The sequence below is a fragment of the Malaclemys terrapin genome, chromosome 11 (assembly GCF_027887155.1).
Source record: "Malaclemys terrapin pileata isolate rMalTer1 chromosome 11, rMalTer1.hap1, whole genome shotgun sequence".
Classification (NCBI taxonomy): Eukaryota; Metazoa; Chordata; order Testudines; family Emydidae; genus Malaclemys; species Malaclemys terrapin.
The window spans coordinates 37,723,226-37,867,404 of NC_071515.1; the positions used below are offsets into that span (position 1 = coordinate 37,723,226).

A 144,179-nucleotide genomic window follows, 5' to 3' on the forward strand; every position below is an offset into this window, starting at 1 on the left:
GCAGCAGTGCAGAAGTAAGGGTGGCATGGTATGGTATTGCCATCCTTATTTCTGCCCTGCTGCTGGTGGGGTGCTGCCTTGAGAGCTGGGCGCCCAGCCAACAGCTGCCGCTCTCTGGCCAACCAGCTCTGAAGGCAGTGCAGAAGCAAGGGTGGCAATACCATGACCCCCCTAAAATAACCTTGTGACCCTCCTGCAACTCCCTTTTGGATCAGGACCCCCAGTTTGAGAAACACTGGCCTCCCCTGTGAAATCTGTATAACATAGGGTAAAAGCACACAAAAGACCAGATTTCATGGGGGGGAGACTAGATTTCATGGTCTGTGATCAGGGCTGGCTCCAGCTTTTTTGCCGCCCCAAGCGGCGAAGAAAAAAAAAAAAGAAAAACCCGATTGAGCTGCCGCTGAAGAGACAGAGTGAAGGACCTACCACCGAATTGCCGCCGAAGACTAAAGTGGAGCGCTTCAGCTGCCGCCGAAGTGCCGCTGAAGACCGGGACATGCTGCCCCAATAACGGATGGAGTGCCGCCCCTTTCTATTGGCCGCCCCAGGCACCTGCTTCCTTCGCTGGTGCCTGGAGCCGGCCCTGTCTGTGACGCATTTTTCATGGCCGTGAATTTGGTAGGGCCCTACATATAGGCATATCCTGAACCCTAGCCAACAGCTAGGCTGTGAGCGGAGGTTTATTGCCTGGGAAGATGAGGGAAATTCATGAAGCAGTAATAGCTCCCACAGCTCCTGTGCTGCTGCTTCCTAGGGAGACCAGTAGTTGGTGGCCATGTGCAGAAGTCGATCCACCATCCCCTTATATTTTCCCAGCCAACATCTGCCCCATCCCTATGTGACAGCACACAGGAACCCAAATAGGGTTCCATAGCATGCAGGTAGTGCTCATCTCCTGTGTAGGTGCCACAAGTCCTGCCCACCCTTTGCAGCGGACTGAGTCATTCTGCTCCATCTTGGGACCACCACCACTGTGGAAGAAAGGAGAGGATTTACTCCACTGGTCTCACTGAAGTCCAGAACAGAACTCTCAGTGGTCCAGTGGGACTAGGATTTAGGCCAGTGGTTCTTAACCTGAGGTGCGAGATGCCCTTTCTGGGGGTGCGAGACATGCCAGATTGTTTTAGAAGGTAAATCATCGAAAACACACATTAAGCACAGGCACGTAAGTACAACTACTTTGTTTCATCAAACTTATGTATTTATTAACATTATACATTTTTTAACAATTACTGTAATATACAAACAAAAAAATATATCTAGGTTTAAAGAACTGACCTACTTCAAGGATTTTTGGTAAGGGGTGCGAGAACATATTTTGAGAACCAAAGGGGTGCAGGTTGCAGTAAAGGTTAAGTACCACTGATTTAGCCTGTAGGACAATGTGCAGCGTGCAAATAGTATCCACCTTCCCTGATTCCTAGGACAACATTAAGTTCTGGAAAGACCCTCTTTGCAAATGATAGGCGATCAGCTAATTAAAATGAGACTCTGCACAGATGCAGACATTTTTCTTGCAGCTGTATAAACGAGTGTGCATAGTCTATGAATGTGTTCCCATAAGATGGGACTGTCCCAAGCAATTCAGGACATGTGGTAGAGTAATGTGCAGTGGGCTGAAGTCAGTGATCATAAACCATCTTGAAAAGAAAAATATGTGCAGTTTACTGCCAGAGATTACTGAGAGAAAAAACCTGTTTTAAATCAAGAACTGGAGCCATTTCAGTTCCTTAAACTAGCTGAATGTTCGTTTTGAAGAGAGCACTGGTTTTACACCCAAACCAATAGGTTTAGTCTATAAAGGGAATGTATCATAACAAATGAAACCCCTGCTCATGTCTGTACATTTTCCACATTTCTACTGACACTTCAGAGCTACGCCTTTTGTAGTGGATCATTATTTGCTTAATCAGATATTGTAACATGCTGGTAATAATTTAGGATGCAACCCTGCCACACACTAAGCATCCACAACTTCCACAAAGCTGATTGTAATGGGAACTGAGGGCACTCAGGGCTAGATTCACAAAGGGACTTAGGTGCCTAACTGCCACTTTAGGTACCTAAATCCCAGAATCAGGCACCACTGATATTAATAAACCCCCTGCTCAGCTACCACCAAACTCTGTAGGCACCTAAGCTCAATTGGCACCTACATTTTTGCAGTAAAAGCTCCCTAGGTGCCTAGGTTTCTGCCTCCGAGCATGGGCACTGCTGCCCCACTCTGAGCATCCAGATGCCAAGCCCCAGAGTGATGCACAAACTGGGGGGAAGATAGATGTTCCTCTGCCTAACTCACCAGTGGGCCCGATCCGGTCAGTGTACTCAGAGGACACTTACCAGATTGGGCCCTGCACACAAGCTCACACAAAATGGGGGGGGGAGGAGCGGAGGAGGACGATGACAATTTCCCTTATAACTTTCAGCCCAGTGGTTCGACTAGTCACATGCGATGTGGGAGACCATCCCTCCCCTCAGTTCAAATTCCTGCCCTTCCCTCTGGCTGCCTGCTTAAAAAAAAAAAATTGTGTAGGCACCTAACTCCAAGAGACGGTTTGCAGCTGAGAGTCCCAAGGAGTGGGAAATGCTTCCCTCCAGCCCAAACTTAGGAGCTGCACTCCCTCAGAGGGGTAGGGCTTAGGACACATCCTTTCCTTGGTATCTCCCACTGGCTAGCTTATGCGGGGAGCTACCTAGCATGCTGGCATTTGTGAATCCCAGTTTTAGGATCTGTCTCCCTCCATTCTTGTATAGGATGCCTGGGTGTCTAATTCAGGCTTTGTGGATTCCAGTGATTTTCTAGACCCTTAAGTTCTTTTGTGAATTAAGCCCTCAGTGCCCTGTAGATCCAATCCTCAATTACCACATTTCCCTTCCTCCCAATTTCTTTTTACATCTGAATCTTTTATTTATTTTTAAGCATATGGTTTAAATCTTCCTGAAATCCCATTGTATTTCAGAAACTGGCACATACAAGTCTAAAAATTATCTTTCTACTTATGCCTGACAAAGGACAGGTCATTGCAAGCTATATTTTATGGGACTCTTTTTTTTTTAAAGCAAATTTTTGTCATTGTTATCCATTCTAAATATTCAGAGCAGTGTCAGTCACATCTGTAGAGAGAGGTCTGCTTTAAAGGGACATCTATTTATTCAAGAGTTATTTTTATTCAGCTATTTCATGTTAACTTAATTTTTAAATAAATCTTTGCTTATCTATTGTTTTCATCATATTCATTGTTAACTTATTTATAATGATTATAATAACTATTATTCATAACTCAAATGGTCTTTTAAAATCTCTATATATTAAAGAATAAAAGGTCAATATTGGTTGCAACAGCCGTTACAAATAATAATAATAATTAATAATAATAATCAGCTGGTGCGATTTGCAATAAATGTACTACATATCTATGTTGTAACAGATCCAAAAGGGCAAAATTCTGACTCAGTAATACCACTATAAATCAACTACTGATTTCAGTGAGTTTCTTCCATATTTAAGCCTGTGTTATGGAATTTGGCCTGCAGTATAGATGTTCCTAATAGGTTGTATTTCTGTACAACATACAATAACTAAACAAGTTACGAAGCCAATAGCTTTCAATAGTTTGAAAAATAAAATTACATGATGGTGAAGCTAAGTTAGTATTATTATAAAAATAATAAAAAAACTGTTTCAGACATAAGGAGCCAGATTCTGATCTGTTACCACGATGTAAGTCAGGAGTAACTTCAATGAAGTCATTAGAATTCAGTGGGTATAAGTGTGATCAGAATTGGACTTATAGCCACCAAGAGTGTATGGGACAAATTCTGTTGTCAGTTACATTGATGTAAATTTGGAGAAAGTTCATGGAAGTCACTGGTGTTTAAAAGTCCATTTCTTCCTTCAGTTATCTGCCAAGATTGAGCTGGGTGCAACATGCATACAACAAAAGTGAGTTAATATAATCCCCATTTAATGGTTGGGGAAACTGAGGCAAGCAGAGATTAAGTGACTTGCTCAAGGTAACAGAGTGAGTCAGTGGCAGAGCTAGGTCCACATCCCCTGGCTTTCAGACTCCAGCTCCAACGACTAGACATGCTTCCGCTGTTACCTAGCACAGCTATGTACATCATGATTCTGAAGTGTCATCTGGATCATGAAGACACATCATAATATAGGGACATTATTCTGTCTTTTTATAGCATAGCTTTAAAAAAAGAACAGACGGGTTTATTTACCTCTAGTGGACCAGCTCTTGCAACCCCCTACTTACCTAAGTAGTCTCCCTGATTTTGTTGATGCTATGGTTCTGCTATGGGATACAGACTCAACAGTTCTAACAGCCGGTACAAATGGCTGATATTCCAGCACACAGCTGATGTATGGGCTGACAGGGATCACTGCTGCCCAATGGTAGTGGGTTTTGTCCCTTCTAGCCCCTGTGCACTTCTTTCTTGTAAAACCTAAGTACTTAGGCAGTATGTCGGTGAGCTGAATTTCACCCTGAGTGTGACTGTACTCCTGGGCACTATTTTGTCAGCAGAACCAACTGGAAATCAGCCAGCCCATGGAAACCTATTTTCTTTGAAATGATAGAAAGTTCAGGCATGGGACCAGTTTGTCTTGTTAAGTGGGTCTTGTCTTGGATATGGTTAGCCCCTTCTGAGTATTATCAAGAAGGGGCATCACTGAGATACAAATTCACACTGATATCACCCTGTAAAGTACATTTACTGTCCACCTTGTTTGCTCAAAAATCTGCTGGTAACATTCTTGGGAGAACAGCTATAGTTATTGTGAGACTTTGGCTGAGGATCTGATCAATTCAATTCTGGCTCCTCTTAAAACACAAACACACAAAAAACCTGACACTTAGCAAATCACAGCCAACAATGAGACAAAGCTTAGAACTGAAAAACCTCCATTCTGCATGTTTGTAACAAGTCCCACTACCAGTTGGTCAAATACTGGAAAGGACAAAAAATAGAGTTACCTACAAAGAAGGCCAATACTTACAGATTTGTATGAGAGCTCCCATGTGTCAATAGAGATCTGTCTCTCAGATTCAGTGCCCCAGTTTCCAGTAATCTCACCTGGTGGTTGTGGAGCAGTTAAAGCTGGTGGGTTCCCAGCTTTTTCTAAGGAGGCCAAGAAGCACAGATGAATAATTCGGCAAAATTAAAATGACATGCTAAGTGGTAGGGGATTTGTAGGCCCCATTTTATTTTTATTAAATAGACTGCTAATGCAAAATGGGTGTTTTTAGGCCATCTCAACAAATGGTATTAAACTCTGAGAAATCTGTGTTAGGGATCTCTGTAACAAACAAAGGGATTCTGTGTACAATGAGACTGTCATCACTCTTGCCAATCCGTTACGTGTTCTGGGATCCTGCCCTGGGTCAAGAGCCACCCAGGCTCATTCGCCACTAACACTTGTCTGTGGGATAATTTGTTGATATGAAAGAAAATTTTATAAAGATTTTTTTTTTGTTAACTTATTGTTTTACCCCAGTGATACCACATGAGTATCTTACTACAAAGCATGGACTTCTGACAGATAAAGGAGAGGCTTTGAGGGATTCATAAACCCTCTCTCAAGAACTAAAATTAAGTAAAAGGTTCAGTTATGAGACCACAGAATTGTGAGGAGGTTAAAATTCCCAGATCCCTTTCATTAGCTTGGGTAGAAGCCTGTAGTGTTAGCTACTATTACATCTGATGTAGACAAAAAGAACAATAGAAAATGTAGCATCATATATAGAAAAGGCTTTTGTTACATTGCTAAAGGGGAGATTTTGACATAAACATTTATTCCTTGATAATCCTAAGAAAACCCAGCTTTGGTTTCCTGTAGCTGTTGTTCACTGCAAGGTTTATGGAATGCAAAATGTAATTTATCGCTAGACAATAACTAATTATTACTGATTACAAAGAAATAAGTCAACAAAGATATTTTCTTGTTTACATTCTTATCAGACTGTATCAGGACCATCTGTATTTTCAAGTCCTTTATCCCAAGGGATAAATAATTTGCATTGTTCACTGAATATATTCATGCAAACATGGCATTTGGATTTGATGCACAGTTGCAAAGCCATAGCCAAAACACTTTGGTGGGAAAACACTCATTAATATACAGTAAGGAAAACACACGTGCGCACACCCACACACAGAGGAGTGGAACCTAGACACCACAGTGAATTGATTGTTGAGAAACTATATAAGGATTGGATTATACTGGAGTAATGCTTGTGTTTGAAAGCTATTCTGTGTACAATTATCTCCATATTCTGCAGATATTTGTGCAGATTATATTCACATATATATTTGATGTGTGTGGCAGTGTGGCATGTCACCCACGCTGCAAAATTCAGATCCAAATCTGGAGGAGACATGAAATGGTTATATAACTTGAACCTTAAAAACTCCAAGATGAGTCTGTGTCCTGTGGGCTCTAAACTGAGAGAGAGGAATATAGTGATATCCTATGTCTCTTGTCCTGCTAGCAAGAATTCTCAGCTCACTCCTGCTTCCTCTTCCAGCCTCTGCTCAGTCACACAAAGCCCTCTCTTGCTCTTAGCTGAACTGAAAGGCCCCCTCCCCCTTCCAGCAGGCCAAGATTTTCAAACTTCCTGCCCAACTCCTCTCTGCTGCCAGCTTCACTGCTCACTCTCCCTGCACTCACAGGTTGCTGGCATAGTGGTGGTGTTAATTCTTTCTAGTATAGTACTGTTTTGCTGATTTTTTCCCCATAACTCTTTCCTGGCCCAAGGGAAGAGTCAGAAACTTGGAGGCTCAGGAAAAAGGCCAGGCATGTCAAGAAGGCTGAGTAGGGGGTAGAGGGGTTTCCCAGCAGGGGTAGTCAGGATAACTCGGACTTGATCTACGCATGAATTCCAGCCTTCCCCAGCAGCCAGAAACCCAGCAAACAGCAGACTATTTGGTTCCCCTGTATACTTAAGTCTTCATCCTGTGAATCAGAGGTTGCCTTAAGCATTAATTCTGTGTTTTATAAGAGATGCTGAAAAATAATCGTCAGGTGTTATATTATTATTCATCTTGCTAAAGCCCAAAAGTGCACCAGGCCCCAGAAGGTATAAAGCTTTCAAACCAGTTAAAACTTTACTCTCATTTCTTTGTGCTCCTCTGTCTGTTTGTTGTATCCTAGGTGCTGTCCTGACACAATAACTAATAAACTGTTCCGACTTGAAATGGAAATGGAGGCAGTTTGTACACATTACGTGATACCTGCCAGCTCCCATGCACCAGCTTAGTGATACAGTCATGGTCATACAATGCCCTACGAGCAATAAACAGAGACAGTTTGTTTGCGTATGCTGGTACCTGGTACAAAGTTCATGTTCACTGGTGTAGTAAAATCATGATGCTCTTGGAGCCTAGATATGACATAGAAATGTACATATCTCACTTATCTACTATTGCCCATGAATTGGCCTCTTAAGTCTTATTTCTTATGCCAACCAGATGGTATTAAAAATGAGCCTAATTGAAATCTAGGGAAAATATCCTTTTTAGCTGGTGTGGCAGTATGGGTCATTCTCACAAATACTCTTAATGGGCTAGGGGGAGACTCTGTGTCCTGAGGAAGTAACAGGCTACCTCATGGCAGTGAGAGGCTGGAGTGTGCTGATCACTGCACAAGGCTGATTAATGGAGTGATTAAAGCACCAGAGGGTTAGGACTCTGGCAGCTGGGGCATAGGAAATGGGCATGGGAGAGGGGAAATATACAACTCCCAGAAATCATGGGATTGAATTCCCCTAGCAAATACTTTGATGTTGGAGGTGGGAAGGAAGAAACACATCAGGCAAAAAGAAATAAAGTAGAAAAGCACTTAGAAGTCTGATGCTTACAAGGGAAATCTCCCAACTTTTTGCTCACTTAGCAGAAGGCAATAAAGTTGCCTGTTGTGAGGCTTGTTCTGACATATTGCTAACCGATCTCAGACCTGAGGTTGTTGGTTCAGGCTCCAGAAATCTGGTCCTTTGGAATAACAATACAGTAAATGCTGACTGACAGCTTCTCAAACCCAGCAAAGCCAAATAAAACTCATAGGCCCAGGCAGCCCTGTGCTTCAGCCACATCTCTTACTTTTCCTATTCCCTGTCCTATTCCTTACTCTTAGGTTTTTGATTTGGTCTATTATACAGATAAGGACCATCCACAGAGCTGGAATCTGCATCTGGATTTAAAATTCCCAAGGCTCAGAGAGGTTTAGATCAGATGTCTGGGAATGGAGGTCTGCATTATAGCCCCAGACATCTGATCTAAAATAACTTTAAACTTGTAACCATTTTCATATTCGCTTCAACAATAAGAAACATGGGAATCTGCATTCTTGGGCTGCTAGCATAACTTCTCCATGCTTTCCAACGCCACACTTGATAAGAAATACTTTCAATATTAACATTCAGCTCCTGTATCATGCATGAAGGTTAATAGCCAAGAATATCCTTAGAGAGAAGGTGCACTGCATTTAATAAATGAAGACCAGAATGGGATATGAAAGGAAAGTAAAATTCACCCTCAATCCACTAGAGGGTAGCTCCCTTCAGATAAAGACTGAAACACTTCAAACCAATCTGAGCAACTCTCTGCTTTGTTTGCCTGCACTTTACTTGGCCTGACAAACCAATATTAACATTCATTTCTTTCTCTCTCTCTCTCTCTCACACACACACATTGAGCTTCAGCTTCTAGTTTAATAAGCCACAACAAAAACATCAAAATTCTGTAATGACTCTGACATGGCAGCAGGGAAAATTAGCATCCAAGGATAGTATGCATCTCAAATTACATTAGCCATCAAAACCTTTTTTTAAAAAAATAGACAACTGGTCACTAAAGCAATGGATTTACTATGTAATATGAATTAATAGGTCCTAAGTTTAAATCCCCTGTATGTTATTTAGCGGTATTTGTGGAGTACAGACATTGCTACGGAATGGATCGTTCATGAGCATTACAAGGAAAGCACATACATTATATATAATGCTTATAGAAATCTACACCGCCTTCAACATGCCAGCTGTTTCTGTTCATGACACTGAGTTATTGATGAAATCCAGGAAGACATTTTGTAGTAAAACATGCTACCTGCTTGCTTTTTAAACCACTGGTGTTGCCGGTTCATCTAGCTAAATAATTAAGGAAGCAATGTGAAATTAAACGTTATGTGCCAACTCACTTTTTTCCCCTCATCGAACCTGCTGGTAAGAGGAGGCAGGAACTGGAGAAAAATATGGATTACAGGGGTTGCTTAGGTGTTGCTATCATATGTACAGAAGGTAAAGAGAATGATAATATGTGTTTCCTGTCTGTGTTCACTGTTCAGTGTTGCTAACCTTTCTGCTTGTTGCAGTAGAGTAAATGGGGTGTTTAATTTGGGATTCAGTGTAGTCTGGAGTCAAGGTGCAGCAGTTTTATAACAGACATACAATTTTATTGGAGGCTGAAGGTTTAAATTCCACCTTACATGCATTTATATAAATGGAACTTCAACTCTGCAGATGTACAGCATCTGTGTGTGTTTGTGTATGTTTAGTGTGCTCTCTGATTTCTGAGTTTGAGGAGGTGGAAAAATTATGCTGTAAATACATTTGTTTCTGAATATTTCTAATACAAATGCACTTACAAGCATTCTAAAATGCAAAAATAAAATAAAATAAAAAATTGTTCATCAGGCACTGTTTCTCAGTTCCTCATTAGATTTTTGAGAACACGCTTGATATCTCTGTTTCTAGTTTATGACCTACAAAAGAAGCATTTATGTTTTGGCAAATATTTTCTTTGTTTAGCTTTTCCCAGAAAACAGCACCAAAACTCTAAGGAAAGGTATTTGGATCATGTAATTGCTTCTTTTCTGTTTAGCTTAGGACAGTCTTTTTTTTGTGCAATGATTTTCTGGAAAGACCACAATTTAATGTATATGTTTGGAAATCAAATTATTTAGAATTATGACCACGTCATCAAAATAAACCATTTTGAAATGCACTGCCAGCTCACAAAACAGATTGTATGGGGAAGAAATGGATAATGCTTGGCTTGAGCTCATAAAAGTCAGTAAAATCTAAACACTAAGAACTGTTTCATTTTATTTTCCTCAAAATATAAATCCATCTCTGATCATGATATTTAAAGCTGTTCATGGGGTGGACCCCCCTTAGTGTGTGAATTTTCATTGATTTTTATCAACACCACATTCGGTGAGTTAACCACCAGGTGGTGCCCTTAGTTTATGGACATGCATCCATTCCCTCCTTCCCAAAGATACAGTGAGATTAATATTATTGGAGCAAGAATCCTGTTTCAGACAGGGGATTTAACACCCACAGATAAAAAAAGGAAAGCTTCTGCCTACACTGGTACAATAAACTTGGCTTTAAGAGCCTTGTTACTACTAGATTTAATAGCCTACACATTTTTCCCTCTGTTTACAATCCTTGCACACCAAAGACAGAAAACAATATGGTTGTGTGGGACATAAATACATTGCTGCAGATCTTTTTTATATAGGGCAAACTGCACACTGACTCTCAACTGTTAGCATATTTCTGTTTCATTGGTGGTTGCTTGTGTGCTGTGAACCTCTGCTTTCTCAAGTATAGTATAGTAACTGTGTACCTGGGGGAAAAGAAATTATTTCTGGGCAGAGAAATGAAGATGCTAATTCTGCTGTGGGTAATCAAAGGCAATTTGCATTTCAGTTACCATTTTTCTAGCTCTCCTTCTACTGCACTACTTGAAATCTAGCTAGTGATAGCCCACTGTCACGGTTTATTATGACTCCTGTTTAGCCACAAGGCAATTACACTGACGTATGTAATCAGCTGCTCATCTGTATATATATTTTTTAAATTGGCTGAATAACTTGCTTGTGAAAGAAAGACACTGACAATCTAAAAATTAACTCCTGTATTAACACATGCACATAGCTGCAGAATGAGCTAACCCACAGCATCTTGCCAATGACCTCAACCTTGATCTGGAAGGACCATTTATTCACAAGCAAAACATTTATTCTTAATGCAAGCTGGTCCTGGGGCTGCTGACTATGTGACATTCGGGGCTCTATGAATAACATGAATATACACACTCACAAAGTTACTATGATTATTCTTGTTACTGTTTGGAGGTGTATGTAACGTACACAATTATCTGATCATTCCTGGGGAACTGTTAATTTAAAGTCAGGCTTTGCTGGCTTTGTACATTTCACAAAGAAAATGTGGATTTGGAATGTGGGGAGATGCAGGGCTCAGGAAGCATCCTGATATATTCATGAAGCCCAGCATGTCCATTAGAAACCTCCTTTATTTTTGTCACTGCAATGAAATATTCCATGATATGTTACATGTTCTTGTTCATGAAACTCCTAGTAACCACCATTTTGCTGTCTGCCCACAACAGCAATAAAATGGTGGTACAGAGGAGAGCTACCACATCTAGCTCAGTATAAGAGTTCCTCTGCTCGCACTAACCTCAATTACAACTAGAACCCTGCAAACATTATGTAGTTGTTGTTATTAAATAGCAATAGTTTTTAGATTAGGGAAAAGACAAGGAAATGAGAAAAATATCAGATGTGCATCAGCAAAACACACTGGGTAAAAATTAACCTTGAAATTGAGAGAAACAATGTATCTATTCATTTGAAAGCAGCCCTCCTGTGAAATACTTTAATAACTACAACAAAGTGTATCCTACTTTTAGAGTATGCGGCTATAAGATGATTCAAACCTCCAGCACAATATGTGACTTTGTGAGGCTGAAGAAGCTAGGAAAGTATTTTAAAAAATAAAACCAGATTGAAAAATAATTATATCCAAGTGCAAGCAGAAATTAGATTTATCCCTGCAAATGATGCACCAAGGAGGAGATTTTTTAATATTATGATTTGGCAGTTTTGGAGTGTGGTTAGTCTCATTTTTACAGGGTTCTGCTTACTGGACACCTGTTTGGGGATGTAATGAAAGGTTGACCAATTACATGTATGGCAAGGGAATTTTAGTGATTAAGAAAATTGCAGGCTTCAAGAGTGAGTGGGAGAATGCAATTTCTCCCTTTCAAGACAGAGCTGTGGAAAATGTATGTGAATGAAACACATTGCTAGAGCCCATATGTAATATATAACACAGTCCACCAGGGGCTGAACTGAAACCACGACTACTATGCCTTAGGACCATTAGTTGGTCTTAAACAGGTGTCAAAAAGGCAAATACCAGTGTTTCACTTATTAGGTTATGCCAGTCATCTCCTTACCTTGTTGAAGTTTTTGCCTTTAAAACAAAACATGGATAACACTAGGCTCAAACCATCACAGAGGAACTAAGAGAAGCAGTGCACTTTATCATTTTGTTCTCTAACCTAATAATGCTTTTCAGTTAAACTTAAGCGCTCTCTGCCATTTCAATTCAAAGCTAAGGAAAGCCCCTTAAGCTTAATTTTTCCCTCTAGAGTTGGTTTTTACTTTATACGGTTAATTTTCTTTGGTATTAAACAGCAAATCCAAACCCAACCAAGATAAGCTGCTCAAATTATATTTCTGTGCATTCTTGACCCAATGCAACAATTATCAGGGGAAAATAAGTTCTCTTTACAATACTGAAGGCTGTCTTGTGTCTTGACATACACTGATTTTCATTGGATCGTATAACTTAAACAAGAACAGTTTGCTAGCCTAATAAATCCAGAATTCTGGTCAAGAAATAAATGTGGTGTCAGTAACCCTTTAGCCAGATAATAGAAAGGAGATTATGTGATTATTTTGTCAAAAAATTAGGTTTCTTGTTTTTAATTGGTGTCATATCCTGTCGAGAGCCTGTAGGGTTTAAATCACAGTCCACCAGATTAGACAGAGAAGGAAGCGTTATAGTAAATCCTTTCATCCAGTGGTTGTTGGTTTTTATCTGTTGCCCTAATTTCTGTTAAAATACTTCCCAGGAAAGATAACAGGAAACAGTAAACATGGCAACACCACAAAATAATTTTCTGATGCACTATTTCTGTCAGTGTTCAAAGAATAAGTTGTACGGGCTGGAAAGGAAACTGCTGTATCATTAAAACCCATGCAGGCTAAAACAGCCACCCTTTCACCCTTTTGTAAAATGACCCCCCTCCCCACCATATCTCATAAATCTTTCAAACTAGGCTAGAGCCATGTATTGACGCTGCTTCTTGCATTAATGGCTTGAAACTGTTGTGCATCACAGTGCTGCGTTCAAAGGGAATCAAGAGTATTTAAAAACAACTTCTGGTGTAGGATGCAATTATAACTGACAACCAGATGTCTGCCCTGTCTGGCACAACAAGCCTACCAGAGATTGTAAATGGTCTTGAGACCACTAGATCTAAACAGTGCGTCCAAAGTGACTGATATACAGATAAACAACAATACCACAAATCACCGAGACAAACTGAGGAGTTGCTAGTACTGATAAAGATTTTAGAAGTCAGGAAGCAGCTGACCCCTCCGCCCTTGCTCCTCTTACTTTTTACTGTGCCAAACCAAAGCATGTTAGTGAAAAAGGACCTAGCACATAAAGTATGTTTATATATCCACTGCCAAAAGTTCATCTCAGGAGGAAGGCCCCATGGGTAAGTGTTTAGATTACAAAATCTAAATGGACTCTAGTGAGAAGTATTCAATACTTTTGTTAACTTACAAAGGTCTGGATAATTTGTGTCAATCTCTGTACTGCATTTTGGTTCCTTTCCCAATTAAGTATTATCTACTGGAAGCATTTAACAGTGCTTTTACATCCTAAAATTAAAAGCAAACCCTCATCTAGCTGCAATCTGATTTGATCACTAGGAAAACCTACTTGCAGGTGGTACAGGTTTGATATGAAAGTGCACTTCCAATAGGAGTCCAAACCGTTGGTTAGAAATTTCCTTTTCTTTACTCAGCACCTACTTTAAATATCTTCTGTGTACAACGCACTCACAAGGCACAGAATCAATATGTGCCTACTACATTAATACACAGAGAGCCATGAGAAGTTCCAACCAGACCACAATTTGTGGGAGGGCAGAGCAGAGAACTCATCTATCTTCATATCCTTTATCTACATATTTCTGTGGATTATTCTTTGTGGGTCTGTAATAGGCAGCAGGTTTAAAACAAACATAAGGAAGTACTTCTTTACAAAACAGTCAAACTTTGGAACTTGTTGCCATGGGATGTTGTGAAGGCCAAAAGTATAACTGGGTTCAAAAAAGAATTAGATAAGTTCATGGAGGATAGGTGCTTCAATGACTGTTAGTAAGGCTCTACCAAATTCATGGTCCATTTTGGTAAATTTCATGGTCATAGCATTTTAAAAATCTTGAATTTCATGGTTACAGATGTTTAAATCTTAAATTTCACATTGTCACAAATCATTAATATGTATTTAAAAATATAAACATATAAAGCCCTTAAGTCAGCATTTCTCAAATTGGGGATCATGAACCAAATGGTGGTCTCAAGACAACTGGGTTGTGGTCACTGTATTGATACCCTAACTTCTGCTCTACCTTCTGAGCTGGGTGGCTGGAGAGCAGTGGCTGCTGGCCAGAAGCCCAACTCTGATGGCAGCACTGCTGCCAGCAGCCGCCCAGAAGTGAAGGTGGCATGGTATGGTATTGCCACCCTTACTTCTCCACTGCTGTCAGTGGTGGTGCAGAAGGGTGGCAATACCACACCATGCCACCCTCACTTCTGCGCTGATGCTGATGGTGGTGCTGCCTTCAGAACTGGGCTCCCAGCCAGCAGCCACTGCTCTCCAGCTGCCTAGCTCTGAAGGCAGCGCAGAAGTGAGGGTAGCAATATCACAACCCCTCTACAATAGCAAGATTTCATGGGGAAAACCAGATTTCACAGTATGTGACGCGTTTTTCATGGCTGTGAATTTGGTAGGGCTCTAGCTATTAGCCAAGATGGTCAGGGATGAAACCCCATGCTCTGGGTGTCCCTAATCCTACAACTGTCAGAAGCTGACACTGGACGACAGGAGATGAATCACTCAACATTGCTGTATTCTGTTAATTCCCCCCGAAGCATCTGGTGCTGGCCACTGTCAGAAGACAGGATACTGGGCTAGATGGACCATTGGTCTGATCCAGCATGGCCATTCTTCTGTTCTTAATCCAAAGCCCATTAAATTAAATGAAAACACACCTTCCACTTATTTCCATGGACATTGTATCAGTCCATAAATATCTCTGATGACATTTTTGTAAGAATGTTCTATCAAACTGACATACTTTTGAAGTATCAATAAATTAGACAGTAGACAATATCTGGAAGAAAATTTGAACAATCCTATTTTGAAATGGGGGATCATGAAAGGAGTGTAAAGTAAACTAAAAATAAGCTACTATGTCTTCTCTAGACCCTTTAAATGGATTTTTATTTTAATCTATTTTAAAGACACTCTTCTTCTTGAGATATTGCTATTGTCTTTTTTTTAATTATCTCATTTATAAAACATTTCTCTGCTTTGAAACCTCTTATTTTTGTATAGATGGCTGAGTTACAAATGTGAACTCAAAGGATCTGAGAAGATCCTTCCCTTATATCCCAGTGAGGAAATACATGCATCACTTTACCACAAGTCTTCACTGTGTTGCAAAAGCAGGTCTACCCAATATATAATTAGAATGAAAGCTAAGGGACTCTATAATACAAAGATGGCATCAGTGATGGGAAAACTGCAATTTTGAAAGGGGCCCTTTTCCAAATATGAAGTTTGAAAGATTTAGTGTCTTGAAACATCTTTTGGGTTGGTGCAATGTCACTGTAATAAAAAGAATGTCACCTAAATCAGAGCAACATGATGTGCAAACTTGTTCTGTTGGACAAATTGCCCAAGGTATTATTCAGAGGAGAACTGATATAGCTAGTCTAAGAACCAGCCCAAACTTTTGCTCACTCTTTGAAGCAAACTTTTTAAAATGAGTTGAAAATTAATGGTTAAGGACCCTTCCCATGAAGGAAGACCCAAGATGGCCTCTGTTCTCTCTGTTTATTTTTCTTGACCTTCAAGTTTGGCCTCCACTCCTGACAGCCTTCCTGCAAACCCCTAACAAGCTCTATCAGACTGTCCTTTGTCTTTTGGCGTTCTAGAGCAGTATCCAGTCCCTCTCAGAATCTCTCCTCTGCTAACTGCTGCTAACTCATCTTCTATGGGGTACAACATGAAAAAAATGGATTGCTTAGCCCCCACAGCATGGGAAACTTAGATTAAGCAGTAGAAAGACTAACAAAGCCTGAACCTAAGAGAGGGGAATGAGAGCATGACCTTGAACATCTTCTGCTCAGAAAGAAACTGCTGGGAGGGTGAGGTGGGAGAGAGAACTGCAAGCCATGCCTCTTCAAGAGAAGGTGACAAGTACAGACCACAGGTTTCCCTCAACAAAAAAAGATGCTGCCAGGAGGTTGGGTATGAAAGGAGAAAGGAGAAGAGAATAGCTGGAAAGTAAAGGTTTGAGCCTTCCTCCCAAAGATAGAGGCCTGAGGGGAGTCCCACCGAGGGAGAGAAGTAGAGCCTAGTGAGGTCTGCACTCGATGGCTAGCATCAAAATCTGGATAATAATTCAGCTAAGCTTTAAGTAAGTGTCCAGAAGCTTCTTTGAACCAAACTAATCTATGAAGCTGTGCTGGGTTTTGCTCCTCACTGCCTATTATTCCTTCATCAAGTTTATCTTTACGCTGGGCCTTCTGTTTGTCACCAGAACTCTAAAAACTTCCTTTTGATGTGGTGCATTTTGTATTTACCAATTTTAAAATTATTATTATAATTACTATGCAGTATTATGCATAAGAACATTTCTTTCTGAGACCTTTTTTGTGGACATTTCAGAATTTTAAATAAAATCTGTTGTCAGTGTAATGTCATACTGATAATGTTATATCAATCATAACTGGCCTATTTAGGTTGGTAATCATTAAGAAAGGGATAGATAAGACGACAGAAAATATCAAATTGCCTCTATATAAATCCCTGGTATGCCCACATCTTGAATGGGTGCAGATGTGGTCACCCCATCTCAAAAAAGATATACTGGAATTGGAAAAGGATCAGAAAAGGGCAACAAAAATGATTAGGAGTATGGAACAGCTTTCAGATGAGGGGACTAAGTCGGGCGGACCGGATGATCTTCATCCAAGAATACTGAAGGAACTGGCGCGAGAAATAGCAGGCCCCTTAGCGATGATTTTTAATGAATCTTTAAACTCGGGGCTGGTACCGTTGGACTGGAGAATAGCTAATGTAGTTCCTATTTTCAAGAAAGGGAAAAAAAGTGACCCGGGTAACTACAGGCCTGTCAGTTTAACATCTGTAGTGTGCAAGGTCCTGGAGAAAATTCTGAAGGAGAAAGTAGTTAAGGACCTTGAGGTCAATGGCAATTCCGACAAATTACAACATGGTTTTACCAAAGGCAGATCGTGCCAAACCAATCTGATCTCCTTCTTTAAGAAAGTAACAGACTTATTAGATAAGGGAAATGCAGTGGACCTAATGTACCTCGATTTCAGTAAAGCGTTTGATACGGTACCGCACGAGCAATTATTGGTTAAATTGGAAAAGATAGGGATCGATATGAAAATCCAGAGGTGGATAAGGAACTGGTTAATGGGGAGACTGCAGCGGGTCATATTGAAAGGTGAACTGTCAGGTTGGAGGGAGGTCACCAGTGGAGTTCCTCAAGGTTCAGTTTTGGGACCGATTTTATTTAATCTATTTATTACTGACCTCGGAACCAATTGTAGGAGTGGGCTGATAAAGTTTGCGGATGACACAAAGCTGGGAGGTATTGCCAATTCGGAGGAGGATCGGGATATTCTGCAGGGAGACTTGAATGACCTTGTAAATTGGAGTAACAGAAATAGGATGAAATTTAATAGTGAAAAGTGTAAGGTGATGCATTTAGGGATGACTAACAAGAATTTTAGTTACAAGCTGGGGACGCATCAGTTAGAAATAACAGAGGAGGAGAAAGACCTCGGAGTCCTGGTAGACCGCAGGATGACTATGAGTCGACAACGTGACGTGGCGGTGAAAAAAGCCAATGCGGTCTTGGGATGCATTAGGCGAGCTATATCTAGTAGGGATAAGGAGGTGCTGCTTCCGTTGTACAAGGCACTGGTGAGACCTCATTTGGCGTACTGTGTGCAGTTCTGGTCTCCCATGTTTAAAAAAGATGAACTCAAACTGGAACAGGTACAGAGAAGGGCAACTAGGATGATCAGAGGAATGGAAAACCTGTCGTATGAAAGGAGACTCGAGGAGCTCGGGTTGTTTAGCCTAACCAAAAGAAGGCTGAGGGGGGATATGATTGCTCTCTTCAAATATATCAGAGGAATAAATACCAGGGAGGGAGAGAAATTATTTCAGCTCAGTACTAATGTGGACACGAGAACGAATGGATATAAACTGGCCGTGGGGAAGTTTAGGCTTGAAATTAGACGAAGGTTTCTGACCGTCAGAGGGGTGAAATATTGGAACACCCTTCCGAGGGAAACAGTGGGGGTGAAGGACCTGTCTGGCTTTAAGATTAAGCTAGATAAGTTAATGGAGGGAATGGTTTAATGGGATAACATGATTTTAGTCAAATGAACAGCGTGCCATCGCTGGTAAATAGTATCAATGGCCAATGAGGGTCTGGCTGGAGAATCTTGCCTTCATGCTCAGGGTTCTACTGATCGCCATATTTGGGGTCGGGAAGGAATTTTCCTCCAGGGTAGATTGGCAGAGGCCCTGGAGGTTTTTCGCCTTCCTCCGCAGCATGGGGCAGGGGTCACTAGCTGGAGGATTCTCTGCTACTTGAAGTCTCTAAACCACAGGATTTGGGGACTTCAACAGCAGAGTCAAGGGAAAGGGGTTGGGTCGGCTTTGTGGCCTGCATCATGCGGGAGGTCAGACTAGATGATCATAACGGTCCCTTCTGACCTTAAAGTCTGTGAGTCTATGAGGAGAGATTAATAAGATTGGGACTTTTCAGCTTGGAAATGGGACAACTAAGGATGGATATGATAGAGGTCTATAAAATCAGGACTGGTGTGGAGAAAGTAAATAAGGAAATGTTATTTACTCTCATAACACATGAACTAGGAGTCACCAAATGTAATTAATAGGCAGCAGGTTTAAAATAAAGAAAAGGAAGTATTTTTTCACACAACGCATAGTCAACCTGTGGAACTATTTGCCAGTGGATGTTGTGAAGGCCAAGCCTATAACATGATTCAAAAAAAGAACTAGATAAATTCATGGAGGATAGGTCCATCAATGGCTATTAGCCATGATGAGCAGGAATGGTGTCCCTAACCTCTGCTTGCCAGAAGCTGGGAATAGGTGATGGGATGGATCACTTGATGATTACCTGCTCTGTTCATTCCCTCTGGGGCCCCTGGCATTGGCCACTGTCAGAAGACAGGATACTGGGCTAGATGGACCTTTGGTCTGACCCAGAATGGCCATTCTTACGTTTTGTAATTCTCACATATACAGTGGGCCTGAAAGTCTACTCACCCAAGTGTGTGGTGTGCAGCAGAAAAGCAGTGCACCCAATAGATCAAGAGATAGTAAAAGAGTGCAAAAGACACCAAATGTGTCTTCTCTCAACCCCCACCCAATGGTGTATGTCTGAGACACAGTCTGTTGACCGGTAGTGTGGTCTGACAGAAAGTGGCATGTTGTGGACAACTCCAGCGTGCAACATTCAGCTCCTAAACAAGCTGGATAAGAAATGTGCATTCACAGAGCATGAGATAAAGTTGCCTTCAGCTTTAAATTGCTCACATTCCCCATAAACAGACCAAAGACCACCTTTACCAATAAATGGGGACACAGGAAAGATGGGCTGTCCAGTTACTGCACTAATAAACTAGGTTTAGAAATCATGGTACTCTAGCCATAACAGTAGATTTGTGGCGGAAATAACTCTGTATTCAATTTGCTATAGTGGATCACACATTGAAACTGAGCCAATGTGATGCTGTTGCAAAAAAGGCTAATATCGTTTTGGGGTTTATTAACAGGAATGTCATATGTAAGACACAGGAAGTCGTTGTTCTGCTCTACTTGACATTGGTGAAACTCAGCCAGAGTAAACTCATAAACTTTAAGGTCAGAGGGGACCATCGTGATCATCTAGTCTGGCCTTCTGCACACTGCAGGCCACAGAACCTCACCCACCCATTTCTGTAATAGACCCCTAACTTCTGGCTGAGTTACGAAGGAGAGGGGAAATTAAAATAAAAAAAAAGAGAAAGTTAAGAATAGGCAGAAGAAAGAAAAGGAAAGACAATACATAGAAAAAAGAGGAGAGGCAATTTGAAATAGTGACCCTGCAAAGCAGCATTTGATTCCTTGCACCAGTTCCCCCCCCCCCCACCCTCTTTTATCTTCAGCTGATAGGTTAGCGAAAGTGAGAGCCCAGAATCATGGGAAGACTAAACCCCAGGCAGACAAAATGCACTCGCAGGCCGATGGAGAAAAGTGAAGTGAAGTTCAGAGAATTCAGAGGTAGTGATTGCAGCAAAGCCCCTAGTGATCCCAGGCACGGTTTGGAGATTTTGCTGGCTGGGAGCTGAGCGCTAGGATTTAGGGATGACCCTATGGTGGGATTTGATCGGCACAAAGAATAACCTTTTCTATCGCTGGAGAGAACAAACTGCCCCTCTTGGGCAGCGTGGAACGAGTTCCACAGGAGCCTTTTCTCACAGCAACATCTGCTCCAGGGAGGCATGTTCACTCTGCCTGGGACAGCTCATCCCACAGGGACTAAGGGAATCTGGGCCCCCCCAGGAGTGTCCTCTTGCCTGGGCAAGGTGAGTGCAGAAGTTAGTTATGGGGGCAGGTTCAGCAAAGTCCCAAGGAATCGCCCAGCTAGACAAGTCGGCTTCCCACTCCTTGAAGAGGGATTTTGATTAGTTAACATTTCAGTGGCCAAAGGCTCAAAGTTCTGTTGACAAATGGTTTTTCCTGCATCATCCTCACCCAGGGAGTGGCACCTGCTCTGGTCACTAATGGTTTTTACTAAGCAGAAGATCAAAACTTTCCCCCCTAGGAGCAGTTGTATCTTCCTCTTGTCCAGCTTCCCCTTCCCCCTAGATCTGGCTTTTCACCTCCTCCCTGCTACCAAGGAATCTAAGCTGAGCCTCAGTTAGGTGTTAAGCATTTATTCTACCACTAGGAGCTCTAGTTAAACCCTTCTCCTCATTCACAGCCTCTCAGGCCAAGAAACCCTGGACTGAGCTTCCTTCCGAAGACATGCCAAGTGAGACGTAATGACTTGGTGTGCAGCAGAATGTAGTAAGAAGAACAAGGAATGGATTTTATTAAAACTAATGAACTGCCTTTGAATAATTTTGTGACTATGCAAATTGGCAACTTCTTTCTCTGAATATCACTGTAATTGGCAGTGAAAGTTGCTACTTGCTAGATTTGTCATTGGTTGCTTTGGACACTTATTTCCACATTAGGGAAACCAACAAGTCGCTAAATCTAGTGACAAAATTGGTAAAGTTCGCAACACTGGTAATGATAGCTTGCTATAGAAGATGGCATCCCTTGCATCACATCGGGAGAAGGGATGGTCTAGTGGTTAGGGGACTAGCCTGGGATCTGGGTTCAATTTCCTAATCCACCATATACTTCCTGTGTGACCTTGGACAAATCCCACCTTGTCTTTCTAATATCCTGAGGCCGACATGGCTACAACTACACTGCATACTTAGACAAGTCACTTAGTATCTCTGGGCCAGATCATTAAAGATATTTAGGTGTCTAAAGAAGCAGATAGACTCCTAGTGGGATTTTCAAAAGCCCCTCGGTGCCTAAGTAGCATTGATTTCAATGGCTTCTGGCACTCAGTGCCCCAGTTTTCCCTCTGAAAATGAGAGTAATGGGACTTATCTGTCTCACAGGGCTGGTGTGTTAAAGATTGGGAGGTGCTCACATATTATGGTAATGGGGCCATGTTAATTACCTTAAATAGCATTGTCCCTTTGTGATCACTTTCTCTTCAGCCAATGGACACTTTGCCTTAATAATACAGCGAGTTCCTGCACTGATACTGTTCCTTTGTTCTCCTGGGAGCTGTCGTAAATGAAAGGACTTCACAGCAGTTCTGATATTGCCCTTTATCTGTATTTATTAGCCATGTGCATTGAGTTTTCACACAGGACTCTGTGAGCATGGGGGTTAATGTGTGTGTGGGGGGGAGGGAATAAAGTATTACAGCAGTCCCGAATTCCTACCTGATCAGCTGTCTGAACAATACAATTTGGTAGAACTTCTCAATATAAGGTAGAATAAAGTTCTCAAATTACCCTTATTTTGCTGTAATTGTTTTCATTTACTAGGGCAAAGGGTTGCCTCTCTGGACCCCTCTAATAATACTGAGTAGTGTGCTTCCAAGGTGGTCTTATCAGACTCTGTTCCTCCCTTTATCTACTACTGCTGTTATGATAAATAAAGTAGCCTCCACAAGAAACAGACCATAAACGAACATTACCTTTTTGTTGAAAACAAGTAATGGGCTATGTATAGTAAATGGAAACAGGCTTGAAATAATAAACAAGAGAAACTGATATGAGAACTACCACTTGTCTTAAGTATATACAGAAATACCCAACTCAAACTATGTTGAATTATAATTGATAACCATGTGCCTAAGCAAAAAAAAAATCCCAACTTGTCTTTTGAGAATTAGAGATGCTCTCCCTTTCTGCCCTCTACCTTCAAACCCATAGCCTGAGCTGCTGTCAGCTATCTCAGAGGATAACTGGGTCTTCAAACTAGGTCCACCCATCAGATGAGCCTGGGGTTTGCTTCCACCTTTCCCTCCAAACTGGGGATACAGAAGAAAATCCAAGGAACTAGGGAACTTTAAGTTAGATAGATGCTCCACTGATTAAATAGTCTATAGCTAGTTTTCCACCCAGTTTTGCTTATCTCACTTTCCTCTCAGGAAAGCCTTTATATGATACATCCTGTAAGGGTTCTTTAGCAACTGGCATGCAGCTAGCACAATGTTCATTGGCATATGCACATTAAATTACACAGCTAGAACTTTCACTGCCTTGTTATAACATATTTAGTGCATATTATCATCATCCGCATGAATTTTTGCCCTAGTGTATCTGTCTCCAGCATATCTATGTACTTGGTGTTGTGGGTTTATCATCATTCCCACATTCTGCATTTTCAAAGAGCCAATTGTGATTTAGCCACACAATTCACATTTCAATCAATAGGAGTTTTGTGGCTAAATCCCAAGCAATTCTTGTAAACTGTGTTATCTTCTTTAATCAGAGGTTTATGGATTGATTTTCTTTGTTTATTGTTTTTTGCAGTTGTTTTAAAAAAGAAGCGGACATGGTGTAATGTGTGTGTGTGTGTGTATAAAACATGTATACACACACACTCAATTATTATTTAGCCCATTACATCAGTCCATAGCATAATACAGTACAGAATAATGTCCGTTGATATTATGAAACCATGATAATGTTAAAGAAATGCATATTAACAATTATAACTAATAATTGCAAGTCAATGGCAAACCTCTCCACGTCTTCAGTGGGACCAGGAATTGGCCCATTATAGTTATTAATATGTATCACTCTATGACCACCATAATGTCAATTGTCCCCATGATGTACTATGGGCCTAGAGTTTGCAGTTTTATCCTGAGTTCATTGGGACCAGGATTTGCTGCTCTATTAAAAAACAATAACTGTAGAGTCAAAAATGTGGGAATATATTCACATATAGTGGCCAAGAACATACACCAGGCTAACAGTTTGCAAAATGTAAAGGAACAAATATTGTCTCAGACCTACATTGCAGATGTCTCCTGCAGCACGTTCTCCATTCACTCAGTACAGGGCACTACCACTGACATCAATGGGGGTTTCATGTGCAGAATATTTTGCTGAACTGACCTTACCAGCATTGACACTGATAGTGGTGGTGAGAGACCATTCATTAGACTGGTATTTGTCCTAGCAAAGTACAAAGCTTTCTGGAGGTTCAAGGGTCATGCTCCTGTCTGGGAGTTTTTCTGTTGAAGCTTCCCCTTTCCAGCTATAGCAATGAAATCAGCACTTCAAAGTCCTGTTCACCCATTTTACCCTCACCTGAGCACCACTCCAGCTCCACAGTCACTGTATTGCTTACCCTCCATTTCTTCACTCTCTCTGGCAGTGGGACTCCACACTTGCTTCCTCAGTCCTCTTCGGGGCTTTCAGAAGAAAATCCAAGGCACTAGGGAAGTGTTAAATTAGTTAGATGCTTCATTGGTTAAATAAGTTGTAGCTAGTTTTCAACGAGTTTCTCTCTCTGTGTCTCTAAAGGAATAATTGAAAACTCTGCTCTTGCAAGGTTAACTATTTCCAGTCCATCATGCCTTTCTGCACATCATTTCATTCTACAGATTTCCAATTTGAGGGTTATGAAAGGTTTAAAAAGTTTAATTTGACCTTGGACCTGTAAACAAATGATTTACAGTTGATGATATTGTTCTGGGATAACTGAACTTCTGTCTTCAAGCAAATCTGTATTAAAGGATTTGCTTTACTTACACTGGGCCAGATTCTGATGTACTTCCTAACACTGAGTAGTACCCGTAACTCCTTCAGAAGCCCCATTGATTTCAAAGGCACTGCCCCAGGACTCAATATGAACAAAGGTATCAGAATGTGTCCCACTATTACTGGGGCAGGAAAGTCCTTTGTTCTTAAGATTCTGCTGATTTGGAAGATAAACAGTTTGATCAATTTCCCACTCCTTATGTCTTTTGCAAAGTACATGTAAATTCTTACAATATGCTTTAAACCCAAACTAACTAATGCATTTTTCTTTTAAAACACCCCTTTTGGCAGAATCATGGGCATGCTTGCAATATCACACAAGTGTATGTGTTAGAGGCAAAACAAGCACTGTGCATTTGAATATGGAAATATATTTTAGTTCTAGGCTTCAAGGGGCTATTTTAAACCACAGTGAATAAAACAATTATTTTTAAAATGATGGACTGCACCTTACTGGTGTCCCTCTGAAGCTAAAACTTTAGAACTGTGTGCGTTAGCAAGACAACGTTGGCATTTAAAAAACATATCTTGTATCATCGGTCTCTTTTATCTTTTTTGGCATGCTCTTTAGGAAACAGCAGAGAAAGAAAAATATGAAATTGAACACAGCAAATTTAATTATAAAACAAAACCACCCACCTTGCTTTCAGGGTCAGGAAGTATAATCTCCTCCTTTTGACGCAAGAATGAGTTTAACGACATATGTTAAATTAACAATTATTTAAAATAAAAGGAAATGACCTTAAAAACAGCTGCAGTATCTCAGGCTATAGCACAGAGAGCACTGCAGAAAAACAGCCCATTGTGGAACTCAGGCATATACACAATCAGAGTTCCCCAGTAACTGTACCCTTTCAAAAACAAAAAGCAATCGCTTCAGAGAATATTGCAATACACCTTGTTCTATATTTGATCTCACCAATATAGTCTCTCTCCTTTGCTGCTGGAGCAGATCAAAAGTCACTGTTAGCTGCCAAATGGTGCTATAAAAGGCTATTTTTCAATAAATGGCTTTTTACTGAAGGTTGCAAGCACTTCAGCATTAAATGCACACCTAAGAAGAATAAAAAGAAAATAGCATATTGCAACAGAATAAATTCATTTTTATTGAAACAGCCAGGAGTCACATGACCAAGAATCTAGCCTTTAGGATAGTAACAGACCTAGCTTCAAATGGTAAAGGAATTAACCAGTCTGCCTCCTCCTTCCACCAAGCTTTTTAGCCTGTCAAGGGGTTGCATGTCCATATCTTTCACAGCGCATCTGTAGAGCTATTAAACTGGATAATCCCTCTGGCCTTTGATACATTTCTGGACATGATTATTTCATTACTCGCAGTATATCAGTAGGATCATAATAAAAAGGACTTCTGACAACCTGCCAAGAGTTTTGTGGCCTTGTAAACACAAAAGTACTCTAATAAAATTTTATTAAGTGTTAAAAAGTCATAAAAAGTGAAATAACATAAACTACAAAATTTACTGTCCTCAGCAAATGCTGAAAATATCGTCCATAGTAAAATTAAATTAGCATGTAATAGACAGAGAAGCAGTGTGGAGTGGGTTTAAAAGAGGATCCAGGACAGAAAAATGCTCTTGGAACTGGGTCCTTGGGATTTAGTTTATGGAGATCCTTTCTTTTTATTGGCGGGAAGGTAGAGATGAATGAATATGCAGATTATGGACAGGGGCGTTCTAAGGTCATTTGTGTCCTGTAGGTTGTCGATACCTCTTTGGGAGGGGGTGGGGGGGAATATATTACAGGCTGTAATAGGGGATGGGAGGAGGGAAGCGAGTCATGGGTGCGGCTGCTGTCCACTAGGGAGCGCTGTGAGACTAGGAATCTCTATGCCGTACCTAGGGAGGGAATGGGGGACCTAATAGAAATAACCCTACGGCTCAGTAGGAATGTTCACCCCCCACCGTAAAATTATATTTACATTTTTGGCGTTTTCTTACAAATAAAAAAAAAATGGAGTGAAGAAAACAATGCTGTGGAGTTGAGCTGCCACAGACTTTCTCATGGGGAAGGAAGAGAGGGGGCTGGCTTCTTTGGCTGCATTGCCCATGCCTTCCTCCTCCAACTTTCAGTCCTGCAGCCCAGAGGGGGAAGAGATGTCCCCGATCCCTGTTTCTGATGGGGGGGAAGGCATCAGCCTTAGGCGCTGTGCTTTCCACTTGCACCGTAAATGCCACGAGGGGCCAGACCGCGTGGATCCAAGTAAGTTGACTCTTTTACTCGCATTTGCTGCCCTCAGGGCAATGCCTTGCCACACACTAGGGGCAGGGGTTGCTCGGCTGGTGTTTGTAAGAGCGGACTGGGGGATCACGGAAATAACCCCGCAGTTCAGGGAAATCCACCCACTGCCCCGCTCCCAAGCGCTGCAGGCGGGAGGTGCCGGCCGGCCAAGGGAGCGGCCGCGCGGGGGGTGCTGCCAGCAGGCGCTGGGCTGCAGCGGCTGGGGCTTGAGGGCCGAGTTATCCCAGACCTGCCATGGCTTAAGGCCCCCGAGGCTGGGCGGAGCTGCGGGATGCATGGGAGTGGGGCCGGGCTGCGCTGCAGGCCTAAGGCTGCCTGAACCCAGCCCGCTGCGGCTGGTGGCCCACGCTGACCCCAGGCCTCCTAATGGCCCCGCAGCATCAGTCCTGGCTCGGCCCCACGTCGCTCAGAAAGGAACCTTCGGAAATCCGCAGACAACGTCTCCCATCCGAGCCCTGTGCCCTGGCACCAGCAACCCCTGCTCCGGGCCACGTGGGAAAAGGTCTGCGGAGCACCTCTGAACGGACCTTGCCCTTCAGGGATCACCTAAATCGCCCCGGGGAGGCCCTCTGAGTGCAGATTACAAATGCCCCAGCTGCCCTGGAGAAGGGAGAAAACAATCTGTTGTATACTGGTTGCTTTAGGAGTCAACAATACTCGGCTAAGCAGGATTGAAGCAAACAGGAAGTAAATGAGCAGGCAAATGCCAGGGTGTCATGCCATCACTCTCAGGATTTCCTTAGCTTTTTTGGCTGCACTAGGATTTACCTGAATGTTGCCAGAAAGGAAGTAAACATGTTCTAGTCACATGTAGACACTCCCCAGAGTGCTGGAAAGCTGCCTAAGAGAGAGGGAATTTTATAGAGTTTTATGGACAGGACATTTTTTAAAAGTTTCATTTTGTTTCAGATGAAAAGGATAGTTGGCTTTCAGGTGGCAAGGCTGAAGCCAAGCAGAGCAAGATATTGTATAAGCCTGTTTTGTCTTTGTGCTGAATACACGCTGAACATGTGCTGAATACATGCAGTAAAACTAAACCAGAAGTGCAGCTATACATATATGTTTTGTGGAAATATTTGTAGGCCAAAAAAAAGTTTTAAGATACATATTATACACACACAGGTAACCAAGGCCTTTGCTTTTATTAAGAAAACTCCACATAAAGTTGTTTTTAGGAGTGATTTGAGCAATTGTGCAAGCAATTAGTATTTTAGCAACAGAGGATAGAGTTTTAAATAAAAACAAACAGACTTATATGTTATTATTTTGAGGCATAGGAAACAGAGCTAATGAATGAGTAAGCTGTAGGCACAACTTGCTTTAGACTGAGTGCTATACATTTGCTAGTTTCCAAAATATGTATTTTAGCTTCTATATGATATTGGCTAGAACCATGTGCATATGTAGAACCTATAAGCATAAAATATATATTCATCACTATGTTTGAACGCTAAAGCAGTAGTTTAAAAAATCCTTATTTTTGTCCCTTTTGGAGTTAGAAGTATGAGGATATTATTGTATGATCAATATTTAGTTATATTAGCAAATTACAGAAAATGCATTTTAATGCAGATGATGTATTTGATCAATAACAAAAGTCTTCACACTTGATCTGACATTTTATTTTTGAAATATCTAATATTAATTTAATATTATTAACTAATTGGCAACACTCACAGAATATTGTACAGAACATGTTTTGGGAGATAATTCTGCATTTTTTAAAAGGAAGATTAAGAAAATTACCACATCATATAATCTCTTAATTTAAGAAATCTGTGATCAAATATATCTTCTGCAAAAAAATGCGTATTTTAAATATGAAATTAAAAAAAATAATTATTTTTATATACTACTATGGGGCATTTTTAAAATTCTGTCACAAAAGATCATTTAAGGACTATAAAAATATATGCAGTGCGGTAGAAAAACAGTATAGTCAAGGCTTTGAACTTAATATATGACTAAAAAGTCACTGAAGCATTATATATGTCAATAATGTGAACCATATATGTGTATAACTTATTGAGTTTTTAAATTAAATGAAGAGGTGTTCGAATTTGCATTACTGGAAGAATCACCATGTTCATTAAAATGTTGGAGCAATTACCTTATTGCTCTGATTTTTTAAACACCCTTGAAAAAACTGCTTTGGACTTTGACATTAAGATGTATACTTAATTGTTCCTTTTAAATATATATTTTTAAACATGTCATTATATCAACTAATATAATATTTGTGGTTATTTTGCTTTGCATTCTTTCTAAGGATCTGATTCTGCCCAAATATATACACAGTTAAAACCTCAGTCATGCAAGTAATCCCATTTACTTCCGTGGGACTGCTGATCTGAGTAAATGGATTACTGGATCAGGCTTTAAATTATTTGAAAAATACTTTCTTTAAACTCGGCATTGTATTTATACTGGGAATTTTGAACATGTAGCTTGCGGATACAAAGGATTTTCCGAATTGGCTTCATGGGATGTAACATTGGAAAACTATCCAAGATATGCAAATGAAATCTCAAAACAGGAATTGTACATTTAAATGAGTGTAAAAAACCCACAAATACTGTATCCAAGGGCCTGATCTTGAGAGGTGATGAGTATCTGCAACTCCTATTTAAAATTCTTTCAGTTCAATCCTGTTTGTTTTAAAACACAAATCATTTTTTATTTGTTTTATAGTGTGCCAAAGTGTGCAAGGCACTTCACATGAGACTTGATCCTTACCTGAGACAAGTATCAGAGGGGTAGCCGTGTTAGTCTGAATCTGTAAAAAGCAACAGAGGGTCCTGTGGCACCTTTGAGACTAACAGAAGTACTGGGAGCATAAGCTTTCGTGGGTCAGAACCTCACTTCTTCAGATGCAAGAAGTAAGGTTCTGACCCACGAAAGCTTATGCTCCAAGTACTTCTGTTAGTCTCAAAGGTGCCACAGGACCCTCTGTTGCTTTCTACCTGAGACAGTTTACAATCTGCATTTCAGACATGACACAAGAGGTGAGGAAGACAAACATAATAAGGGGAGTGAACAGTGGTCGCAACAGGCAGTAATGGATCAAATCCTATGCTCAGAGGTGCTTCTTTTGCTGGGTTTCTTTAGATACTTAAAGAATTTTAAACAACCCACTACCCTGTACTATCCCAGCTCTCTGATTTAGGGTTGCCAGGTGCCCAGTTTTCAACCAAACACCCGTTTGAAAAGTAGGGTGACCAGATAGCAAGTGTGAAAAATCGGGATGAGGGTCGGGGGTAATCGGAAGCCATATTAAATAAAAGCCCATATATCAGGACTGTCCATATAAAACCGGGACATCTGGTGACCCTATCGAAAAGGGACGCTCTCCCCAGCCCTCTCCAGGTGAAAATGAGCGAGTGAGTGAGGGTGGCGGGGCCTCGGGGAACAGGCGGGGCAAGAGTGTTTGGTTTTGTTCCGTCAGAAAGTTGGCAACCCTACTTACACATACCTAAATCTTTCTGAATTAACCAGTGGCTTCAAATCTCTTCAAAACATTGTATTTCAGAAACAGATTATCTGTGAAATATTGGCCTCATTGAAGTCAACGGCAAAACTCCATTGACTTCAGTCGGGCCAGGATTTCACTCATTCTGTACTAATACTTTACATCAAACATATGGTAGAAATTTTAAATTATATTTAAAAGAACTGAAATTAGCTGTTTTAAAAATTATTCTAATTGGTTGCTAACTATTTTTCTGCTGGTAATAACACAGGTAACATATAACTGTAAGTTCATGTATGTGACCAGTTCTTATAACATTTTAATTACCTGTAACTACCCAGTAACTATAAACTAACACTTTAGCTCAAAATCTACTACAGTTGGTTTATATAATATATGTAAAGTATGTGGATAAGAATATAAGGTCTGATCTAAACTAAATCAATGGGAGTAGGGACATTTAAGATGCTCATTCCATCCACAGTTCATTCCCATCTTCAGATGTGCAATACATTAATACAAGAGATGGGTTAAGTAGGAAGAGGCAGTATTAAATTTGAACTTCTTGCTTTTGTGCATTTGAATCATGCCTTTAGTGTTATTTAAATGTTTTTTCTAATTTTAATTTCCCTTGATTTTTAGCAGCAACATAATATTAATACTTGGATAGCACTTTTCATCTGATATAAAATAATCAAATCAGAAAAAAAAACAGTATTGCTTTAAAAAAATGTCAGTTCCCCTACAGCTACCCATATAGACACATCTTCACTGACATTTTTTCTGGTCCATCAGACTGGGATGGAACCAATCCTTTGTATGTATTACATTTTCAACATCTGGATGGAATTTTGATCCGAATTCATCCTGTCCACAGAATGCATTCTCCTTCAACGCAGTCTGAACAAATGTTTCACACCACAGTGTTTGTGTAAATTTTAAACTAAAGCTACATTTTCTTCTCTGGGATTCTGCATTGTGTTCACACTGGGCCAAATTAGTTCTTTCAATATTCATGTGCTCATCACATAAAGGCAACAAGAGTTGAACGGGTAGCTACACGGGCAGAACTGAGAACAGTATGTGTGCAAGGCATTAGGGAGAGCAATCCATGTTGGAAAGGGTTATGAAAATTAGCTGCTGAATGCTCTGTAAAAAATAGCGTTTTGAACTGAGTGAACTTGTCTGTAACTCGTCAAATTGATTTGATCCCTTCTCTTTCTCTGCATGCAGGAAAAATGGCCTGCAATCCCTCATTTACTTTTTAAAAGTATTGAAACTGCCCGCAAATAAATTCCTTTTTTATTCACAGTTCTTCCATAATAAAAAACAACTAAACAGGTTTACATTAAATTTGGGATTGGGGGGGGAGGGAGGATTTCATTCAGGCATAGCACTTGTATGTCAAACTTCAGCTTGGTGTGATTTTAAATGGCTAAGCTATATACCCCTCAAAAATGTCTGTTTATAATTAATCAGTGGACCTCTCCTTAACTACAATAGCCTTCTTAGTAGCATTTTAATATATACCAGGTACAGTCCATTAAGCTGGAACAAATATAATCCTGAAAAGACTAGCTTTACATTTTCCTGATCGTGGGTAAGTTTCCACACTTTTAAGCTACCATTTGAAAGCATTTTCTTATTTCCTGAGTTTGAAGTACAACATAGCATCTTTGTTGCCTGATTGCTTTGCTTTCCACAGTTCCTTGAAGTTTGTGGTCCATAAGTCTTGGAGCCTTCAATATAGCTCTAGCTACTGGATAGTCTCTGAGATAATTTCGTAAAATGTTATCTGCAGCTGTGTGATTCTCATGCGCAAGTTACTGCCTGCAGATGTCAAACTCCTAGTGCTGTTAGTACTGTATGTCTAGGTCACAGAGCCTAAAATGAAGGCCTGGAGCCAGACACTCACCTGGGTGCAACTGCAAAGAAGAAAGTGGCTTTCATAATGAAAAACTATATATCAAAATTCATGGCTTTTCAAGGCAGTAGTAGGAGTGTGCCTTAAGAGCTTGATTCTGCTCACACTGAAGTCAATGAGGATTTTACCAGTGACTTTAACATAAGTAAGACAACAGGCCCTAAGCATTTTATCTAGATTCCAAAGCATAACCAGAGTCCAATGTATTCTAACACTTCAGCCTTAGATTTTCTGCATAGTGTACCCATTGCTGCAAAACTATGTGGTAGATTTAAAGCTTGGATTAAACAATTATGGGCATGTTGAAGTCAATGGAGCTGCATCCATTTACACTAGCAAATAATTTGACCTTACATTTCTAGCCCTTAGAGTTGCAAAAACAGCCTTCTAAATACGAACCCAATGCAAACTAATGAGTCTGCAGAATAGCTCTGAGAAATGTGAACTGCACCTATTAATTTCAATGGTGTGTTAATTTAGAAACCTTATAATGATAAGTTAAAGAAATGGTTACATTGTTAACTATCAAACTGCTAATATTTTAGCAGAAGCATTCAGCTAACATGCATTGGATGCAGCGGCCGATATACAGAGGGGCTCCAGTTTGGGCAGCAGTAGAACTTATGCAGCACATGCAAGGGGTTAGCTCCTTACTCACTACTGGATAAGAACAAGTGACAATCTAGCTCCCCTGTGATCTTATTCCTGTAACCTTTGCCCTTCCTCCCTATTGTTTATTACCTTTGCACTGTGTCCTGTGCAGAACTAGAAAATATTTGCCATATCCCCTTAACCAAGATACATAGATGCAAAAGATACATAGATGGACCTTGTTCCTTATTCTCTCGTTGGAGAACCTGGCTTACATCAACATCAGAACAGATCACCATAAGAAGACTTATACTAGTATAGAAACAGGACAGTTCACAACAAAGTACTACATGTAATGTGTGGTGCATCAGCCATATTTTGAATTTTATCAATCTCTAATGACACCTTTTACATCAGTGGTTCCTCACCTTTGCAGACTACTGTACCCCTTTCAGGAATCTGACTTGTCTTGCGTACCCCAAGTTTTCACCTCACTTAACTACTACTTGCTTACAAAATCAGACATAAAATTACAAAAGTGTCACAGCACACTATTACTGAAAAATTGCTTGCTTTTTCATTTTCACTATCTAATTATAAAATAAAAGATTGGAATATAAATATTGTACTTATAATCAGTGTGATACTTGAATCTGTTTTTCACTTGTGAGCTTTGTCCGAAGCCCAAGCCCCAGGCAATAGAGCTGAAGCATGTAACTTAGCTTCACAGGGCCCCCTATGGCATGTGGCCCTGGGCAATTGCCACCCCTTAATGCCAGCCCTACACTTGCGAACGCCTTAAACCCATCTCATGATGCTCCACCCGGGAGCTGCAAATCCCAGGTTGAGAAACACAGATCTAGGTGAATTGAGCACCCCCAGTAATATATCTCTGTGTACCCCCCAAGGGGATGCGTACGCCTGCTTGAGAACCACTGTTTTACATTATGTCAATGTAGATTCTTGATTGAGAATCCAATCACACAACTGACTTTATTTTTGCTTAACTTTAATATTGGCACAATAAGTGGAAGGAGCATCAGAACTGAGGAAAAGAAATAGGGATTTTCCCCCACTATAATAAAACAAAACAAGCCAACTGTGTGAGGGTACACACCATCCCAAGAAGTTAGGTCGAGTATATCAGGTTCATAGGATTTTTCACCCTCCCTTCAGGCTGGGCTGTAAAGTTTCCTCTTCTCTTATTGTCAGCCCTGCAGCCCGGTGAACAAAGAGTCTCAGAAGAGACTGTATCAAACTGCAAGTAGGATGTCAAAAAGAATCCAATTCTCATAATTTATGAGAGCATCACTTTCAAAAGGCTTCCAGTGCCTCTACCAGCCTGAGGTCATGCTCAAACTCAGGTTCCTAAATGGTACCGGCCAAGCCACTGACCAGACCAGTTTCACCATTTGGTCTCTTTATACGTTCACATTATTACCCAACTTGATTGGGTTTTTAAAGCAACATGAAAGAGTGCCCCTTTGATTATATTCTTTCACACAATTTTATTGTGTGAGAAGACGCCATCCAGTCTTTGCTTACTCTTGTTAATGCATGCATGATGTGAAAGCCAAAGCCACAGGAGTAGGATGAACAGCTGAAATATCTCTAATGACACCACTTTGAAATTGTATAGCTGCTATTTCTTTTCTATGGTTTCCAAACAACAACAAGAAGAGTAATGTCTATGTTAAGAGCATCAGTGGGGCTCTTTTAATTGGATAATAGTTATCTGTGTAATTTCTTTTTTTTCTTCTGGTAACACTGGTCTACAATTTTTGAGACGTCGTCTGCTTCAGAGATAAAATGTGCTATTTATTATGTATTTTGATGTGCTGAATTCAAATATGACAATTAAAACAACTGATTGGCTACTGTTTCTAAGATATTTAAGTTTTTACATTTTATGTCTATGTATATTGTGTAGATAGTAGAGTTTTCATCATAAATTGTAAACCTAGGTCTTTTCATGTGTTTATGGTTGCTTTACATGATAATAGTTCACCTGTCCTGTTTATGTAACACTTTAAAAATCAGCAAAAGGGTTATATAAATAAAATGTATTATGAAACAAAAGGCAAAAAACTATTATGGACATAGTTTAGTCCTATTCAGTGTCTACTCGGCGCTTCTTGGCTTGTCTCTTGTATTCATTAAATGGAGCATCTCTTGTCACTGTCCAGCAATAGTCTGCAAGCATTGATGGGCTCCATTTGCCCTAATAGCATTTCTCCATTGTTGCAATGTCCTGGTGAAATCGCTCGTCGCTCACTGCTTCGCAGTTCGGTGGAAAAAAATCTAGATGAGAGTGCAAAAAATGTATCTTTAGTGACATATTGCAACGAAGGCTTTTGTATGCCTTGAGGAGGTTTTCCACCAACAACCTGTATTGTCTGCCTTGTTGTTCCTAGAAAATTTATTGCCACTAACTGGAAGGCTTTCCATGCCGTCTTTTCCTTGCCACGCAGTGCATGGTCAAATGCATCATCTCGAAGAAGTTCACGAATCTGAGGACCAACAAAGACGCCTTCCTTTATCTTAGCTTCACTTAACCTTGGAAATTTTCCACGGAGGTACTTGAAAGCTGCTTGTGTTTTGTCAATGGCCTTGACAAAGTTTTTCATGAGACCCAGCTTGATGTGTAAGGGTGGTAACAAAATTTTCCTTGATTCAACAAGTGGTGGATGCTGAACACTTTTCCTCCCAGACTCCAATGACTGTCGGAGTGGCCAATCTTTCTTGATGTAGTGGGAATCTCTTGCACGACTATCCCATTTGCAGAGAAAACAGCAGTACTTTGTGTATCCAGTCTGCAGACCAAGCAAGAGAGCAACAACCTTCAAATCGCCACAGAGCTGCCACTGATGTTGGTCATAGTTTGTGCACCTCAAAAGTTGTTTCATGTTGTCATAGGTTTCCTTCATATGGACTGTATGAACAACTGGAATTGATGGCAAAACATTGCCATTATGCAGTAAAACAGCTTTAAGACTTGTCTTCGATGAATCAATGAACAGTCTCCACTCATCTGGATCGTGAACGATGTTGAGGGCTGCCATCACACCATCGATGTTGTTGCAGGCTACAAGATCACCTTCCATGAAGAAGAATGGAACAAGATCCTTTTGACGGTCACGGAACATGGAAACCCTAACATCACCTGCCAGGAGATTCCACTGCTGTAGTCTGGAGCCCAACAGCTCTGCCTTACTCTTGGGTAGTTCCAAATCCCTGACAAGGTCATTCAGTTCACCTTGTGTTTATGAGGTGTGGTTCAGAGGAGGAGGATGGGAGAAAATGTGGGTCCTGTGACATTGATGGTTCAGGACCAGAAGTTTCATCCTCTTCCTCGTCTGACTCAAGTGAGAATGATTCTGATGCATCAGGAACCGGCAGTCCTTCTCCGTGGGGTACTGGGCGTATAGCTGATGTAATGTTTGGCTAATGCACAGCCCACTTGTTCTTCTTTCACACCTTTCCCAACTGGAGGCACCATGCAGAAATAACAATTGCTGGTATAATCTGTTGGCTCTCTCCAAATCATTGGCACTGCAAAAGGCATAGATTTCCTTTTCCTGTTCAACCACTGGCGAAGATTTGTTGCACAAGTGTTGCAGCATATGTGTGGGGCCCACCTCTTGTCCTGATCTCCAATTTTGCAGCCAAAATAGAGGTGATAGGCTTTCTTAACCATAGTGGTTATACTGCGCTTTTGTGATGCAAAAGTCACTTCACCACAAACATAGCAGAAGTTATCTGCACTGTTCACACAAGTACGAGGCATCTCTGCTCACTTTGGCTAAACAGAAATGTGTCCCTTTGCAAAATCAAACACTGACAAATAAGAGAGCACGACACTGTATGATTTCTAGAGCTGATATAGGGCAATTTGTTCAACAGAGTGCTGTAAGCTTCGTTATGATTGCATCATCCATGACTTCTAGGAATAACATGATGCAATTCATATCATGTATGATGCAATACCAGCTTCAGATTGCAGCATTCATTGTTTTGCCTATAAAGCAAGTACTGGCCAAACCCAGTCATAGATTTATTCATCGATCCAGTCAAAGATGTATTTTAGTAATTTCTGGTTTAAATTGAGATCCCTTCCCTTTATAACTCACTTATCCTCCGCCATTCCCAAGTCAAGGGTCGTATATACTGACCCAATAGCATATCTTGAAAACTAGAGCCAATCAACAATTTTAAGCATCATTTTCATTCTCAGTGACCCAGAATTAGTAAAGTTTGACTACATTTATTTCAGAAGCATTTTGGCTGTAGAGCAGTATAATTTAAAATGAAGAGGAAGAAAGCAAAGAATTTTCATGAAGGTTATGTGTTTTAGTCACCTGGGAGACCAAACCAGCTATTTATTTACCAAGTGCACATGTATGTAGGCATTTTAAAAGGTATAAATAAATAAATTAATGGAGATATCCCATCTCCTAGAACTGGAAGGGACCTTGAAAGGTCATTGAGTCCAGCCCCCTGCCTTCATTAGCAGGACCAAGTACTGATTTTGCCCCAGATCCCTAAGTGGCCTCCTCAAGGATTGAGCTCACAACCCTGGGTTTAGTAGGCCAATGCTCAAACCACTGAGCTATCCCTCCCCCCCAGTCATCCAGTGTCATCCAGTTAAATATGTATGTTCATGGTCATGTTACATGTAATTTGGTAGACTGTAGGTTCAGTAGTAACAATGACATTTTGCACTTGGATCTCAGATTCTACAAGTGCATTACAGATATTAATTTATTCTCAGAACACCCTATTAGGCAAGTATTAACCCCGTTTAAGAGATGGGTGTAGTGAGGCACAGAGAAGTTCAGGGTTAAATTGTACCTGTTCAGCCCAAAAGAAGCTCTCTTGGAATGCTGGGGGAGTGGATACTGCTATACCCCTTGAAGGAGTTCAGTATATTCCCCTTCATGTGGCTGACTAGCTCTTCCAACTGGTGTGAAAGAGGGGTGGAGCCAGGGCTCTGCCTCCTGCTTCACCTTTGAGATGCCCTGTAAGGGCTGGGGAGAATTTAGCTCCGCTGTCAGTGGTTTGTGCAAAGAATGGCAGAGCTGATAAAATACCCAAAGTTCAATTCCCAGCCCCCTGCTTTAAACCCTATTCACAATAGTCCCTCCTAAAGTAATAAAAATGAATGGTGCTATTGAGATGACCATCACTATTAATGCATGCCATGACCACTTGAAACTGAGCTCTGCTCACGGTAATGTGGATTGCCACAAGACCCTTTGATGATCACAAATTTAACCCAAGTCTCTACTATATTTTAATATATACATTTTACTGTACAGTTTGTTAGATGTGGGAATTATTCCAAGACAATATGTCCTAATGACTAATGGCCAGATTCTGCTACCCTTATGTTGAGTAAGTAGTACTTTACTCTGCAAATACTCCTATTGATTAAGTTGAGCAAGGTGTGAGTAAGAGTAGCAGAATCTTAAACCCCACCCCTGCACTCCACTAGCTCCTCTGTGCTGCCCCATTGAATTAAATGGGGTGCTACATAAGCATAGGTTCTGTTTGAGTGGATCTGACTGCAGGATTGGAGCCAACATCAATACACACTTACTTATTTTAGCTGAAATATTCAGATACACATTAGCACTGAAAACATGTTGAGGCTGTATAATTGCTGTTCCTGCACTCCCATTTTCTAGATGTACAATACTAGTTATACTTGTTATCATTCAGTGTCAATTAGTAAACCGGAAAACATGGGAATACTTTTAAGAAAAGTTAATAGCATGGTATACATGAAAACTGCATTTTGGACCCAAAAGCCTCATCTATTGTAATGTATTCTTTTCCCCACTCCCAAATAATCGAAAAAGAAAGCTACCTAAAAACGCAGTTCACATTAAAAAAAACCCATACTTTTAAAATGCAAAATGGCTTAATAGTTTTTAGTAATAAAATAACCATCCAGAAAACTTTTTCTATTTCAATTTTGTGCTCTTATGTAACTTCAATATTCCACATCGTTTTAATGTCAAATTCTATTCAAAACATATATTCCCATTTGAGATTAGAACCAAACATACTGTGATCCAGAATTAATTTTTATGGCCACAATATAATCCCCTGAAACAGGGTCTGATCATGGAAGTGCTGACACACCTTTAAATGTAGCATGATGATTGGCATCACTATTATGTTGAAACCAATACACAAATAAACTTAAGATAATTGCTACATAGTTTAAGCAGCAGTGGAACTGCCATAACTTTTATGTATGACTACATTACAATCTTTAGATAAATTGCCTGATGGAAATCAGCAGTGTAGGGCCAATTCATTTTTGTCTATCTTAAAAAGGGCTCAGAAAAACATCATTCCTCATCAAATGATCACTGAGAAGACAGCTTACTGTAATACATGGAGATAAAGAATGGGCTCAGGAGAGGAATGTGCTGTCTTATCAGGATGGACTTAATTGTCCCTAACAGCCAATGTAAAGCTGCATAAAGATTATATTAATTGATTTAATTGTTAATTAAGCTGATTTTAACTTTGTTAGACCAAAAAATGCTGAAAAATTTACAAACACCCATTTTATGAGGCAGTGGTGCTGTTCTCCCAGATACCTCATCACTCTGAGGAAGCCTACTGTGTCTGTTGTGCATGTTTCTGTAGCATATATGGTTTGCTGCGGTAGGTCTACCACCACTGATCATATTTCAGGACAAATTCTTCCCTTTACCATACAGGGGTTTTTCACTATAGAGCCACATAAACTAGTCGTATTTCATGATGAATTGTCTCTGGCCTCCACATTCCACCACCAGCACTATGGCGGCAGACCTGTCAATCCCTTACACCTTCCTCCCATGCCTTTTCCATCTATTCTATTTCATCTAATACAAGAAAGGCTGTTATGCTATAGAGTCCCCACACAGATTTTGTAAATTTTTTTGTAAATAGAGTACAAAAAAGCTACTATTGACATGTATTTTGTGTGTATGTCACTAACAAGGAGGGAGCAGAGAAAGCTGCACTGGTGGAAGTGTCCTTGTTGCTTGGGCAGTGGTCTAGAGGCAGGGCTTGAAGACAGCTTTAACTGTTCTCTGGCTACTGATGTTAGTTAGAGATGTGATGATTGGGCCAGGTCCTGCTTCCATTGCCACGGTACTCCTGCTGATTTCTCTCTCCCCTCCCCAATAAATTCCTATAAATGATGATATTCATTTCCCAGCTTGTGATGTTATCTGTTTTATGTAAATATTCTCTGTGTATGAAAGAGTTAGATGCTACCGTACCGTGACCTGCAGACTCTTGTAACATTTTTGAACATCTGAAATTGACTTCAGTGAGGTTGCACAAGGATAGCCGACGTGTGAAATTTGATCCTTTTTGTGATTGGTAGCAATTGTGATAGCAATTATTTCAGCAGGTGACATACACATACTGGACCTTACACCTAAATCAAACACACAGGACTTGATTTTACTACATGTTATTCCAGTTTTACAAGGAGATAGTTCCATTAATATCAACGGAGTTACACCAATGTCAAAATGGATTAGTGCAGTGGTGGATCCGGGCCATCATTGCTACAAACAAAACAACTTTTTTTTTCTAACAAAATATTAGAAGCTCAGGAAGAGGGATGTAGTTCAACAATAGAAGGGAGTTTCTCCTTGCCCACTCTCAAAAATTGTTCAGTCATTCAGGATAGACTCCCATGTTCTATACAAACATCTGGTCCAGGCTTTCAGCGCATAACATCATTCATCACTATCTGACATGCTACCACTGCTGCCCACATTCCATCAACACGCCACAGAACATCTTTCCTTCTCTCAACACCTTACATTTCATCTGGTCATAGGAATCATTCATGTAGTCTAACAACAAAATGCCACCATTCATAGATTCTAACAACATAATCACTAGTTATACAACAAGTTCTCATTTAGAATATCATATCCCCCGTGGTCACTGGGGGGTGAGTGAGTGAGTTCTGAGACTGGGATATGATCTGCTCCAATGACATGATCTGCTCCAAAACAAAAGTATTCCTAATTAGTAAACAACACATTCAACTCATATAATACTTTTCATTCAAGGATCTCAAAAGTACTTTACCAACATTAATCCTGCCAACACACCTGTTCAGTGAGTATTATTACTCAATTTACAGATTGGTAAACTGAGATATGCAACAAGTAAGTGACTTCTCTGGGGGCTTGTCTGCACAAACACTTAGTTTGTGGCAAGCTGGGGTGTAAGTCTACCCCACACCAGCCAGCCTTGCACTGTGTCTCTGATCTAACCCGCTTGAAATGGGAGTATTTTAAGGTATACTCTGGACATTTTTCTACACATCAGCAGGGTCCAAATGGTGTGTATCAGGCTAGATTGTCTAGATTGTCCATTGTCTACAGCCAAGCCCTAAGATACAACCGAATTTGCTCAAATCCCTCAGACAGAGACAAACACCTACAAGATCTTTATCAAGCATTCTTAAAACTACAATACCCACCTGGGGAAGTGAGGAAACAGATTGACAGAGCAAGACGGGTACCCAGAAATCACCTACTACAGGACAGGCCCAACAAGGAAAATAACAGAACCCCACTGGCCATCACGTACAGCTTCCAGCTAAAACCTCTCCAGCGCATTATCAACGATCTACAACCTATCCTGGAAAACGATCCCTCACTCTCACAGACCTTGGGAAGCAGGCCAGTCCAGTCTTCGCTTACAGACAGCCCCCCAACCTGAAGCAAATACTCACCAGCAACTACACACCACACCACAGAAACACCAACCCAGGAACCAATCCCTGTAGCAAACCTCGTTGCCTACTCTGTCTCCATATCTACTCTAATGACACCATCAGAGGACCCAACAACATCAGCCACACCATCAAGGGCTTATTCACCTGCACGTCTACTAATGTTATATATGCCATCATGTGCCAGCAATGCCCTTCTGCCATATACATTGGCCAAACCGGACAGTTCCTACATAAAAGAATAAATGGACACAAATCAGACATCAGGAATGGTAACATACAAAAGCCAGGAGGTGAACACTTCAACCTCCCTGGACATTCTATAACAGATTTAAAAGTAACTATTCTTGAACAAAAAAACTTCAGAAACAGACTTCAAAGAGAAACAGCAGAACTAAAATTCATTTGCAAATTTAACACCATTAATTTGGACTTGAATAGGGACTGGGAGTGACTGGCTCATTACAAAAGCAGCTTTGCCTCTCCTGGAATTGATACCTCCTCATCTATTATTGGGAGTGGACTACATCCACCCTGATCGAATTGGCCCTGTTCTGATTCTCCACTTGTGAGGTAACTCCCTTCTCTTCATGTGTCATTATATAATGCCTGCATCTGTGATTTTCACTCCATGCATCTGAAGAAGTGAGGTTTTTTTACCCACAAAAGCTTATGCCCAAATAAATCTGTTAGTCTTTAAGGTGCCACTGGACTCCTTGTTGTTTTTGTGGTCTTGTTTGTGTAGTGCAATCTGAGGACAGAGGGATTCTTGTAATGTGCCTGTACAAATACCATTAGGTTCATTTCATTGTTACGATGCAGTTACTGTTAATTCTGCTTGCACAGAACACCATTTTTCTTCTACCAGAGTTGAATTACAGATCTGACCACTTCATGCTGAAGCACTGAAAGTCTAGTGGGTCAATTTGCTGCAAGTGTCTTATAGTTGTCTTGGTCTGGACCACACAGATTCAAGTTGTGCTGCTGTGTCCTTAGAGGAAAGCATTTCCTTCATCACAAAAGGAATGCTTGCCCGGTTAGACCTTGCTGTAGTCAGCACAGTTGGGGAGTATGTGTAGCCTATCCAATTGATAAGTTCTGCTCAGCAGAGCTGGTCTGAGCTCTGATTTTCAATGTTTTGTCACTACACAGTGTGTAATGTTATCCTGCCATCTGATATGCATGATGGCTCTCAAAAGGGACAGGTGAAGTTTGTCTTTGGCTTGACAGCAGTAGTATATCTGGATTCACAGAGAAAACAGCTAAGATCACTCTGCTTGATAAACTTTGAATTGGGTGGATAACCTGATAGTATGGAGATCCCACACATAATGTTTAAGTCTTCTAAAAGAGAAACCAACCTCTCTGATGCAAATGTACAACTTCTAACCCGTGGAAGCAGTTCTCAATGGTTGGAGGGTGAAATCGGCTATGGAATCCAGCTCAGTAAGGCTGATGCAGATGGGAGTTATAGGACATTGTTTATCTGGTACCGATTGGTACTTTAACTTCTATTTTCAATACATGTTCTCTTGCTGAAAATCTGCCTACTGTCATTTGAAGATGTTTTGGAGTATATGCTTCAATTGCACAGTCATCTCATCAAATGAGGGCTTGTTGTGAATGAGATTAGAAAGGAAAGATAGTCCAGCCGGGAATTTGGGATACCTTGGTTCAGTTCCTTGCTTGGCCATAGACTTCGTGTGTGACCTTGGACATAGACTTCCTGTGTGATCTTGCCCATAGACTTCCTGTGTGACCTCTCTGCCTCAGTTTCCCATCTGTAAATTGGGGATGATAGCATTTCCCTACCTCACAGGGGCACTGGGAAGATCAATATATTAAAGAGGGTGAGGCGGTCAGATGCTATGGTGCTGGCACCACATATGTATCTGAGATAAAGAGTTATTTATTGATATAGTTTGTGATGTGCAATTTGATCAGACTCAAGAGATTGTCAGGTATGCAAAACCTGATGCACATGTACAATATATTAACCTCCTTTACTACATCTTGATTCTGACCTGTTCTCCTTCTATACTTCCCTCCTTAGTCAATGTCATCTCCCAAAGCTTCTCAAAGCCTGGCTTCAACCCCTCTGTCCAGTATGAGATTTCTCCCCCTGGATGTTCCACTGCTAATTAAGATTCACATTCTCCAAAACTAAACATCCTACCTTTTCTCCTAAATCTTCTCCACCACCTCTCATCTGTTTCCACTGACATCTCAACTCACTGATCCATCTCTTAGGCTCACAATTCTGGGGTCGTCTTCAGTTATTTTCTCTCCTTTGCCAATATCTGCTCTGCTGACATCCACTCTATTGCTAGTTCCTGTTGCCTCTCTCTCTCTCTCCCTCTCCTTTAAAACATCTGCTCTCATCATCTCCTTTTGTTCAACCCCTTTCAGTAGCCAAGCTGTAAAAGTGACCCCATTCTTTGTGATCTTTTCCTCACACAGCTTTGTATGCATATACCCACTTACTGCCCTGGTCTTCCACACATCTTCCCTCTCATGGTCCCTCCTTAAAAGGCACTGCTTCCAAAAGGCATGTGTTGTTTTTCCATGCACAGAGAGCAAAATATATATCTTTTCAGTTAGATGTAAACAATGAGGGAGATAGCTGTATCATTTTGTATGATTATATGTGCCTCAGTTTACCTGCTTGATATTTTTCTGGCTGATTACATGGAGTTAAATCAAAGGAGGCTGCTAGTGGGGAGTAAGCAGGAAACAAACCAATGACAGACAGAAGCTATTTCCAGAGAGAATATCAGGGGCCCTGGAGAGAAACAGTAGCTGAGCTAGTCACTGAAAAATCCTCACCTGCCTGTCACCAGCAGGGTGACTGGTCTGTGTTTCCCAGACAAGAGTCTAAGAGCAAATGAACACTAAGCAGTTAAAACTCCTGGCCCAGAGGAAAAAGAAGAAAGGCAGAAATGGTCAGCAGCTTCCTGGGCAGATAGACTGGATTAGGCAAAGGATACATCAGGGCTGTGGAACTAAGGCGGAGGCTCTGGAGGATGTGCCTGAGATAACTGGGCTTGCTTAAGCTTTGAGAGTTGAGGAGCTGCAAGCAAGCCCTGGCTGTGCAGGCCCATTGTGGGTTTCGTCCTTTCCCCTCTCCTTGCTGTGTACCTTTGGTCACATGAACAGTGTGTCTGTTTGGAAGGAGCTGGTCTAAGTCATTTTAAATAGTGTCTGGTCACAGGCACCCAAAGGGGAATGTTGTAACAAGGTGGCCTTCCCCTTTAAGGGCCAGCAGGCTTGGGGCCAGTCAGCCCTGCCTCATTATACCTGTGCTGGGTGTTGGACTTAAGAGGAGGAAAGGCCAGCAGTGGAGGGCTGATTGGGAAGGAAGGCAGACAGACTGCTCCTACTCCTATCTGGGTGAGGGCCAGGAGCTGTCTGAGGACTGTGGTTGGTCAATGTCCTTTGTAAGAGGATGGGCACAGGACCAGCTGGATGGGTTGACTAGAGCTCAGGTATCTGTTGAAGCAGGCTGTTGCAGCTGAGGCTCCCTTGTAAGGAAGGGGGCTGGATGCTGGGCTCAGCTGAAGCATCCTTTGTCTAAATGACTCTGTTACCCCGGAAGGAGTAGAACTCTAAAGTGGCTTGGCTGGAGGGCCAAATCATATCTGTGGATAGATTAGGCCAAAAATCATTGGGAAGCTGAGGCAGCGCTACTGCAATGCCAGGTCTTGCTGCATGGGAGTGCTTCAGGCCAGGGAGTCTCGTAACAAGTGTCTTGCAGGAATTGAAATTGGGCCTCTCATGGTAACATGGTTGGAAGCAGGGGGGCTGCCAACCCGGAACACGAATTGTGGCAGAGCCCTGGGGTTCCACCAGAGAGAGGTGAAGGTAGCGAAACCTGTCACCTGTGTGTGCACTCGTGAGGGCCTGCAAGGGAGTACCAGACGCCACCTGCATTGTAACCATAGCAGGACAGGGGAATAGGGGGGTTTGTAACATGTTGATCCAGTCTAAAGTGGGGTGAACTATGGAGTTCCACTGGAAAGAGAGTAAGTCAAGGTCTGTCATTTGGAAAGAGCATCCCTGGGAGAGACCAGAGGTGCAGCTGACCCCTTAGCCACCCCACTACATAGTAAGGAAAATACGTAAGAAAGAACAAATATATATCATCGCCATGAAAGGGAAATTACAGAATTACAATGGCATCTCTTTTCAGTGAAACAGTTATGCACATCACAGCCTATAAACCCTACCAGAAAAAAGGCCTATCTATATCCTCTGTTGCTGGCAGAGATGAGTTAATTAACAGAAGATTGAACATCAAACACTAAACAGCACTTTGGTAACAAAATCTGGGCACTAACAAATTAGCTCTTAGGTTCCCAATCCAATCACATTGCTTTGTTCCCTTCCACACACCCACCCTTTCTTTGTCCATTGTCTGTTTAGATATCAGCTCTTTATGGCAGGGATCTTGTCATACCAGTTCATAAAGCACCTGGTACACTGTTAGAGCTATACTGAGAGGGTTGCTGCACATTTCTGTATGTCAGGCCTCTCTACTGCAGATGTAGCCATATGCAAAGTAGTGCCGTGTTCTGCATTTTCATAACACAGCATTTACAGTTTTTAATCTCTTTAATGGTTGTTTTTAATCCTGACGACTGTCACTTTCAACCACCATTTTTTCCTCTCATTTTTGGATGACATAATACATACTAATTTCCTTTGTAACTTTCTGAGGACCTTAGCCCTTCCTGTCCCTTTTTACTAGTGTAAGCAGAGTCAGGATGAGCTCTACCCTGACATCTGGTGGTGAATTATGGCGAGTGTGGAAAAGACCTCCAGGGGCTGATCTTGTTTGCATAGGCACACCCACTCGCCTGGCAGGAAACAACAGCAACTCAAAGTGGTTACTTTGGCTGGTGTGGGATCCCCAGTTTCTCTGTTATTGGGGCAGGAAGAATAAAGTTTTGTTACCCTGATTCTGTGAATCAAGGCCAGTGAACCTGTTGTATGACAGAAGGACTGAGTGAGTCCTTCACCATTACCTAAGTAGCACTTGCTTGACAAGGGGCATGGGTTACAAAACCCAGTGAATAGAGAGAGAGGATGGGGATAGGTATTTGTACCTGATGGTATGGGCCCCTCTCTGAGGGGTTGAAACACCAATTGCACTACCTCCTCTCTCCACTGTTGAATATCAGAGCTAACTTTGATTCCATTAGAAGTCTCGTTACAGACTGCTGAGCTGAATTCACTTTGGGCCAATGGTGCACTAGCACTGGGGCTCCCCTACTCTGAGCTGAAATCACTAAGAGCTGAAATCATAAAAGGCTGTGTTAACTAGTGGGGGAGCCTGAAGCTATATTGCTAAGCGGCTGGCGGAGCAGCTAGCAGAGTGGAGCCTCGCGGGGACGGTTGGAGCGGAGCTGAGTGACTCACAGGTCGGTGAGCCGGGTGGAGTGGCTGGAGAAGCAGCGAGCAGAGCGGAGCCTGGTGGGAGCGGCCCAAGGAATGGCTGAAGTGGAGCAGAGCTGAGCGGCTCACAGGTTGGTGAGCAGAGCGGAGCAGCTGCCAGAGCAGTTCGTGGACGGCGGGAGCAGCTCACAGGACAGCTGGTGGAGTGGAGTGACTCGTGGAGAAGGCTGCGGCGGAACCCCACGGAGAGGCAGCCAGTCGGCCTCGGATCATGTAAGGTGCCCCTTAACACCCTGCGTGCCTCCCCCCTGCCCCCGCTTGAACTCTGGGGCTGCACTGACCAGGGACAGAGACTTTGGGGGGTTGTTGGACTTTGGTGATCCTTGGGTTGCTGGACCCAAGAGACTTTGGGGGGTTGTTGGACTTTGGTGATCCTTGGGTTGCTGGACCCAAGAGACTTTGGGGGGTTGTTGGACTTTTGGGACTTTGGTGATCCTTGGGTTTCTGGTTTCAAGAACCAAAGGGAAAGGACACAGCCCAATTTGCTGGGGTGAGTTTTTTGCTCATGAAGCCTGTTTGTGGTGTTTTTCCAATTTAATGCTGATGTCGTTTACCTCATGTTATTAAACATTTTCTGTTACACTCAGACTCCGTGCTTGCGAGAGGGGAAGTATTGCCTCTTAGAGGCGCCCAGGGGGTGGTATGTAATTGTCCCAGGTCACTGGGTGGGGGCTCGAGCCGGTTTTGCATTGCGTTATTGAAACGGAACCCCTAGATACAGAACCCGGCCCTTGTTGCTGCCAACTTAGATGGGCAGAAGGGTTACACTAGAAAGGGGGAAATATGGCCCCAAATGCTCCCTGTGAAATGGTAAGTGACAGCTTCATTTTTGGCAGGAGACTTTCAGCTTGTGACCGCTCCATTGCTAATTGTACAAGCACCTTTCAATAGACTCAGTCTGTTGTGTGAGCAGAGGGGTTTCCATGGGCTTGCAGAGAAGTGGGAACAGGCAGAAGAACTGTCACTTCCCCCTTTCCATATATCTTGAGCCATTTGCACAAAGATTTCATCTTTTATTTGTTCTTTCCCCCTCTCCCACCTGCACAGTGGAAGAGCCCTTGATCATGGATATATTCTTAAATGGATGTATGCTGTTCCCTGGAAACCAGGCACTTTTTTTTGGTCTGTCACTATATCGAGTAAAGGAAAGTTGTGCCCCAGTGAGGCTATGAAAAGGTTCAAGAAATTTTAGGCTCACCCTAACCTTTAGCATATTAATGCTTTTTGCTCCTCACAAGAGGCCTCATATTACATGAAACAGTCTTGTAAATAAACCAATACAAAAACAAACAAAAAAACCCATGCTATTAGAGATGGGCTTTGCCCACCCCCCATCCTCCCAAGGCCTTAATACCCCTCAAACTTTGTCTTCTCCAGATCTGAACTTTGTGGGTTAGCCTACGCCTACCCGTTGGTCTGAACCAATTAAACTCACTATCATTACATTTCAATGTTTATTTTTGTGACATTTCAGCTTTTAGTTATATTAAAATGAATCAACTCAAAATTTAGCATCTGATTTAAAAAAAAAATAATCATGAGTTTGAAGGTCAATATTAAATTCTTCCCAAACTGCCATCTCAGGGAAATGGTGACAGACTGGTATTTTCAAAAGAGCTCAGTATCAGTAGGAACATAGTTGGAGCCATAGTAAGCACTCTTTAAAAACCTATCCGTATTGAACATTATTATGTAGAAAATGAAGGGGCAGGTTCCCACCTTTCAGCTACATCCTAGGCTGAAGGAGACTTGCTGTGTCTCTGGTAGGACGGTGCAAATTTCCCTGCTCTGAGCCTCAACCTCAGTGATGTTCTTCCTAATCAAGTCAGCAGCTCTCAGGATCAGAACCTCTGAGGATCCCCACTGGCTGATTCTCAGAGTTCCACGGACAGATGTCCAGTAGGTTCATTGGTCAGAGGTCAAAGCGCCTCAGGAGAAGCTTCCCCAGAAAATGAATCTTTAAGGGAAATATGGGAGAAATAAAATTAGCTCCAGAATAAAGATCTGGATAAAGTCAACATTTCAATACTTTGGCGGCACTGACCACCCTATGTCCCACAAAAAATCAAGTTGCAGAATAATGAGCAGTGCTTTTCCAAAAGCTTAGGCAGCACTATTACACCCAGTTGAGGCTTATTATCATGTCTAGGTTGTAGGATTTTTGATCTATGATGTAGCATAAATACAGTTATAGATACTTTACTTACCTGTATTTATCACTCTGAAAAGATCATATCTATTAATCACAGATAAGAGCATTGCCTATTGTGCCCCTTACAATTAGAGTGCTCTGCCAGCAGAACTGAAGCAAATGCCAAGATCAAGGAAATGTAAGATCGCTATATAGTCTCATTTCAGAAAACCTTGCATATGCTGTAACTAGGGTCTTGTATGGATTCTTTTTGAGTTTGCTGGCGTTAAAAGTGAATCCGAACATCCCTGAATTGTGGCTCAAGTTTGTCTCAAGATCCAAACATTGAGGATTGGGCCTGTCTCTAGTAGTCTTCCAAAAATATTACAGTAGGTATCTCATTTGTGCCTCTTTGTCCTTGGGACTCCAGCAGAGATGAGCACTGGGCTGTATGGGAGAGAATTTTTAAAAAACATATGTACAAGGGCCAACATTTTCAGATTTAGGCATCTCAGATTAAGCATCTGAATAAGTAACCCCATTTTCAAAAGTGATGAGTACCCACAACTCCCATTTATCTTTACGCAAATTCCAAGTACACCAAAATCTTAGAGTTCAAAATCTGGATCCAAATTTTGCAGCTTGAACTCATCTTTAATTAAGAGTCTGTACAAAGAAGTTTGTAAAATATTTAGATCTCTTTTGTTGATGTTTTTAAACTATTTGTCAGTCTAAAAAAGGCTGATTATCTTTTACTACTAAATTTAAGGGCTATTCGTATACAAGAGGTCAGACTTGATGCTCTAATGGTCTCTTTTGGCCCTAAACTATGAATTAAACTCTATGTATCTACAAAGGGTCTACAACATGAAAGCACACAATGTAACTGTTAGTGCACAATAGCAGTGTCCACATTTAGTGCATGGGAGACTAATGTGCTGTACAGTCACATCCTGGTTTGCCACACACAAAGTCTCCTTGTAGACAAGCCCTAGCTTATATATTTAAAAAAAAATACACCTGAGTAACTAACAAGATGTCTGTCTTCCCATTCAATTGCATTGCTTTCATCGTTTCTCTTCTCCCCTTTAGTTGAATACTGTATGCTCTTCAGGGCTGGGGCCTAGTCTTCACACACATCTGTAAAACATCTAGCATGCTACAGATGAATGTAAACAGTTTGTTTCAGGGAACATCTTTTTGTTCTGTTTGAACAGCACCTAGCACAATGGGGTCCTGGTCTATGATGGGGGCTTGTAGCTGCTACTCCAATAAAATAATAGCACATTGATGCTATACAAATGTATTAATAATAATTAGTAACTGCTTTCAATGTGTTTGCAGCTATAAGACAACTGAAATTCTTACTTTGTTTTCCTGCAGAATTTGCCTGTTAAATGAGTAACTTATAGAGGAAATTCTAGTCACTGATAAGGAATAAAACTATGTGAACAAGACAAAATATTTCAAATATTTTTTTCTAAGAAGAAACTCGTAATTTAAATCAGCCAGGTACCTCAGCACTAAGAGTGTTTGTTGTAAGAACACCTGAGTCAGACAGCACATTTTGAGAGTTGGTGTTTAATTTTTCTGTGTTTGAAGAGAAACAAAATTTACATTAGGTAGCAGTATTTTTCCTATATTTATTTTTAAATCAGCTGGGTTTTGGCAGAAAACATTCTCATTTTTCTGTCCCTGTACATACTTACACTCTTAATAAAGGTTCTTATGTGGAGTGCTAACAGCAAAGTCCGAGTTTGTAGTATGAGGCAGATCTGTATATTACAGAAATATGATAGGAACCAACAATAAAATTAGTCACTTTTATTTGAATTAAAGTACCTACTGAATTTCTGTCAATATCACTAAGAGTTCTTCAGGAAAGCATGACCCGCATATGCACTGGTCTACCCATTTTAAGAGTTAAAAGCCCAATAATAGGCTCCTGCTCCCACTGAAGCCAATAAGTCAAATATATTTCTGGTCTAAATCCACTATGAAGTTACAGTAGGAATGCATTTAGTTTACTGACTCTCCATGTGAACACTGCATGATTGGAGATCTATGGGTTAGGGGGGAATGGTGAGCTAATGGAAGGGGTGGCAACAGAGCAGCCACGTCATACATGTGAAATTCTGACTGGAGCTAGTGCTGCTCAGAAAGAAGGGAAGTGCACAGGCATAGATAGAGAGACAATGGCAGCATGGATTCTCAGTGAGTCAGTCTGTGTTAGGGAAGGGAGGCATATGGGAAAATAGAGCAGCAGTGAGCATGTGACCCTCCTAGAACTGTGGGGATTTTCCCACTGGTTTTAGGGCATTCACATCACTTGCCCCTCTCTGGATCTGCACATGCCTCCTTTAGCAAAGGGATGATGTGTTGAGAATTCTGCATGGTTTACAACTGCTTGCAGTTTTCTGGGGTGCTATCCCCACCATGAAACATTTTCCATACGGGAGGAGAAAATTACTGTTTTGGGAAGGGGAGTTGCCTCTTATCCAATGAAAAGGAAATCCCTGAGGACAAAGAGTTCAGAACTACTGGAAGGAATTCTTAAATCCATCAGACCAAAGAAGTGCATGGTTTCTGATATTCACTTTATGCTTTGTCAACTGGATTTTTACAGCTGATGAAATTGCATTTCCTTTCTGATGTGTCTGAAAATGGATCCACAACCTACACCTGACGATCACTCTTGGTTAATCTTCATGAGCATGATCGTTTAAACCAGATAAGAATGGCCATACTGAGTGAGCACAATGGTAGATCTAGCCCAGTATTCTTTCTCCTGGCAGTGGCCAGCACCAGATACTTTAGAGCAGTGGTTCTCAAACTAGGGCCACCACTTGTTCAGGGAAAGCCCCTGGCAGGCCAGGCCGGTTTGTTTACCTGCCGCGTCCGCAGGTTCGGCTGATTGCGACTCCCACTGGCTCCAGGCCAATGGGGGCTGCAGGAAGCAGCATGGGCCAAGGTACATGCTGGCCGCCTTTCCTGCAGCCCCTATTGGCCTGGAGCGGTGAACTACGGCCAGTGGGAGCCGCAATCAGCCGAACCTGCGGATGCAGCAGGTAAACAAACCGGCCCGGCCCGCCAAGGGCTTTCCCTTAACAAGCGACGGCCCTAGTTTGAGAACCACTGCTTTAGAGGGAATGAACAGAACAGGGCAGTTTGGTGAGTGATTCATCCCCTGTCATACAGTCCCAACTTCTGGCAGTCAGGTTTAGGGACACCCAGAACACTGGGTCCTTAACCATCTTGGTCTACTGATGGACCTATCCTCCATGAAATCTAATTTTTTTTTTTAACCCGGTTATACTTTGGCCTTTGCAACGTTCCCAGGTTGACTCTGTGTTGTGTGAAGAAGTACTTCCTTATGTATGTTTTAAACCTGCTGCCTGTTCATTTTATTGGGTGGCCCCTGGTTTGAATGAGTAAATAACACTTCCTTATTCACTTTCTTCACATCATTCATGATTTTGTAGACCTCTACCATCTCTCACTCTCACACAAACACACACAAGTTGTCTTTCTTCTAAGCTGAACAATCCCAGTCATTTTAATCTCTCCTGATATGGAAGCTGTTCCATTCCCCTAATCATTTTGTTTTCCTTCTCTGTACTTTCCAGTTCTAATATCTCTTTACGAATGTGGCAACCAGAACTGCAGGCACTATTCAATGTGTTGGCATACCATAGCTTTATACAGTGGAATATTTTCTGCCTTATTATCTATCCCTTTCCTAATGGGTCCTAACATTGTGCTAGCTTTTTTGACTGCTGCTGCACACTGAGCAGACATTTTCAGAGAAACGTAGGACCAAGCATGAACGTATAACCACCAGATTTGTTTTAACAAGGTAACCAATAGCATTCTGGCTAGGACCTTGTGGACCAGACCTCACTCACATTTCAAGTCAATAAGAATTTTGCCATTTGACTGCACTGGGAGCAGGCACTATAAGGATCAATCCCACAATAGAAGAGTCATTGCATTAGTTTACTTATGGAAACATTAACTGTACGTTTTACCATTGCTAAACTTTATCCTTTTAGATATAGTATAGTTGATCAAATAATATATCATCCCATCAGCAACAGATCATGGCTGAGAGTGAAGGCTCATAGTGCTCCTTAAGCTTAAGTGATTCCCAATAATTTAGAGAAGATTCATAAGTTATATGTGATACAACTAATTTTCATTTTGGGTGGCATAATAGGTGGTATATCAAATTATCAAGCCTTTTTCTCTCCCTGCAAAATTTCTCTTTACAACACATTTAGAACAAAATAGCAAGATGGATATTAATTGAGACTCTAAGTAGCACTTACAAACATTGGACCATTTAAAAGTGCTCAGTAAATCAGTTTGATTTAGAAACATTTACTTTGGAATAAATGACACACATGGTCAATTGGTTTCCAAACAATCCAGAGCCTTGGAAAGAGAGAACACATTAGATCTGAGAAATGCATTCAGGATTTTCAAGATTAGTAAACAGCCAGTTGAAAAAACAATTACATGACAATTTGGGGGAGGTTGCAGAATGTGGCTTGAAGTCTACCAATAGTTTATGGGACTTGATGCTCAGGGGATTGGAAATGGGTTACAGTGCATTTCAACTCCAGGTCATTGGGTTGAATCCATGCCATCTCAATAGAGACTGAAACTCATTACAATGATGTCTGTTCAGTGGCCTATGGGAAATGAATTGTCAATGTCAATGCAGTTCCTAGATGATGGGGGTTTACAAGACAGTTGGCCCCCTTGTTAGTAGTCTCAGTAGAGAAGCCAAGGACTACATATGGTTGTGGTAAAACAAGGCTGAAGTGTGTTCCTTGGGCAGAGCTTATTCTGCCACTGGCTGAACCATAAAGCAAAGATTTAGGACCCCTGTGCTGTCACTAAAATCAGTTTAAATAAACATTCTACAGATACACCAGTTTTATTATTGGAAATAACATATTAAAATGGCATGTACAATATGTAGCATTTCTAACACTGCAGTACAGTGGTTAACATTATTTTGTATTGAACTCAGAATGTTTTAGAAATCTGTGCTAATTCTGCATGAGTCTGGAGATCAGTTCAATCAAGTTTGTGATATTTTTGTGATATTTTTGTCTCAGCTTTTACTTTTAATGAGAGCTGTTTTCCTCTACTCTGTCATTGCAATTGTGTAAAATCTGTAATTCTACTGCCTCTAGTTACATATAGCTCAGAGAAATGTCCACTTTCAGATCGAGGCATGCAGATGGGAATGTAGGGATAAGATTTTGGGAATTTTCAAGTGAGAAGGAAGGAAGAATTAAGTTCTGGATAGAATTCATCCAAAAATGTAGGTTGTGTAGTCTTTTCTATTCTCAGCACACACAAAAAAGCTAATCATGTAAATTAAAGCTACCCAAGACCCTACAGTATCTAATACCCTGGAGCTCACTCAGATCACCCCATTCACATATTCCTACCCCTAATAAAACAGGAAATATTGTACAGAGGAAAAAATATTAGCCAGACTCCAGGAATGATCCAAACGTGCAGCAATATGATCTTAGCATTCAGCACTAAACATAAGTATTAAGATGATTATCTTATCTACATGGAGTCCTGGGTCTCTGAAGTCTATGCATAAACTGCAGAATAGTGGTCCAAATTCTGCCCTCACTTGCACCCAGCACTGTCTCAGTGATGTCAGTATGGTTGCATCCAGTACTAGTAAGGGCAGGTTTTGGCTCAGGTTCTGTATGCCTAGATATCAACGTGATAGGTATATTTCTCACATGATATTCTTATTGATAAACTAGGCAAATACAATTTAGATGGGGCTACTATAAGGTGGGTGCATAACTGGCTGGATAACCGTACTTAGAGAGTAGTTATTAATGGTTCTCAATCCTGCTGGAAAGGTATAACAAGTGGGGTTCCGCAGGGGTCTGTTTTGGGACTGGCTCTGTTCAATATCTTCATCAACGACTTAGATATTGGCGTAGAAAGTACGCTTATTAAGTTTGCAGATGATACCAAACTGGGAGGGATTGCAACTGCTTTGGAGGACAGGGTCATAACTCAAAATGATCTGGACAAATTGGAGAAATGGTCTGAGGTAAACAGGATGAAGTTTAACAAAGACAAATGCAAAGTGCTCCACTTAGGAAGGAAAAATCAGTTTCACACATACAGAATGGGAAGAGACTGTCTAGGAAGGAGTACGGCAGAAAGGGATCTAGAGGTTATAGTGGACCACAAGCTAAATATGCGTCAACAGTGTGATGCTGTTACAAAAAAAGCAAACATGATTCTGGGATGTATTAACAGGTGTGTTGTGAGCAAGACACGAGAAGTCATTCTTCCGCTCTACTCTGCGCTGGTTAGGCCTCAACTGGAGTATTGTGTCCAGTTCTGGGCACCGCATTTTAAAAAAGATGTGGAGAAATTGGAGAGGGTCCAGAGAAGAGCAACAAGAATGATCAAAGGTCTTGAGAACATGACCTATGAAGGAAGGCTGAAAGAATTGGGTTTGTTTAGTTTGGAAAAGAGAAGACTGAGAGGGGACATGATAGCAGTTTTTAGGTATCTAAAAGGGTGTCATAAGGAGAGAGAGAAAACTTGTTCACCTTAGCCTCTAAGGATAGAACAAGAAGCAATGGGCTTAAACTGCAGCAAGGGAGGTTTAGGTTGGACATTAGGAAAAAGTTCCTAACTGTCAGGGTGGTTAAACACTGGAATAAATTGCCTAGGGAGGTTGTGGAATCTCCATCTCTGGAGATATTTAAGAGTAGGTTAGATAGATGTCTATCAGGGATGGTCTAGACAGTATTTGGTCCTGCCATGAGGGCATGGGACTGGACTCGATGGCCTCTCGAGGTCTCTTCCAGTCCTAGAATCTATGAATCTATTGGAAATACCTTGGCAAGACAGATTTGATGTTGGGCCACCATAACACTGACAATGTTTAATGTAGTTAAGTATTGCCTAGGATGACTGTCTCTGAAAATCAGGCAGGTCACTGTTTTCAGGGCTTGTTCTGGTATCTTTGTCAGTTTTTCATAAATTATTTTGTCCCAGTTGTTGTAAATCCCTGCATAATCTAGCTATCCAAAGGAGCTGCTGAACAACCAGGGAAATTAACGCACCTTGGCTGAAGATATATGCATGATGGATCACCTCCAATCAGGGACTGTAGCATGTCATTACCTTGCCCTCTTCTCCTCCTCAGCATGTCTTCCATTAAAAATCCCCACTCCCCTTAATATAAATCTTTCCTTCTGTTCCCCAAACCCTCTTATGCACACCTCCCACACAACCTACCCAAACCATTGCCTTTGGGGCACTCCCTCCTGCCGCTACACTTGTTCTGGTTTTTCACTGTAAAAATCAAGTCACCCTGCTATTGCAGCTGTAGTTCTCATAATTGTTACTGGAGAGAGGAAGGAGGGATGGGGCAGAAGAGGGGATGATCCTCAATTCTGAAGTCCTGACCTCAGTGGGAGTTTTGCCCGAGTATGGACTACAGGCCTGTGCCCAGAGTAGACTGTCTGTGTGACATTGCTTTTTCATAAAAATGATTTGTAAACATTACATCACTGTTCATGGCAGATGGAAGAACATATTGTAAATATGTAAAATAATGCATTAGTACATTAACATAAATAAGGCTAAAATTGCAAAGCTTTGTAGAAAATGTAAAATCACTAATGGAATAATGTGCAGTTTGTTGATTCTTGGAGCAGACACCAATCATAAATATTGTGCAACTGCTAAGAGCACTAGCTAACAATAAGATTATTTAAACGTTCCTTTAAGGGCAGGATTAATTGATCTTTGAAATGTAGCGCTTGGTTCCAGCAGTAACTGACACTGCTTCCAATTTGAATTTAAGGAACAACGCAGGAGCTTCTAAATTTTATATCTTTTTATATCTTTGAGTTTAAGTCAATCTGATGATGGCAAAGGGATGCCAGATTATCCATAGTAAATAGTCTATTTACCCACAAAACAGGACCAGAATACATATTGAAAAAGTCAACAACCCTTCTCAATCCAGCATGACAGGACCATCTCTAGAGATGAGCATAGAACAGTCTCTGTGCATGTTCAGTTCATGGGTTCTTTATGGAGAACTGCTTCTCGCTGGATTAACTGTGTTGGTGTTTATGGAGGCTGCCAATAATGGTGCCAAATTATGGCGATTTTGATTCTTTTAATATTGATATGGACACATGACCCCAATAAACTGGACTGAGACTCAGTTCATTTCACGCAGGCCACTGACCATGGTGATGTACAAAAAATGATGGTATCTTTCAGTCTCTTCCAGTGTGGGCTGGACTTGAACATACTAAAGGTGAAAGCACAGTTGCCTCTCACAGGTACTCCTAGGATGGTATATCTCTAAATTGCCCCAAATGTGGGCTTGTACATAAAGGCCCTGATTCAGCAAAGAACTTAATGGAAGAATACTTACATGTTCAGTTGTGCTTCTTGGCCCCAGTTCAGCAAGGTAGTTCAGCATGCTTCTGTCTTGAAGTCAGTGGTATTACTCACATTTGTAAAGTTAGTCACCTTATTGAATCAAGGCCAGAAGACACAATTGTTCACAAGTGTTCTTCTATTAAGTAGAGATCTTATAGGACATCAGGTGCAAAAGGTGCTGCTACAGCTCTGATGAATGAATCTTTTCCTTACATTAAGCACATACATTTTACTTTCATTATATCTATAAGAGCCAGAAAGCACCCTGCAGCCTTGTGAATTTGGTACAGACTTTCTTATTAACAAATGAAAATGCTTTGAAGCCAAGTTACATAGATGGCTTGCAAAATGAAAGGCCTTGGCTGCTGATGCTGTTGTTGCCAGATAAAACAAATAGGGCCTGAAGGAATGGAAATATCTAATTCCTCCACACATTGAATTTGTTTACGGTTCACTTGGCATGAAATATTTTTCCCCTTTGGAAATTAGTTCTTAAACCAGAAGCAAATTCTGATATTAAAAAAAAATTGGCCTGTAAAAACAACACCACAAATTAACAGGAATGAACACTTTCACACAGGAAAAAATGATTCATTAACTGCTCTTTCCCTGTTGGAGAAGAATGCATTTTTGGCTCGTCCTCAGAGAGTCTAAGGATGCTTATAATACAAGCAACGTTTAGAAAAACTTCATTACATAGAGAAAATTCCAGGCTTCAATTTTTCTTCTTGAGAGAGTTCAGTGGTTGCTTTATTTTGTGTGTGTGTGTGTGTGTTTATACACAAAATTAGGTTCTAGCAAAGGGAAAGTGCATTTATGCAAAAGCAATTCATCAACCACTTCTGTGCTCAGAATTCACTGAGGTAATTTAGATACTTTAATGGCAAGGTAGTTTAGGTAGGTATGCAATAAACGTTTTCCCCCAACCCCAACAAACAGCTAGAGTAATGGAAAATGTGTGCTTTAAATGAACCTTTTCAGTAAAGTAATTCTTGTTTTAATTATTTAGCAGTTACCAAATATGAAATAAAACCACATAGCAAACTTCCTTAGAATAGTGTCTCATATTGTGGGAACACTGTTATATTTGATAGTTTTTATATTGGCTGTAATTAAAAGGCTAACATAATACAGTATGCTGCAATAATCTGTTTCTCATAACCTTAACTGTGGAGCAAGCTCCTACCCCTATGAGAAGACCCTTTGCATCCCTTATTTGCAATATTTTCAGGTGGCCTTGATCTTAATGATGTCAGACATATATTACATCTGCACTATAATTTACTATTGACATTGTGGATTAAATTTGTTGTTTCAGCTAATGCAACAGAGCAAGCAAAGGCAGATTGTGAAACAAAGCCAACTACTGAAATACGACAGTTGTCAAGTATAAATTTACAAAAGATATTCAGACTGAGAACGGAAGACAAAAATAAATGGACAGAGAAGCCGTTTCTGACAGACTGCAAGGGGCTAGAGACTTAAACTTGAACACTGTAAATCCAAATGTCACAAAATGCTGCTACAGAGTGTGAGACATGTCTATTTCTCAGGAATATAAATGGTGATATGAAACCAAACTTTCAAGATGCTGTGCATTTTGAAAAGTATATCACTACTGCCTGATAACAAACATGATCTTTTTTCCGTTAGCTTTAAAAGCATAGAAATTCATACTTTAAATCCAACCACCAACAAATTAACAATATTTCAGGCAGATGGATGTGAAAATTAGCAAATCAGTTCTGTGGAGTTTTCTATTTAATAGAAAAATAAATTATATTGTATGGTTACACAAAATATAGTGTATGACCTGTGTCCAGTTAACTGTTGTGGGGTTTTTTTATTAACAGAACTCAAGAAAAGTTAGTATTTTCTTATCTATTTTACAATCATTGGGATAACAGGAGCTCTATAAATGTAAAATATTTTTACTATAGCATATATGTTATGTTATCACATAACTTTCAATGTTTCCTTTTGAAATGGATTTACTGCAGTTCCAAGGATGATATAGTATCTTACTGTCTATTGACAGGACTCAATAAAATATGACATCCAAGTATTCTGGTTGTGCAGACATGTCTGCTGCTGTATCCTGTGAAATATTCTGCAACTACTTTGTTTATTCTAGATACTAAAATTACGATGGGAATAACTGAGGCTGTAAACACAGGAAGAGAACACTAGCCAAAACATGTAGCTCAGAGCTTTCCAGTTCTCAGTTGGAATTGGCTGCAAGAATGTGCTTTCTCTTTTCGTTACAGTTTTGGGAATAAATCTAACATGAGGGAATTAAAACACTGGCTCCATGACCTAAATAAGTTGTCAGCATAGATTTAAGCGGAACATATTGTAGAGTAGTCACAAGACCATCAATGAAGCAACTGTGATCTCTACCAAAATATAGAGTGACAGTCTTTTGGGAACTGTGGAGAGGAATGGTACCTATTTGTGTGATATGTAGGATAACTAAAAAGTGACCTGCATATTTCAAAATCTTTCTGCGGTTTAAATCCAGTTCTGATCTTGCTGATGTGATGACTCCCTTTGGCAATAAAAGAAGAGGATCTGAAATAATGAATAGAAAGAGGTCTTAATCTCTATGGGGCTGAGTTTTCATTTCTTCTGCATGCAAAACTCCCATTGACTCCGCATAGGTACAGATTGCAATAACACGTGATGAAATGCAAAGTTAAAATGGAAACTCTTTAGCCCTTCCCATTATGTCAATGACCTTGCAAGAGATGATCAATGTAGGCCTGCTCCCAAGAAGTTCTGTGCACCATTGACTGTTAACACCTCGTGGGAGCAGCTTTTATATGGTGTGCTTTAATACCTAAGGACAGCAGCATGAGTTTAAGATTAATTCCAAATGGAGTGTCAGGAGTTTTGGGATCAAGCATTAAATGTTAATTGTAGCACTTTATGGAGCAAAATGATTTATACTGTATCAGCTGAGAATGTGCTAGTCTTTAAAACCTATTATACAAGACAAAATTAGATAGGGATATTTAAATTGGCAATGTTGTATTCATATTTATGGCTTCATTCAGCCTATATATTGATTTCCTTTAATCTCTCCCTATAAGGTAAATCTTGTACATTGACACGCCTGGATAGTGGATATGCTCAGCCAATATACCATGCTATTTCATATGACAATTATTTTGTAAGTAATTTGAATGATCACTACAGAAGGGTTATTATGATCCATTAACATCTTTAACAATTACCTCTTCCTCAGGTAAATGTTGTATGGTAGTGTAAAATACCGAAACAGTGGGGGCTGATGAGGAAAAGAACAGTATATTGTCTTTTCAGAGGTGAGCAAAGGTTAGCCCCATTTACATATCTGGTGTAAATGTAAAATAAACGAGTTCTATCTTTAATTTACCTTTTCTACCTCAGTGAAAATCCTAGGTGTTAGAAAAGGATTGTGTCGAGGATGCATTCACTAGACAAAAAGTGCTTCTTATTATTAATGGCTGAAGGAGCCCTCTGTGTAATCAGAAGGCACAGCTGCAGTGATATACGGCCAGTGACAAAGCCAGAGATCTTTCCTTCTCAGCGCTACAAGCCTACCAGCTAAGAGCAAGGAACTTCCAGTGCTGTATATCTGCAAGATAAATAGCAAACGATATGAATATATGTGGTGCTTACAGTCTTGTAAAGTATTGTTATATCCCCCACATACAATCATTCTAAATATGACTCAGGTGCATTTTTCACAATTTCCGCGTTATCCTGGCTGTTTGTAAATAGAAATAGTTTCTCAGCAGAGATTTAAAACCCTCTCACTGTGCTGCTTTCTGCCGTCTGATTTGGAAACCGGTGTCTCCGCAACTGATGGTGTCAGCAGAGCAGCTTTCATAAGATTCATAACCATAACCCCCTTTTACCATGACAAGCAGCAGGGAACTTATCAATGATAGAAATCATTTAACGAATGTACAAGAATCATTTTTATTTGTATTGCTCAGCTATGTCTCTTTCAAGCTAAATAGGAAGAGATTTCCAGTGAAAAGCAAGGCTAACAATAATGTTTGATTAATACAAAATGATGTGTTCTTGTGCTTATCAAGACCTTCATCACTGCTGGGATGGCTGTGGTTAATGTCCAGATTTCCATGAAAAATTAAAAGAAGTGAAGCTTTGAATGGGCAAGACCAGCCCTTTCATCAGATCAATGGCAGAAACATGTCCACACACATACAGGAAGTCAATGCAGCTCTGTGACCTTTTCATGAACTTTCTAGGAGACGGAAAGATCATTCAGGGAGGCAAAGGTCAGTGTTCATGCTGGTCACAAACAAAAATCAGATTTAGTCAGGCATTGAAAGATAGTTACTAGGTCCTCTGCTTACTTGAACAAAATACTATTTGCATATTTTTGCACCACTGCAAAACAAACTGGTTTAGTATTTACAGCATTAGTGTAGCACAGCTCTAGTATAGTAAATTTGCTTAATAGAACGTATTCTCATTTATCACATTTAATGTATCCACCAAGGAAAAAAATTGGTTTCAGTAATGTGATGGAAGTGACACGCTGTGATAAAAGTCTGGAAATTTAAAATAAACACAGACACTCCTTTGCTTGTCCTATGGAGGCAAAGATATTGCAAGAGACAGAAATCAATATATGGAGTTATGTGATACAATACTTAGGAAGAAAAAGCACGAGTTAAGGATAGGTGACAGTAAAAAGAGAACCACTACTCTAGTATTTGGAATTAACCGTAATGGATTATAAACACAATGGAGTCTTTGTTTAAATAATAACAAAAAATCTAAGATGAAATATACAAGAAATAATCTTGCTTTTGGCAGGTCATAAATGAAAATCAACATGGTGATCTCAGTCTTCTGTAGCCCACAATGGACATTTGTCCACATTATATGATACATGGTAATCTCTTCTTGAGCCTCATCCAGGAATGGACAAGTAGGTGACATAAATGAGCCCTGAAGTGCACTCAGTACAGATGTCTGGGGATGCTTGTTCAATATCACCGCATACCAGGGCATGTACATAATTTTCGTTAAAGGCAAAATGAAAAGCAATAAATCACTTCTTTAGGGTGACTAAAGGCTGTCTCAGTGTTGTTGGTTTCTTTAAATTTAAACCTCCCAATATTTTCCTTGCTTTTCATTCCCCAACATGCGGCTATCTCTAAATATTGAAAGAGAATAGTAAAGGGGAAGAATACATTTTTGATTTGGTTTTAATTCAAAGTTTAGTGTGAAGTCTAGAACAGAAAAGACACTTAGGGTGAAGTCAATGGGAGTTTTGCTGTTGACTTTAATAAGGCTAAGATTTCACGCTTGGACAGTAAGGGTTAGATCCTGAAAATACTCTGCTCCCCTGCTGGATGTATTTGTAGAATGTATCTCAAAGAATCGTATAATTAGAAATAGCATAGATTTATTTATTTGACTATTCTCTCTGCCAAATCCTAATAGCCTAATGGAGTTGGTAGGCAGAGCTGAGTAAACAATGTTTTGTTCTTCCCATGAAAACTTAGAGATTTCAAAATCTTTCCCCTTCTGCATTGGGATGAACCAGTCCTTTCAAAGTTTTTCACAAAAAATGAGAGAGAGCAGAAGACCCCAAAATAGCAATGACCTGATGGTTAGTGTAGGCATGTGGGATACCTAAGTTCAAGCCCCTGCTTTGCCATTCTTCCACATGCCAGTCGAGTGCCCCAAGCATGGGGCTACTGGGGCTTGCTCTTACCCAATGGCTATTGAATTATTTATACAAAGGGAAACAGCTTCAACAGGAGAGATTGAGATGGGCTCACCCCAGAATAGCTAATAATCTGGGCTCTCACTTGTGGTGTGGGAGACCTAGGTTCAATGAGGCAGGGACTGGGACTTGAACTCTCTTTCTCACATCCCACTTGAATGCCTTGGCCACCAGGCTATTGGCTCTTCTAAGCTTGTTTTCTCCCTGACCAGAAAGTCCATCCTGGACCCAAGACAGGTTTCAATGAATCTTCATTGTCCGATGAACCAGTTTTGTCAAAAAATTCCTGACCAGATCTACTGCCAGGAAGTGTTTAAAATAAATATTAGTGATGACTAAACTTCAAAAAAGTTCTGAAACCTGTAAGATATTGAGTTCCTTCAACAGCTTGAGAAGTGCACCACTCGCTTATTATTGCGCACCCTGAAGTGTCATTGCTATTGGAGGATGGCTCATTAATATTACATTTCATTAAAAAGTTATAGAGGTTATGAAATATATCGGGGTGGGGAACCTTTTTTCTATCACGGGCCATTGACCCACAGAAAAAATCAATCAGGGGCCCCAAACAGTAAAAAGCAACTTAATTTAGGGGGGTTTTTTAGAGAGAAATATACAACGTTCAACTCACCCACTTTTTTTTAGTGTGATGGCTGAGGTTGCTTTTCCTTGGCACAGGAGCTGAAGAATGAACGTTTAGATGAAGGAACGTGCTGCACGGTGAGGAGGAAATGACAACCACATCATATGCACAAGATTTTGGGCCATGAGCCGGATGAAATTAAGCAATGGGTCATAGGTTCCCCAACCCTGAAATATATCCTTCCACTAAGAAAGTAGTTTTTAGTAAAATAAGATGGCAAAATTAATAAATACATTTTTTCTTATTTGATTATATTAGTTTCTTAATATTTTCTAACCCTCACTCTCTTTTTCTAATGTTCTCTGGGCTTTTTGGACCTCTTACCCCTATCTCTTAGCCCTGCAAGCCCAACTGACCTTTCAACAGTTATTTGTTGCTCAGTAAGCAATTTTAACTCACTTTCCTTTGTACAAATTAAATCTGGTCTTTGGTTCAGCTTTTGCAGCACAAAATGAGGGGAAATGTCTCTGAAAGGGCCACACACTGCAGCTTCTGTCTGTTGGGAGGGACACTTTCTGTATAATCACCAAGAACTGAAGTGTATTAAAACATGGCCTTTTTCTCAGTTACACTAAGGATGCTTTATGCTGTTCTGGCACTTAGTGAGGATGGAAACAGTCCCCTGACCTCCCTGACTGGTACAGACCTGGTATAAAGACCATTCATCATCCATGCTCCTAGGTTTGTAGTAAGTGGGGTAGATCAGAGCTGAATTCTAGGTGTGGCCAGAGCACATGGGCACTATGGGAAACAGAGTTTAAGTCAGAGCAGCCCTGGGGCTGTTCTAACTTTCACCAAGGCCTGGGCAGGTCCCCATAGAACTCCAAAGTACAGAGAGCACAAAGAAGGCTTAGAGCCACTGTTACCCCCACCCACTTGTTGCTACCTTAAGTCCAGAAATGGAGTAACTGAGACTCAGCCCCTTCATTTTTACTGTAAATATTTTAATTCTCCGTTTTAACACCTTAAAATGACAGTGTTTGGGTTTTACAGTGGTTTCTCCCCCTAAAAAATAATTACCCTTTCCAAAAAGTTACTATGTAGTATATGGGTTTTCATGGCACTTCGGTTCTTGAGCCAGCTGTGCAGATGCTATACTTTCTATTCCAACAGTAACTAGGGAGGACGTTTAATTCAGCAGGACTGGATAACTTCTACCCAAGAGTATTAAAAGAATCAGCCAAGGAACTTTCTGAGCCATTAATGTTGACTTTTAACAAATCCTGGAAATCTGGAGCAGTTCCTGAGCACTGGAAAAAAAGTTAATGTAATGTGAATATTTAAAAAGGGAAAATGGGATAACACTCACCAATATAGGCCAGTTTGCCTGACATTGATCAAGGTCAAAAATCATGGATAAATGGTAGCATAACTAATGCCTATCAACATGGTTTAATGGAAAAATGGGTCTAGTTAAACAGACTTGATTTTGTTTGATAAAGATAACTGTGCTAATATACTATATTTATGGCAAGGCATCAGACTTAGTACTACATGACATTCTGTTAAAAAAATTAACACTGTACAAAATCAGTGTAGCCCATTTTAAGGGATTAAAAACTGGTTAATTCATAGATCAAATTAAGTAAATTGGAAATAGTCATCCTCTGGTGGTGTTTCTAGTCAGGATCCCACAGGGATCTGTACTTGTCCCAGTGCTACTAAATAGCTTTATCAATGATCTGGAAAAAATATAAAATCATTTCTGGTAAAATTTGCAGATGACATACAAATTAGTGAACTTGCAAAAAAGTGACAAGGACAGCTCAATTATACAGACTAACCTGCATCACTTGGTAAAGTGGGCTCATTTGAGCAAACGTGTCTTTTCTCACACCCAAATGCAAGGATGTATCACTAGAAACAAAGAATGTTTGTCACTCTTACACAATGGGAGACGGTATCCTGAAAAGTTGTGACTGAAGTTATGACAGCTAACCAGCTGAATATGAGTGCCCGGTGTTACATTAGCTAAGGGTGCTTTGATGCATAGGAAGAGGAATAACAAATAGGAATAGAGTGGTGGTATTACCTCTGTATGTGGCATTAATGGGACCATTACGGGACTACGATGGCCAGCATTGGTATCCACACTTCAAACAATACGTTTAAAAATGGGAAAGGACTCAGAAAAGAGTTACAAGAAAGATTCAAGGTCTGGAAAACTGGCCTTATAGTGATAGATTTAAGAAACTCAATCTGTTTAGTGTCTCCAGGAGCTTATGGTCTACAAGTATGTACATGAGAAAGAGATTTCTGATCCTAGACAACTATTTAATCTAGCAGAAAAAAGGCATAGTGAGCTCCAGTGGCTGGAAGCTGAAGCAGGGGTGAGGGAAAAATTTGTACAGTGGGGGCTCTGAGAGCCATTGAACCAAACTGTAAACCCTTTATATGATGGAAATCACTTCAAGCCTGGGGGTGTAGCAGCACCCCTAGTTCCAGCACCTACGAGCTGAAGCATGTTTTAACAGTGAGGGTGGTTAGACTTGGGAACAACTTACCTAGGAACACAGTGGATGCTCCATCACTTGAAGTCTTTAAATCAAGCCTGAATATTTTTCTAAAAGATGTGCTGTAGCTCAAATGGAAGTTATGGGCCTGCTGAAGGAATTACCGGGGGTGGGGGCTCTATGGCCTGTGTTACACAGGCAGTCAGACTTGATTACCATAATGGTCTCTTCTGGCCTTAAAATTGATTGAGCTAAAGAAGGGAAATAAGCTGTAAGGAGACATAGTAGAGGATAGATAAATAGAGAGGGGGGGAAGCTGGTTACACATTGTTCTGCCTTTGCCGCTAAAAACCTGTGTGGATATTTAAAAAAAAAAATCACTTGTGAAACAGTGGTTGGGATGGGGAAAGGAGGATAGATTTTTTTGAAAACAATATTTTCCTACTATTATTTTTTCTCCTCATCCATTACACCTAATGTGTGGAGGGACAGACTTTTCACATGAGTGATGAAGTTTCAGCTTGGTGTCATTGTGAGGTGGTACATGGCTATGGGATCATCAAAAAGGCCTGAGCAGCCAACCAGAATGCACCTGCAGACAATCAGTGCCCCGGCCATACTCTGGTAACTACTGGGTACTCACAGTAGCTACTTATGAAGTACAAAATCTTAAGTAAGGTTCACAAATACCAACTGTGTCCTCTCTGAGTAAAATTTTGGACCCTAAAGCACAAACAGCTGCTGGATTAAAACATCTGTTCCAGAATTGCTGGGCTCTTTGTGATCAGAGGAGGGATCAGAGCTGAAGAGCACAGAGCTGGTTTCAGTGATTATATTGAGTTATTCTGTTCCTCTTTCCTTCAGGGATTCAGGAGGCTGGTCCATAACCCTTTCATAGCCTTCACATGCAGGTGACCAGCTTGGCTTAACCGTGAAATCCTTGCTTAAACACAATCTTAAACACAAAAAAGAAGTTTACAAGAAGTGGAAGATTGGACAAATGACCAGGGAGGAGTATAAAAATATTGCTCAGGTATGCAGGAGTGAAATCAGGAAGACCAAATCACACTTGGTGTTGCAGCTAGCAAGAGATGTTAAGAGTAACAAGAAGGGTTTCTTCAGGTATGTTAGCAACAAGAAGAAAGTCAAGGAAAGTGTGGGCCCCTTACTGAATGAGGGAGGCAACCTATTGACAGAGGATGTGGAAAAGCTAATATACTCAATGTTTTTTTTTGCCTCTCTCTCTTGACGAACAAGGTCAGCTTCCAGACTACTGAACTGGGCAGCACAGCATGGGGAGGAGGTGACCAGCCCTCTGTGGAGAAAGAAGTGGTTCAGGACTATTTAGAAAAGCTGGAAGAGTACAAGTCCATGGGGACGGATGCGCTGCATCCAAGGGTGCTAAACAAGTTGGCAGATGTGATTGCAGAGCCATTGTCCATTATCTTTGAAAACTCATGGCGATTGGGGGAGGTCCTGGATGACTGGAAAAAGGCTAATGTAGTGCCCATCTTTAAAAAAGGGAAGAAGGAGGAGCTGGGAACCACAGGCCAGGCAGCCTCACCTCAGTCCCATGAAAAATCATGGAGCAGGTCCTCAAGGAATCAATTCTGAAGCACTTAGAGGAGAGGAAAGTGATCAGGAACAGTCAGCATGGATTCACCATGGGCAAGTCATGCCTGACTAACCTAATTGCCTTCTATGAGGAGATAACGGGCTCTGTGGCTGAGGGGAAAGCAGTGGACGTGTTACTCCTTGACTTTGGCAAAGCTTTTGATACGGTCTCCCACAGAATTCTTGCCAGCAAGTTAAAGAAGTATGGGCTGGATGAATTGACTATTAGGTGGATAGAAAGCTGGCTAGATCGTTGGGCTCAACAGGTAGTGATCAATGGCTCCATGTCTAGTTGGCAGCCGGTATCAAGCGGAGTGACCCAAGGGTCGGTCCTGGCGCCGGTTTTGTTCAATATCTTAATTAATGATCTAGAGGATGGAGGGACTGCACCCTCAGCAAGTTTGCAGATGACACTAAACTGGGAGGAGTGGTAGATATGCTGGAGGGTAGGGATAGGTTACAGAGGGATGTAGACAAATTAGAGGATTGGGCCAAAAGAAATCTGATGAAGTTCAGCAAGGACAAGTGCAGAGTCCTGCACTTAGGACGGAATCCCATGCACTGCTACAGACTAGGGACGGAATGGCTAGACAGCAGTTCTGCAGAAAAGGACCTGGGGTTACAGTGGATGAGAAGCTGGAGATGAGTCAACGGTGTGCCTTGTTGCCAAGAAGGCTAACGGCATTTTGGGCTGTATAAGTAGGGGCATTGCCAGCAGATCGAGGGACGTGATCATTCCACTGTATTCGGCATTGGTGAGGCCTCATCTGGAATACTGTGTCCAGTTTTGGGCCCCACACTACAAGAAGGATGTGGTAAAATTGGAAAGAGTCCAGCAGAGGGCACCAAAAATGATTAGAGGGCTGGAGCACATGACTTATGAGGAGAGGCTGAGGGAACTGGGATTGTTTAGTCTGCAGAAGAGGAGAATGAGGGGGGATTTGATAGCTGCTTTCAACTACCTGAAAGAGGGTTCCAAAGAGGATGGATCTAGACTGTTCTCAGTGGTACCAGATGATAGAACAAGGAATCTCAATTGCAGTGGAGGAGGTTTAGGTTGTATATTAGGAAAAACTTTTTCTCTAGGAGGATGGTGAAACACTGGAATGGGTTACCTGGGGGGAGGGGGGTGGTGGAATCTCCTTCCTTAGAGGTTTTTAAGGTCAGGCTTGAAAAAGCCCTGGCTGGAACAATTTAGTTGGGGATTGGTCCTGCTTTGAGCAGAGGGTTGGACTATATGACCTCCTGAGGTCCCTTCCAACCCTGATATTCTATGATTCTATGTGTAATGAATACAGCCTGGGTGGGATACTTTGTGGGGACGGTATGGGAGTGTGTGTGCATGGCTGTGTGTACATACTTGTATGTCTGTGCATGCACCATACCCCCCAAGTGCAATCAAACAGACTTGCAGATTCATATTGTGAGCTCTTTCCGTCTGGGATTGTGTCTGTACAGCCCCTAGCACCATTGTGCCTCTAGGCACTACTGTAATACAAATAATAATAAACCCTAGTAATGACTGAAGCAAGGTTTCTATCATTGGGACCCTAAATTCATTTGCCAGCTGACCCTTTCTGAATAAGTCTGCACTTGGCCTCCGCCATTTAAATTTTTCAAATATCAGTTTTCTCTCTCCCCACAAAAAGCCTGTTCAAAAACAGTTTTCAAATTTCAACCTTTGCAAGGGATTTTTAAAGGAAGACATTTTCTCTGAGCTCCCCTTTGGTGGTAGGCTGGCCAGTGCTTATGGCTCAGGGGGCCAGACCCTCATCAGTGATGGCAGCCAGAAGAGGTCACTCTGGGTCATCCCCCAAATTTCAGTTTCAGTATTGAAACTTCCAATAGGTTTTGAATCTGGTCTTCAATGATTACATTCCCCTCCCTCCCCCCAAACACACACACATAACTTTTTTAAAAAACAAGGGAACTTTAAAAACCTGAGAAAAATGATTACCAAATGTATCTTCTGAGACCTTAAAGGAGTTTATAGTGGACACAGAAAGAGAGACCAACATGAAAGGTCAACTTAGTTAAAAAATGGGAGGCACTGTGGTTTTGCACGTTTTAGAATTTTATATTTTTCTCTTTTATGTTAGCTGTCTGAAGCGTTGTCATACAGAATCCTAATTCAAGAACTGGAATGAACCAGTGTCTGTTTATGAGCTGCTGATATAAATAAATGTATCAGACACAAAGGGGGTACATGGTAATTTTCACAGTTCCATTGACTTTATGTAGTCATGACAGTTTAAACCAGCTGAGGATCTGCCCCTTTGTTTTTAAGTCAGAAAAGTCAAGAGCTTGCTACTGGCAAATGAAACTTATAAAAGGAATGTCTTATGATGCAGTCTGTCCTTGAAGTTCAAGCTCCTTCACATCTGCATTCCCTATGTGATCTGACAGAGTCCTTACAAATATATAGTAATCAAAATTTTCATATGACAGGGGTGGGATGGAAAAAAATATTAGCAACATGATACCTACCAGATTCTGGACCAAGTCATCACAAATTTGACTTCCTGTTAGACATATCTTCAAAACTACACTGCTCACATGACATTCTTACTAAGCAGCTGCAGATGATAAGAGCTACTCTACTTAATTTACTTTGAAGTATCTTTGAGATACGATTAACCAGATGATAGATGGGTTTTTTTGGTTGGGTTTTTGATTGGTTGGTTTGGTTTTTGTTTCCCTACAGAAAAGTTTGTGAATTGCAGATACCCGTTAGATATTTGTTTACTCTGTGAACAGACTGTCCATATCGCACCCCCAAATACACTAATTTTCAGACTGTTAGAAATAACGAACATTTCTCACACACATAGGGAAATCTGTAACTGCTAAAATCAGCGACAGTAAAAAAGCACTGTAATTAGCCAGTTTAAGTACTTGACAATGCATCTGATTTACAAACTACTATTCTCATCTTTCTCTGCATCATCTTTCTTCCAAGTCCAAGTATGCATTGTTTTAAAATCACTTGCTTTTGAAACATGCTTTCATTAAACAGAACCAGTTTTCTTGCAGTGTTCCACGAAGAGAAGAAAACATATTTATATTTGTTGACAACAATATCTCTATCTTCTAGATCACTAGATTATTTCAGTAGCTTCTTACAAGAGACAGATCTGCTAAGGCAGGAACCACAAGATGACATCTTTGCCCATTAGTTTTCTGCATCACTTGTTATGCACAATGCAAAGGTAATGACTATGAAAATGCAAGCTACTATACAAGTCTAAATAGTTCTAACAAGACAGTATTTTGTACATCTGAATAGTCCAGAAAATTAATGGATAACATTTTAAACTACTAAGATAACACACAGGCTATGGCAAGGAAGTTGGAGGTTTAGATTTATTACTTCTTCTTCCTCAACTTCAATTGTTGACTAAATGAAAGACCATTTTATAGAATATGTTTAAATATATTCCTTTTCTTATGTTCAAGTTTTTTTCTTTATTCAAATGAAACACCTCACTGGTGTAAGATTAAGAAGGTAGATAAAATCAAGGTCAACATTTTATTAACTTTTGTTTTAGCCCGTTCCCTGTTTAAGTGCATCTGGTCTGACATTCCCTGTCTGCATTCCCTGGATATTTAGTGGTAATATTTCAGAGCGTTTAGGTTTTATGGATTCTACAAGAACAATATAACATGATACTGACAATAATAAACAAATACCAACTTGTTTCAGTTTGGAAACAATTGCAGCCATATAACTCTTGGTGGCCTCTTTTATATGAACTTTTATTTTTCTTCGTACAATGGCTAACATGGGAACTATCACCCATCCAATAGCACAGCTTGTATTTGCTCAGGAAATGGTTAAGTTACAGCAGGTCACTCCTGTTACTTCATGGAAATGCTTTGATTTGTCTTCCATACAAAAACAGTTAGAGTCATTTGTTTTACTAACAACTCCCTTCAGAGCAGAACCTCAATACTATCTTTTTTTTAATTAACTTCACACATGACTTTGTCAGGAGGGCTATTTCCTTCTCAAAGAAGAGCTCAAATTTCATAAAATCTGGACATAAAGGACTTAAAAGAACAGACTTTAGAAAATGTTATTTACTTGTTTTTTGCTGTCCAAACTACAAGTTCACCAACAGGCTTTTCAAGAGATATAAATGTAATATTATTCTAATCAACTTAAGCATGTAACATGAGAGCACTGGAGAAAAAAGCAGTTTTGCTTCCATATTGCAATCAGAATGGTTATGGTTACTAATGTCATGTCAGAGATATATTGACATTAGTCACACTTAAAAATTTCTTCCATGTTGAAAGATTCTACCAGTTTGAAAAATATTCCCTATACTTAAAAATAGGGAATAAATCTCTGTCAAAATGGAGGAAATGTTTTTAAGTGCAACCACTTTAATATGAGATATTGAAAGTCAGATTTTAGTTAAGAAACTTACCATCAGTAAAACTTATCATGGTTGCCTTAATTTTAGCCACTGTTTCAGAATGGGCCACATGAATGTGAAACATTTTATGGATGAATGGTAAGCTCTTCATATCTATATCTCTGTTGTGTGGTGTTACTACGTTGCTACCACATTTTCCACAGTAGTTCAATGGTGAGAAAGCTACTGCAGCCTCAATGTGCAAGAAGGTTGAAAATGCTTCCTGGACTTGAAATAGAGGAAAGGAAAAGCTATCTCTTTGTTACAATTTCAAAGCACTCCAAACTCACCACAAACCGCCTGCAAACACTAAAGCTAAGAACACCAGGCAGTATCAAGTCATTAACCTTTCAGGAGCCAATCAAAGCAGTGTGGTGTGACAATGAATGCTTTAATGTGGTATATAAAAGTTAACAAACATGGAAACTGGCAATGATTCATCAAATTTAATATTCCATCAAACTTTTCATTTTAAAGATTGATCCTTTTTTAAAATAACCAAATGAAATAGAATTTCAGCAAGGTGCCTTTAATGAAATTCATCCTAATATTACTAGGACTTCTCAAAATTTTAGAAAACCAAAGTCAGAAAAATAAATAAAAATGAAACAGTTGTATGACCTTCTAAATAACATTGGCATATTTGGCATAACATATTTTATGGAATCTCTTTAGAAGAGTGAAGGAAGTTGTCCTTGCAAATACATTTGCAGTTTAGGTCACACATTGTCTGCAGTTATTGCTAGAAGGCAAAAGCCCCTGTTGTAAAACAGCTGGGCTTCTTGACTTGGGGCAAAGGCAAATCCACAGGCAAAAACCTAATTAGACACTTCTAAAATTCACAACACTCTTTCACTCTGACTATTCCCCCCACCCCTTTGTATCATCCCCCTCACCCCCAAACAAACGACCATTTGTACTGCCTGGTCACTAGATAAGTTGCGTTTCTACATAAATAGTCTATGGGGCAAATTCCATACTCTTGGAAACAGGAACAACCTCATGGAAGTCAATGGAGTTGTGCTATGGTTAAATTTGGCCCTAAGAGTCCTTTTAACCACTGACTAAAGCTAACTTCCTCCATCCTAGCAGATATCCAGACATATGGGCTACACTGGTCTACAATTTTTGAGTAGTCGTCTGCTTCAGGGATAAAATGTGCTATTTATTATGTATTTTGATGTGCTGAATTCAAATATGACAATTAAAACAACTGATTGGCTACTGTTTCTAAGATATTTAAATTTTTACATTTTATGTCTATGTATATTGTGTAGATAGTAGAGTTTTAATCATAAATTGTAAACCTAGGTCTTTTCATGTGTTTATGGTTGCTTTACATGATAATAGTTCACCTGTCTTGTTTATGTAACACTTTAAAAATCAGCAAAAGGGTTATATAAATAAAATTTATTATGAAACAAAAGGCAAAAAACTATTATGTACATAGTTTAGTCCTATTCAGTGTCTACTCAGTGCTTCTTGGCTTGTCTCTTGTATTCATTAAATGGAGCATCTCTTGTCACTGTCCAGCAATAGTCTGCAAGCATTGATGGACTCCATTTGCCCTGATAGCCTTTCTCCATTGTTGCAATGTCCTGGTGAAATCGCCCGCCGTGCTCATTGCTCACTGCTCCGCAGTTCGGTGGAAAAAAATCTAGATGAGAGTGCAAAAAATGTATCTTTAGTGACATGTTGCAACCAAGGCTTTTGTATGCCTTGAGGAGGTTTTCCACCAACAACCTGTAGTTGTCTGCCTTGTTGTTTCCTAGAAAATGTATTGCCACTAACTGGAAGGCTCGCAATGCTGTCTTTTCCTTGCCACGCAGTGCATGGTCAAATGCATCATCTCGAAGAAGTTCACGAATCTGAGGACCAACAAAGACACCATCCTTTATCTTAGCTTCACTTAACCTTGGAAATTTTCCACGGAGTTACTTGAAAGCTGCTTGTGTTTTGTCAATGGCCTTGACAAAGTTCTTCATCAGACCCAACTTGATGTGTAAGGGTGGTAACAAAATCTTCCTTCATTCAACAAGTGGTGGATGCTGAACACTTTTCCTCCCAGGCTCCAATGACTGTTGGAGTGGCCAATCATATGGACTGCATGAACAACTGGAATTGATGGCGAAACATTGCCATTATGCAGTAAAACAGCTTTAAGACTCGTCTTCAATGAATCAATGAACAGTCTCCACTCATCTGGATCATGAACAATGTTGAGGGCTGCTATCACACCATCGATGTTGTTGCAGGCTACAAGATCACCTTCCATGAAGAAGAATGGGACAAGATCCTTTTGACGGTCACGGCACATGGAAACCCTAACATCACCTGCCAGGAGATTCCACTGCTGTAGTCTGGAGCCCAACAGCTCTGCCTTACTCTTGGGTAGTTCCAAATCCCTGACAAGGTCATTCAGTTCACCTTGTGTTATGAGGTGTGGTTCAGAGGAGGAGAATAGGAGAAAATGTGGGTCCTGTGACATTGATGGTTCAGGACCAGAAGTTTCATCCTCTTCCTCTTCCTCGTCTGACTCAAGTGAGAATGATTCTGGTGCATCAGGAACCGGCAGTCCTTCTCCGTGGGGTACTGGGCGTATAGCTGGTGGAATGTTTGGACAATGCACAGTCCACTTTTTCTTCTTTGACACACCTTTCCCAACTGGAGGCACTATGCAGAAGTAACAATTGCTGGTATGATCTGTTGGCTCTCTCCAAATCATTGGTGCTGCAAAAGGTATATATTTCCTTTTCCTGTTCAACCACTGTGAAGATCTGTTGCACAAGTGTTGCAGCATATGTGTGGGGCCCACCTCTTGTCCTGATCTCCAATTTTGCAGCCAAAATAAAGGTGATGGGCTTTCTTAACCATAGTGGTTATACTGCGCTTTTGTGATGCAAAAGTCACTTCACCACAAACATAGCAGAAGTTATCTGCACTGTTCACACAAGTACGAGGCATCTCTGCTCACTTTAGCTAAACAGAAATGTGTCCCTTTGCAAAATCCAACACTGACAAATAAGAGAGCACGACACTGTATGATTTCTAGAGCTGATATAGGGCAAATTGTTCAGCAGAGTGATGTAAGCTTCGTTATGATTGCATCATCCATGACTTCTAGAAATAACATGATGCAATTCATATCATGTATGACGCAATACCAGCTTCAGATTGCATCATTCATTGTTTTGCCTAAAAAGCAAGTACCGGCCAAACCCAGTCATAGATTTATTCATCGATCCAGTCAAAGATGTATTTTAGTCATTTCTGGTTTAAATTGAGATCCCTTCCCTTTATCACTCACTTATCCTCCGCCATTCCCAAGTCAAGGGTCGTATATACTGACCCATTAGCATATCTTGAAAACTAGAGCCAATCAACAATTTTAAGCATCATTTTTGTTCTCAGTGACCCAGAATTAGTAAAGTTTGACTACATTTATTTCAGAAGCATTTTGGCTGTAGAGCAGTGTCGATGCCTTCTTTATCGAATACAAACACTTGGGACTATAACATCAGAAAACATATATTCATATATGGCCCCCTTCACCGTATGTATGATAGACAGACATTTCAAAACTTTTCATAGGGAAAGGTGTGTTTTAATTGAAATAGAATGTGTCAAGCAGAAATACCCTGAAGACATAAACTACGGAATGTGTGTGCCTTGTAAAATAAATGAAGAATTCTCATAGAAATGAAAGGCTACTAAGTGCCACTGAAGAGCAGTAATTTACTATGATGATACTATTATATATCATTTACTTGCATTGTCTTGATAACATAAATTGTCGTTCTAACCCAAACACATTGCCAGCCAAACAGTATGTTCTCTCACACAATTTTTCACTTAAATAAAAATTGTAGTATTCATCTATTTTAAAAAAAGATATGATAGACAAGATATTTTAACTGAGTTGGGTAATGGAAGACTGCTGTGTTACTCTTGAGATATATGTCTATAACTCACTTATGCATTCTGGTATCTGTACAGTATGTTAACTCATGAATCACAGAATAGCTATCATAAAAAAACAATGTCTACTTGACAAAGTATTAAACTCAGCTTAGATTTGCAGTAAAGATGCATGACTACATTTTTTTAAATTATAAGCACTATTATGTCAGACTTTTTGGATTGTTTGTAATAATACTGTAGCATTGCATAGCCCATATGCTGTCCAGAGTGCTATATAAGCATTAATTAATTCCTCCTTACAATACTCAGTGAAGTATTATCCTCCTTTTACAGATGATAAAACTGAGGCAAAGAAGTTAAGCAACTTGACCATAGAGAAAGTCAGTTTCAAAGCAGGAGGTTAGATCTCTGATCAATCCTCTTCTCTCTGTTGTCCCTTGCCCCAGCATCCAATCCAATCAGAGAGCAAACCAATGGGATCTCTCCCTTTCCCATTTACCAAGCACACACACAGAACTAGCTAATTTAGGGTCATGAGGCTTCTTTCAACTATCCTTGAATTTAGGGCTGATGTTTTTTTCCCATTTACTCCTTCCACACACGGACCACAGAGTCAGCCTGGAAAGACAAAAACAACAAGGAGTCTGGTGGCACCTTAAAGACTAACAGATTTATTTGGGCATAAGCTTTCGTGAGTAAAAACCTCACTTCTTCGGATATGCCCAAATAAATCTGTTAGTCTTTAAGGTGCCACCAGACTCCTTGTTGTTTTTGTAGATACAGACTAACACGGCTACCCCCTGATACCTGGAAAGACAGGCAGCCTTTTCAAACTTGAATAGCGTTCTGTAATCCAGGCTGAGAGAACCATTGTGACGATTGTTCCAGCCTGAGCTGCTTTGCTGGCCTGAGATTTTCAGAAGCCCCAAGTGAAATAATATATATGGGGATCATGACAGATTTTGGTTAACTGCAAACCATATTTAGATTGTGAGGAGGTTAGCGGTGTCCACGAAAAGGGTCTTAGAAGGCTTTTGTCATAGCTGAGAGTGGAGGAAGGGGGAGAATTAACTGAAATGCTTATCAGTAGTAGGAAAGAGAGGAGTTCAGTAGCTGGATGGGATTGGATCTGGTTGTTTTCCATGGAGGAGAAAGGAAGTACATCTCTCAAGGTTTATGGGGTAGATGGTCATGGCAGGCAAGTAGGTGAAGGCTTGCATAAGTGTTTGCTGGGTGGGGGTGTAGACAGAGCAGGAGCCCAGCAAAAATCATTTGTGACTTCACACAAAATCAGCCCTCCCACTTGGGTCTGAGAAAGACAATTCTTGGGGTCCTTCATTGAGTATCCCAAGTGGTAGCACCTACTAAGCCATCCTGAGTGAGCTAAATGTATTATTCAATGGACATTAAACATACAGGGACTGATTTCAAGAAATGCTGAGCACCCACAACTCCAAGTAAAATCATTGGGAGCTCAGGGTGTTCAGCACCTTTGAAAACCAGGTCCCTAAAATCATTTTACATTTCACATTCAACAAGGTATATGCAGCTAATATACACCATTGCAATTTGCATTGTATTAAAGACTTAAATCAAAAAGTGTTGGACTAAAATATCATTTTCAAGTTCATTTTAATCATAAACTAAAGTTCAAAAATATCACCAAGTAGGCACGATTGCTACCTGGTCAGCATTGTCAAGGTCTCCTAGCAAAACTAATTAGTATGTTACTAGATATCTACATACCACTGAAATAAATGTTATTTGTATCACCTTCTCCAATGACACAACAGAGATTGTTCAGTAAAACACCATACCTTGTCTTATGCAGGTTTGTTAGAAGAGCAGCTTAATTCATATTTTCCCCGGTTTGATAGTAAGTGAACAGCAGTAGCAATATTAATCTGCAGTAACCTGTCAGTGAACTCTACAGCTAATATGATGTAGTTATGATTTTACCATCAATCAGAACTGAACAGGCTCTGGACAACCCTTACAGTGCTGCCTCAAAAAAAAAAAAAAAAAAAAAAATCTAATTGTACAAAAGCTTCATTGGTTTCCAACATTTCTTATCTGTCACAGACTTTTGGCCTACTACACAACATTTTATTATTGCCATTATTGCATTAGCTTGTCGGACAAAAAAGAAAAGGCTAGATCTAAGCGTTCCCCTGCATTCCATCATTTGTTTGCATGTGGGATCCTATGTGACAGTTCCATATTGTTCTAGATATAGATAAATATTATTAGGACATATGGTCTTGTATGAACTTTTGAACCATTGATTGCCAACAAAACTAGCAATATTTAAAATTTTGTATTTGCTAATGATAGGAATACACTGTGAAAATGGAAGAATCAAGTCACACTGGGGTGTTATATTTTAGATTTAAAATAACCCCACATGCTTTCCTTGGTTAATTTCATTCATGGTTAAAAATGGAATATTAAAAAATAAAGGTGAAGGTCTGCAATAATTAGGGATTATTTGTAATTAAGATGCTAGCAGCGTTTTTATCTAGATAATTTAGTATGCCCATATTTTTCAGTTCGTAATTTGTATAGCTTTTAAATTTTATCAATATATGTATGCATATATGTGTATGTCTCTCTCTCATTCTCACACACACACATATTTTCAGTATATTTTCTTTCAAACATGGGTTACAAGAGATGGGGATTTAAACATTACTAGCACACTGTATCCATATTACTACCATATTGTTTCTATTGACAGTTTTAATTTACTTTAATTGACTTTAATATTTTAAAGATATAAAAACATCAAGGAAGATGAACTATTAACTTTACATTTAAGATGCAAAAGATTAAAAGGACTAAACAGATAATCAGGCTTTTCAGAACTGATTGCTAATCAGCATGTTGGATAAATGTTTCTGTTTAAAATGTGCACATTGAGAACTAACAGCTGGCTATAAAGTATATAGTTATGTTTGTGATTTAATGTATCACAATCTTTGTATTTGATTTCATTTAGCTTTACTGAGAAACTGAGAATATTTTTGCTAGCATGATTTATTTTTACAGTGGTGGAAAATCATAAAGCAATGAATCAGGTGTGCATAATAGTGCATTATGCAGTCTTCAGAGTGAGCATCTGCTTTTAATAAAACAAAAAATTATAAACAGTTTCAAATGATTTCATCCACTTCTAACCTCACCAAAGATGCAAAAGCTGTGCATATGCACAGCCCACACTGTATGTTCTCCAGTGTATTGTAATATTCATCATTCATTAATCCAGCAGTCTGTACAAAATTTAGAGAGACCTTTCAAAAAAAAAAAAAAAGCTCTCTAACATCAAAGAAATCTTTTTTGGCTATATGTACAGCAAATGGACAGCTGAGTTTTAACCCTCAATGAATCATAATGTAAAGTAGTTGTAATCTAATAAAAATAGCCATACAAAATAAGGAAATGGTTGTTGCATCCTGTTAAAAACAGGCAGGAATGCAGCTTTGGAACTACTGAGGTAGCCGATATAGAAAGACAAAAACAGGATGTTAAATTTTTACTGCAATTGGAAGCAACTGACCTTTTTCTGAGCACATCATCACCACTGCCTCTAGGGGGTTCTGTGTGACTGCAGAACCCCAAAATGCTTTGCTGTAAGCCCACACTGCATCTGAGACGGACAGAATGACAAAGAATAAGAAATATTTTTAAAATCATTCAAAATGTAAACTTTCCTCAACACTGTTGCAATTTTGACCATCACTCTAGCCTGTTTCCTTTAAAATTGACCACAGCAAAGTGAAGTTCTCAAACTGACCTCAAAACTTCAACCTACAGTGATTCAAAATAGCATCAGACAAAAATATATCATTGTTATGGTAATTAGATGGGTTTTCAATGTATAATTAGATTGGCACAATTTTTAAAATACCTATATTCAAAACTTTAAAGCTATTATGTTCAAATGAGATGAACACATTTGCCAAACATTTAAGCAATGCTAAAATATTTTCACTCTACAGTACATGTGTATTTAATGATTATCTACATTATGATTTGATTTTTGTGCGTCTGTATAATGCCCTTTGTTTCTCTGCAAAATATCTTGCTTTCTAGAGGGCATTGCAAATGAATGAGATCTTTAACTTAACTTTTCCTCTAGTGTTTTGACGAGCAAAAACAAAACCTGTTTTAAAATGGTACCCTTTGATTTTCAAGAAATAGTGTTGAATTAAATATAAAAGGACAAGAAAAAAAAGAATGTAAAAGTTAGAACTGCAGAATGTGTGGAAGCTGATAACCACAGAGAAACATCATTATAAGCTCAGTTGATCAGAGAACAATAAAACCACATACTTTAAAAAGAGTTCAGAGATTAATAACAAAATCATTTAGAAAAAAAAAACCCTCAAGTAATTCTGTGGTGAACATGAATCATAACAGGATTAACAACATTTGGGGATTATTTTTAAGTTACTAACAAGTATATTGGACTAGATTCTTCAGTCATAACAATGTTTAGTTTGCAATTTCACATCTATTTACTACAGAGAAGGTCAGTGGATGGATATTAAAAAAACAGCTTAAATTAATGTGTTTTGCTGTGGTGCCTACAGCAACGCCAATGCATTGCACAGAGAATTCAGTCACCTCTGCCATGGCTGCCATAGGAAAGCCACTCTTTAAGGCAGCCATAAAGGTGGCTGTTTTTATGGAATTGAGACATGAAAGCAATCCAGATAAAGGGGAATTTTTTTAATGTAAGTCATGAATGTCAAGAGACATGACCCCATTTCAGAGAAGTGAATTTTCAGGTAAACTGGTTCAGATTATCAGAGTTTTACTATATATTAGAATACACCTTTTGCTGCTCAACCATTCATAGTCCTCAATTTACCTGCACATCCTTCTTCTGCAAAGCATTCAAGCACGTGTTTAACATTAGGCAACTTAAGTTAAGCATATGCTTACAGACAATTATATGAACCTTTCATATGATCTTTTTTGGAAAGTCGATGTCATATCATGTAATGGAATGATCAATTTTATCAATGTTGTGCAGGTCTGTTATGCTGATAGTGTACAAGTCAGCGTATGCCCCTCAACCTTTTTGGTATCTCCAATTTTTCTTTTCTTTTTCTTTTTTTAAATATATAGTTTTAGCCTAAATTCTGGATCTAAAGTTATCTTTGGAATTTGACCCACATAGCACTGTTTACTAAGTTTGCAGACAGCTCAAATCAATAGCATTATGAGAGGTGGCAGTTGCCTAGGTGTTTCCATAGCATGTTGACGCTGAACCCTAATTATGAAAATGTGTATGTCACCACCTAATACCTCCCTGTTGACTGTATTATTAGAAAGATCTTGTCAATGTACTTATCCAATCTGGTCATATCTTCTATTCATTTGAAAGGACTTTCCCTAAGAATAAGGCTGAAATGTTTAAATGTGGGATAGGGGACTAAGCATTAGGTTTGAAACACCTAGACTCTCTGGAACTATAGGTTCAGGATGTCATCCAAGACTAGAACCCAACTCCCAAGTCTGTGCCTTAATAAGAATGACACTTGTCCGCTTGTGTTTTTCTGGTATTATAAATAAATAACAAGGAGAACAGTAATAGTAAAGTCTTTTCATGGCATGTTTGGGTAACACAAAGGGCTGCAAAATGCAGAGTTCTATTTGATATTGCCCAGTGCATGAGAGTTCTTTATATTTAAAGAAGCCAGAAGACAAGCACCTATAAATTCAGCAACTACATCTGTCCATATTTCTTTTCTTATTACAATATAACTGTGTTACTACTTTGGATGAAATATTAAGAAGCAAATGAGGAAGCTGAGTACAAATCCACTCATCACAAATGAGACCTTCAAGTGAGAGATCACAAATGAGACCTGAAAGAGAAGACACTTCATTTATTGGGCACAGTTATGTTGCTTTAAAAATATATATTTTAAAAATCATTTTTTCCAGTTTTGGAGACACCAATTGTGCCACATCCATTCTACTAGCTATTATATCTCCCTGCCTCACCCTGCAAAAAACATAAAGCCAATGAAACAGCCAAAGCAGAGGGAGCACTTTATGATGCTCTGGAAGAGCTTCCCTTTGACCAAACAAATAATGGCTTTGATAGGCACGAGAAGAATTCACATTCAGCTCACCCTGTCTGGAAGGAGGGGACATCATGGGTTGGAGCGCTGGAGGGCAGTATGAACAGGACATACACTCAGAACACCCCCTAAAACAGTGGCAGGTAGTGTGGGTGATGGAACTTGGAGCTGGAGACCAGAAATACCTACCGATTCCAAACACAGCACTGCCACTTGGAGTGGACCTGATCCAAAATCCAGTCAAATCATTGAGACCCTTTATATTTTTTCCAGTGGACTTTGGAGCAGGCTCTATGTAGCAATGAGCAAGTAACTAGAGCTGGATGGTAAGCAATTTTCCTGTCCCCAGAAAATACTTCTGATTTCAAACAGTTTTCCCATCGTAAATCTGGATGAGAAGTCAAAATCTCAAAAATGTTTAAAAAAAAATTGGTCTGAGTCAATCAAAACATTTTGTCCAATAATTTCAAAATGTTTTGATTCACTTTCAACTATTTTTTAACTCTAATGAGCTTACATTTTTAAACAAAATTCATTTGGAATGAGGACACTGACATTTTTCATTTCAACAATTTCTAAACTTATTCTCCAAAAATTTTTGAGTCAAGAGATTAGTCAAAACTGACCCTTTACCACAAACGGTGTAGGTTTTTGCAAATCAACGTTTTTGTTTTTGATGGGAAAACATCTCATTGAAAAATTGCCAAGCAGCTCTATAGATAACCTGTGTGCCTTCCTACCCACCTTGTCAAACAGGGATAACAGTACCCACCATGTTGGGTTGAGGATTAACTGGGTAATATTTGTGGAGAGGTGAATATATCTGGTTGAGTATTTTTGAGCTTTCTGTACCCCAGCGCAAAGGAACTACATCTTCATTGCATTAAATGTGCATAGTGTAAAGAGGAGATTAAAGTCAAGTTTAAAAGGAAAAATAAGCTATGCAATGAGATTCATAATCAGTACTTGAAAGCTGTTGAAACTACTGCTAGAGAGGCTATTTTTTAATATATTGACATTATGTACAGAGTGAGGGCACAATTCACAAGCCGATTCCTCCACTCCCAATGGAGCTAAGGAAACTCTCAGGACCACAGCTGGTAACACAGCCCCTATACTTTATTCCTAAACCAGGAGACTGATAATTGCACTTTGAATTGAGCAGAACATTTGAAAATAATTAATAGTATTTGATGCAATTAGTATTATTTGATGTGATACGTGCGTTATACTTTTTATTGCCAACAACCAGGACTTAAATACTTTCTCAGAGGAGGTTGCATGCCAGCAGTTCAGAAAGTAGTCCCTAGGCAGGTCAATATATAAATAGCTTTGCTGAGAGTGCAACATGTTTAAGGCTCCACAGAGCCAACAGTACCTCAAGAAATTTAAAAATACCGAAATATGTAAATAGCCTTTTACAAATGCAAACTGTATATCTAAAAATGTTATATGGGTTAAAATTGTATATAACAATGATCTGAATGGGAGTAAAAGCACAAATGTGAAGCCAGGATAAGTAAAGTTAAGAGAGAGAGCCGGCCTCTCCCTACACAGGGAAAATCCACATAGGAGCAGGAAACCTACACCACAGCCTCCCATCAGGGTGTAAGGTTGGCTTACTCCTCTGCACAACATTCAGAGGGGTTGTGTCATCCCGCCCAATGCTGCAGGTCACCCAAGATCCATATATTGCCTGAAGGTCTCATGATTTTGCAGTCGCTCCTGCATCACCCTACCCTTGACCTCCTTAGCAATAATGCAATACAGCTCCTGTAGAAATTCAGATACCATGGGCATGGGCATGGCATAAAAACGTTGATTGATTAGATAAACAAGCAGGAAGGCAAGAGACAACATGCCTTTGTTTTCTTTACTTACTACCTTAGGACTCCACCCAGACCATTACAGCCTGATTTTCAAAGGGGCTGAACACCCAAAACTAACAGTAACCACTACAGGTGCTAAGTGCCCTGAAAATCAGACCATGACTTCCCTCCTTGACTGCTAGCCCCCCTTCTCTGCAATGATTCTTCAATAATTCCAGGTGATTGTAGCCACAGAGGCTACTCTCTTGTCAGGCAGGATACTTCTATCTTGGATGAATATATTCAGTGCTGATTTTGTCCTTGCAAAATAAGCCAACCCTAGATAATGTCACAGACCCCCACTGGCCAGTTACATATGGCTACAGTAGTGCCTGTTATCCAATGAGGGAAGTAAGAAAGATGTAGAAGTAGGACTTGGGATACAGAGGAAATTAGGAATGCATTTGTTCCAGCTCCATGACTCCACGGTGAAGAACTAGGGTTTTTTTCTTTTGGGCCTTGCAAACCAGATTGACACTCCTTTGGGCGAGGACGTCCTGATGTGCAGCCAGTGTATGTGGCCGTCTGGAGTCTTGTGAGCTCCCAAAGGCCATACATATCTTCTTCTAAATAAGGCCCTATGTGACGCAGCAGCACCATCAATCATGTCAGCAACTGGCACAGCTCTAGGGACATGATTTGTTAGTTAACGTGGCCTTTCACTGCTAGCTCTCTAGTAGCACAAACCAATGTATGATCTACGGCTTTTAAAAATTTGTCAGCAATAGACTGGAAGAAGTTAAATGAAAATTAGTGACAGATCCTTGCATTATGCCGATTTACATGTGCTAAGAATCTGGCCGTAGGTATTTACAATCCAGATGACATTCCCCACCAGAGAATCTGTATTCTGAGACAGGTTAAATTTTGGATCAAGCTCTATGCGCACACAGTCCCTCTGAATCTAGAGTTCTCTTCTTTTTAAAAGGCCTCGTAGGTACAGAACCCCTGGCTGGGAAGCTTATGTGTCGGCATGTATCCCTATTGATTTGGCCTATTTCTTTATAAATATAAAAATGAGCATATTTACAGCACAAGTATCCTAACAACTACTAATGCACACCGATATATATCAGTATGCTGCATCCGAGGAGTAAAGGTGAGAGCTGATAAAATGAGGAGCGTAATTTACTGTGCTCTGGCTTCAGCTGGCAGTGATTTTAAAGGGAACTCAGCAGATTTTTTTTTTATAATGGTTGTTTCTTGCAGCGGCACAATACCTGGTGTTATTCTAAAGGGCTTAACCCATAGATATTCTGCCATATCACACAGTCACGAAAGAACAGCTACATGGTTAAAAAAAACCTGTTCCAATGGATTATTTGATATTTGTCATATTGATTTAATTTTATTTTCATTATTAATTTTATTCTGCAATGGTTTAAATATAAAGAAAACCTAATGTGTATCAGTGCGGTCTGGGATTGATTCCTTGAATGAGGAACGACTCTTATTCGCTTGATCCTTTATCATAAACATGGGATTCAAGAGTTACGGTGAATATTAAATTGATATGATAATTGTATTTTTATTTGGAGAGCAACCTAAAAGAGCAAAGAGCAGGCTCTGAGTTCTGCTTTATTTAACTGGAACACCCCAAAAATGTAACCAGTTTTATATTCTCAAATTCCCATGCATTTGAGAATATAAATGAAATATCTGGACGAATCCCAAAGCAATATAGACAACTTATTTGCATTAAATATATGACTGATCCTAGTTGAGTAATGCAAATGAAAATCGCCTCATATGTGTTTCATGCATGATAAAAAGCAATGTTGTAATATGCGTTGTTGAAACCGAAAATCAAGAAATTTAAGCTGGGCATGCTGAGGGCATTGGGAGATATATCGGGAGGATTTGGAGTTGGGTACTAAAGACCTGAAAGGGTTATTAATATAGCAATTAATATCAGAGCCACACATTTTTAGTTTCCAGGATACTCAAAGTCCCCTTTCAGAATTGATTCTCACCTTCATTCTTAGTTGGTCACTTTTGTTTGGATGTTATCACTCTGGGTGCACTCAGCCAATTAAATCTTGTGATTCATTTTCTCCCTCATACACTCCTCCACAGGTTCCCACAGCCCTTAGGGTGTATTTGAACAGTGAAGTTGTATGCGGTACTATTGTGCCTTTGCTGTTTCCTTGATGGCCGAAGTTCTGAGGCTGGGAGCAGCAGCAATATGTGACTATTTCTTTCTGTCTCTTTTTTTAACTAGGCAAAAAATGAAAGAGGGTAGAGCAGTGTGAGTTTTAAGGGGTGGGGTAGTTGGTGGCAGGACTGTCCTTGGGGCTTGATTGTCCGAATGGGAATGACTTGTATACTGCAACAGAAGAATTGGCCTTTGGTGGCAGGAGAAAGGGATTGAAGAAACATCAGCCCCGCATATATTTATCTCATATGTCCCCTAAAATATGTAAATATGAGCACATGCCTGTCAGATTTAATGGACCAGCTGAGGATCTGGCCTTGAACTGATGTTTTGCTGATAGCCCAAGGCTAGCTGTGTATTCACTGTTTCTGACCAAGATAACGGGGTCCATCTTCTTGTTATATGTCGGCCAATGCCTTCCATAACAGGGCACAGGCATCCAGGTGCTATTGTAAAATAAACAATAAAAAAATACATGTGGTTATTTAAATTACCTTAGGGATAGCTGGGTGGAAATGTTCTTCCCCTCCCACCTGTTCTACTTCTAGATTTCCACTGAATTTGGTGTTATTTCTTTTCTTACACTATGCTATTATTATACAATAACTGCCATTTACATCTAATTTATTATAAGCACATATTGAGTAATAGACCATAAAGCTTTTGCAGCTTCTGTCCTTAGTTACATTGTACCACTGCTGAATAACAAATAAATTGCTAAAATTTATTTTTCAACAGGACGTTGATTAAAAGCTGCTTGAGTTTAAAATTTCCAACCGTCTAAAATGAAATGCCTTCACATACTTCATACACCAGGCCAGCCAGAGAGTTTATTTTCCTTCAGTGTATAAATAATGGATTTTCCCATTTAAGTAAATCCATCATTAGACTAGGTTGAATTCTCAAATGATGACAGCTTGAATTGTCTTGCAGTGAAGCTAACTAGCTGGAACTAATTCGGAAATGGGTATAGAGCATAATTATGGTAACCTAGTGTAAGAGGAAGCATCTCACCTGAGTCAATCATACCTAACAGCAAGACAAGTAAGAACAAAGTCTACAATGGAAACACATCCGCCTGGTTATAAACTACATCAATTTTTGTTTAGTGATTTAAATCCCCATCTTTAGAAGGGAGCAAGTGTCAAAGCTAAAAATATTTCATACTAGGTTTACTGCTGAGGGCTTCAGGCATAACCAATAGCAACTGCTTACAATTAATCTTACCTCCAGAGATGGGAGAACATGTTCAAAGAAAATGTAAACCTATTCAAATGTCATGGTTCTAAAACGTATCCTTGAAACTGTACCTTTAGATTTTATTTTTAAGTTTTCAGTGATCTCAGGGTTCTGAGATGACATGGTAAAACCACCGAAAGTCCTCTTCCTAGTGTGTGGAGCACTCCAGGAAGTGCCTCATCCGTGCTGAGTAGCACACAGGTGACCATCAAAGTAAGGAAAACATCCGATGGGAAAAAAAAAGAGCAGCCATGTTGGAACTAGGGATGGGGAAGGTTTATGGTAGCAAGACAGGTGCCAACAGAAGGAATCGGAAAAGGCCTGTCAAGGTGGCTATGTATCAGAAGGGAACTGGGTATACAGCTGAGTGAACAGTTGATTTTTTTTTTGGTTTGGTGACTGTACCGAAAATACAAACTTTTTTTTGCATTGACATAAAATGACATTTGTGGAGGTTTTTTTTCATTTTGTTTCCTTTTCAGGTGTTATTTACCCCTTTGTTTTTGTTTGTTTTTTAAATAAATCTAACTAAATTTCTAAACCAAACACCAGTTTGAAATGAAAAGTTGAAAATGAAACATTTTGGCTCTCTTTTCTTTTTTGGGGCCAACCCTATTCACTGAATTTGACCCAAACTGCATTTTTTCTCAGATAAACTATTCCTTCAAAAAAATTCAGCCACTTCTAACTGGGAGGGGAGATGTAGGTTAGTGAGCATGAAATAAGAGAGGACCTAAGGGAACTGAATCGAGAGAGACCCAGGAGTAGACAAAGGAGCTTGAGAGCATTTTCTGTAGAGAGAGGGAGAAGTCTTAGGGGACAGATAGAGTCCTAGAACAGAAAGAGATTTATGGAGCTCTGAAAACAGAAAGAAAGATGGGGGCCCTTCAGAGAGACAGCTAAGGATGAAGGACACTTCCAGTGAATCTAACTTTTGGAAATCCAACTAGTTAAGGGAGCTGTGAGATCTAAACTTTCGTCATTGTTGCATGACTCAGGTTGTAAAGTAATTTCTGCCTCAACATCAATCTGTGGCTAGATGAAGCAGACTTTAATTGACATTCCAGCTCCACCCCTTAAAATATCCTCACTAATTCTCTGGTGTCATTAGCTAATCACAAGCTTCCTGACATAACCAAAAGGAGGTGGGCTATTACTGTGCAAATTTGTTCAGTTTTTAAAAATGACAGGAGCTGCATCCCACAGCCTTGCACCGCATTTAATATCTACCTCTGATGTGGTTCCTCAAGAGCCATTTGCTATTGTCATCAATTGGTAATCCCACCAGAGGGTTACTGAAGACAATCTGTGGATATCACACTGGTAATTGTTTTATCTACACAGCAGCGAGGCGGGTGCTTAGTTTTTACCAGAACTGTCAAATAGTAAAATGTTCTTACAGCAGCAGTTACAGTTCATTTCAGTTTGATAAATGCCAGAGTTGCAAATTATAACAATTGAATCCAAATAAGAACTGTCCATTTGTACAATAAAGTCCTTTGTCCCATCATGTCTGGTTCACATCATAGAAATTAGAGATGGAAAAGAAAGGTTAAATCCCCCAGTCCATCTCCCTGCTAATGCAGGATTGTTCCCTATAATACATTTTCTAGTGTTTTGTCCAGTCTAGTTTTAAAAGTCTCAGGCAATAGGTCGCTCACCACTCCCCTGGGAAAACTATTCCACAGCCTACTGGAGTTCACTCTCAGGAAGCATTTCCTGATATTCAGTACACCTTTTCCCTTCTTAGACATATCCCATAACTGCTACTTGTGTCCCTCTGGAACACACTGAATAATTCCTTTCCCTCATTGGTGGTGGTCTTCAAATATTGGTAGACTGTTATAATCTTCCCCATTAATCATTTCTTAGTAAAGCAACAGATGTATTTAACTCTTTTAATCCTTCTTTATAAATCCTTCTTTCTAGCCTCGAGATCATCTTTGTTGCTCTTCTCTGAATTCTCCAATTTGTCAGTGTCTTTCTGGTGACGCAATGTCCAACTCTGAATACAATATTCCAGGTGCGGTTACCATATAGAAAATGACTATTTTCTCCCTTCTCCATATAAGATGCCATTTATGCAGCTCCAAATTGCCTTTTTCATACCATATCACTTTGAAATTTATGTGTAATTTGCTGTGTGCTATTCACTTAGATTTCTTTCAGCATTGTTGCTTACTAGGTTTCTTCTTCCTGTTGTTCCTTTTCAGATGCACTAGCCTGTATTTTTCCAAGTTAAGTTTCATTTAGTTATTTTCAGTCTGTATTTCTAATTTCTCTAGGACCCTTCCCATAACTTTTCTTTGTTCATTGATCTTTATAATTCTCCTGCTTATCTGTGAATTTCATCAGAGTTGTACACTCACTATTCCCGATCATTAATGAAGTAGTTAAATAAGACTTGTCCTAACACTGATCCATGTGGTAGCCAACCAGACATTCTCCCCACTTTGATACATTGCAGCATATCCTCACCTTCAGTTTACAGTCTTTTAGCCAGTTTTAAATCTATATGAAAACCAATTTGAATTATTTTTCTATTAAGAGTGTGTGAAGTACAATATAAAATCCATCATTAAAATCCAAATATAACCCAGCTATGTTTCCTTGTCTTTTAAGGTCCCAATCCAAGGCCCACTGAAGTAAAAGGAATTCTTTATATTAACTTCAGTGGGCTTTGGGTCAGGCCCTAATATTATTATTTTATTTTTTTTAAGAAAAGCAAACCAGCTAATTTGACAAAACTCAGTTTTTAAAAAAAAATCCATGCAATTTACTTCTCATTGTTCTTTTATCCTCTAGATATTTTTGATTTCTTTTTCCTTTAATGTTTATTCCATTGCCATAGTAGGGAGAGATGTTAGGCTTACAGGACAGTGTCACCTTTGGGGGTTTTTAGAAGTTGGTAATACATTAGAGTTCTCCTCTTTTCCATTATCTTTTCGCTTTGCCTCTGACTTTTCGAAAGTAAATGCCAGTGAATCTAGCTAATTCCCTTAATTCATCTAGAATGCAGCTTGTATTTGTTCACATTTGCCAACTGCATTCCCTTACCTGCTCTGTATCAATAGCTCCAGTTACTTTTACGGGTCTTCATCCTCTCCCTCAATTCTGCAAATTTCCCTTCTTTATTTTTCTTTCTGAGGGCAGATTTTTTTAAGGAATTTTATATCAGAGCCATTTCTGAGTCATTTATTTCATCCTCCTCGTTTGTTAATGGCCCTAGTTTGTCACTAGTACTTTTCCCCCTTGATATATTTGCAAAATACCTTCTCATTCCCCTTCACCTCTAACATAAATACATTTTTTTTCTTTCCTTGGCTGCACTTATATTTTGCTTGCAAGCCTGAACTGACAGAATATTCTAAAGAGAATCATTGCTTTTAAATATGGTTCTACTGTATATATAGGAAATGTGAGATCTGCTATGTAAACAAACTTCGCTAACAAACTTCTCCAGTCTTATTGGCTTGAAACAAATTACATTAGTGTAGAAATGTTTATATAGGTATGAAATAATCAATCCTGACCTGGGTTTATTGTAGTAGACCTTAATTCTGACTTATAGTGTATCTAGCTTTTCTTCATCTCATCATATCCAGGTATAATTACATTTAGTGATCATCAGAGTAAGATGAAATAGAGTAACTTTACACTCTTAAAATTACACTACTAAAATAATCATTAGAAGTCAACCATGAGTTAATGGCAGTAACTTCTCCCAACAACTGATGAGAAAACCTGTAGAACATGATAGCTATCAGAAATGAGAATTTTTTCTCTCACAACAAATAGGAGCTAAGAAAGCCAGGGCAATAATGCATATACAGTATAAGGAACAAATTGTGCCCTACATCGCACACATGCCACTCGTGTTTACTTGGAAGACTTCATTAAGCATTAGGTAATCCACATAACACTCCTGCGAGGAAGATATATATTATCCCTATTTTTCAGATGGGGAAACTGAGGGAGAGAGATGAAGTGACTTGACCAATGCTACACAGTGACCCAGTCGCTGAGACAGGAATAGAAATCAAAATTCCTGCTTATTCCACTAGACCATGAAACTTCTCCATTAAAACGAGATTCGGTATCACTCTAAAATATACTGCAAGAAACAATACTTTATTGGTAGGGGGATGGACTAGATGATCCAATGGGACTTTTATATCTCTATCATCTGCTGTTGTCTGTAGCTATCTGTAGGAAACAATACTGCACTGGTAGGGGGATGGACAATATACTGTAGGAATATACAATATACTGTAGGAAACAATACTGCATTGGTAGGGGGATGGACTAGATAATCCAATGGGATTTTTATATCTCTACTATCTTCTGTTGTAGCTGTTGTCTGTAGTGCTGCTAACTACCTATCAGATATGCTAGTGATATTTTGTAGACCAGTTAGTTAACACAATGATCATTTCATCCTCTTATACTTTGTTCCCTTGCTCACTGCAGGCCTGATTCAAAGCTCAATAAAGTCAATAGAGAGGCTCCCATTGACTTCAATGGTTTATGGATCAGATGGTCTTAACTCCATGTGACAAATTAATCAAAGTATGTATATTTCAAATGTGATCAAATACTCTTTGCAAAAAAAAATAATTTTGTATCTTAGACCTAAGATATTTTACAAGATTTCTTGCATAACTAATGTGTAAAAATTGCAAAAAATCCCACATTAAATAGTTCCACCACTTTCCTTTTATTCCATTTTTAAAAAACCTCTAGAGAAATGGCTGCCTTAATATGGAATCCAAATAATGATCATGTTAAATTAGACAGGAAGCTAGAAAAAATGTATTCTTATCTGAAACAAGCAAAAAGTTCTTATTTGAGTATGCAGGAGGAAAGTAAAATAGGTTAGTAGTATTGGCTGTTGGGTGGCCTATGTGAAATGAATTGTCAGAGTTTTTAGTGGACAAATGACTTCACTATAGGCATATTGTTGCATTTGGCACATCTCCCTTATAGACAGAGAAGCAAAAGACTGAATTGGCACGGGGCCTGAACTGCCTCTTACCTTTAGTCGGGGCCTCACTGCATTTTAGATACATTTTGGGGCAGTATGGGGAAGCTTGAACTGCTATTGCCTGCTCTGTCTTTGAGTTTACAGGGCTCTCAAGCTATCAGTTTTCAAAATAATATTACAATTAAAAGCCTTACTTCACCCATGCACAAAGGACAAACTTGATATTGTATCTACACAGCCTGAAAGTTGAATCACAGAATCTTAGAATCATAGGATGGGAAGGGACTTCAAGTGGTCTTCTAGTCCAGTCTCCGGAATAAGTGTTGACATCTAAAAAAGACTGAGTGTTCAGATGACCACAGGAAAATGTGTGAAGTTTGAGGTACAAGACAGTTTGACATTCAAGTAGGGCTCACTTTTGCCTGCTGCCCTCATTCAAAATGTGTGCCATGCGGCTCTTATTCCCCCAACACAGTTGTGAAGGATATATGGCTGTTTTCATAACCTCCCAGTTGTAGATTGCTTCCCCCTCTTTATTGCCCCATATCAGCAGCAGTATTGTAGCATTAATCTTGCTCTGTGACTGGATGCTAGGTCCGTGATGGCCAAATTATTTTGACCCGTGGGCTTTCATAGCAACTGCAGAGAGAGAAACACTGTGGGCTGCAAATAGCCTACAGCCACTTCTGTCTCTTGCAACTACACCTTTAAGTTATTTTAGGCATTTGTCTTTCTTTGTTGTCCTCTTGTAACTCTCCTACCAGTTTCTATACAGGTGAACCTCTATTATCTGAAGCTCGGTTATCCAAATCTGTTGCTCGAAACACTGTGATGTCTCCTTATGCCTATTACTTTGATTCTCTTTCTTATTCAGCATCCTCCGTTACAGTCAGTTGTTTTTCCTTTTGGCAGGGAGGGAGAGGGGTTGAAATGCTATTATTTTCCTGTTGTGCTAGGCCCCCCTTCCTGGCTGTGTGCTCTGTAACCCATGGCAACCACAGAAAGTCATTACAAACACTCTCAGTCACTACTTTCTGGCATAACTGCTATGCAGAGGCCCAGGCCTAGAAGCAGTTCTTCTGTGGACTGGGCTTGGCAGCATTAATCGCACTGGAGGGTTACCTGTGGTTCTTCTAAATGCTGTGGCCTCTTCTGTGCTAGGCAGTGCTCAAGAGTAGTAAAGGCCATCCTGTCTCTTCCAACCAGCTCGTCTAATGTGCAAGAGGATAGCCTGAACTCAAACCCAAGTCTGCTTTAGTTTGTTAGTATGAATTAGTTAATAAAGTTAGCGTGAACTTCTCTAGGGTTTATACAATTTTAGGGTGAGCTTTTCAAAAGCACTCCACATTGGCCTAACTCTGCATCCAGTGATGTAATTGACTGCAAGGCAGGACAGTTAGGTCAACACTGAGTATTTCTGAAAATGTGCCCCCTACAGAATTATTTTTTTCAATAAACCAGTAATAATTCATAGTCTGATGCTTTTTGCTGATTGTGACTTTTTTTTTAAGCCGGGAAGTTTAGTTTTGCTTAGCAGCAGCATGTGAATTTCAGTGAAGATCTGATTTTTACCCAGTTGTACAGCTAAGTTGACTGAGGCACAAGCTGGTCAGTTATCTGCCCAAAGTTTTAGTGAGTCAATGGCTGAATCTGGATTTGAATCCAGAATGTCCTGGATCTGAGACTTCAGTTTAGATATAAACATTATTTTGTGTTTTCTTCCTTTAATTTTCTGTTTCAAACGTGCATCTGTAGAAATATGATTCGGAACTGGTGATAAACTGAAATACTTTGAATAAATGTATGGTGATCCTAAAGTGAATGGGAGACTAATTCTTCCCTTGAATATGTCTGTGTAGATACAATTAAATTAATGGGAAACCCAGGGGAGCATCTGAGAGCAGAGTTTGATCCATTCCCAAGATCTTGCTATGTACTTTCTTTCAAAGGGAATATTTCAGAGACAGTCAGGACAATGACACAAACCCTTGAAAGCTGGCACTGTGAAGTCGTTCCCTGAAGAACTACTGCCTTCTGATGGCAGCATTTCAGCAAGTACCCAAAAATAGTGGTGAAGGGGACAGAGATACTTTGTATGTCTTTACAATGGAACAAGAGAAGAAGGTGTGTCTTTGAGGTGACAAGCAGGGCCGGCTCTGGCTTTTTTGCCGGCCCAGGCAAAAAAGCCTCCCCCCGCCCCCCCTCCCCCCAGCGCGGTAGGGGAGGGCACCGAGCCCGGCCACAGGCCGCTCTCCCTGACCAGCCAGAGTGCCGGGGGGAGGGCAGCGAGCCTGCCGCGGCTCCGCTGGCGGCCGGAGCCCCGGGAGGAGGGCGGAGAGTCTGGCCGCGGCTCCGCTCTCCCCGGCGGCCAGAGTGCCGGGGGCAGGGCAGCGAGCTGGCCGGGACTCCGCTCTCCCTGGCGGCCAGAGTGCCGGAGGGAGGGCAGCGAGCCTGCCGTGGCTCCGCTCTCCCCGGCAGCCAGAGCGCAGGGAGGAGGGTGGAGAGCCCGCCGTGGCTCCGCTCTCCCCGGTGGCCAGAGTGCCGGGAGGAGGGCGGCGAGCCCACCGCGGCTCCGCTCTCCCCGGCGGCCAGAGTGCCGGAGGGAGGGCGGCGAGCCCGCCGAGGCTCCGCTCTCCCCGGCGGCCAGAGCGCCGGGAGGAGGGTGGAGAGCCCGCCGTGGCTCCGCTCTCCCCGGTGGCCAGAGCGCCGGGAGGAGGGCGGCGAGCCCACCGCGGCTCCGCTCTCCCCGGCGGCCAGAGTGCCGGAGGGAGGGCGGCGAGCCCGCCGAGGCTCCGCTCTCCCCGGCGGCCAGAGCGCCGGGAGGAGGGCGGAGAGCCCGCCGCGGCTCCGCTCTCCCCGGTGGCCAGAGCGCCAGGTGGAGGGTGGCGAGCCCTCGCGGCTCCGCTCTCCCCCGTGGCCAGAGCGCCAGGGGGAGGGCGGAGTGGCGGCCAGAGCACCGGGGGGAGGGCGGCGTGCCGGCCGGGGTTCCGCTCTCCCCGGCGGCCAGAGTGCCGGGGGGAGGCCGGAGAGCCCAGCCGGGGCTCCGCTCTCCCCGGCGGCCGGAGCCGGAGCACCGTGCCGCCCCCCTCCAGGTGCCGCCCCAAGCACAAGCTTGGTGGGCTGGTGCCTGGAGCCGGCCCTGGTGACAAGAGCTCCTGAGTGATCTACATTTAATGAGATTGTAGCTTTCTCCTGAGAACAATTTTTTCCTTTTGAAATGCAGTAAAATGGTGGCCACTTAGACCTAGAGATGGGCTCAAACCACAAAGTTCAGATGCAGATCAAAAGTTTTCTAAAGCCCAGTTCTATTTATAGAGTTTAGGTTTGGCCCATTGGAGAGGTAGGGATCTGAAAGTCTGGATCTAAGCCAGGATTTGAACATCTCAAAAGTTTCAGTGTGTTCATGTCCAAGAATTTGACTTGGGTTCATCTTGACTTTCACTGTAAGGTATGTTCAATGTTTCTTTGTTTACAAGCATCTGTGATTTGCTTAATCCTTCCATATTATCCGTTGTAAAAGAAAGTCGTAGCATTTTTTGCTTCTGTTTCTGGATGGTACCTCAAATGTTCAGATTTGGTTGGTCCTTACTGTTTGCAGGATTTTTGTTTTAGAAACAAAGTTAGGTTTTAGATTTTCTCTCCAGCCTCTAAGGAGCATCTATTTTAAATCAATATTTAAATAAACAATTAACTGAAGAGTTAATGAATAATAATGTGATTAATTTCTGTTTACAAATATTTCTGTGCTTAGAAAAGTCAAAACCATGAGAGTACTATTGTTGAATGAAAAATGAAGGCCACATTTTTCAAATACAGATACCTAAAGTTGGAGAGCAAAATAAAAGTAAAGTAAATATCAGCCATGCTGAACACTTGCAACTCCCTTTGAAGAAAATAGGAGGTGTGCATGTCACATCACAATGGTAAAGAAATACAGAAAGAATTTACTTTCTTCTAACACTTGAACAAAGAATTTTCTCACAATGAGAAAAACAATGTCATCCCAAAAGCTTCCCTCTTTTTCTCGGCTTCACTGTAGAGCTTTTGCCTACAGCCTTCCCAACTCCTTCCTGGCTGGCTTCTTGCTAGTTTTAAAGAAACAGTGTTCATATCCTTGCAGTAGGCGGTAAGTATCTTTGGAAATCAAGCCCCTTTTCTTTAAGAGTGCACAAGGAACTTGGGTGCTGATTTCCCATTGAAAGTTGGAGGGAATTGGGCAACTATGTGCCTTAGGTACTTATGAAAATTTCCTCCAAAGAGCCTAAATTTGCACTGAGGTATCTAATGTTGAGCACTCAAGTTTGAAAAATTTGGCCCAAGTGAATAATTACATCAGCCTCAAAATACTATAGTTACAATCCAAATGTTCTTAACATGAGGGGGATTATAGGTCATTCCTTCACTGGGGAAAATGAAAAAAATATTACAAACATTCACCATTGTTTGTGAGGCAGCAGTTTGGTTGCCGGGCCTTCACTCTCCAACCCATGGTCACCTTCTTCATTGGGTACAAAGTCATTAATGGTAGGCTGGTTCTGCCCCCTCTCTCAGCCTGTCTTACTTCTGGGTTGGAGGTTGGGGTTAGGGAGGGAAGGAGAATTTTTCAGAGGCTGTCCTGTTATCTACACTGTCTGCTCCCTTCTCTTCAGCCTGTTTGTGCCCTAGCAACCTTCCCTTTAGTGGAGTTCTTTTTCTGCTCCCTTGAGCTTGAACAAGCAGACTCAAAAAGGGACAGGTTCTTGAAGCTGAGGAGTAAGGTCTCTGCATTTCATCCACACTTAGATACCTCATTCTGCCTGCCACAACTAGTGGGAAGAAGTAAGAGGTGGGAGTCTTCAGCCAAAAATTGACCATTGTGAGTAAGAATGAGAGGTGGAGCAGGACTATTCATGCCATCCCATCCCATTGGTGTTCTGGTGGGTCTGGGTCTTAGATTTGTCCCAAGAATAGCACATCTTGGTACGTTCTTGTTGCACTTCCAGTCCTGCACATCTATTCTATTCTATATAGTTCCTGATACCGCATCATCTTAGTATCTGAGTGAAGGCAGATACCTAGAAAGTGCTACCAGCATGGGTCAAATTTGCCACCAACATAAGCAACTGCAATTCACAGCTGGCTCTACAAAACTCAGCAGTATGGTATATGCGTAATCATTTCCAACTGCAGCTATGGTTAATAAAAATGATGGGACAATCTATTTGAAAAACTCCAGATCACAAAATCTCAATATCTCCACAATATCCATTGTCTTTTATAGAATGGGAATATTCTCTTTTCTAATGTTTCAACCCTGCATTCCTTGCACATCCCAAACTCCTACTTAATTCCATTTTGGAAGCATTCAGTTTGACAAGATGCAGGATCCGACCCCCCAACTGTATGAGCTGAAGGATGGAAAAGGAAGCAAATGTCCAGCTGCATGTCCCACTTATTTGAAATGAAACTTTAGGGAAATTCTTTGTCTTCACTACACTTTCTAATAGAGCAGAAAGCACTTCACAAATAAAATACCTGTCTCAGAATTGCCATTGTAAAGGGCATGACTTTAAATGCACAAGATCTTTAGAATCAACTCTATAGTAAGGCTCTGATCCTGTAAAGATTTACACTCCTGCTGCACTTGAAATCAATAGGATGACTCATGAGCTTACAATTAAGCAGGAGCATAAATGTTCACAGGATTGGGGCCTTAATTTTTCCAAAAATGTATTCAATCCTTTACCATTCACAATTAAAACACAGTTTATTTTAAACACCTTAAAATCTGTACCTAAATAAGCTTGTAGCTTTAGGGTTAGTTCAGAATTATTAGCATTCTATCAAAGATACAAGGTAAGCTTTTTACCAAGAATTGTAGAAATCTTGTATTTTTATAACAGATTAAAACCCGAAGAAAGTCATTTTAATTATGAATGAAACATTACAATGAAACAAGTATTTAACTGCATGTTTTACAGCCTGATTCATTTTGTGTAGAAGCAGCTACACCCCTACCTTTTGCCATTTGTTAAAAGGGAAGTGTGGCTGCTGAACTGAACATTATTGCCCACTAGATGTCGCTGTTGCTGGTGCTGTGGTGATGGGTGGGGGAGGGGGAACTTGAGGAGAGTAGTCATGCTGTAATAAAAAAGGAAGCAAGTTATTGTTGTGGATCCAGCCATCTTGGCTCAATGTATTCCATGACGTGAGACTGGAGGGGGGCGGGAAGAGAGAGAGCAAAAGCAATAATATAACAAATTCAGATTTAGCCCTCTAGAGAGCTTCAGTTTTGACCCATCTGCAGCATTCTCTGACATTGAGCTCTGTTTTGACTGTTATCAAATCACTGAAATGCTCCTGTGGAGAGCAGAAGAAAAGTCCGCTTAATAACTCCCTTACCTATGGAATGGGCAAACAAGTAGAAAACATTTCACATTGCTTCGTATTCAGGGAGGAAGCATACAACAACGACAATTGTGATTTGGTGCTGAACAAATTTGATGAGCAATTTATATCACAAAGGAATGCAGGCTACTGTATGTGCTCAAAGGGAGGCTTTACAAGAAGCTGATATCATTTGCTAGAAAATTGAATTTAGGGGCAAAGAGAAAATCAAATCAGGGACAGAAAAGTGATAAGAATGCTGAACAAGGGCTTGTCCTAGAAATCACAGATAAAGACTGATTTCACTGCTGTAGAAATGGCAGAGCTCTCTGAGCTCACAGAAAATTAAAATCAAGAGGGTACTAGGAGGTACATTACTGTGTAAATACCCAAGAGCCCTTCTCTCCTGAAGACCTCGGGTCAAATTTAAAAGGGAGTCTAAGCTGGAGCAATTTACACCTTCTAGTCCCTCAGCATGTAATTTACTGCAAGTTGGACTCCCTTTCCGAGCTACTTGTCAACATGTAACTTAAACCTCCTTACACATCACTTTTGGTTTTGGCCCCTGGAGGTAAATTTGGAATAGACTACTAATGAACACAGACTTGAGGGTCTCAGCCCGGTCATTAGTGAATGATCATTTAACATCATCAAGCCAATATCCAGTGTGACACTGTTGACATTCACCTGTCAGTGAACCTCAAGTTAAAGGGAGAAGAGACCAAGTACAGAACCCCTACAAAGACACAGGTTCATTACATTTAGCAACCTTTGTTCAGGGATATCCAGGACTAGAATAGCAGGTTTTTCTGGCTCAGACTGGTGTTTATTGGCAGAACTGCCTTTAGGAAGAGTGCTTGTGGCAGTGGTGTTTGGTGTCATTCATTCTCAGCAGTAAAAATCAGACCGTTTAATAAATTGGGGCGAGAGGGGGAACGAAATTGAAATGGAAATTAGGGAGTAAGAGTCCTGAGCTAGGGCTGCTCATTCATAATAGCCATAGACAAAAGGGAAAAATATCCAAAATCCTATGCAAATAAAATGCCATGTTCTGCGCTGACTCAAACCTTGAGCAGTCCTCTTGATGTAAAGGGGTAGAATGGGGCAGAAATCAGTACAGGATTTAGCCTACAAGTTGTATAAAAGAAAGGTCTGATGCAACCTGGACTGCAGTCTGCTGCTCAGTCAAAGGCATAAGATATAATTTCTCTGCATCGTTGTGCAAATTCAGAACTTTTTTCTTAGCAAGATGACCTGTACTGATGAATTGGAGCCTGTTTTTTCAGTTGACATTTATGGTTAGAAAATTATCAGCTTCAAAATACGTTTCTAGTTGAAATAACACAGAATTCCTTTTCCCACCAACTCGTAATTGCAGCAAACAAATAAACTTGCTCCTGATTAAACCTGAAACCAGTAAAAGCATTGGATAATTCAGCTCAAACAGCATTTTAGGAGCCAGCTTTCATCTTTACAATTTGTTAGTGGATCCAAAATGGATTGTCTCTGCATCAGAATGTTGCCACTATTAGTAAATGGCAAAAATTGGGGCTTTCCCATTTTCTGCCCTTTGTCATGCAACAGGTTTCTGCCCCTTCATTCATCAAACTGGAGCAGTGAGCTGTGAGTAGCAATGCCCACTTTCCCCTTGATATTGGGAGGACGGGCTTTACAAAGCAATGGCTCTCAGCATTTGCCTGCTGCAGGTTTTGGTGAGGCCGGCATATCTAGTCTGTATTGCCTTATAAAGGAGTGCAAGGAAGGCCAAGTAGCAGACTGCTACTGTCATTTAAAAAACGGCATACTCCTCTTCTGCCCAAACCCTGCCATGCTTGATCCATACATTTGCCATAGTTCCAGGTGAATGCAGCTGGAGGGCCCATTCTCCCTGATCTGTAGGCAGAAGCCTCATGATCTCCTTAATATTAAAACACCTTTATAGAAACCAGTGAATCCATTTTAGTGTAAGGGGACCTTCAAAAGAAAAAAGGTTTCTCCTCATGGTGAGCTGATCTTGACGAATTCAGCTTTAAATTTTTCAGTTCAAACTGCTAAGCTACATACATTAAGACTATTAGCTCTGATGCAAGAAGCTCTGGCATACTCTGAGGCAGAGGTTCTCAACCAGCAGCTCGCAGGTTGCTTGTGGCCCAGTCAGCACAGAGCTGTGGCCCATGTGACATCCTCAGGGCCACATAGGTAGTATTGGATGCAGCCCACATAACACAATGTGGGCCGCGTATATGGTTCACAATGGTAAATAGATTGAGAACCACTGTCTGAGGTGACATATTACTGAAACAGCAGGGACAGTAATTGGAAGTCAGTTGTGTTTTTTTACTCTACACTCCTGAAAAGTGCTCTATTCTATGAGGAAATAAATAAACAACAAGTGTATGAGTGTGCAAGAATTTCTAGGTAAGCCTATGTGGCGTTAAATCAGCCCAGATTTCACTTGTCTGTGATCTACTTGTGATCAGTGTTTGAGGTAAAAATCTTTACTCAATTTCCCTATAACACTAGTGACTGCCAACTAGGTTTCTAAGCAACCCAATTTCTAAAAATGTTTTAGACAAAACTGTTATTATACTGGAGTTACTCACCGGTTATCCAGTGACCTGCTTGAATCTCCTGGAGTTTGAAGAAGTTAAAACTTCTGTGAAAGCTATTGGAATCTGTAGATCAGTCTGGACTAACACACTCAGCTGCTTACACAAATAAGACAACCCAGGTAGCCACACCAGGTCTCTGAAAATGCAAAGGAGAATTGCCTGATCAAAAGTTCACCATAGGGAATATAATATTTTTAATGTTATGGTCTTGGCTATCAAATGAATCTTATGGCTTATTAATACAAAGTATGGTCGTTCCAATAGCGCTGCTAAATGAAATCCTAAATCTGATACTTGAAGGTATCTAGGATTGACAACTTGCTGTATGCAGTTTGTGTCATTGCCTTGCATCAGTAAAGATATAAAGAACAAAAGAGAATCATGCAACTATTGCTTCAGACATGCAGAAGTCAACTCCCTTCCCCAAATAACCCTTGTAACCGTTTCTCTACCTGCCATATTAGACTTGAGTTCAATTAAGAGTACTCTTCCCTATCGTGAGATTCAATTGCTTCTTAATTCGTTAATTACTCCACAGAACTCGTAAAGCATGAACAGCAGCAGTGTGGGCTTTCACCGAATAGTGCCCCAACTTTGACCTACGAGGACCATGGGCAGGTGTGAAAGAGGCTTAGTACCTGGGCCTATCCACTGAGTCTGCCAACTCTGGTAGTGGTTTTAGTGTTGCGAACACCTGCCCATTATCAGCTGGAGGGAGTCTAGCAAACTCCTGTCACGTAGGCGACCATCCCAGCCCAGGTTCGCAATCTTCAATCATTGTGGATCAGAGCTGGATTTGAACAGGCAGCCTAGATTCCATTGCCAGTTTTTTAGCAATGTTAGCAGTTTTTTCTAAGTACATGAACGAATACTGAAAGGCATAGATGTGTTAAAGTCTTCCTTTGCCTTACTGCTAATAGTGGTACCCAGTTTGTGACAGCTGAATTTCTGGTCCTTTCAAGTTAGGTATGATGGACATATAAAACCAGCTGTTCACTTTCCCAGAATAAGCACAGAGAAAAAAGAGGTGCACATACTACATAAAGGGACCTTTGTCAAGATAAAATTGGGTGATATCCTCACTCCACTCCAGCCCTTTACCCAGCATAAAGGAGCCCTAAAAACACTGTTTCAGCTATGGGAGGATTCCTTTGGCATAGGCAATGCAGAGACAGCCATATGGCTGCCTTTCAAGGCCTCCCTTATAAGCCCGGGTGTAGGGGTCATGCTGGGGGTGTGGCTGCAGCACACAACCCTGCGGAGATTCTAGTCTCAGCTGCACTGACACACATAGGACTGTCTGGAGGAGGCTGTGGTAACTTAGGCAGACCTCCAGGGCTGTGGCCCTGAGCAGCCTAGGATCTGGAGAGCAGAAAGGTAATTTAACGCTACCTTAGACCCATCTCCTCTGGACTAAGTATGAGGTTGCACCTGTGAGGGAATGTCCACACTGCAATAAAACACCCTTGGCTGGCCTGCATCAGCTGCTTTGGGCTTGCAGGGCTTGGGCTGCAGGGCTAAAATTGCAGTGTAGAGATTTGGGCTTGAGCTGGACCCTTCTCCCATGCAGGTCCCAGAGCCCAGGCTCTAGCTCAAATGTCTACACTACAATTTTATAGCCTCACAGCCCAAGCCCTGCAACCCCGAATCAGCTGACATGGGCCAGCCACAGGTGTTTTATTGTAGTGGATCAGTACACAATCTCATCCAATACATATTTTTAAAAGATGGTGTGAGCAATGTTACTATTCTAAAACAACTTTAGATCGTTCAAACTGAAATCATTCTAAATATCAAATACACTTCCAACCACTTGTGCTGCTTGCTTACTTTTGCACTTAATTCAGCTTGGAGAGTGAAAATCAACAGGGCTATTTATAGTCAGTTTCATTTCCTGATTCTCAAGTGCTAGCTTATTCCTTCAGTGTATAGGAACTTATATCTTTTTAATAACCTTTCTATTCACATTTAAAGATGGATCCAGGGTAGTTTCCAGATCTGGATTAGGTTTAGGCTGTGAAATCATACAAGCTGTTCTTAGAAGATTTTGGGTGCATCTATCTCAGAAAAAAAGACCCTTTCACTTTTGGATTCCATCTAGAAATATACCAGTAGAGGACTATAGGGATTTTAATATGAACAGATACTACTTCTGAATTTGAAGAGATTTGGGTTTTGACCCTTTCCATTCATATTAGTTTTTGCAAAACATTTTTTTTTTTGTTTTAGCAAAACCTACATTTGGGATTTGACCTCCTTGATGGTGCCCTGTTAAAGAACACTGAAACAGAACAGTCCACTAATCTTTTCCTAGCACTTAGATATCAAAATTTCTGTGGGAGCAACAGATGCCAGCCCAGTTCAACTTCTCTGATATGGTAGCAATTAAAGTACACAGTTCTCATTCTGGTAGAGAATCTAGCCCCAATTGTGACCACCCCCTTTTCTCTCTCCTCTAGCCCCCTCACACTTCCCTCCAAAAAAGTGGTAGAAAGTTTAGAGGAATTAACTTGGTACATGTGAATTTTCATGACATATCACTCTACCAGAGCATGAAGCCTACCCTGAACTGGATGATTTGGTCCATGTAAATGCTAGAGAAAGGGCTACTCCAGTTTCAGGGAAAGATAAATCTCTCTGTGTTAAAAGGAACAATGGGAAACTTTAAGAGCTAAATTTACTAATGTTCATTCTCAGAAGTCATGAAATTCACACAGTGCTTTCCTTGAAATTTTATGCAGTGAGTGCCGTGTTAAAATGCATTTGAACTCAGAGGTACCATAGGACCATACATGTTCCACACTGGTGATCTTATGTCTAGTAGGACAGCAAGGGACTTGATAGAAAGCGTTAATATAGCTCTCTCTCATGTCAATGGCCAAAAGGACAAGAGTAAAAGATAACTCCATCAACCAGTACTCAAATGTTCCCTGATATACATAGAAACAGCCAAGTGAAAGGAAAATATGATACATAGCTAATGTCCCTAATTGACACTTTATCTTAGTGTGTGATAAGGAAATGTGCAAGATTCTGCAATAAGTGAATATTTAACAGATCTGAATAAAGATAAATTGATGAGAACCTTTCACCGATAAACAAATATATCTTTATTCTTTTGGATGTAGGAGATAGCTATACAAATGACAACCTGCATTTTATGTGATGATGAACATGTGTTGCTAACTAAATTGAATATGGTCAAATAATAAAACATTTAAAACAATTCCTTTTCTGAGGAAGGAACAATGTCTAAAGTTATTACAAACTTAGATTATTACAAGATTTAAAAACTCTTAATTAGTTTTCAATTTTTATGCCTCTGTTTCTGTTTTGCAATTGATTTAGCTTAGTGGGTGAAACTAGGTCACTCAGTTTCACTTTCTGGTCATAGTTAGTTTCATTTACCAGTTTTCAATAACTGTCTCTGTGGTTTTGTGTTTGGGGTTCCAGTGCTGCAGGGACACACTGAAATCTAGGTCATCTGGGACCCTAAACATTTGGTTTATTGAACGTAAACAAAGAAGTATGAAAATATTTCTATTCGATATTTGTAAATTCTCCCTTCCTCCACTATCCTTACTTTTTTCCTTCTGAAAAAATCACAACACAACAAAATTGGCATATTGTGTTTTTAAAAATGTCCCTCCAGGGAAAGGATAAAGATGTTCATTCTTCATAGACTCTTACTAAGACAAAATGAACAATTATCTAAGTGTTCACAACAAGATTGGGATTAGATTATATTTTTATTTTCGAAAGAGGGAGGAAGTGAGAACAGTTATCTAAAAACGGTTGTACTACATTTGTCCACTAAGTGGTCCTTAAAGACAGATATTTAGAAAAGGCAGATTCAGGTTTATGCCTTCACATTAGATTGGGGGTTTGGGGGAAGAAGCTATTTTAATATCAGCTAGTAGATGAGGCCAAAACATTTTTGAAAGTTTTGTCACCTTAAGCTATATTTATGTTGCACATTTATCAGAGTTGAAAACTATGAATTATATTTAAATTATAAAGGCCTCTCCTGCACACTAGTAGATTTTACTTACATGAGCAGTCCCATTGACTTCAACAGATCTACTCCCATGAGTAAGTTCTATAGGCTCAAGCCCTCATTTGATACTAGAATGCTCCTTTCATACTCAAGGTAACCCAAAACACTTTGCAAAGTAATGAATTAAACACTGGTATTGAAAAAAAGTCAGAAATAGCCCCACACAGCTGTGGACAATTTCATAATATTCAACTCTCATATGAAAATATTTACATTCAAATCACTTTACAAATGGAGGGCTTGATTTGCTCTCAGGCTAGTGGCAGCAGCTGTGCACTCAGAGTTATTCAACCCAGAAGGTTGGTACTACTGCACTTGTTGGGGGGTTTCTCCAGAGACAGGATTCCATAAGAAATCTGCTGGTGGAGGGTCACTCTGAGAGGTGCTGAATGAGAGCATTCTCTAGACAACCAATCCACACATCCTCTTTGTTCTGTGCCACTTACTTTTGGATTGCACTAACTGGTACCAAAATTCACCAAAAGTGAGTGTTACTGATCCCCTGTGCTATTGCAAAATCCTCCATTGTGCAGACTTTATGCCACGAGGGACCTGCAATGTGGGTCATATCAGCTTCCGCCATCAGAAATCCAGGAATGAATCAAGGTTCCTAACATTAATTTTAAGACCCTTCTGAATTGTAGAGATGGCTACATTCAAGTGAAGAGTTAAAGCAACTTGCCCCAGGGGAGTCACAACAAGAGCCAGAGCTAAAACTCTTTCCATCTCTCACAGAGTCAAGTGAAAGTGTGAACATGTTTCCTCCTTTGTTCTGTATAGGCATTAAACCTTACTAACTTTATGCAGTAGTATATATATGTATTTTCCAAAAAGTTAGTTTCTAAATGTAAGAAATTAAATTTCTCCAACACAACATTTTTAAAACGTTATATTCTATGTAGAAATGGAAAACTAAAGTGCATAAAACAGACTTGCATTCACTGCATGTGAGCTTTTATTATGTTTTTGTAATTTGATAGTTTGTAAATGGCTAATTTCTAAATACATTGTACTAATTTCTATATGCATTTTGGAGTTAGGCACTCATTTCAAGAGTGTAAAGTATGTGATACTGTGAGACTTTATTGATTTATAGAACAATGTAGTATTGACCATTCCTTTTGTTAAGAAATGCAAGCAAGCATAAGGTTAAAAATTATTGTTATGAATTTTAGAAATGGACTTCCTTGTTATTACACTGTAGTTCTTCTGAAAATTAGAGTGATAGGTGAATATAAGCGGTGTAATTTGCTTGCCATACACAACCCGCGCCCCCTGCAAATCTAATGCAAAAATGAGCTCTCTGAAATTTGTCCCACAATAGGATACTTTTTTTAAAAAAAGAAAGAATGCGCAAATCTATCTGAAGGGTAGAGTTCTAAACAACAATATTCTAACAATAATAGGCCCTTGCATGTAGATATTACATATCTCATATTATATAGGGCTGGATTTTGACTATTTCTAAAGCAATCAAGTTAGAGTGGAAGAGATCTTGGCTCTTCTGCATTGCTATGTTAAGGCTACCTAGAGAGCAGTTGAGATGCGGGATGGAGAGCAAGAGCTAGGGACCCAATACTCCCCTTGTCCCCATCAAGAGCTGGTGGGCAGGAAGGGTCCATAATAATGGCTTCATGCCCCGTGCACCAGTAGAGTTAGCTAGGCATCAGGAGGGGGAGTAAGGTATGCCTCAAAAAGGGGTCAAGGAGTGTACACCATTCCCACAGCAAGTGGAGATCACAGAATGGAATTGTGACATATCCTTCCTGATGCTTCTTCTGGGGTGGCCCAGGTATGTGCCACCCTTTACTCTGGGCTTATCTAAAAGCTGTCTTACCTATAATATTCTCCTAAGAGATCCCCAAAAGTTTCATAAACTAACAGAAAGAGAAATCACTGGACTGCAGCAACCTTTTGGATAGAATGCAGTGCTTGTGTAATAGCGCATAGCACCACTACTCAGGAGTAGTTTAGGACAAGGAGTGTAGCCATTTGAGACTGCGAGTGGAAATTAGGTAGGAAGAATATAATTATCCAAACTGGAATTTGGTCAGGACTAACAACCCTGGTCTTGTAAGACCTGTCATAGAGGGTTTGGTTGGTTATGCTGAAATGTTTTGATTGAATGAGGAAAAAATACAAAATTAAATACGATGGAGCTATGTTCATCCTATCTTATAATGATATGTTGGATTCCTTTACTGCTTTGTGGTGTTAGAGAAGAATCTCCATAATAAAGGGAAAAAATAAACAAGCCATATAAAATGAGGTAATGCTACTCAGAAACTGCCATCATACAGCAGTCACATGCGTCTATAACTGCCCCCAGCAGTGTTTCTTCAGTTTCCTCAGTAGAGCTCCCCATTCATATAATCAAGGTGCCATTATCTGCCAAACTACTCTAAAAAAATAAAAACCGTAGGTGAAATCCTGGCCCCACTGAAGTCAATGGCAAAACTGCCATTGACTTCACCTCAGATGTCATTTTCACATGATCTGTCATGTCACTTAATCATTAATAGTAAGAGCAAAAGCTTTGGGTCAATGAGCCCCGATAAAACTGTTCGCACTAGAAGAAAAGAGTAGTCTCTAATATTAAAGTTAATTTTTAACTGCGCCTGTTCCGAAAAGCGCCTAATTTTTTGACAACTCCACAACTGTCAGGACAACCAGCTACATCGTCAGCACCGAGTCACATACAATGGGCTTGCAGAGACGAGAGGCATCCAGAGACTCCTACCTGGTTCCTGCAGTTGCCAGTAGAATCACATTTGTTGGGACCACAGATTTAGTGGATAGAAAAGGTGAAAGAAGTTCCCTTGGGAGTTGAGGCAGCAGGAGAAGGTAGCAGAAGCAAAGGAGTGAATAAAAAGAAACACTTGCACTTCAGCATCCAATCCATGATGTGGAAACATTCAATAAGCTAGCTCTACTCCGTATTCTGAGGGAGGGGAAATCAAACAGGAACGCAGGTGATCTGTGACCCCTTCTCCTAGCTAAGCCAATGCAAAGAGACTGTATTGTACCAACAAAGGCCCATTATACTTCTCTTCAGATATTTGGTCTGTGATTCAGGATGTATAAGGATTTCTAAGAACCATTAGGACATGGACTCTGCACTGGAGTATCCTTTTCATGAACTCCTGCTCATTTTAGTGAAAGAAGTAGGATTCACAAGGACCTTTTAGTACATTAATCACCTTTGGCAAGTGCAGCCCTAGCCATGCAGTTCTACCTGATGCAAAATCCTCACAAGGGAATTTCATCTGTGAATGCTGTGCACGATGGTCTAATGTGTATATAGGAAAGGGAACTTTTGGCACCTATTCAAAGGCAAAACATACCAGATACAAAACTCCACCTTGTGTGACCTAAGTCATGTGATCCAAATACTAAAATAGCCACATGGGCCTATACACATAGCAGAAGCAAAACAAACCGCTTAAAAACCAAGATAATTGAACATAAAAGCACCATCAGGAAACATCATGAGTCCCTTGTCATTTCACATTTCACGCAACACAAACATGACATCTTATCCCTTAGATTGCTACACATTAATCAAACATACCTCCACACTTGAGAGGATAAATGCTATCTAAGGAGAGAAGCCTTTTGTATATTTACTTTGTATTCTTTAAGCCCTGCAGACCTCAGTAATGAATGGAATCTTAGACCATCTTTCACATGAAGAGCCAGAATGTCATACAAAATTTCTCATTTCATACCACACTGTCCTCACATGTTGCCCAGATAATTTCTCAAGACTGGGATGTCCTTTAAAAAGCAGCAATTTTTGTTGAGATTTATTGTCAGAAATAATGGATTTGGTGAGCCACACTGCTGTGTGCATTTCTTATTGTAGACAGCAGCACTATAACTATGCAAGCACTGTAACTCCCGGGCACTATGACAATTCCTGATGCACCATACAAGTGCTGGTGCAAAAGTCCTTAGTGCTGTTTGTGGGAATTCCCCTGGGGACTCAATGGAAATTTAAAAATACCATCTACTATGAAATACGCCTATTATCTATTATTAGTCTGTTGGCAAACAACTGCCTGTACTATGTGAATTGCAGGGATATTTTTAGAGGCAGGTTAAGCTTTTAGTGATGGGCCCATGTGGACGCTCCATCACTGACCATTTTTAAATCAAGATTGGATGTTTTTTCTAAAAGCTGTGCTCTAAAAATTAGTTTGGGGAAATTCGATGACCCGTGTTATGCGGGAGGTCAGACTAGATGATCACAATGATCCCTTCTGGACTTGGAATCTATAGATCTATAAAAATGTTAAATTCCAATAATAATCCAAAAATGTAGGTGCTTATGCTAATGTTTTAGATATTCTGCCATTGCAGGGGCTTGGTCACTGGTATACCTCAGCCCCTCCTAGTCTCTGCCTGTGGCACATCATAGTCTAGTCTCCTGTGGGTTGTAACACTTTGATCTCATTTGGTTGTAGGGTTCATGTGCAGGAGCTGGGTTATACACAGACTAGATGATCTGGTGCGCCTTTCTGGCCTTAAAATCTATAATTCTACCCCTACCCCACCACTTTGCTGCCTTCACTTCATGACCCAGCCCCCTCCTGAAAACATCCTATCTAAGGCTGCAAGGAGCATGACAGCTTTGGAGGGCCTTATGATGCACATTTCCCACACTCTAGAACTTCCTTGCTCACAAGCACCCCAGAGCATCCTGCCTGCCAAGCTATTCAAAGTGTGTATGGCCTGGTGCTCAGCCAAGTGGCTGTCAACAACACAGAGGCTTATGGAAGCATTTGGAACAGGGTAGATAGGAGGTTGAAGGTCTCTTGGGTTTCAGGGAGGAAAAGAGGATTTAAGGGAACTGGGAAGAGAGGGAAATCCAAGCCTTTAAAAGTCAGTCTTCAGCTCGTCATTAGGTTCTGATTGTTTTGTCCATCCCTACTTTCATCTTTAAGGAACAGAATACTTCTATAAAAAGTGACCTGCTGTTAGTAATAAATAATCTTAACAATTAGCTCCTATATAGTGCTTTCCACCCATAGAGCTCTCTGATCAGATGATCCTAGTGAAAGTCTAACTCACTATAGCTAAATAGTTGACTATTAAACATTTCATTGTGTGAGACTGTAAATTCTAGTTATTGAAGTAGGCTAAATCTTGGTCTGCTTTCTGGATTTGATTGCTTTATAGTTTAGAATTAGCTCCTTGCTGACATTTACAAGAGTCATTATTTCTTCCAAGTATATTATGAGAAGAAGCAACATGAAAGCAAAGAAAAGGAAATATAATGGCAAAGGCACTAATTGTAACAGTTGCCCCATTTGTTTTTATACAAATCAATTGAGGCCAAATTGTGCCATCCTTAATTGAAGAAAACTCCCATTGACTTTAATGTGGAATTTGGTCCTAAGGTAGATACACTTTTGTTCACATCATTTGCCCCTCACTGTGGAAAGGATTTGCTTTCATACAGTGTCAGAATGTATTGGAATTTGTACTAGCAGCATGATGTGTCTTTTTAAAGGAAATGGTAATATCCTAAAGCACTCGCTAAAATAAAAACTCCAGTGAGGGTCTTTTCCTGACCAAGGCCTTCAGAATTTGTCCCTGTGTCAGTGGAGACCAATGGAGATCATGGCCTTCATGTGAAAAAAAAAATTACTAGTAATATGGGGTGCTTCAGTTCTTGCATGCCCAATTTGAGTGCTGAGTACCTGCCACCTGAATACTGGGTCCCGATTAGGGGTCTCAAAATGGGCACCCAAAACCTAAGGCACTCAAAATCATTAGGGACGTTTGAAAATGCAAATCTATATTGCATCTGTTGCTAATCTGTACACTATGCAAGCTACTGTAACAAATTATTGTAGGGCAGTGTAAAGAGGCCTCTGTATAAATGAGGCCCTGTGTATTTACAACTGGGTGAGAAAAATCTCTTTATGGTATATCTGACATATATCTTTCTTGACCTATCTTTTCTATAGAGAATGGGAAAAGAGAGAGAGAAAATACATGGGATGAAATCTTGGCGTCATTTGAGTCAATGAGAGTTTGCAATGAGAGTTTCATCCATGGAGAGGAAAAATGGGGTTTTGAAGCGTGAAGGAAATTATTTTAAAAATCTGCTGTGAGTTACAAGAAGGTCTGATGCTTTCTAAATTATGAATATTGATTAATGGTTGTGCTATGTAAAGTTGTGAGAGTATTGTGAGCTTGAAACAAAACCATAGGTCGAAATAGCGTCAGACTTTGGGAAGTTCTGATCCAGATGCAAACTTTGCAGCTCAAACCCATCTCTAACTTTATACAGGCTTCACAATAAACCTGCTACAAAGATGAATTTTTAACTTTTTAAAACAAATGCTGGAGTTTCTGGCATAATAAGGCCTAGGGACATGAAGACAGTGAGGTCAAGCTGGAGGACAAAGTGATGGGGCTGATAGGACTGGCAATAAATGTACGGTTTTCTTTTTTTAAAGAGGAAGAAGATGGAAGGGATGAGAGTGGCGGGAGCCTCATAGGGAAGGGCTGAATGGTGGAAGCTGATTGGCAGACCAAGAAGAGAGGAATTATAGAAACTGAGCTCCTCCCAGTCAATTCTTTCACTTCCTCTAAAAAATACTATGTCAAAAAATAGCATGTTAGTCCAGCACTGTTTTTTGTTAACAACACCCACTTGAGCTCTGCTCTCAAGATTTATTATAACACCATTAAACCCCTAGGGGTCATTACAATCTTGCCTTTCATTTGGTCTGTACATAAATAATTGATCATCATAAGGATCGAAAACTGTGGAAATGAAGACAACTTAACACAGATATTCTTTATGACATCAATTACAGGGGAAATCATTTGATGTGAACAGAGAATATTTCAAATGGTACAATGATGATAGCTACTAAAATTACTTTGTAGGCTAAATGAAATGTGTACACTGATTGGTTCTGTTGCCCGTTCACAGAGAAAGTGTATTACGGTTCAAGGAAAAAGATGGCTAATTATCTAAACGTACATAGGGTGTGATTCACCACCACCTTACTGCAGTTTTACACCTATCTGACTCCATTCAAGTCACCAGCCGAAAACTGACATGATGGAGTTGTGAATCAGGCCCATAGTTTGTAAGTAATTTACTGCTGCCAGTTGCAGTACGGAAGGAGGAAATGTTTTGGAGTGCTTGTTGCTGTGAGTTAAGCCCCCGGAGTGTGCATGCTATTGTCAGCAGTGGAATGTACTATGCCAGCAGTGTCATGGGGTTAAGGTTTGAGAGTAGCTGTTACAACAGTAGCTGAAAACATTTATGACACTAAAACCTGGGGACAGGCTGAAATACTGTAAACAGCATCACTGAACCTGTTGAAAGGATGTCAGAGTTCAAATATTTTTGTATGAGGCAATTTATGTAGTGTTGACTGCTGAATTTATACATATGGGGATGAGCACCGGGAAGCTGGTTTGGTTGGAGGGGACATTTTCTATCATTGTTGTTAGTTGTGGTGTTTATATATGGCATCGTTCCATTTTTCCCACTAGCACAGGGATAGGTAGTTTGTAGGGTATTCAAATAGTACTGGGGATGGTATTAAAAATCTATGCTAATGGTAAGTATAGGGGTTCACTGTATTCCCGTAAGGCAAGAACAATGACTGGATGCTTGTCTTCTGTTATTTCTTTAATTATAAGGGATGTACTGAATATATAGAGTGATAACATTGTTTTATTTGATATGTCATTGGGAAGGGTGTTATGCCAAATGAATATTGGATTTTGAATGTGAGTAAGCGAGTGAAAGGGAATGTATTTCAGTGAGCAGTGCTGAGTGAAAAGTTGCTGGTGTGTATCTTACAGCATGTATGTTACAGTCTGGCTATATAGAGAGCAAGTTCTATAGGCATGTGACCGCTACTGAAAATATTTTGCCTGATAGTCCTGAAGAGTTCAGCGCCAGGAAATTTAGAAATTGGGCTGTGGAGAAAAGTGAAACAATAAATTTGAATTCATGTCATACTGAAATCAACAGGACTGCACACTGAGCAAGGAATCACACATGAGTAAAGGTGGCAGGGTCTTGAATTTTGACTGAATTGTCATATTAGGATGATATTAAACCATTGACAGATCATATTTATTATTTATTTGTATTGTGGTTGTGCCTAAGGCCACTGTTGCGTGTGTCCTTTTGTGTAACAATAATAATAATTAGCAATGAATTGGTTACAAGCAGCACCATGAGTGGAGAGATTTTTCCATACAATGACTGAACACAATAATGTAAAGAAGCTCTCAGAACACTTTTTGGGTGAGGCAGTCCATGTAGTGGAGAGGTCTGCTGGGGACGTTGCTGGCTTTGAAGAGATGGGTTGTGGCTTGATATAATTTTTATACAGTTTTTTTCTGGTATTCTTTTCATTTGATAAAATAATATTTTCCCTTCTCTCTGTCCCCAGCAGGCTGCTAACTTGAAGCAAGACTTCCGCATGTCTGCTCTTCCCTGGGCAAGGGTGTGCAGCCCAATCACATCCCACAACTAAATTTCTGTTTATGTGTCAGTTATAGATAAGGGGGGATTTAAAGACACCAGTGAGAGGGGCTAGGCCATGGCCCACCACCACATCGTGGGTAGGTACAAGGTTGAGGCTTCATTTGTTAATTTTGCACTGTGTTACACCCTCAGCAAGTGTACAAAAGCTTTTTTTTACAGTCTGACCCTAGCTGGCTGTCTTTTTCCTTTCAGATCAGAGGAATGGAGATCGTAATCCAGAAGCAGCCTGAGGAACATAAGTGTGTATTTTTACCCTTTCTGGTGTATTTGCATGAAATCTTATACCCTAATGAGGCTCTTGGATGGATTTCCCTTTTAAGACTTTGTGGGAAATGGTTATAGTGAGTATTTCATTTTTTGTACAAAGAGAAATAAAGATTTTTTATTTTGTAGTAATTCTATATGTTTGGTCTTTCCCCCCCTAAACACTTGCATGGCAGCAAGAAGGCTGGGCAGCAGGAGCATCACAGGAGGCAGGGGAACAGAGTAGGGTTCATGGAGAGGCAGATTGGGCAGCAGGAGGGATTGCACACTAAAGCCCAACCCCATTTGGACTGAGCTTTGGGAAGAAAAATGGCAGGCAGGAAAGGCAGAAGATAGAGGAAGTAGGAGGCCAAGCAATAATTAAAATGGCTGATTACCTTTAGTAGCAGCCATTTTAAACACCACTTATTCATACATTATTAGGGAACAGATACGTACAAATAACAGTCTGGCTAAATTACCAGATTTCTGTACAAATCAATTCCAGTTTGGGAAAATCCCAAGTGTAATGGAATATGGATGTGAGGTAAGGAGGTTGGGTGCTTACGAGGTAGGGTCCATTTCCAAGGGGTTAGAATTGTTCTAGGAGGTTTATGGGAATCTCAGGGTGTAGTACAATCTCTTGTTGCTTTAGACTGTTGTTTACTTTCTGTGTTTCATAATTTGAGGCATACTCAGGTATGAAGAACAGATGTGCAGATGGTAGTTTTTGACTCGCATGCACAGGGGAACAAGTATAGTTTAGCAATGATTTTAAAAACAGATTTCTTTTAAAGGTATGTTCAAGTAGTACCATAAGTGGTTATTTTCTGAAAACAGACATATCTGTGAGACATCTCTAAATCTCCACTGGAAAAACAAGCCATTCCAACTAAAAATTATTGAGAGGAAACACTGTGTAAGAGGTTACTATAAGTTCTATTCCCATTGCAGACAGATGTAATTTGCATGCTTGTTTCTCTGGAAACTTTTCAAAGTTGTTTTTCCACCGCAAATACTAGCAAAGTGCTCTGGGGAAGGGGGAAACAAATAGTACATTTTTAAAGCTGGCTGTCCCCTACCATTAATGGCTCTTCCAACTAAAGGGATGAAGTTAAGGTTGAGGATGCCACAGTATGTTCAGTGTACATGGGTAGCAGTAGACATTCATATTCTACACACACACAAAGAAATATGAGAGAAGGGGGCAGGGTTTAATATATGTGAACACTAGGACAATCGACATCTGGCAACCCAACGCTAAGCACTGATGGAATGAGTCACATAAGGAGTGTATTGTCCAAGGATTCACATAAAGAACATATTTTAATTATAACAATATGTTAGCACATTTCTATCCCTAGGTCTGCAAGCACTTTACAAATGGCAAGTAAGCATTATTAGCCTGATACCTGTTTTCGGGTTGTCTGTAGAGGAGGGCGAATCACATTGCCTGATGCTACCAGCTCAGCTGATCTGAACCTGGCTGCTTGGCCTGCTGCCACTCCTTTCAGTGTTCTGGAGCTGACTAGCCTGTGTTCCCCATTCTATCATTACATGGCTAGCTGATACTGCTGCCACACTTCCCATTTTCTGGTGCTTACAAGCCACTCTGAGTGATGGAATCTTCTGGGGAGAGGATGAGATGCCCACACCCACTCTGCATTCTTCTGTGGATGGACAGTTTGAAGTCTCCAACCTTGGAAGAGATGAGGGAGGTGGCAAAGGGTTCTGAGATAGTTCTGCATTAGAATGCAGTGGAGGCTCTTCCAGATAGGCAGGGTAGACTTTGTTTATCATGCTTTGAATCAAGTATAGTATGACCTTTTCCAGTTTTGACCATATTTTTAATACTCTAAGTCACCTAGTCACTTTCATACATCACCAGATCGAGTGCAAGAAATGGAAAGCAGAAGATGCAATCTGGCAGATTTGGTGGAGGAAAAAATGGAAAACAGGCTGATTGGCCAACCCATCCCTCACTCAATCCCACAGGGGCTGCATGGGGTAGAGAAAAAAGGAAGGAGTAGGTCATTCAGCCACTCTCAAAAGACCTGGAGGGGAGCAGCAGGCATCTTGGTTGGGCCTAAAGTAAGAAACCAGAGATGGAAGGGTTTCCCCTAGAAGACAAGGAGTCAGGAAAGAAGGACATGGAGGGTGGTTGGTGACTTCCCCTCTATCCTCTGAAAGTGATATGCAGGTGGGGGTGAACATTTCAGAACCTCTAAAACCATTTGATTTGCGTCTGAGTACTGAACAAAGGTTCAGGAGATTCTTGTTTTAGCGAAAGCAGTTAATCAGTCTCTCTCTATTACCCCTTCATTCTGTTCCTTACAATCTAACCACAATCACATTCCCTTTTGCCAAAATAAATCTATCTTAATGGGAGGAAAACCAAAACAAACGTGTCATTTGATTTACTACCTTGGCAATATGTTAATTGCCGGGTGCTAGCACTGGCTAGAGCTACATCAGAAGTTGGTCTTTTACAGTTCCTGCTGCAGCACCCATTTCTGCTCAATGAGGGTGGGGGTAAAAGGAGTGGCTGTAGAACCACAGATTTTTAAAAAAGCAAATGATGACTATCTTTCATTTCTATTTGAACCTCTTACATAGTTTTCTGTATGAACAGTTATTGAATTGTCATGATTTATATAAAATGGTAAGAGCTGAAACTATTAACCAGTTTTTAGAAAAACTCTTTGATCCAGATTTTTAATGACAAATCAGGCAACATGTGAAGTCACACGGGTGACAGCAGCCATTACTTCACCAGAAACTGACAACTCAGTTAAGCACTTGCTGGCATTTTTATATGTAAACATACACTCTGAAACATAGAGCTGATACGTAAAACACCCACCAGGTCAAATTCAGCATCTGCCATGAATAGTTTTAATTCAACACAAGAGTCTATCTTTTCAGTGGCACAAGAACAGCTGTATGTCAGAAGCATTAACTTCCTAATGCATTGCACCCCTTAGAATTGTCTCTGCTTCAGCCTAACCTTGGGCTTTCCTCCCTTGACTTTAATGGGATTAGTCAAAGGTTTAAAGTTGGGTACATGCTTAAGTAACATGCCAAATCATATCCTTAATGTTGTGCACCTAGTGTCCTGTCCCGCAAGGTACTGAGTGCCCTGGGTATTAATGGGACTAGAGAGTGCTTAGCACTTTGCAGAACTTGGCCATTGCAGGGCTCCTGACTGCAGGCTGAATGTGCCAGGTAGGAGTCCAGTTATCCAGGAGCACCTGTGCTTAGGCTAGCAACATTAGGTACATTGAGAAACGAGTGAGATTTGTCACAAAAGGAAGTCCAAAACTTTAAATTACAATTGTTTAAAAGCAACATTGCATTGGCCTACAGCCTTTGGTTCAGTCAAAACTTCCTTGGATTTCAGTGGGCCATTTGCCTGCATAAGGAATACAAAATTAGGTCCTCTAAAGAGAAACCTCAAATACATCCATAAATGTTCCTTGTAACAGAGTTTTGTAAGTGTCTTTATAGTACAACTCCTTTATATTTTTGTTAATTATTTAGAAGCTCAAAAACTGCTGAATGCATTTTTTAAAATTATCGATCAGTTGAACTTCTTTCTTACTGTTTGAAGTGTACTTTATCCCTGTGTGTGTAAGAGAGAGACCATGTGTCTTTTTTGTTGGAAAGTCCTGCTTTGCCACAAATTGTTGGGTGACTTTGATCAAGACAAAGAACTCCTCAGTGTCCTTATATGTAAAATAGGAATAATGAAAATCACCTTATTACAGTAGTGTTTTGAGGCTAGAATCATTAATGTCTGTAAAGCACTTTGAGAACCTTTGATGGAATGCACTACATGTGTACGGGATATTATTGCTCGGCTAACACTCCTTAGTATACTTGAGAGAACTGAAGGGAATACACCCAACTGACTGATTGTTGTTATGGACCTGCTCACTTATCTTGTGCTTGCATTGTAAATATTTAACAAGAAGAATTTCCTTTCCCTTCATAGACGTGCTTCAGTGTATTTAATATATTTTAAGAAAAGCAATGACATACAGCAACTACCCTCCTATCCTACCCAATCTGAACCCTGGAGTTGTTCTACTGCATCTTTAAAAGCCTCTGAAGACATGGCAAGATAACATCAAGGCCAACGGGTGCATGTTGGGAGAGATGATCAGTCACTTACTTTTTTGATGTTAATTCAACAACGTGTTCGTAAGTCCAGAGTTCTTAGACCTATTGAGTTAATGGGGATTGTTCTCTACTTAAGGCCTGAAGGCCCAGATTGTTCAGACCTCCACTGAAGGATGAATCCAAAGTTCTCTCAAAGAAGAAAGTTTGAATAGCACTATGGCGGGATTTTAAGAAGCACTCAGTGTTGGCCCAACTCTTCTACCATTAAGGTCAATGGGAAAAAACTTTGCTTGCCTTCAATGGGAGCAAAATTAGGCCTATGGTGAGTGCTTTTGAAAAATCCCACCCTGAGAGTGGGCCAAACCACTGCTGCAAGTACTTGAACTAATTTTTGTTTCCACAGCTGAATTCAGGTGAATTATGTTAATCCTACAACAAAAAGAAAGTACTTTTCAAAGCAAATGCAGTATGTACTTTTATCAAGAGCTCTTGTATTCAACTGCTGTCTCCAAAATGGATGTTTTATCCCTTTGGGGGAGGCTGTAGTAGCCTCTGAAGTAATGGGCTTCTGTACACAAAAATACCTAGTGCGTTTAAAGGTAACAATTTAAAGGTGGTAGCCTTGGGCCATCAGGATGACTTAGTAGCATGGTTGTCTTCGGACCAACAAGATATTTATTGTAGGATTTTTTCTTGGAATCAGCTTCCTGGGGCCTACAGGTGCTAATTAAATCCTCTAGTATTTATAAAGGAAAGGACTTCAGTCTCCAAAACTGCCAGTCAAAACACTGAAGCCTTTCACAGGCCATAAATTTACTTACAAATAGAAAGCATCATTTGGGCAGTTGTAAAACTCTCTCTGAGGACTGTCTGTTCTGCAGCACCAACAAATCAGCAAAAGGGATGGTTGTGATATTATGGTCAATGCCTTTGTGGTAAGAATTTCCATTCAGCCAATAAAGGAACTTGTGCTGATGATATAGAACAGCTGCCATCACCTTTCATCAATACTGAGGAGAAAGGAAATACCGGATACTCCAGATGGGAATCTGCTATATGTACACTAAGAGATCTGTGTGCATTTCCTGTGATTGTTAATGAAGGATAGTGGGGGTGTTACTGATCTTAGTGAAGTATTATTTGTGCTAATGGCCATACCTTAGTGATTGCTATTTATGTTACAGTAGTTTACAGTATCTTTCAGGTAGCCCATTAATTTTTTCAGTAATCCTTACTGAGACGTCCCTGCTGTTACTTGTTCTGCTGCACTGGGGATTAGGAGTTACAGAGTAAATTTCCTCCTATTTTCTTCAAAAGTCCCAGCATATTCACCAACACTAATATAGTCTTCTCAACAGATTTCCCTACAAAGCTTCTGCTTATTTATTAACAAATAAATAAATTAATGGGAATCTTTGCCATCAACAGTTCAATCTGTTGGGCCTCGAGGCCTCTGTTTCCGTCACTTCTGGTGTGGGATGGTTTGAGATTGTGACCACTTCCTTAGATCTCTATCTTGTTTTGAGATAGTCACTTAAGATTCATTTAAGTTTCTCTTTGTAAATCATTCCTTTCCATATGAACTTCAGAACAGAGACCACTTGTGTATTGGATGGTCATATCTATTGGTAACAGTATGAAATAGAGTACAGTTATGGAATCAGGCCATTTGGCTGGAGAGTAAAGAAAGACAACATAATGTACAGGCGGTAAAAGCTGTGCAGCAATAAGGCAAAGGATTCATATTGTCACCTCGTAATTATTTAATGCAACATTGAGTCAAAATATCCCTGTTCTGGTTTTATGATTGAAGAAGAGGTTAATTCTGTGGTTATTAATGTCATGAGCCTGTTGGATTAAAAGTAATTATTAATATATATTGGTGCTTTGGGGAAAGTATGGTCCAGTACAGACCCTGGATTTGGTTTGTATTATTAGAAAGAAATATGTCTCCCAGCCTGTTCTCTCAGCCTGCTGAGTTTGTGCTAATTGAAGCAGGCCTGTTAGTTTGCAAGGTCTGTGCTAATTGTAAAAAAACATCCAGAGACAAAGAGTCTGTTCTAAAAGCAATAAGATAACAACATGTTACAAATGTTTTTCTGAACACAGGAACAAAATTTGCTGTTCCTCCACTTTTACATTCCTGTCTTGCTTGTTTTCTTTTCATGTATAATAAGTGGCATGGATAGATTCATTGGAGTCTGTCATGCCCCAATGATTTGAGAATAGTTATGTTAAAGAATGCATAGGTAATAAAATGTAGGAAGCATGTTAAGTAAAATAGGGTGTGATTGCGGATGTATGTTTGAAAGAGTAATAAAAGGTTGAAGTGCCAGCCTAATAAATAACACTACATCTAGAGGAAAAACCAACAGGCCGAAGAATGAGAATGCGTTGGGTAAGATAACTGGATAACCCCAAGGGCAAGTGGGAATCCACCCCCCAACTGCCCCAAGGATGGCGGGGGGAGAACCGAAGAACAAGATAACAAGCCGTCATTGCTGTGCCATTTGCGTGATTGACTATAATTTCAAACGTGAGAACAGTGATTGATTATCACTTCAAATGTGAAAACAGCATGACGAAGCAAACCCTATAGATTTGAATGAGGATGAATCCCTATAAAGACAGACTCTAAAAACTGAGAACTTTGAGTTTGGTTCTGCAGCATTGGATGCCCATCTGACAAGACTCGGCTCCATCCTCGTGTCCAGGGCACCTGGCCAGTGACTTGGCATGAGCAACTCTAAGGCTGGTAACTATATCAACAACCTTGCAGCACTTGTGTGTGTGTGTGTGTGTGTGTGTGTGTGTGTGTGTGTGTGAATGAATGTGTGAGTGAGTAGAATGTTATAGCTATAATTGATTAATTCTTTCTGTATTCACAATAAACACGGCGTATTGCCTTATCTCCTAAATAAGATCCTGCTGGTTTTCATTTTCTAAGTCTAACAAGCCTGATGTGTGAGCTGATTGCTTCAGCTGGCTCTCCAGGATATCCAGTGGTAGTTTATCTACTCCGTGTTTATAGGAGATGATGGTGGCCATGTTGCTACATGAGGGTTGGAGGTGAGGCAAAGGGAGGTTCTGACTTCTGGGCTGATAGCATTGCAGAGGAAGCATAGAGCACCCCAGTGAGAAAACAGTGTGTTATGTCATTTACTAGTTACCTGCACTGGCTAACACAAGCAGCATCATTAACAGGCTCTGGATGAGTCAGGGCCACACAGCGGGGAGTTGGGGTGGCCAAAGGGGTAGTTTGCCTCGGGACCCCATTTGAGAGGGACCCCAAAATGACAGACGGGTGGCCAGGCCAAATTTGAGCAGCACTGTGACTTGGAGCATGGATTTGCAGTGCCATTCAGGTTTGCCTGCCCCAGCTAGACCCCAGATCCCACTGTCACTGTGCTGGCAACATTACACCAGGCCTGAGGAGACTCACTATGCTGAGAGCCCAGAGCTACGGTCAGGGATGCCAACCATGGTATAATCCCCCCCCCCCATCCCTGCAGGGAGGGCAGTGACCCCCATAGGCCTGGGCCCTCTCTGACACCCACCCTGTCCCCTATTCTTGAACTCTTTCATTTTCATGGTAATTTTTGGAAGGGTGAGGGCATCAGTTTCAGATTTTGCCCCAGGCCCCCAAAACCTCTGAACAGCCTTGGGGGGAATTGCATTCAATTCTTCTCTGTTGCAGAGAGGGTCACCACTGCAAAAGGTCACTGATGGGGGAAAGGTAGGTTTTTTTAAAAAAAAAGTGGGGGGAAGACTGATGGAGGGGAGAGTATTTTGTTTCCCAGTATGGAAAGGAGGATTATTGAGGGGGTTGGGAGTCTGTTCTGAGGTAGGAGAAATCTGCAGACAAAAGAAGACACGAGTGTGTAAGAGCAGGAGACCTTATTGTTAATGACAGGGGACATGGTCTGAGGAAGAAAGGGACAGTTTTCATTTAGAATAAAAAAATGCATCCATGGTTTTTCCATTGCTGATTGGGTGTTTTCGTTTAGAAAAAAATATTTCACTGCCAACACTAAAAGCAGGACAAGAAACCTTTGAAGCTGATTAAAAGCAGTTACAGTGTTTCAGTTTGAGCATCACAAGTGAACAGATAAAAGTAAAAAATTCTCCAGGCTGTGATCCAAAACCAAAACACAACTGCTGGTATTTTGGTAAATGACGCTGGATTTTTTCCCATCATCTGTAAGACACTTCCTGTGTGTCTTTTAAGCTCTTGACTAGAATGTTGAGTGAGCAAACACAAAACAAGAAGGAGTATTACTGCACTGTATGTCTGGAACTTGCTGGCTGATATTTTAAACTTTTTATTAGATACAATCTGATAATGCTGCTTGCACTGTTCAGTTGTATGTATCAAAGACAACTTTGACAAATATGGCTTGCTGCCTCCTCAATTTCTAGTAGAAGTCATGTTACATCCTAAGCTTGAAGAATCCTTGTCCAGGTCTCTGATGGGGTGCACAAATCTCATTCTAAGTCAAGACACGAAGGGTTTGATAGTCCATCCTGGTGATGGAATTAAATTGTCCTCACCCTGTAATGCCAGAAGTGTAAAGCCTAGAAGGAGGGTAGTCTGTGGTTAGTAATCAGGAGGCAACTGGAGATAATGGCTTCAAAGAGCTGGCTGCCTTGATAAACAGAGGATCCGTCTCATAAGTCTGGAGGCAATTGGATCCCAGAGGCTTGAGACATGCAACCAGCAAGAGAAGGCGCTTTCCCGGGTGAAAACAAACAGACCACCCATATCCCAGCCTTCCTAGGCCCCTCTTAAAATGTGGTCACTCTAGCCTTTTGTTTGTAGTGCAACTTGGGAAAGCTTGACTGTCCACCAAACTTGACTATCCAGAGGACAAAAAAAGTTGAGCAGTGGGATTGTGGAATACCTTTGGTGGACTCCCAGAGCACGAGTCAAGGGAGGCTGTGTCTACACTGGAAAACAAGAGAGCTTGAATCCTGGGGCCCAGCTTGACTTAGTTCAGACTTACAGAAAGGCTCCAGCAGCGGAGAGGCAGAGGGACATTATACTGGTAAAAATAGCACTGTAAATTTAAATTACTTATAAAATGGATAACATTGATAAATACTTTAATAGCATGTTAGCAAGGACTTTGTAGCTCCTCTGACATGGAGGAATTCCACAGAAACATCAGAAGTTCTTCTCATCTTACACTCTATGTGCCAATATTTGCCTATTGCCACCTCCACTGAGATTTGGAAACTGTACAGTACTAAACAGTGAGCATACGCTGTGCTCTGTAATATGTCTGAAGAAAGGCACTGAAGAAATGTGTTTCATTAGCAGCTGAATGTCGACATTTCACAAATGCCCCTATAATAAATGTAAATGTAATTATAGAGCGCTGCCACAGCATACTTTATGAACTAAGGATCATTTTCATTTTGGTGTGCCCAGAGTTCTTGTATTACTTAAGGAAACTGATTAATGTTGTCAGGAGTAACTCTTATGTTACCGACACATGGGCTTCAACGTGTGCTTATTGAAGTCAATGGCAAAACTCTCATTGACTTCAGTGGTGAAAGGTCAGGTATCGTGCACTGAGTCAATTGTTTGAGGATTATAATCTAAAATTTTAGGGAAGAATTTGAATGAAAATTATGTAGAATGGGTTTTAGTACAATGTCGGGAAAGACCTTTAAGAACAGACAGGGAAACAAATTATATCCGTAAGGGAAAGCTACAATACAACATACATTCTAAGACTATTTCTAACAGCCAAATGCACAAATAAGATCTGCTACTACAGATGGACTTGAACCAAAGCTCCAGATCTAAAATCTCTAAAGTTTAGAAGAATCTAGATCCGGATCTGACCTTTGAGTTGGACCCATCTAGCGCTAGTTGGGATTTTTTTGACAAAACATATTCCAGACTCCTTTGTAAATGAAAAGTTCAATTTTTCTGTTTGAAATGACTTTTCTTTAGAAATGTAATTTATAGTAAAACAATTAAATTTAAAAGGCTGAAATCTAAACAAAATATTTCAAAATTATCAAAACAAAAGATGCTGATTGATCGAAGCCATTTGTTTTTTTAAATTGGTTTTTGAAAATTTCACTTTTCATCATCGTTTGGGACAGGAATTTTTTTTTTTTTTAAATGTCAAAATTTTTCCTGGGACTGGTAAACTGTTTCCTGCCCAGCGCTAGACACTACTCTACTATACCTTGGGACTGCCAAACAGTGCAGCTGCCTGACATGACAACGTGCAGGCTTTAAATGTTTTTAACTGTTCTGAGAGACACTAAATTTGAATTTACAAACATTGAATAATGTTAAAAAAAACTATTTTCTGATACACAGACCTTTAAATAGGTCCTGACCTTTTAAAAATGGGTTCTCTCTTCTTCCTGATGTTCACAAAGGTGTATTGGGTGGATCTGTTAGCAACACTACCAAGTATGCGCAAGCCTACCTCTTCTCGCAGCGCATGTCTGCCTAATGTCTTTTAAGTTTCAGCTTTTCTGCTACTCTTGCTGGTAAACAATCTTGCAGTGCCTGGGGAAGAGTGTTCATGAGAGCGGTATTACTAGTGTATGAGACAGGAAATGCAATTATTAACAAACAGTGAAAATGATTGTGTGTTCTGGAATGCACAAAGTAAACAAACTGAAAAAATAATTGTCTAATCGCCTTCAGTTACATTAATTAGTAACACCAACAGGTACAACATTTTCAGCTAGAAATTAGATTTTCACGTTAACAATATCCTTTTAAAATGCACTAATTATATAGGGAAAAGCATTTTGCTCTGTTAGTTTCCTAGTTGGCTAACAGCTTCTGCTGGTAAAACTGCTGACCAGCAAACTACTGGCTGAGACAGAATCACATAACCTCAAATTTTAGAGCCCCAGCATAAAGTAAATCTGATATTTGATGGTAGCAGATATAGGGCTGGTGTTCTATAAAAGGCCAAAGGAAAATGACCCTATATTATAGACATCTGAATTTGTTGACAACATTTGAAATTATTCTGTAAGCAATTTGGGTCTTTCAACAGGTTTGTATAGGGTCTAGTGTGGTTTGCTCTAGGGGCAACATAACAATATAAATAAACAACAACAATTATTCTATTACAGGTGCATTTTTTTTTTATTCTTCTGCTTTATTATGTGCTGTCAAAAATACTACAGGAAACAATTGGGGGGGAGGGAAAGGAAGTAAATGGTGTCAAATTACAAGTATATGAATGTGGTTCTTATACATCTCAGAGATGCTAGCAACATCCTAAATAAACATTCTGCAAAACTCATTTATTCAAGACCTCTGCTGCAACTATAAGTGAAGCTTTGCTACTGACCGAGAGATACATGTGGCTTAGCCTTAATACCAAGAAGTCTCAGCAGAGGGGGAACTGATGCTACAGCACACTTTAGGCAAAAGGACATATTGGAAGATATCATAAAACACACTAGACTGGGACCTTTAGTTGAAAGGAGAAACTATTATTCTTTGGGTTGAACAGTGACCTGTGGCTTTAGGCATTAGTAATTTTTGATAAATGATCTACCCTTCCCTCTCCCCTTTCCCAACTTGAGGGGCAATTCTTTTCCACCATAAACCTCAATGCCAGACAATACACTTAGTAATTAGTTTATAGTAAGGTAGCTTTCATAGCCTCATATTAGAAAGAAAGTATACTGGAGAGTCTTTAAAAATGGCTTCAATTTATTTTATTGGTTGACACAGTGAGATAATTTTATACCTCTTCAGTCTCTGGAAAAGGCTTGCAGCTTACTACCCACATTAAATATATTTATATGTTAATAATACATTGATTTAAGATCTTTATTTCCCCTGTTTTATGATGTGGTTGTGGTTTTTTATAGAATATGTATTAGTATGACTTTTGGCATGTTACGAATGCTACTTTGCTAAAGCATGTTAACTGCTTTGGTCAAGAGCCACGTTAGCTGCTCCATCAATTACACTTTTAAATGCTTGTCACATTAAAAAGCAGCAGCCCTGGGCCATTGAGGATTTTTTTCTTCTTCTTTTTAGGCAAAGATTTTTTGTGTCCTCTTCCTGCTTTTGATCTTCTTCTCCTTCTAGAAATGTGCTTGTTTCTTTTCTATAGTGAAAAGTTCTTTGTCTAAAGAGAAGCTTTATTACTTATAAAACTCACTGTGAAATCCAAATACTTGAGGTATTTTATTATAATTTGTGTTACTGTAAAATGTTATATGCATTGGTTACCATTAAATTATTAATATTTACCATTTGTTATAGCAGAATGGGACCGTAGCTGAAATACTGCCATTATTCCTTATAGGGAAATACTATGGTATCTTACCACACAACTCCGTGGTATCTATTAGCAAGTGTTAACTTTTCTATGGTGACCGTTGCATACAGTCACACAGAGCAGCCTAAACTATTTTCCCTAAATATATTTCTTGTTGTGCAGAAGCTTTTCTGCTTCTAAGAGACAGGTAAGGAAGATTCTGGAGCAAAATCTCTACTGGCCTTCAAAATCCATAGGTATTTAAAAACACTACCTCTGTGTTCAGGCCAGGGATTATTCCAATCCAATGGGTACATTGGATCACAACTGGCATTAAAGGAACTATTATGAAAATCAGCATCTTTGTCATAGGATAAGGGAGATGAACCAAAAAATGAGAAGGAAAAGAGAAGGACACATGTGTGAAGGGAAAAAAAGTTAACAGTCCTATGCTTTCTAATGTTTCCCACTAGCTGATCTCAAATAACACAGCTGGCAGACATATGAAAGTTTTTATAGTGTATATTTAGCTTTTTCTATGAATTGCACAATAAATAAATACATTTGACATCATAGCCAGCTATGTATTTTGCAAGGACGCCTCCTGACACAGTGGCTGATTATGCTAAAGCAGCTTTCCCTGAAGAAAGCAGTCCATCTGGGAATGATATTACAGTGCAGGCAAATCACCAATTTTAGTGCTAAAACGTTGTGCCCTTCCAGGCCCAGTACAGGGAATGGCAGCCAGGAACCTAGAGGAAAAGTAAAATCTCTTCTCCACTGTCCAGTTGTTGGGTACCCCTAAGATATATAAAGGGGAACCAGATTCTCTTTAGGGTTATCTGCAGCAACCCTAGTTAATAGCAGACTGCTCTTCCTCTCAATTAAGTTACCACTCAATGAAAGAGCTCAACATCCCCTTTTCTACATGTCTCTAGTGGGGCTCAAGCAATTTTTTTACTTTCATAACTGACACAGCAAGCCCAGAGGTGCTGGGGCTATGAACTGCCAAGCCTAGAGGTGCCGAGGCTCAGGCCTGGCACAAATTAAGTGTTACAAATGCTAATGTTACAGTAGTGCGTAGCTGTTTGAGCCTCTGTGTAATGTTATTTGGCTTACACGTATTTTATTATATTTGGCTGTTGGTGATAGATTAAAATTATTTCCAGATTATAATAAAGGCATCCCTAAACTTAATGAGTGCTGTTCATTGACCATATTAAAACAAAAATTTTAAAAGGCCATATATCAAACTGTGAGGAAGCCATTAAAAAAACTGCAGCATTATTGGCTTAAAGCAACTACTGAACCTTGGGAAGAGATTTGTTCCACGTTTCTTATGACACTGTAAAATCACTAAGGATATAAACCAGTCATTGGCACTCTCTCAAAAAACACATCATTGTAACCCATTATAACAATACCACTGCGATGTGCGCACATAATATTTATAAAAGCGAGGCTATGAAACCAACTGACAGCTGTGATGTATCATTTTATAAAAGAGAATATACATGACAAAATGTTTCAAAATGAACACTAAAAAAGATACTGCCAATGTTAAAACAATTCAGCTGTTCCTGCATTTCAGCATCAGCTGGGGCTTCCCCGGAATATGCTTGTGGATGACCTTTTTAAGGACATATATCATATAATCATGTATTTACTCTGTTTTCAGACACCCTTCTGTATCTGTGATGAATGCTGTGTACTGTATATGGTTATTAGAACACTGTGTAATACTCTGTTTGGTTTTCAACTGTCTTGTTTTTCTTATAGAAACCAGCACATCAATGGCACATCAACGACAGACCACTGGCCTCAGCAGTATGGATGCTTTACCTGGACTCGTAGGGGAAGACACACCTGGGACCCTGAAAGGAGACTTTTCCCCTGCTTCCCCAGTTATATGGCTGTGCCCTTGTGAGCCCCAGGAAGATGCAGCATGGCCTACACCAGGCTTCCTGACTGCGGCCCAGCTGATTGATTCATACATGTCCAGGGGAGGGCTTATAAACTTTGTCCCTTCATGGGGCTTCCAGTGGCACCATGGGGTTTGCTGCTGTCAGCTTTTCTTCCACTGGGTTCAACATAGGACTAGATTTCTGGGCCTTCTGGGAGCATTAACCAATCGCTTTTTACTCCTGCTGGGAGTAAAAAGGAGGGAATTTCCCCTCATTGCTGAATTGGCCATGGTGGCAAGTGTTTTTTCACCTTGCTCTCAGTGTCATGGGGTCCCCATTGTGTTAATATTCTTCTGTTGGTTGCAAACATGCATGTGGCCAATGTGGATAAAGGCGTCCATCAATTCTGGCTAAACCTGAGCATAGGACCAAGAATAGGAGAGGGTATCCCCTGCAGAAGATGCGGTCAGGCTGATCTCCAGGGATGGGTACAGCAAAGAACAATCTTTCTCTCCCCTATGTAACTTGTATCCTCACATGAGAGAAGAGGAGCAAGGGATTCAGCACTGGTGTTGGAACATTTTTTTTAATTTGGGGGGACGAGGGCGATTCAAGGAGGTGACCCCCTCACAGATAGTCCTGCAAACTAAGTGAGAGTGGATCTACACTGGCCTTGTTCCTGCCTGGTATTTTATTAGGCCACAATGTTATTGATTCAACTCTATTTAAAACACATTACTATATTGTTTTGCTTTTCTTCCTGCTGTGTCTGGACCAATCACCCTTTGCCACCAGACACAAGAGACCCCAAGATGCAACTGCTGGTTTTGTTCAGCACAAAGGGGGCAAATATAAAATGACTTTTTTTCACTCATTAAACTTTCTGGATTCATCAGCATTTGCATGCTCAGATTTGACCCCAGGGGTATCAGCAAGCCAAATTTGAATTACTTATATGCAAATATATTTCTGAATCAGACATTTCATTATTTGACCCATTCTATCCAAGGTAGCTGTCTCTTCTTAGCAATAAAATGACTTTTGCAGAAGGCCTGACCCATCTTAGCCTTTAATTCTTGAATAACGAGCATTTTCTGAAAGACTGTCTAAAGTAATGGTGCATAAAAGACTGGTGCTAGTGTGCCCCAGGCTTAACATGCTGTACCAACTGGCAGTTAAAATGGCATCAAATCTGCTAAAGTTTTAGGTTCATAAATATGCCTCAAAGTAGCCCCCTTTAACTCCCATATTTGTCATTTGTATATGGTTGTGATATTTCATTCAAAGCATGCCTTGTAAGATGACATATGGTCTGCTGAAAATCATTGTTCTGTCAATATATGTGTATCATCATTGTATATGGAATTATGATATTCTGCTATATGGTTATTATTGAAATATGTTGTGTGTCTGGGAGACACCCATAGCTAGCTCTCCAGTGGCAACAAAGGAGGTGACACTCACCCAAACAGGCGTTTAGCGGCCATCACGAGCCATTGACCAGCAGGGAATTGTAAACAAGAGATTTACAATTCTGTAATTGCATTGTGTGGTGTACAAGCACCACACAATGAAGATTTTTTTTCAATACTGTGACTCAGCAAGGCCCACCAGGACATATCTAGGCCAATATCTTTCCTGGGAATTGATTTGAATTAATTGAAAATATAAAATAAGGAACAGTGGTATCATGAGATGACCTCTCCTCCTCCTCCACCTACTCTGAAGGCAACAAGAACGCTGTGAAGACAAAGACTTTGAATTGGGGAGATTGGTCTCAGGCTGAGACGGGAATGCAGCCTGTGTATTAAAAACTGTAACCTGCTGCAACATTCAGTGGAGTGAGAAAAGCTGTTTAAATTCTAAACTTTATCAGACTAAGTAAGATTTGACTCAGACTGTGATTTTACTTTTATTTCTTTTGTAACCATCTTTATCTCATATACCTACCACTTACAATCACTTAAAATTAATCTTTCTGTAGTTAATAAACTTATTTTAATGTTTTATCCTTACTGGTGAGTTTGTCTGAAGTGCTTGGGGAATCTGCTCAGATTACAAAGGCTAGTGCATGTCCACTATTCTTTGTGGAAGTGGCAAACAATTAATGAGCTTGCATTGTTCAAGAGAAGATTTTTAGCAATGTAAGATGGTACCTTTGTGGGGTGCAAAACTGGGAGAATTTGTTGATGTCTCCCAATATATAGTTCATGCAACTTAGCTGGGTATGTCTCTGCATGTTGTTGACTGAGTGATCACAGCATCTGGAGAGGTATGCTGCTTGTCACCTGCAAAACATCGTGAGAGACAGCCCAGGCTGGAAAGTTAAGGGGGCACAGCGATCCCACAGTTCTGGGATCCTGTCACTCACACATTTTCAAAAACAACTTACAATATCAGTGGTGAGTGTAAAATTGCATGTTAATTTATTTGTATCCTGTGATTGCACCCATTTAGAAGGCTAAATTACAAATTTCACCTGTAAACTTTAAGTGCAAATAATTGTGCCCACATATGCAAGTACAACATTGCAACTGCAATATTAGAGCCCAGGCTGAGTCCTGCTCAGAATTAGGGCAGTAATATTTATTTTTTATTGGGCCATCTCTGAAATAACTGTTAGTCACAATCTAGATCGAGGACAAAGATCCAGGCTTCCTGCTATTAGTAAGAAGACATTATGAACGTATGCATCTGACTGGAATTCAGCAAAATAATCAGTAAAAGTTAGTACACATTTGGTAACAATTTGATTCCAAGTTTAGCTTTTTTTCAGGAAGGATTAATGATCAATACTGGAAGATGTAATCTGACTTCAACCTGAAGAACAGAAAATCTGCTCTTTACATTAAAATTTATAAAGTTAAAAATGGATTTAGAAAGTGGCAATTAGTTTTTTAATAAGACATAGGAAAACACCTTCATTTTCATCTGACCAAAACGATACTTGCTTAACACTTTATTTTAACAGCTGTACAAAAGTCATCTTAAAGTTTAGGTACAAGATTTGCTGTAGGTAGAGAATAATCTATAAAATAACAAATAAGATTTAAAGAATCCTGAATGTATTTGTCAGGCATATTATAAACAAAATCCAGAGATCACCCTGGTTCTGGGTCAAAATTGCACAAGAACAGCCAATAGGATTTCATAGTCAATCTATTTTTAACCCTGATTCAACCTCAAATTTGAACCCTAAGTCTCATGCTAATCTGTATAAAGCCACCACTTTCTAAGCCCCTTTTCAGAATTGGTCTCAGCAAACTAGTTGAAAAGGTTTTTTTCTTAAACGATAACTGTCTATTGTCAGATACTCCTGGGTATGAATCTCTGCTGTAAGTGTCTGTATGATAGCTGTGTTTAGTGTGGGGGGAGGGGCTGAATAGTGTTTAGTCTGAATAGTGACAAACATTTAAAAGATGGCCTTAATGCTAATGAAGAAGGGAAATAAACACTTTATTGTCAAAGGGTCCAAGTCTCAACAACCAGAACATACACAATCATCCAGGAATCACAAGTCTCCTAGAAAACGTCACCACAATCTAATATCCATTAAAACTTGGTGACGGGCAGAAATGGAGATTTGATGTTCCGGTTCAGACTCAAGGGGAAGTTGTCTTTAAATTTCAAAATGCACAACACAGATAGAGTGGGCAGAGATGTGTCGCTTTTCGAGGCTACATTCTCCAGGTCAACTTGCTTTTAATGACTTCAACCGGAGCCTCACTGAAAGCAAGAAGCATGTGGACTAACAAAAAGGAAGTTGTGTGCAGTTTTTGGCCTCTGTCCACCCTCTTCACTTAGGGTTTTTTGGTTTGTTTGTTTTTTTAATTTCTATAGGCATTTATAATATTTATTCTTAAAACAATATACTTTCTCAAATGGCAGATTATGTTTCCATAACCTCTTCTGCATTAAGTGCAGGATATAGAAAGAAGCATTTTCCAGCTGGGTGAGAGTTCTCTGTCTCAGGATAAATTCTAATAAATGCCTACAATTTATAATTGATACTTTCGGGATAGTCTCAAAGAATTTCAAGCAATCTAGAATTTAACAGCAATCAACAGAATCAAGACAAAGTGAAATAATTACAGCGGAACATACTGAAAAGTGAGGTTTAAATTGATGTTGCATATTATTCATTTTGACAACTGCAGACTCATATTAAAGATAGCAAAGACTGAGGCGACAGCAACTAGAAGGGGTAATACTAATTTATTACTAACAGAAAAACAAATCTGAATTTGAACTGATGCATATACTGCTCTGTGAGAATTATAAAATACATTGTAGTTCTCTAGCACCTTTGATCAAGAGAGGCCCCAAAATGCTTTTCACACTTTCTGTACAATGGTAACTTCAACACCTACCACTGACACACAGCTGTCCCTGGGTGGAAATACAGCAGACTTTTCGCAACAGCAAATCAACACAATAATGATTCGGAGGCAAAGTGAGAAACATCTTATGCTGAAACTGCACAAGCAGTGTAGGCAGATTGGTGCGGAAACATGTTTTATTGCTTGGGATTAGAGGGACTGGCTTTCAGAAAAATCTAGAATAAACTCCTGTCCACACTACACATTTACGGTGTGATGTTAGCCAAGTCACTTAATTTATCTGTTCCTCAGTTTTCCCCTCTATAGAACGGGAATAATACTTTCTCACCCAATTTGTTGTGAGATTTAATTCATTAATACATAAAAGTTTGGAGATCCTTGGCTGCAAGGTGAGGCATAAGTTCATAGTATTAGAACTCAGAGCCTTTGTTTAGTTTCTTCCTAAATCCAGCACCTCCAGTAAAAAAAACAAAACAAACAATGTCCACTTTCATCTTACGTGGGCAATGATCCAGTACTAGCACAGTGGGCAGAGTGCACCTCCTGAGTCAGCAGCAATAGCACTCACTAAAATGCCTGGTTTTTGTTTTTAAGATCACCTATCCAATTACTGATCAGGCAGAACCCTGCTTATCTTATGAGAGCTGAAAAGATCAAAGCAGAAGGTACTATGGCTGCAGGCCCTTTCTCTTTTAGACGAGGCTAAATTCCCTTTTTTGAATTAACTACCTACATCTGGACTGAATGAGAACTTATCTTTGAATCTTCTCCAAACAAAGAAGAATCAACTGTTCCCATTTTTAGCGAGAGGAAGAAATTTAATGGTAGTAGGAATTCATTCTAATATCACCCCTGCCATACCTGAAAGCAAAACAGTTGTTACTACAAAGGGCCTGGTGCAAATAGATAGTACCAGCTTTCAGGTTACATCTAAACTGATCTTCAAGTTTTCAGAGTGGTCCACCATGGCCAACCCCAAAACATTTCCTGGGGTTTACTTACAAAAATCAAGGAGCTATGGAGACTTGGTTATCTTCACCATTCAGATCCATCCATCCTGTTCCTCCCTCCTTTTACTTCTGGGCCAATGAGGAAGGACAGACAGGAGAGCTGCAGGAGGGAGCTTATACTCTGGGATTGGCACTGAAAAAAAGGGGCAGCAAGGATGAAGGGGTTCACTAGGGAACATTTAATATGCACAAGCAGGATCTACACAAGACAGTTATTGTGCAATGCATTGGTGCTCATTAGAATTTACACTAGTGCACATTACCCCACTGTGCAGACAAGCCCTAAGAGACACCTGAAGAAGGCTCCTTGTTTTGTTTTGTTTTTTGTTTTTTAAAAACAAATACCGAGGAAAAGCTTCATGGAGAGATGAAACTGCAGGGAGAGGGGAGTGGAGAGCACAGCTCCACAACAGATGCTTGTAAGCTGGCAAAGTAGGAAGAAATCCAGGGAACAAGAAAGGGATGATGAGAAACACATCCTAGATACTTATCACAAGGACCCTGGGCTGGAACCCAGAGGAGAGGTCAAGGGGCAGGCAAGGGTTCCCCTACAACCCTCTTGCAGGAAAGGCAGTGTAAGCCTCAGGAATGGGGCAAGGACTACTGAGCCTGGACTAGGGATGAAGGCTGGCTATGTGGTCTCTTAGACTTTGGTTTTTTGTTGGGACTTATTTGGGTACTCCAAAAAGGGGCGGGCTATAGGGCTAAGACACAGAAGTTGCAAATTGCAAAGCCTGATGCCAGGGGGCACTATGGCAGTGGGGGCTATCACTTTAAGATACATCTAAAAAAATTGTAAATGAAAAACCAACACTAAGCCTTCCTCGCATGGAAGAAAGGACATGGCAATGCAGAGTCGGAACCACCATTTTAGAATTTTATTTTGCCAAACATCTTTCCTCCCCATATTCCAAGAACTGCTTTATTCACTTTGTGCCAGAGTGTGAATGCCCAGTGGTGAGCAGTTATTTACCCAAGTAGTCTCATTGACGTCTATGGGACCACTCAGGTGAATAAATTGCTTACCAAAGGGGAGCAACAAGATACTGGGACAAAATGGGTCAGCATTTCTTGGGGCACTGCTGTCCCACAAATAAGATGACCAGTGTATCAAAATGAAAAAAAAAAACAGGGCAACTGCCATTCAGGGTTGGTGGGAGATGGGGTGACACCTCTCAGAGCTTTATAGAGAACTAGGAAATAGCGTAATTACAGCACCAATAAGCTACTTCATTATTTAAACATAAACAAAAACATGATTTAGAGTTTTTCCAACTTCAAAGCTGATAAAACATCAAAATGTCAATTTTTTAATTAAAAAAAACCATCAAAGATTATTTTAGAGTAACCCTAAAATACAAGCTGCTCCAGTCATACATCACACCATCCTGGCCTGTTTCCCACCCCCTTCTCACTTGGGATCTGGTGCTTCTCTCGCTCTCCAGTAAAGAGCCCATTTTCCGCACTCATCCCCTTCTTTGCTACTCCTGGCTGGGCCTTGCTTCTGCTGCCCTGATGCTGTTGCCCTAGCTGGGCCCGATTCCTGCAGCTTTGGTAGTGATGCTGGTGCCACCCACCAGTCCCCTGAGGTAGTAGTCTGGTACCGGTGCTGCCAGTGCCACTAGTGGCCTCTTCCTGAAAGTGTGGCGGGGGCTATGTCACATGGCTTCACAGAGTTTGCCACTGTGCCATCTGCTAGTGAGGGATGTGGGGGAGTTGTGAACTATAAAATAGGACATTCATATATGGGGATTTACAGCTCCATATTTCCAGGATGGAGAGCTGAAAAATAGAACTGTCCAGGGAAAAAACAAAAGGGTCATTTTACCCATAGAAATACCTGTAGGGTGAAGGAAAAATGCTGTAGAGAGCAGCCATCCTTCCCACTCACCTCAACTATTATTATTCAGTTTTAGGTTTTTATACCACACCAATCCCCATGGTGTCTGAGCACCTTCTGTCTCCCTATACCACACTGAATCTCCGCTTCCATAGTGTGAGAAGTGGGATGAGAGGGAACAAGCCAACAGTCCCTCACTCTTCCCACCCTACTCAGCCCCCTAAAACTAACCTAATAAAGCTAGGTCTCCTTTGCTCATGAAAGCAGACAGACAATCTAGCCTCCCATGAAATGTACCCAACAAACCAGTTTAATTCAGAGGAACAGTGCTGTGTTATTAAAGACCCATAATCTGTCATAGTCAAGTGAGAAACTAAATAATTCACATCCTAAAATCATGCATTGTTTTTAAAAGATATTCAGTACATAAACCACATTCAAACAGTGCTATGAAGTTGACTTAAAGCCAGGAAATTCTATTTAAATAAACTTAAAGTATGTTGTTCCACTTTTTTTTTTAAAGTTTGAGGCCAGAAGGATCAGACCTAACCTAGAATTTCCTGAATCATGTGGTTTAATGTATATTAAATATTGTTTTTAAAGTTGTGATAAACTATTAATCCATTAGAAGAGGAACTGGTCTTTTCAAATAAATTCATTAATCTTCAAATATTGAATATTATAACACAGTCAAATATTACATTGCTCTTTATCTAAGTGAACATATAGTTTCAAGATATATTTAGGAAGGAAATGTGTGTTTATTGATTGTATGAGTGAAATGACTTTAATTAAGGAAACAGGCTCACTGCCAAAAAGTTAGTATGTAGCTATTAGTGTGAGCTGCTTACTATAACAGCCCAAGAAGTCATCATCAAAAGCAGATGCCTAAGTCGGCTACAGCATAGATTCTGGTCAGACAAATCCTAATGCTGTACCTTTTGTGACACATAGATTCTCTTCACTTTGAAAGCAAACTCCACTAAACACAACTCTGATATTAGTTTTTCTGCAAAATGCTATGTAAAAACCCTTTAAGCTTGAAAGCAAAACTAATTGTGAGTCCTCTAACTGAGCAAGATTCTGTTGTGAAGATTTTGGGGTCATATGATAGATACAATATTGTCCCCAAATGTGAAATAGTTGTGGGTGAGGACAAAATCACAAAGTTCAGCCACCAGGTTAGCTGTGACATTATCAGGGATACTGTTCCTGATAGCTTGAATAAGGACTGGGAATGGCTGAGCCATTACAAACATTGACTCTATCTCCCCTTGTAAGTATTCTCACACTTATTATCAAACTGTCTGTACTGGGCTAGCTTGATTATCACTTCAAAAGTTTTTTTTCTCTTAATTAATTGGCCTCTCAGAGTTGGTAAGACAACTCCCACCTGTTTATGCTCTCTGTATGTGTGTATATATATCTCCTCAATATATGTTCCATTCTATATGCATCCGAAGAAGTGGGCTGTAGTCCACGAAAGCTTATGCTCTAATAAATTTGTTAGTCTCTAAGGTGCCACAAGTACTCCTGTTCTTCTTTTTGCGGATACAGACTAACACGGCTGTTACTCTGAAACCTGTCATGATAGATACAATGCATCTCACCATTTCAAGAGGGAATATGGAGAAGAAAAGCTGAGATCCTTTCAAAGAGGCAATGTAAATACCTTCCTGTTAGCTTGCACTCTTCTAAAAATGATGGTGATGCATTACATTTTTCTCCCGGTTTGGCTGAGGTTACATTTCATGTTCAAAGATAAAGTGAGTAATTGGGAACCAAAAATATTAAGATTGTGCAATATGTTTTTGGCTACTGTCACTTCCAAAGTTCTAGATGTTTCAGTTCCTTGTGTGAAACATTAAACTGAAAATACTACACAAACAACAGTAATAACTAGGGAAGATGAAATGTCAGTTGTTCATATTTGGTTTATTTCATATCTGCATTCAAACATTCTGATCTGTATTCACACCTCTTAGTCTAGGCCTTGGTCTGGGAATCCCATGGGAATTTTAACAATTCCTCTGGTACATCTTGGTTCAAGTTGTTTGGCAAACAACAAAATAGCCCCTCTCGTAGTATTTTAGTGCTTCCACACAAGACCAAGGGGAGGAGCTCCATAAAAATGAAAAAAGTTAGTTTGGGATATAGTATGATTTTAAGGGAAAGGCTCAGTGAGCAACTTCTCCAGAATGGTTCATATGTCATCTCTCCAATTCAGAACTGAACCTTAGCCTGGTATTAACTGTGGTACTGTGCTGGTTGAGTTGTCCTGTTCTGGATGAGAAGTAAAACTGTTCTAAGTATAGGGGCATACTATACTATGGTGTCTCCGTTTAATGATAGCTAGTGAGAGTATGTGTCCGTGAATCACACCAAATATGTACATGTATGGGTAATAGCCATATAATAAATTGCATTTGTTGTGCAACTCTGACTAGGTAGCCTGCTCTCTGCCCACTAATCCACATCCCTGGGATTAATTCTAACATTCTAAACCCCTGATCAAACCACGCTATCCACTTTTATTTAACCCAACCTGCCAAACAGAGGTTCCAGTCTTTCCCCTCCATGGTAGAAATGGGATTTTTATACTACTGAAAATGGAAGAACCCTAATTTTCAAATGCTTGCTTCTAGCCATGGAAAGTGTTGAGATATCAGAATTTAAACTTATAGCACTTATATTTGAAAAAACTAGAGATATTTCAAATGGGTTAATTTTACATTTTGTCTCCCTTTGAGCCCTGTATAACTGAGATGAAGTCTTGGCCCCACTGATTTCGGTGAGGCCAGGATTTCACTCAGATTCTGCATGAGGCAGTATAAAAGAAATATATTTTTAAAAGATTAAACACTCAAGCAGCTTTGCAGTGAAGCAGTATATACAGAGCACACAATGGTGTGGAATGGTTTAAAGGGTTTATTGACACTTGTCTGGGAAAATCTTCATAATTTGCTCAGGGTATTCTCATTCTTGATTAATGCAGCAATCACAGATGAGTGCCAATAAAATCTTTATATCATACCACAGAATCATGGCTTTCATTATATACAGTGTATAAATGAAACAATTTTTAATATTTATAGTGTAAATTATATATACACACTCATCTATATCACAAACATGCTCACACACTCATGTGTATGGATCGCTCCCATTCAACTTCAAAGTATCAGACTGACCCAGGACATCTGTAAAACCAGTAGCCAATATTTAGCATACATTTGACAAGTCATCAATAAACATCTGTATTGAGCCTTGGAGAAAGGCTGTGCAAAGATCCTCTGGAGTCCAGAGAAGACATATAACCAGCGGCTGCTTTGGGTTAAATCATTTTACAGATTTGAAGACATAGTTGGGATTTTAGAGCTGTAGACGTGTAGTACATTGAATCACCAGTAAGGGGAACCCTCTTTGCAGTAAACCTTCAAGCCTTCATTGCTTTGATTGAAAGTGTGGTTATAAAGATAATGTGACATTTTGGTTCCAAAAAAATTATGTTTAATCAGAAGGCAACCAGAGATAAGCACTTTAAAATGAAATCTGAATTACAATTTCAAGTCTCCACTTTTTTATACTTCTCAATGAGATTGAAGAGGAAATGTGAATGAACCTGCATATCAAATACAGGCATTAACCCATAACAATCTTAAATGAAAGAAAAATTGAGGGAAATATGATATATTTTAAAACCTGGAGAAAAAACCTATTACTCAGAATTTCAAAATAAATTTCTCTATTAACTGGCATTCTTAATAAAATAATGGAAAATAAATGGTTTATATGATAACATAAAACTTAGTAATTTTACCCATAACCGAATCAATCTGTATTTTTAGAGTCAGAGGAACACAACAATTTGGAAACCTAGAAATTAAGTATTCTGATCATTAATAGTCCTGGGTAAATATAAAGATAAGCCTTGCTAATATAGGTGCACCAGGATCAACTCCTGAAAAAAGTTATGATAGTTTGAGACCCATCATTAACCCTTTTGCCACCCTGTGTATGTTTGATTCATGACTAGATTGCTATGTTTGTGGCCTATGATCATACAATGCGCAGCTCCAGAAATGATAAAATGTTAATATGGTGCAATGGACACAGTGTGAATATTTGTATCCTGAGTGGGCAGTAGGGGTGGTGTTCCCGGGTTGAGTAGAAGTGGTATATGTTGAAGAATGGTAAGCACTGCAGCATCTATTTTGGTGAATAATCCAGCAATAGACTCACTTGTATAAAATGTGAGATAATATGGAACTGTTGCAACTAATGTGCAAAGAATCGCCCCCTTTCCCTTTCCCAGTGAGTACTCTTCCATTCAACTCAGGCTAGAAAAAACTCTTCATTTAGCCAGATTTTTTCCCCTAGTGGTAAATATTTAACTATATGGAACCACGGGCTAGTGCAGAGGTTTAATGCAGGCCATAAAATCTAAAAGTAAATACCACTCTCTGTCAGAAACCAGAATTTCTGCCATGGTTGTTCAAATACCCTTCCCTCCAGACGTCCAGTGAGAATGGCTGCCTTTTTCTAACTTTTGAATACACCATAAATGCACTACACAGACTGACAGCATATCAATATTAATTAATAATTCACAACTCTGTCCAAATTTTTCCCTACATGTAATCACAACTCTAAATCTTTGGAAACCTTCCTTTATCTAGCAGGAGAGAAAAACCATTTCACTTCTTCCACCCTGCATTGTTTTCAGTCTCTTCTTAGGTGCATCAGCAAATATATGGGAAAGTCTCTCTTGGATGTTTCTAAATGTTCAAATGCTTAATGCTGTAATGCAGTTACATATTGCAAATGTGTGCTGTTATTCCTCATTGGAGCCATTCCTAGGATACACCATATTTTATTTATAAAAACGTTAGGTAAGTGGAATGTTTTCGCCAGCTGCACCTAGTTAGGAAGTTGGAGCCCTCGCTTTCAAATATGGATCTTGCTCCTGTAATGTAATCCATGCATTCATCACCTCATGATGAGCCCTGCAATGTGCTATATGTAAGGTTACATCCTAAATCTACTCAGAGAGTGAAGTTGGTGGATCACTGATTTTAGTGAATCACTTATTAAGTGGCGTACCCTGCGAGCAGGGCAGCTCCTGTGCTCCCACAGCTGCACTGACTGTAGCTGCAGTGCCTGCCTATTAGTCTCTAGGAGAAGCTGAAGGTCTTGATTTGACATATGAAGCCCCAGATGGCCTAGGGTATCACCTCTCTTCCTGAGCATACTTCTACAGCGAAGGTCAGCAGCTTTTGCAAAAGTGCCATGGTTATTTAATTATCATAAGACAGAGAGGATGGCAGATACAACATTATCTGTGAGGGGTCTTTGGCTTTGGAATTCATGCCCTCATTGGTCCAAAATTGATTGATAAGTATGGAAGGCTGAGGATATGTGGTGCACTGGGATGGGATGCATCTTGCACATGTATCTATAGCTGATATCTTAATTGCTATGCTGAATCAGGGTCAGTGTCCCCTGCTGTAACCACCGGATAAAACTTCTCTGTGGCAGTGGTTTCCTTACCAAGAAATAACAACACATTTATTTGATTTCTTTGTAGGTATGTATATTGCACTCCTCACTGTATCATCTGAGCACCTCAAAGACACCGGTGAATTAAATCTCACCCCTGAAAAACAGGAAAGCATTATCTCCCCCATACATCAAAGCCTTCCTCCTATACAGCACATCCCTGCTCAAAAGACTTCTTTGGTTTCTATTGCCTTCCCAGTCCATGGATTTATCCTTCCCATGCTCTGTCCATCTCTCTGAACTCCTGTCTTCCTACTCACCACACAAACCTACATCCTTTTAAAATGACTGGTTGGAATCCTGGTCCCATTTAAGTCAATGGAAGTGTTGCTATTAAGTACAATAGGATTCCTTTCTGTTCCTTTTTAGCTCTCCAGAGTAGCCATAGGCTATTTCTGAGGTTGTACCAAAAATCTGAGACCATTTCTTTACTTGACTATATTTCAACAATTCCATGCTTTCCTGGTACCATCTGAAAACCTACTAATGTCCTGGGATTCTTAGTTATGTCTCGAATCATTCAAATACTGTGCTCTGAGATCTTCATTTTCCTTATAATAAAAATCACCTTACACTTATATATTGCAAACAAGCATCGATTCATCCTCTACTAGGACGCAGCCACATCTGAGACAGAACACACATACACACACACACACAAGTAAATGTCCACCCATTCATATCAGTGCTATAAATTCGCTTAGGGAATGCATGCTATGTGGGAGCAGCTCAGGGAGGGAACGAGTCTTAATGGCACAGTCTAGCCTCAGAGTTCAGCACTGATAAAAGGGGAATATGGCTTCTGACTGCATTTCCACCACCCAGCTTTCCATGGCGATCTCCCAGCCACACACTAAGCAGACCCATACTTGCTTAACTAATGAGGTCTGATGAGATCACATCCAGAAGCAAGGCAGCTCTACTAAGCATAAACTTCTTGAAACTTGACAATTTTACTTTTTTTCAGATCTTTCCCAGTATATCAACAGCTACCATGAATATGGTATATTGTAATCCAAATACTTTAGATGCATTGACTGCGAATCATTTTTAAAAAAATTCCTTGTGAAACCCACTAACAGAATACACTGACTCTGTATAAAACTCAATGTCAAGCAAATTTCCATTCTCAAACTTATTTTCAAAATTTGCACAGGTCAGCACACTTAGGTTAAGTCAAGAACAGGATTATTTGCAAGCATGTAGGAAGACAAGGCCCTCTCTTCAAAGGCCTTACAAATGAAACAGATAACCAGGAGATCAAAGAGGGAGAAAGATGCAATATAAAGGTAGAGTGGGATAGTGGTGACGGTTAGGATGCATCTCAGTTCCATGGTTTTTATTTGGATTTCTTTTTCTAAATCTTCCCCCTCCCTCCTGTTGAGTGGGTGGGTGCTAAGGATTTCCTTGTCTCAATTTCATTCACTTTAATTGTCATTCGACCCATTCAATATGTAAGGTGCATACCCCGCAAGTAGCTCGTAAAGTCTCCGAAGCATCCAAAAAATTATGTTGGGCTGATGTGATGATTCTGATATGACATCATCAGAAAATAGACTTTTGGTGGCAAATTTTCCATTAACTTAATTTGGCCTTCTTTGGGCTTCATGAATGAGCAACCAAATTAAATAATAACAAAATACAAACAAAAGCTGAGTTTGGGGTGGGATTTTTTTATACTTAAATATAATTGGACTGCAGATTTTAATCAACATTATGTGTACAGTGTTTCAAATAAAATTACATTTTTACTTTACATTAATATTGACATTGCAACTAACTCCTTCCTAAGGGTTGGCTGGACCAGTCAATATTGCTCTGTTAAAGCCATTACACGGAGTTTAGTCAAAGATCTGTTGATGAAAGTCTCCATACTGCTCCAAACAGCTCAACTCTGGTTTCATTATAAGAATGTGTTTTCTGAAGAAAATAGCTATTTAAAATATTGGTAAAATGATGGGAAAAATAAACCAAAAGCAGTCCTATGCTAACTATGTTAACTTTTAGAGTTACACCAGGAATGAATTTGGCCCAATACATATACTTCCAGCCAAAGTGGGCTATAATTTTTTTCTATGATTGGGATCCCATTCCCATTGTAAACATGTTCATATATATATAAAAATATATAATACAACTGTTAATGTTAAAAATATCCATTTGATAAAGTCTCAGTATTACAGATGGCCACGGTGCTTTGGAGCAGCTCTGTGTTGTGTCAAAAATCTCCTTCTTAATGCCTTTGTACAAGGTCTCTGGACAGCTGTTACAATGTATCAATGTGAAAGAGCCCATTTAATAATCTCTCCACATACTACAGGTTGGCACAATCCTGCATTGATACAGCTGCAAAGAATGATTTGCTTCTGTAAGGATATAGGCTCCATCCTAAGATTACAATGGGGAAAAAAATTGCAACAGTTCTATTACAAAGTTAAGTTGGTAGGTAAGCCCTCTACTGTTCCCTCCTCTCTGCCCCTGGGAATCATCCCATCTTCTTCCACAGTGAAAAGGTACTCCTG

At 40.2% G+C, this 144,179-nt stretch overlaps 1 long non-coding RNA gene across 1 annotated transcript; it reads left to right on the plus strand.

Annotated features, from left to right (window-relative positions):
* Nucleotides 1-26,490: 26,490 nt before the first annotated feature.
* Nucleotides 26,491-114,765, plus strand: LOC128845053 (uncharacterized). The gene is made up of 3 exons (XR_008446607.1): nucleotides 26,491-26,821; nucleotides 114,387-114,455; nucleotides 114,571-114,765. It is a non-coding gene; the product is annotated as an uncharacterized LOC128845053 (long non-coding RNA).
* The last annotated feature ends 29,414 nt before the right edge of the window (nucleotides 114,766-144,179 follow it).